This window comes from Xyrauchen texanus, chromosome 36 (genome assembly GCF_025860055.1).
Source record: "Xyrauchen texanus isolate HMW12.3.18 chromosome 36, RBS_HiC_50CHRs, whole genome shotgun sequence".
In the NCBI taxonomy this organism is placed as follows: Eukaryota; Metazoa; Chordata; class Actinopteri; order Cypriniformes; family Catostomidae; genus Xyrauchen; species Xyrauchen texanus.
In genome coordinates, this window is record NC_068311.1 from 26,725,242 (window position 1) to 26,869,420 (window position 144,179).

The 144,179-nt window shown below is 38.7% G+C and overlaps 5 protein-coding genes across 8 annotated transcripts in view; 1 reads left to right on the top strand and 4 right to left on the bottom strand.

Annotated features, from left to right (window-relative positions):
- Positions 1-11,171: 11,171 nt before the first annotated feature.
- On the bottom strand, positions 11,172-34,759 carry LOC127630141 (G-protein coupled receptor 4-like). The gene is made up of 2 exons (XM_052107596.1): positions 34,512-34,759; positions 11,172-13,520 (listed from the first exon to the last, which is right to left on the bottom strand). Exons 1-2 carry the CDS (start codon positions 34,515-34,517, stop codon positions 12,519-12,521), a joined length of 1,008 nt encoding a protein of 335 aa, XP_051963556.1. The 5' UTR covers positions 34,518-34,759; the 3' UTR covers positions 11,172-12,518.
- A 1,741-nt stretch (positions 34,760-36,500) lies between these two features.
- Positions 36,501-90,759, bottom strand: LOC127629942 (serine/threonine-protein kinase D2-like). 3 transcript variants are annotated; one of them, XM_052107264.1, is made up of 19 exons: positions 90,220-90,759; positions 89,794-90,083; positions 62,694-62,832; positions 61,736-61,867; positions 59,778-59,974; positions 58,731-58,914; positions 57,825-57,896; positions 57,545-57,707; positions 56,788-56,899; positions 54,889-54,966; positions 53,630-53,942; positions 53,110-53,162; positions 52,935-53,007; positions 52,316-52,422; positions 51,894-52,055; positions 43,997-44,095; positions 43,191-43,458; positions 41,511-41,596; positions 36,501-40,077 (listed from the first exon to the last, which is right to left on the bottom strand). In XM_052107264.1, the coding sequence occupies exons 2-19, from the start codon at positions 90,076-90,078 to the stop codon at positions 39,853-39,855; spliced, it is 2,748 nt and encodes a 915-aa protein (XP_051963224.1). In that variant the 5' UTR covers positions 90,079-90,083; positions 90,220-90,759; the 3' UTR covers positions 36,501-39,852. The 3 variants fall into 3 exon arrangements, with proteins under 3 accessions (XP_051963224.1, XP_051963223.1, XP_051963221.1); XM_052107263.1 differs by having other exon boundaries at positions 89,794-90,115; XM_052107261.1 differs by having other exon boundaries at positions 89,794-90,759.
- Positions 90,760-101,462: 10,703 nt separating this feature from the next.
- On the bottom strand, positions 101,463-136,946 carry LOC127629975 (striatin-4-like). The gene is made up of 18 exons (XM_052107320.1): positions 136,541-136,946; positions 127,684-127,787; positions 125,612-125,688; positions 123,404-123,482; positions 123,117-123,305; positions 122,818-122,995; positions 118,321-118,477; positions 116,212-116,313; positions 115,845-115,963; positions 115,407-115,582; positions 115,129-115,176; positions 114,563-114,684; positions 112,873-113,040; positions 112,628-112,768; positions 112,067-112,165; positions 102,041-102,127; positions 101,703-101,883; positions 101,463-101,603 (listed from the first exon to the last, which is right to left on the bottom strand). Exons 1-17 carry the CDS (start codon positions 136,814-136,816, stop codon positions 101,714-101,716), a joined length of 2,292 nt encoding a protein of 763 aa, XP_051963280.1. The 5' UTR covers positions 136,817-136,946; the 3' UTR covers positions 101,463-101,603; positions 101,703-101,713.
- Positions 136,947-137,502: 556 nt separating this feature from the next.
- Positions 137,503-141,332, top strand: LOC127630131 (ribitol 5-phosphate transferase FKRP-like). Of its 2 annotated transcripts, none has more exons than XM_052107579.1 (2): positions 137,503-137,535; positions 138,270-141,332. In XM_052107579.1, exon 2 carries the CDS (start codon positions 138,548-138,550, stop codon positions 140,156-140,158), a length of 1,611 nt encoding a protein of 536 aa, XP_051963539.1. In that variant the 5' UTR covers positions 137,503-137,535; positions 138,270-138,547; the 3' UTR covers positions 140,159-141,332. The 2 variants fall into 2 exon arrangements, with proteins under 2 accessions (XP_051963539.1, XP_051963538.1); XM_052107578.1 differs by lacking the exon at positions 137,503-137,535 and adding an exon at positions 137,693-137,838.
- A 570-nt stretch (positions 141,333-141,902) lies between these two features.
- Positions 141,903-144,179, bottom strand: part of slc1a5 (solute carrier family 1 member 5) — a 15,764-nt gene continuing 13,487 nt past the window's right edge. Inside the window, exon 8 of the mRNA XM_052107140.1 lies at positions 141,903-144,179. This exon is cut by the window's right edge and continues 91 nt beyond it. Coding sequence (XP_051963100.1) covers positions 144,033-144,179 — 147 coding nt within the window. The 3' untranslated portion in view covers positions 141,903-144,032.

Below are 144,179 nucleotides of genomic sequence, written 5' to 3' on the forward strand. Positions count from 1 at the left end.
GTACACATTTTAATTGACTAATGTTTGTAACTCATTAATAAATGGTTCATATGCGTTCACTTTACATGAAAGTACACATTTTAATTGACTAATGTTTGTAACTCATTAATAAATGTTTCATATGTGTTCACTTTACATGAAAGTACACATTTTCATTTTCTAATGTTTGTAACTCATTAATAAATGTTTCATATGCATTCACTTTACATGAAAGTACACATTTTCATTTTCTAATGTTTGTAACTCATTAATAAATGGTTCATATGCGTTCACTTTACAGGAAAGTACACATTTTAATTGACTAATGTTTGTAACTCATTAATAAATGGTTCATATGTGTTCACTTTACATGAAAGTACACATTTTAATTGACTAATGTTTGTAACTCATTAATAAATGGTTCATATGTGTTCACTTTACAGGAAAGTACACATTTTAATTGACTAATGTTTGTAACTCATTAATAAATGTTTCATATGCGTTCACTTTACATGAAAGTACACATTTTCATTTTCTAATGTTGGTAACTCATTAATAAATGGTTCATATGCGTTCACTTTACATGAAAGTACACATTTTAATTGACTAATGTTTGTAACTCATTAATAAATGGTTCATATGCGTTCACTTTACAGGAAAGTACACACTTTCATTTTCTAATGTTGGTAACTCATTAATAAATGGTTCATATGCGTTCACTTTACAGGAAAGTACACATTTTAATTGACTAATGTTTGTAACTCATTAATAAATGGTTCATATGCGTTCACTTTACAGGAAAGTACACACTTTCATTTTCTAATGTTTGTAACTCATTAATAAATGGTTCATATGCGTTCACTTTACATGAAAGTACACATTTTAATTGACTAATGTTTGTAACTCATTAATAAATGGTTCATATGTGTTCACTTTACAGGAAAGTACACATTTTAATTGACTAATGTTTGTAACTCATTATAAAACGGTTAGTTCCAATCCTTGATTCTGATTGGTCAATAGCTGTGCTTTATTCACGATAAAACACAGCTATGACCGCTTCACCCAATGGTTCTATTTATCACTGCGCCCTTAGCAACACCCTTAGCAACCACACGTAACAACATAAACATAGAATAAAATGTAAGAATTAAAAAGGTTAAAATGTTTAAAGTAAATTTCGATTTATTAGGTGGCATGACGATGGATAAGTGGTTTGAGGAACAATTTGTAGAGACTTCTACAAATATGAGCTGTCATGCTGAAGTGCTGAAATGTAACATTGATACATTCGAGAAGACTCGTAATGAAAAAAATACCGTGCAGCAAACCCAATGGGCAGTGAAATGCTTCGGTGACTGGTGTAGTGAAAAGGGTTGCAGCATTGATTTTAAACAAATCACCAAGACGGATCTCAACGCACTTCTCCGTGACTTCTACGGAACTGTCAGAAGCTCCAAAGGCGCAAAAATATGGGATCAGTAGCTATGTAGCGTTACGTGCGGGTCTGAACAGATTCCTGAATGATCCACCTTTGAGTTTGTCCTGGTGTCTGATGAGAGACAGCGATTCACCTCATCCAATAATGTTTTCATTGGAGTCGTAAAGACAATGAGAAGAGAGGATCATGATAAAACGGAGCATCACACACCGATTTCTACTAAAGATTTCAGCACCATAAAACTGTCCGATGCGCTTAATCCTAACACACCTGAAGGACTCGTAAACAAAGTCTGGTTTGACGTGCAGTTACACTTCAGACGTAGAGGAAAAGAGGGGAACCGAGAACTCATTCCAGACTCATTCCGCATTTTAACAAACGAAAATGGTCTAAAGTATGTCACAATAAGCTTCAATGAAGACACTAAAAACCATAAGGACCCACATGACAGAAATAAAGAGAGCAGGCGTGGCTTCATGTTCCAACAAAATGAGAAACTGCTTTGTCCCGTTGCCTCTCTAGAGAAGTACGTTTCTCTTCTGCCATCTAACCCCCCTGCTTTTTACCTTCACCCCAAAAAGCAAAACCTCTCTAAATGTGTTTGGTACGTAGATCACGCAGCGGCACATAAATCATATTAGCTATTTATAATTTGTGTTAAATCTTGTTGTGTTAAAGTTTTTTCTCGTTTTTGACTGTTGCAGGTAAAAAAAACGCTTCGCGTCATGCCTAACAACGCCCTTCAGCCGTTACTTATTCACGATACAGCACAGCCTCTTGTACCTTATTGCTTACTTAATAAATGGTTAACATTTGTTCACTTTACATTAAGGTACACTTTAAGCTTATTCATGTTGGTAAATTATTCATGTTGGTAAAGTATCAATATATAAGGTAAATTTTCATAGGTTAATAATGTTGGTAATGAATAGTTTATGGTTAACTCATGAATAAACAATATATGTGTCCATTTTGCATTACTTTCTGAGGTGACATGGTTGAAATATTCCTCTTAAAGCTTTAGAAGGTACGATTATAGTTAGTTTATAAATCGCTAATAAAATTAAAGATTAATGAACAATCTTTTTTATAACCTAAAAAGAAATTAGAATTGTCAAACAATGCTTTGTGTGAGTATGAAGACCTGCAGAGGACTGTGTAAGACACCACTCAGAGTAGCACTATTGTTTTTACATTAACATTACCAGGAAAAAACTAGTCTATTTTTGCTGTATCATTACATAAATGATGAATTATGACAATTCGTGATTTTGATTAAAATAAGTATGAACAAGTACCTTTATTAAGCATTTATAACATGTGAGTTAAATTGGCTCACTATTTGGCAGGTATTGCATGAAAGTTGCCTTTTTTATTCATGTTGTTATAACTGCACATAAATGATTTATAATGCATTTGTAGATGAGTTATTAATAATAAATGAACCCCTTTATGAACCCTTTATAAAGGGAATGTTCATGTAAAGTGTTACCGTAAGCAGTATGACTGTGAGTGAGCGAGAGAGAGAGAAAACCTTTTTCGTGATTTTACATGGATTATTCTGATGATCTTACACTGAGTTATTGTTAGATATGATGCATTAACACAGATTTGATGCTGCCAGGTTTTGACCAGAAGCAGAGCTGTAATTAAAATTATATTTAACTTTTAATTAATGGCTTATTAAGATTTCTATGCTGATTAATCCACCAAACAAGGGAAAAAATAGCTTATTTTCATTTATTTTGATGAGGCAAGTGGCTTAATTTGGGCTTGTTTTTCCAGACCATGTTGTTTGTTTCTCTTGTGAGATCTGGCAACACTGCAATAGGTATTTCAACCACCCATTAGAACAGAGTACTGTCATTTTTTTAGAGAACGTTATTAACCGTTCTTTTATTTTGTTCTAACCGGTAACCTTTTGGAAAGGAGGCTGCGGAACCTCTGAACCGGAACGAAAAAATACAGTTTTTGCACAAAATATTTTGTTTTTAGTCCCTGCTTTTAGTGCTGATAGCAGCTTCTTTTACTGATCTACTGTGGATTTAATTCATAGAATGAGGCAGAAAGCATATTTTTATAGATATATATTCAGCATGTGCAAATGACAGCTGCAGTGACAGCTCTGTCTTTTCCATTAAGCATTTCAACAGAAAATATATAAAAATACAAGACCGTTTCAAAAATTTAGACAATCCATATGTTTCCGTAATCATTTATTGATCTATTATACATGATCCATCAGTCAAAATGTTATTTTTATAACATTAGTATGGTAATATGGCATGGCATGTGGAAGTCCCTGTCACGTGGCCTGTTCAGTATGTATGATGTAATAACTTCTTCTAATGTCCATACAAATATCAAATATCCATGTTATGTCATAAGGATAAGTAACTGATAACAGAATTTTTATTTAAAGGGAACCATTTCTTGATGCCCTTCCTTTTGTGGTTTAGAACCAGCATTTGCCAGGACAAAAGAAAGTAAAAATAAAAATGTGATTCTATTATAAAATGTCATTATGAATGATTATTTTAATTTCGATTAAACAGAGTTCTCAGAGTGGAACTGTTGTTATACGCTAGAGACTATTATGTACAGAAAAATTTACTATTTCCGTACATAATAGTTTTTCATAATAGCAAATTACTATTTGCCTGTGCCAACAATGTATAAACCAAATGAGGTGAATATTAATACATATACATACATAATACAAATATGTCTTTAATTAAGAAAATAAGAAACAACACAACATAAATTATAAATCAAAAACACATATACATTAATATGAATTGTCATATGAGCCCTTATGAGAAGTGTTTTCTGCAAATGATGATGCAGGAGGCATCATTCTTGTTCAAGTATTACACCTTTGCTGCATAACAAGATATTTTCCATTCCTTTTTAAGGATTCATGGGCCTGAGAGGGAGCCAATTTGATTTGGTCTCACATGTGAAGTCATTGTTGGAATCCATAATAAGGCACTGTAATGACAATAACATGTTGGAATGTTGCAAGAGAATAGTAATGAGATGTTTTTGGTCCCAGCTGTAATAGCGCTCATAACCTCTGCTCTTTTTTGGAATACATAAATTGCTTTTGTGTGGTCTTGGACATCCTCATGAGGGTCTCAGTCGAAAAGGTCATTTTTAGCTCTGATGTTCTGCCACATGAATAAGGGTCAGTGTGATTGTCAGAATTTCATTCAAAGAGGAGCTTAAATTCCTTAAAGCTTCGTTAGATGAGTGCATGTGATGTTTGATTTTTTTCTCTCATATGTTCCCTTAATCTTTGTCTCATGTCGTATATATATATATATATATATATATATATATATATATATATATATATATATATATATATATATATATATATGACATGTTTTCATAAGATTCACCCAACCAGACCGTAGTTATATAAAATCAATTATTTGCATTTTGATATAATGCCAAGTTCCGCCTCCTACAAGAACATGCCTCCATCTGGTGTCTGCATCTCAGGAAGGTAAAAAAATCAATTGCTTGAGGAAAGCAAAGCACACACAGTGTTCTGTGCTGGGCACATCGAAATCCCTCCAGACTTCCTGCTGCGGTGAGAATTCAACAGTCTTCATATTGTGTAATGAAGAATAACGTAAATTAGCTCTATTGTGACAGAATATGGTAATTAATGAAGGAAACAATATAGCCTATGAGGGTGCTTTAATGAACCCAGCAGAAATGTTCTGGACCATGTGCAGAAAAAACAACATAACAAGGTAAGTAGAAAGCTTTGCTGCTAAAATTGGTCTGTGCTTAATGAAATTTGAATAATTTCCAATTTCCATGTAAAATGTCCAAAGAGTGATACAAAAAGTATGTTGAATTTTAAGTTGTAACTAAAATAAATCTAACCTGGTCTAAACCTAACCAGCAGTGGAATAAAAATGACATTAAATGTTTCAGCGACAAGGTAGCCTCTGAATTGCTCTGAGCACTGAACTTCTGTCAAGTCTAGTCAAGTAGTTTTTATTGTCGTTCAACCATATATAGTTAGTAGAGTACACAATGAAATGAGACAACGTTTCTCCAGGACCATGGTGCTACATAAAACATCATAGGACAAACACAGAATCACATGAGACTACACAGACTAAATAACATAACTATATAAAGTGCATGTGCAAACGTGTGCAAAAAGTATGGGACAGTACAATAAATTAAAAAAAATTGACAGGACAATAGGCACAGTGAGAGACAGTGCAGCGCCGACCAGTACACAGTAGTGCAAAAAGATGACAGTTTCTAAAATGACAATATGACAGTTACTTGGCATAGGGACAATGGTGGTGACCTTGATGCACGTTGGAATGATTGCGCTGTTCAGAGAGATGTTGAAGATGTTGGTAAGAACATCTGCCAGCAGGTCTGCACATCCTCTGAGCACTCTGCCAGGAATGTTGTCTGGTCCAGCAGCCTTCCGTGGGTTGACTCTACGTAGAGTTTTCCTCACATCAGCCGTGTTAAGACAGAGCACCTGGTCGTTGTGAGGAAGGGTGGTCTTCCTCGCCACCACGTCGTTCTGTGCTTCAAACCTAACGTAGAAGTAGTTCAGCGCATCTGGAAGGGAGGCATCTTTGTCACAGGCAACCGATGTTGTCCTGTAGTTGGTGATGGCCTGGATGCCTTGCCACATGCGCCGCGTGATGCTGCTTTCCTGGAAGTGACTGTGGATTCTCTGGGCATGTGTCTGCTTTGCCTCGCTGATGGCCCGGGACAGTTTGGCCCTCACTGTTTTTAGGGCAGCCTTGTCGCCTACTCTGAAGGTGGAGTCTCGGGTCCTCAGCAGTGCACGCACCTCCGCAGTCATCCACGGCATTAGCATAACAGAGATGTGGTCTGAGTAGCCTAGGTGGGGGCGGGGCTCCGCCCGGTACACGCCTGGGATGTTTGTGTAAACAAGATCAAGCGAGTTCGCCCCTCTTGTGGCAAAGTTCACATACTGATGGAATTTTGGGAGCACTGTCTTGTGATTCCCATGGTTGAAATCTCCGGCGGCAATAAACAGTCCGTCAGGGTGAGCGTTCTGCAGTTCGCTCATAGCCCCATACAGTTCACAAAGCACTTCCTTAGCGATAGCGCAGGGGGGAATGTAAACTCTGGTTATAATAACAGTGGTGAACAGTCACTAGCTAAACCAGCGATGAGCAGTAACTAGAGACTAGCATAGAGTTATTGCACCATTCCGTGTTGATGTAAACACACAAGCCACCATCGCGAGTCTTACCACACATAGCTGCATTTCTGTCGGCCCGAAACGAGGCGAGTCCGTCTAGCTGAATGGCGGCATCCGGAACTCTGTCTCTGAGCCACGTCTCCATGAAAACAAAGACGCAGCAGTCTCTAAGCTCACGCTGCGTAGTCTGCTTAAGTCGGATGTAGTCCAGTTTATTGTCCAGGGAGCAAACATTTGAGAGCAGGATAGACGGGAGAGCCAGCTAGGGCTTTGTTTTAGCTTAGTATGGACCCCCGCCCTCTTGCCATGCTTTCGCTTCCTCGCACACCGCTTACGACATCCCCTCCCCCGGCCACCGGCATCAGGCGACGCCGAGGACTGGAGGCCTGGTCTCCGCAGCAAGCCGAGTTCACGTAGCAACTCCTGCATATCATCATGCAGCTTGGTTGTTGCATGAATCTTATATTTTAGCAGTGTCTGGCGATGGTAGACACAAACACTGGTTGCTCCGATGTCCGTGTGCCGTAAAAGTCGGGCTAAGTGACAAAAATAGCACCATTTTGGATCCGGAGTGGCCACTGCGTGCTACCGTGCCGCCATCTTGGATCATCTTCCAACATGTCTTTAAATGTTTATTAGCTATAGTTGAAAATCAGTTTGTCTATGGATACAATAAGTTGTTTTTTTTTCACTTCCAGAACCAGACTGTTGCGCTCAATTGCTTTTTTGTAATAGTGCTAGTAAAAATCCTAGTTTTTCAAAATGTTTAATAATACAATTACATCTTTTTTATGTAATTGTAATGGAATACAGTTAAATTTTTGCATAATAATTACGTAACACCATTACTAGTACCGTAATTTCCGGACTATTGAGCGCACCTGAATATAAGCCGCACCCACTGAATGCAGCAGCTCTATTTCCTTTTCCAACAGGCAGATCAATCGCCTTCAACTTGAAAGCTGCATCATATGCATTTCTCCGTGTCTTGAGGGTGACAAAATGACTACTGTAATCAGAATGATGGGAAGTTTGAGCGTGCTCGATTTAATCTAAACAGTAAACAAAAAAGTTGTTTGACCTTAACCCGTTCGGCAATTTCATTGGTCTAATGAAAGCGTCATGCTGGCAAAAAACTGAGCACGTCACAGAATGTTTTTTTTTTGTTTTTTTTTATAAAATTTGAAAGCGGGAAAAATCCGTATATTAGCCGCGTTGTTGTTTTAGCCGTGAGGTTCAAAGCGTGGGAAAAAAGTTGCGGATTATAGTCCGGAAATTACGGTATTACATTATTCCCAAATCTGCATGTCTACTGGGTCACATGGTTGATTTAAGGCAGTGCTTCTCAAATAGTGGGGTGCGCCCCCCTGAGGGGGCTCGGAGCGATGCCAAGGGGGGGGCGCGTGTGACCCCGGGGAACATGCTTTTTTTGCAACGAAGAAGAACACACAGCACAGAGCAGGAGATATGAAGTGCAGATAACAAACCCGTGAGACACCATGGAAAAATATTTAACGGGGATGAAAAGAAAGGCGGAGAAAGACGGAGATAATGAGAAAAACGTAAGTCTCCCGAAAGCTAAGACGAGGAAATATGACGAAGCGTATGTAGTGCTTGGCTTCACTGTGACTACGGTGGGAGACGAGGAAAGACCGGTATGTTTACTCTGTCTAAAAATGTTGGAAGCGGACATCATGAAGCCAAATAAATTAAGGCGTCACTTAAAGACCTTACACCCCAATCACGCTGATAAGCCGCTTGAGTTTTTTTCAGCGAAAACATGCCGAATATTGTCAACAATCATCCCGCTTTGTGAATGCTACTTCAGCAAACCAGCGAGCACTGTTAGCGTCATATAAGGTGGCGTACCAAATTGCTCAGTGCAAAAAACCCCACTCCATAGCAGAGGAGCTGATACTGCCTGCAGCATTAGACATGGTCTCTGTCATGCTGGATGACGCAAGTGCTGCAAAAATAAAAAACTATCCCTCTGTCCAATGACACTGTCGCCAGACGTATAAATGACATTGCTAACGATCTTAAAGAACAGCTGGTAGATAAACTCAAAGACAAACGTTTTGCCTTACAGTTCGATGAAGCAACTGACAGCAACAAAGACTGTTTGTTTATTGCTTATGTGCGTTTTGACATGACAAACTCCTGTGTGAGGATCTACTTTTTTGTAAATATGTCAGAGACAGAGCCACAGCTGAAGAGCTATTCAAAATGCTGGACTGCTTCCTGACTGAGAATGGGCTAAAGTGGGGGGAACAGCATTGGTGTTTGCAGTGATGGTGCACAGACCATGGCAGGGATGAGAAAAGGACTTCGGGCACTTATCAAGAAGGAATCACCTAATGCTGAGTGGACACACTGTGTTATACACAGAGAAGCACTGGCATCAAGGCACCTTTCCTCTGAATTAAGTGAGGTTATGACTGACATTGTAGGTGTAGTCAATTTTATAAAGACCAGACCACTAAAAACAAGAGTCTTCTCTGCTATCTGTGAGGAGATGGGAGCTGAACATCAAGCTCTGCTGTTTCACAGTGAAGCAAGGTGGCTGTCACGAGGAAAAGTCTTGTCCCGAGTTTTTGAGCTCAGAGAGCAGATAAGAATGTTTTTGGAGCAGGAGAACAAGTATGACCTCGCAGAAAAATTTTGTGGTGAGAACTTCCTGGCAAAACTGGCCTACCTGAGTGACATATTTGGAAAGCTAAATGAACTAAATTTACAGCTTCAAGGGAAAGATAAACACCTCCCTCAGGTCACAGACAAGATCAGCTCTTTCACTCGAAAGCTTGCAATGTGGGGCAGGCGACTCGATGAAGGAAATACTGATTAATTCGAGAACCTGCATGAATTTGTTGACTCTACTGACTATGATGCCACCTCAGTGATTCCATATATCAAGGAGCATATTTCATCACTGATGGGATTCTTTAAAAAGTACTTCCCTGAAAACAGTTCCCAATATGACTGGGTGAGAGATCCTTTCAATGCACCAGCTCCAACTGGTTTCAGCTCTGCAGAGGAGGACCAGTTCATTGATATGATGTCTGACTCCACATTGAGACTGAGGTTCACATCACAGACACTGAGTGAATTCTGGCTGTAGAGAGGCAGTATCCACTCTTAAGGCAGAGGGCCATGGGCATTCTTCTTCCTTTTGCAACATCTTATCTTTGTGAGATTGGCTTCTCTGCTGTTGCTGCACTGAAGACCAAGTACAGGTCCAAGCCAAACATTGAGCAGGAGCTGAGAGTTGCAGTATCATGCTTCAAACCCCGCTTCGGAAAGCTGTGCACTGCAAAACGTGCTCATAGTAGCCATTAATCCTGACTTCCTCATTTTGATAAAAAGAAAAAATCAGCACAAATTGTTTTATTCATTTTCTCTCTCCTCTCTCGTTTTATAGGTCAAAGTGTTTTATATATTGTGCTCCTGAGTTAATGTTGCTGATCAATTTGAATTTATTATTATTTATTGATTATATAAAAAAAGAAAATTAGTATTAAATGGTCAAAAAAGATTTACAGTTTAAATAAGGATTGCATTTTTTTTTTTATTTCAGGCAAATTGATGCACTTTAAGTCTTTTCTGTTACAGACTAAAAAACAATGTTAATAATGTTATTCTTTGTTGTAAGTTGATCTATATTTCTTTTTTTTTATGTTAATAAGGATACAATGTTATGCAGAGGTGTACTTATAACAATTTTATAGACAAATGATACTATTTACAGTCGCGGCGGAGAGTTGGGGGGCGCGAAATGTTTACTTCTTCCTAGGGGGGGCGTAATAGAAAATAATTGAGAAGCACTGATTTAAGGCTTTTCCATTAACAGTTTATAACAATTCATGATTAATAATGGTTGCATTCCTACTCATTACACAAACAAGTCAGTTCTGCTACTAAATAACATCCCTTTTCCATCTTCCTGGAATGGCATGGTGGATTCTAGGGCAACAGGTGAAATTCAGCAGTCATTTAAAGCATTTAGACTGCAGATCAGGTACTCAAAGCTGCAATTCATTGCTTCGCTCACACTTCGAAATCAATCCATTCATATGGTCCATGGCATTTTACAGTACAGCACAATAGCCACTCTAGCACACAGACTAACATCTGAGTGCAGTTACATGAGTGGCACTCATGTATTGAGGCAATCATGCCAGTGGAACATGGGTGAACGAAACGGTACAAAATGTATCGTGGGCAACAGAAGTTGCTACTGAAATGCTCTGCCTCATTAGCACCCAAGAGCACTTGGCAGTGTCATAATGGCTGCTTTCTCCCCTTAGAAAGCATCATGATTACACTACAGTACCTGATGATATATGTGTCCCTCCCCTTGAAACAAACACTAATCTTTTTCACTTCTTTTAAAGAGCTGTAAGTGAAGCGTTACTTCCCTGAATGTGACATAAGTAATGGTAAATTACAGGAGAGAAAATGTGGACAATTGTGAAGAACAACTGAATTGTTTTCATTGCAACAGGTTGTTTTTTTATAGATTAGATTACATTTACAGATAGATGAAATCTTCTTTAATGATTCAATCTGTTTTTTACAGTAAGTTACAGGGAGTAGTCTGTGAATTAAAAAGGTCAAACAAGTAAAGCTTTTACCCACAATAACAACGCTTAGTACGCTGAGTACGGCTCTTACACAGAACGTTCAAGTGATTCAAGGGTCCCTCAGAGAAAGTACATTTTGTAAACATCCTCTTGATGCTTGCAAGGACACAGTGACATATCCCTCATCTCAATTTAAAAAAACAATAATGCAATTTATTTATTTATTTTTGCAAGCTTTTTTATATAAAAATGGACAAAATGGAGTTGAGTACACAAATCTGCACACATCAATGACTAAATAATTGCGACACTTTTACCTCCAGCACAAAAACTAGCATCTTATCCACCAACTAACAACAATCCAGTTTAACCAAGTGCTAAACGGGCTGAAATAGTGTAAATTAAGTCATTGTCATTCTTTTCAGTGCAAACACACCTCCTTTATATGCAAAGTTGGCTCATTGTAGAATGCATCTTGTTCACAAAACTCAGTGCTATTTGCCTGCAACAATATTTTGCTGTTTCCACCCACAGAAAGCATGTCGTAAATGGAATGTCATTAAAAATAAATGTTTGTATACATTTTCTAGTTATGATGGCAGCATTAATTGTGATAAAAGTTATGAAGAAGAGAGACCATATATCCAGATGCACAGTGTAGTCAAGCACATTTTTTTAAATTTTAAAGAGTCAATTGAGGTGCCTTGTGGATTGTGATGCTGTTATGGTTGTCAACTGTCCGACATTAATGTAATGTTCCGTATTTTGGCTGAAATAAAGACACCTATTCTCCAGTATTGTGGACTGTCCTTTTCTGCATATCGCTGCCCCCTTCTGCATGTTGTCGCACAGTTTTGTGGCCCGTTCTGCAGAATTTCAGCTTTTTTTGGCTAATTTCAGCGTTGTTCCGGTTCTCCCGATGGCCAGCCTGCCCTGATCAGCCCTAAAGTGCGTCGACCCACCAGGAAAATGCCGGTATGCCAGATTACTAATCCATCTGTGCTCAAATGTCCTGTATTTGTGTGGGAAAAAGTCGCCAACCCTAATTGCTGTACAGTCCCGGTAAACACAGTAGATTGCAATAGTCTGCTGCATCCTCTATAACTGAGCACTCAGAACCAGCCTGAAAGATTAGGACTTGTGCTGTGCAAATTGCGCTCAGCGCCAAATTTTGGGGTCTGTTTGTGAATCAGGTGCTAAAACAATGCAGAAAGCATATGCCAATAAATCACCCTCTTGGTAGGCACAATTCAATCTTAGTGAATTCCCCCACAATTTCTAAAACCTGTGGTTGGCCTTAAGACAAACTGATAACTTTGGTCTTACATTTTGCATCAACAAGTGGGCTTCCTGTTTCCTGTCTTGGCCTGCTTTTCCAACAATACCAACGCATGTCCTCCCTCACTCCATTACTGGCCAACACATAGACCACTGGGTCTACCACACTATTAAGGCTGGACAGGGCTAGGGAGCATGTAAATGGTAAATTTATTGCTTGTTCAAATGAGCAGCTATTTTGATCCCCTAGAGAGAAGAAGACGATGGATCGTAGCAGCAGGAGAATATGGTATGGGGCAAAGCAAATAGAGAAAATCCCAATAACTCCAATAGACAGAAGCCTAACTTTGCGCTTAACCTGTTCGTCCACTCCTCTGCTTTGCTGCACCTTGTTTGGGATCAAATAGTAGCAGACTGTGATGACCACAAGTGGCAAAAGGAAACCAAAGGCTACCCGTATCAGGTTAAAAAGGGCGATGGGGAAGGTCATGGGAAAGGTCTCGTAGCACCTCTCATTGTTCAGTGGATCTGGCACCTTTTCCTTGACTAGAACCAGACAGTGCAAGAGCATCACAAAAACATAGACCAACCCGCAGATAATCCAGGCATACCGCTGACGGCGGAAGGCTTGGACTCGCAGTGGGAAGGTGATGGCCAGGCAGCGATCAATGGAGATCCAGCAGAGGAGATAGATGCTGATGTAAAGGTTTGAATAGTAAAAGAAGCCAGCGAGGCTACATAGTTCCTGCTTGAGTGTCCATTTGTGGTTGTTGCTAAAATAATGGATCCACAGAGGCATGGTGAGAATGTATAGGAGATCAGAGATGGACAGGCCAAGTAGGTAGATCCCTACACAATTTTTTTTGCGGATTTGCTGGATAATAGGACCAATGGTGACCAGGTTGAACAGCAGGCCCAGGATGAATGCAATAATGTATATGGACATCAGCAGTTGATTTGAAGTTTGGGTCGTAGTTACACATGATGCATTGTTTGCCATGAGTGTTGTGTTTATCATAATCTGTGTGCACAAAGAAAGTTCAAATTCAGTCATGATTCTATATGCAATATAATAATTATTATTATTATTGTTGTTGATATTGGTTAAATTATAAGAAACAGTAATTGCAAGAAATTACAAGAAATGGTGTGTATTGTGATTGGGCTGACACTGTCTGAGCCTACAAAGAAAAATGAATCAAATGAGACACATCAAACTTAATAATGAGCGTCATGCTCATTCTTAGACCTGAAAAAAACAGCAAAATGTCATGTAAACTTAAACAGCATTCCTTTATTGGTTTAGGCCAAACATTTACCTGCACATGTACATATTTGGCCATTACCCTGATTTCACGATATCTCACCTGTAAATTTGCATTCTTACTGGCTTATCCATTGTGTGCAAGTGTTGTGTGCATGTCTGATTACGTTTTTATGTCAAAATCAGTGACTAATCCAGTTATTTCAAATCTCATGAAAACACAGGTTTTTTTTTTACATGCTGACTTTTTTGATAGCATATAAATATGCTCATTGATTGTTTCATTGTTATTTTATATGCATTGTTTGATTCATGAGTGTTTAAGTAGATATTCAAATTAATGTATATCAGAGTTTGGCAAAATCAGGATTTATGATTTAGATCCTTTTCAATCCACACATTTTTATATGAATTAAATTGAACTTGCTCTATTTAATGTCGAATTTGAATTTAAATTGGAATGACATAATGAGGAATTTATTGAGTTGAATTCCATTTATTCCAAGTTTTGCAACAAAACATTACTCATACTTTTTTATTCAAAATAAACATTAAATCTGTCTAATTATAGTTATTTATCATACATATACTTATTTCTCTAAACTAAGTTCAGTCAGGACCATTTCCGTCAAATGAATACTTAACTTAAATACTTGAATGAATACTATATTCACTTATAGACACTTAAAAGAATATTATATGGTATATGGTTCTGTTCTGGGCAAACTCTCTGCCCATCCATGCATGGACAGAGCAGAGAGTGCAGCAAATATTAGAATGTTGTTAAATTTCTTTTACATTTTGACAGAGCAACGTAGTACAATACTTCATTGCATAATAGATTAAATGGAAACTTAAAGAACTTCAAATACTGTGTATCAGATTGTGAAATTAACAACAAGGCTCCATAACACATTGAAGTTAGGAATTTCAAACTGGAGAACAACTGTAGTGTGCAGAACACAAGGCAGTAGAGAAAACTAAAAGCAAAGCTGCCATACAAGAGGTGGAGAGGGGGAGGGTGGTAAGTGGAGCTTGCAACATACAGTGGAAAGGCAGCTAAGGCAATGAAAAAATGGAGGACTTAAATAGGACCGCTCTAATAAGCATCTGAATTGTATTGGTAGATGTCATGATCAGCTGAGCGTCAGCTGCTGCAAGCTTGACTCATGTGACCTGCCTGAATTGACGCTATGCTTGATTTCAGTATTGTCAAAAAAATGTATGTGATGAGGAGGAGGGCATGGCCGGGTGCTGAATCAGCTGATCAGTGGGAGGCGAGATGAAGGGGAGCCGGAGAAGCCAGTTCTTTCTCTCTCCTCTCTCTTTGTCTCCGCTTACCCTTAACCTCTCCCCACTCCTTCCCTTGTCTCTCCCCCAGGTTCACAGGAGGCAGGGTGGACCACTGGCTGACAGTACGGTTGGAAGGGCAGCATCTCTCCTCCAATGGTGGGGGAGAGTAAGTCAGTCCGGTGGCATCCCGGCCTGAATCGGGCGGAGGAGGAGTGTGATGAAGATGAGGGCATGGCCGGGCTGTTATGGTGCATGGCCAGCGCTGAATTACCCCATCAGCGGGAGCGCGAGATAAAGGGGAGCCAGAGATGCCAGTTTGAGTGAGAGAGAGAGAGACGTATGCGTGTCTGTGTGGGCATGTTTGTTTTATGTTATTTTGGGTTGGGTTTGACATTAAACTTTATGTTGACTGTAGAGCCGGTTCTTGCATCCTCCTTGCCCGTCCTTATACTGTTACACGACAGGGGGTCGCTTTACTTTTCTGCATATCACAGCCCTTTCTGCATATCGCATTGCCATTTTGAGGCCCTCTTCAGACATTCGCTGGCCATTCGGCATAATGCGGTGGCCCGTTATGTTTATTGCCACCCATTCCAGGAAAAGTCCCAGTCCGCCCCTGACGATAGCATCCATCACTTTATCTGTGGTTAATAAGGTATAATCCCCTAAAAGAGAGAGTATTGTGAATTTACTACAACATACTGTGGAGGTAAATAAAACTGCAGAAAATTATCTGTTAGCATTCCCATTCATCTCAATAGCAGTTGCCCGGCTGGCGCATGCTGTATCTACATTGCTGCCTATTTAGGCAGAAAACATTGAGTCTAACAGTTGAGAAACAGCCTTATATATTGTACCATTATTGAGGATTAGTCCTGACTTCTTACATGAACAAAAAAATACATGAATTCTGGTGTTTTAAAATTCTGAATCTGAAAACGATATGTATTTAGATGGTGCTCCAAATATGTGCTTGAATCTGGAAAATCTCTGTGGTCCCATCACAAAGAGACTCTAAGTCTATTTCACGATCTTTCACTTTCTCTGTTCCACTGTGGTGGAATGAGCTTCCAACATCCACACAATCTACTGATACCATCTCAACAATCAAGAACCAGCTGAAAACATATCTGTCCCACGAGCACTTAACCAATACACACTAATTGCACTTACTATTGAACTTAACTTGCACTTACTGTACAAAAAAAAAAACTCTCTTTCTGTCTCATTCTTCTGCGCGAGCACCTGTACTCTTTGAGAGCTTGGCAGTTCAACACTGTAGAAGTTGTTGAACTATGTACGACACATTGCTTGCTATGGTACTCATTTGTAAGTCTCTATGGATAAAAGTGTTCTGCTAAATGACTAAATGTAAAATATTCCCTAGTTCTGTCCTTAAACACTATCTGGAATAGAGGAAGGAAATACATTTACCCTGTTTCCAGCATTACTTTCTATGCTATTCATTATCTGCTACATTGAGGATTTAAACATAAAATGTCATACTTGGTCTTAAACTTAATTTCATGGTTGAGTTGAGCAAACAACCACTTTTGTCTGCACTAAACTTCTTTGATCTTTGAGATCATCAATATTTGTTGCCACAGCCTTTTCGTTTGTCCACATGGCTCACGTATGGCATTTAAAGTAATCATCTTCATTCACACAAGAGTGACTAGCCCTAAAATGTTTATTCTCTCTAAAGAATGTTTTTTTTTTTACAAAATATAAATATGGACATTAAGGATCTTGCTTCTCAGATCTTCTTCTGCAATGGCTAGACTCCCTCCTCACCAGACAAAACCTGCATCCTCTGTATATTCCCTTGAGTGCATTCTAAATACCATTGCTCGACTTGTTTTTAACCTCTGGAAATTGTCTCATGTCACCTTTACTCAAGCCTTTTCACTTGATGCAAGTCCCTGCTAGAACTCAATTGAATCATTCCTGCCCTGCATAGAGTATAGTGGCCACTGTCTCCACATGAAGGATTTACAGATTGTTCAGCTCTTTTTGCTATGGGCATGAACGATACCTCCAATAATGCAGCACTATGAAGAGAGATGTGCTTTTACCTTTCTAACCAATCAGACTTACAAATTTGTTCTGGCGGACAAGAAAATGGGCAAAGAAATTCCCATTTCAGACCTGCATAAAAGGAGGGACCCAAGCCCTATCTAGGGACCCATATATAATTATGACACAGTGCTAAACCCTAAGTAACCAGTAAGCTACCACCCAGAACCAACTTGATCTCATAGCGAATTCAGCAACAGTAGGCCACATGTTCTGCTGAAATAGGTCTGTGCAAACCAATATTCGCATCACTGCCCCCTGAAGCTGTATGTTGCAAAAAACACTCTCATTACAGAAAAGTAAACAGGGGGACTTGGCCTTGGACCTTTTCAGATCATTGCATTTCTTTACCCAAGGCTGCATTTTAAATTTAAATGGGTAACACTTTACAAAAAGAATGTGTTAGCTCGATTTTCCAGGTTAAAAGTCCACAGAGCTTATACAATACAAATATCAGTTTTATATGAAGAGCAAAGTATCCCTACGCCAATGGTGTTTAAGAATCTAAAAATAAGGATATTCAAATTTCAGACTTACCCTTCTACAGTCAGACAATCAAAAAACACTCCTGTTTTAAAATGCCAACAATAGCCGCAGCTCTGACCGCCTGGTGGAAATGTAATCAAATCACAAGCATCCCTCTTGCACCATCTAAATATACCCCCATTTGCAATAACCCAGATTGAATGACTGAAAGTGTTAGTTCACCCAAAAATGATCCCATAATTTACTCACCCTCAAGCAATCCTAGGTGTATATGACTTTCTTCTTTCAGCCAATTACAATCAGAGTTATATTAAAAAGTATCCTGGCTCTTCCATTTAATGAATAAGCCAAAAGATGTCTCAAGCAAAGGTCCAACTAGGCCCAAGCTGACTCCATTATGTCTGCTCCCCCACTGATCATTATCAAGCCTTTACACTGTCTTTACTAGGTCCAGCAACTAGTGGACCTCAGTGAAATTCCAAGCAGGGGAGGTTAGCTGCATGCCAGAGCACTCCTTTCCCCCATAGGAAATGGACATAAAGCCCAGAACACAGACTTTTCTTCATCCATTTATAGACAAAATATAAATTCACATGTATATCCCCAGGACATTGTGTATATGATCATTACTGTCTTGTAAAGTACAGTTTTGTTTTTACTGTATACTGTTTTATGCATGACTTATGACAGGACTACCAGGTAATGTTAAATTATTTAGTATCATATTTCCTACCAAATAAATCCTTGTGTGACATCCTGCACAATGGTATATATATATAATTCTGACAGCTTGCATTGTATGCTTGCTATATTAATCAGAGCATAAAGGGGCTTAAACTAACCCCAATCATGCAAATGAGTCAGCTTCCAAACATAGGAACATTTCCAGCTTGGAAAGTGCACCTTTCTCATTGGTCAAGCCAGACTCGAGAGGAGGGACCTCCAACAGAAGTTAAAAGACATGTCCCGCCTCTTACTCTCTCTCTTTCCCCTGACTCTCTTTTGCTGTTCATGTGGGACTGGTACTGGGAACAGGACCAATTTATGTACGCTACCGTCGCGGTGATGTCTGAACGGATCAAGACGTCCTTGCCCCAAATCAGCGGGAGAAACCTCCGCAGGGCAAGGAATACAGACAAGAACTCTAGGCAGTTGATGTGCCAACGCAGACATTGCCCTGTCCAGTGTCCTTCAGGTCTAACGCCGTGAACCAATCTTGATGCCGAATGCAGGTTAGAATCTGTTTCTGAGTGAGCATTTTGAACTGGAGTTTGTGTAAAGCCCGGTTAAGAACTCGCAAGTCCAAGATTGGCCACAGCCCCACTGCCTTTTTTGGGTACAATGAAGTAAGGGCTGTAGAAACAATTCTTCATCTCGGCTGGAGGGACAGGCTCTATCACGTCTTTGAGTAGCAGAGTTGGAATCTCTGTCCGTAAGGTGCTAGCTTTTTCGTTGCGTATCGAAGTGGATCAAATACCGCTGAAACGCTGACTGGTTGGATAGTGAAAGCCATGCATCTAAGCTCCGTGCAAGTTGCACTAGAGGAACGATCGTTTTTGACGTACCGGGTGGGGCTTTGCAGCGGGGGGGGCAGTAACGCGTCGGGAGGCTAGAGCGTGTCCTGAGGCTTGGGTGCTGAGAAAAGGCTCAAAGTACTTGCCTTGCTCTACTCACCCAGCAGTGGGTGGGTTAGGAGGTCCTGTAGAGATGTCTTCGGAACTCGTCAGCGCCAACCTGCCGGGGATGGGCAGTCGCCGGTCCGGAGTCGACTGTTGCGGCCAACAAATGTTGCGGCCTCACCTCGTTGCCTTTTTATTACCATATTAATTCGGTACGTTAGCAAAACATGTTGAGCACACCCTGCACAGAATAAATAGTTCAAAGCGAGTGGACAGCAATGGAGGTTTGCCTTGTGTAATATGGAACAGAGATCAGAAAAAACAAGCAATGACAGGACTATAACACAGAGACATAGCCAGAAGGAAATACATTAGTGTAAAGTGTGAAAAAAAGGCAGCACAACATGAGGTGACCAGAGCTTATTTACCTTGCCTGGCTCATCTCCCGTTGTTTGTTTCCTCTGTGTTTTGTCCTTGGAAACCGGGACTGTAGGATTTTGGTCCTAGGGCACTGTGAGAATGGCACGCACTGGCTAGACGACCCAGGGAGTGAGTTATCGCTCTTTTATTGACAGTGTGGGTACCGGAGCATGAAGGGGGTGCGGCAAAAGAAAATAAGGGTTTTCCTCCCGGCCCTCCCCCGGGGGACGGAGTGGTCTTGATACCAGCTCCAGAGCGAACATCTGACTGCCCAGGTCGTCTGTCTCAGGAGTGCTTAGGAGCTTTCCTGGGTTCTAGAGGGGGTCCTGGTAACGGGGTGGTGTACGCCGCCTGCGGGGCGCTCAACGCTGGGGCTGAGAGCTTGGCTTGGGTTAAGGCAGAGCTGCCTGTTGCTTGGACGCAGGGGGACGCTCTCAGTGGGCAGATGGGTCGCAGGCTGCTCCGAGGCAGCGCCGCGGCATGATGTGCAAAATCACTTCCATCTGCCTCTTTACCGCCAAAAACTGCTGGGCGAAGAGGCCAAGCTGGGAGACGGGGGCATTGAGAAAGCAGGCCTTATCAACATCGCACATCTCGACCATGTTCAGACAGAGGTGCCGTTCCTGGACCACGAGGGTGGCCATCGCCCGCCCGAGAGCCCGCGCTGTGACCTTCATGGCTCTGAGAGCGAGGTCGGTTGCAGATCGCAGTTCCTTCAACATGTCGGGGTCGGGACAACCCAGGTGCAGTTCTTTGAGTGCCTTGGCTTGGTGGACCTGCAGGAGAGCCATGACATGCAGGGCGGAGGCGGCCTGACCAGTGGCGCTGTAGGCTTTCGAGGTCAGTGACGACATCATCCTACAGGCCTTGGAGGGGAATACTGGGCGATCCCACCAGGTGGCGGCATTCTCGGGGCACAGGTGGATCTCAACCGCTCTGTCCTCCTGGGGGACCACCGTGTACCTGTGGGCCACCCCACCGTGTACCCGTGAGCCACCCCACTGTCAAGGGTAGTGAAAGCGGGTGAGCGATGAGGTCGGTTCCGGGCAGTGAAAATTGCCTTCCATGAACTCTTCAGCTCGTCATGCACTTCCGGGAAAAAAGGTACCGAAGGGGGCATGACTGGGAGCGGCGCCCTGACCCGAGGTACCAATCGTCAAGCCGTGAAGTCTGTGGGGAGGACGGAGGGTTCCAGTCCAACCCAACACTCACGGCAGCACTGGAAAGCATGTCGGCCATCTGCGCATCAGCCTCAGACTGGGCGGGCTGACCCGAAGGTGGCAGGCCAGTCAAGTCTTCTGTGTCAGAATCCTGAACACTCTCCAATGCAGTGGCGACATCATCATCCAACTCAGGGGGCTCGAGGGAGAATGCAGGCTGGTCGTGAAGCGAGCCACACTCACCTCAAGCCCGGACGGAAGCGCGTCGAGTGAGTGACAGAAGGGGAACAAACAATCACTGGAATAAAGGAGACAATGTTAGACTGAGAACCCTAAACCAAAACCTAAATCTAACCGATACTGTCCTAAAAGCAAATGAGAGTTAAACAAATCAGAGATCCTTACCCTCAACCAACAACTAAACCTAAACAATTGTCTCCTAAAAGCAAATGAAAGGTAAACAAAACAGACATCCTTACCATCAACCAACACCTATACTTAACCGATAATGTCCTAAAAGCAAATTAGATGGGGGAAAGACATCATTACTCCAAATCAACACCGAAACCTAACCAATAGTGTCTTAAAAGCAAATGAGAATTAAAAAAAGACATCCTTACACTCAACAGACACCTAAACCTAACCAATAGTGTCCTAAAAGCAAATTAGAGTAAAACAAAACAGATATCCTTACCCTTTACCAACACCTAAACCTAACTGATAGTGTCCTAAAAGCAAATGAGAGTTAAACAAAACAGTTATCCTTACCCCCAAACAACATCTAAACCTAACCAATAGTGTCCTAAAAGCAAATGAGAGGTAAACAAAAAAAGTCATCCTTACCCACAAACAATACCTAAACCTAACTAATAGTGTCCTAAAACAAATGAGAGGTAAACAAAACAGACATCCTTACCCTCAAACAACACCTAAACCTAACACATAGTGTCCTATAGTCAAATGAGAGTTAAACAAAACAGACATCCTTACCCTCAAATAACACTTAAACATAACTAATAGTGTCCTAAAACAAATGAGAGGTAAACAAAACAGTCATCCTTACCCTCAAACACCTAAACCTAACCGATAGTGTCCTATAGTCAAATGAGAGTTAAACAAAACAGACATACTTAACTTTTGCCAATACCTAAACCTAAGCGATAGTGCCCTAAAAGCAAATGAAACATGAAAAACACATTTTATGAAGCAACAGCGTCATTTTGTGTCACTTCTCTGACACTTTCAGCTCACGTGTGAGCTTGTGTGTTTGGCTGGGCTTAAGCCTCAGTCTTCTGCATCTGAAGTCCAGTGCTCTATCAGGTGAGCTACCGCAGAAGGTAATGACGTTGATAATAAGTGTATACTGCAAATGTAGGTGGGTCAGTAATACAAGCATAAAATGTATAGTTTCTCAAATTATGCATTAGAGTAAAAGTCACAACATAGCAATGTGTGAGTTATAGACTGAAAAATAAGCTTTTTCCTAATTAGCTGTTGTACTTGCGATTTGTGTGAAAGTGAATAAAACGTACTGTTGTTGTAGCGCCTCTAGGGTTAATCTGACCAGGAAACTGTGGCAAAATGTATAATGTGGCATGTAAAACTCAGTTTGCAAAACAAGTAATTATAGTAACATCATTCTATAAGACTAGTGTACAAATAGTATTATCAGCTATAGCAATTGGTCAGCAAGAAGCACTGTGCAAACTTCAATTCAATTTCAGCCTAACTGAGCACAGTTTTGAGCAAGGTGAGCAATTCACTCTACTAAATGCTTAACAATAAAGAAAATAAATTGTTGTTGTAGGACTAGACTGAGCCACCATCAAATACTTAACAGTCCCTCATACAATGATTAGAAATATAAAACTGTATCACACAAAGCCCCCTTCCTCAGCTTGTTTGCTGTGAATGATGATATAGTGCAAAAGAAATCAGTATTTGCACATCCTGAAGGTTATTTGGATAAGCAGTGATAAAGATGTGATTAATTTGCTTTGAAATCTATGCAAAAGATACTGTCATATCACAATGTGCTGGGTTATTTGCAACAAACAATGTGTATTATTTTTATATTCTATTTATATCACCAGCCAAATGGGCACATTACTGTGCCCTTTCAAGATTTGAGCACACTGTGGTTGAGGTTTAGATGTGTCACTGAACAGAAACTCTGCTCACATACACTGAAAATGATTTTTATCTTTATTATAAAAGTTTTGTTCCCCGTCTGTCACTCACTTTGACGTTGGGTCTCTCTTGAGCACCGAATATGCCTCTGATCTATGAAAAAAGGCCAATGAGAAGTTGGCAGATAGTATTTGCATACCCCGCCCCCAGACATACGGGTATAAAGGCGAGGAAATACGTCGAGTTCATTCAGAAATTTTCTTCGGAGCCGATGGTAGTACATGCAGTCTGATGCAAGTCACACCTGTTCCTGTTATTCCTCTGACGTTCTGCATGCTGTTGGATCGACGGCGCATTACAGTGGCTATTCTCCTTCCTTGCACGGCAGTGCGGTTTGCCCCTGGGCGTTTTGACAGCGCAGAAAAACCCTAAAAGAGTTGTTTAAAAGAGTGATTTTCTTGTAAAAGTGTATATTTCACTAAAAGAGCTATACACAGCGGCACTGAACTTGGTCGAGATGCGTGAGACCAACAAGACTCGCTTTCTCAACGCCCCTGTCTCCCAGGTCGGCCTCTTTGGCGACACCGTCGAGGCCAGGCACAACTGTCCCTTTAAAACTCTTCCAGAGGCTCCTGGGGCATATGGCATCCTCTGCGGCAGTCACGCCACTGGGGTCGATGCATATGAGACCTCTTCAGCACTGGCTTCAGACTCGAGTCTCGAGACGAGCATGGCACCGCGGCATGCACCGTGTGATGATCACCCCCGCCTGCCACCAGACATTCAAACCCTGGACAGACCTCTGCTTTCTACGGGCAGGAGTACCCTTGCAACAGGTGTCCCGACGCATCCTAGTCACGACCGACTCAGGTCGCTGCGTGTCACTCACATCCCCGGCAACCTCAATTTTACAAAGGATTGCAGTTCTTGAAACAAAGTTACTTACGGGACCACCAAACCAGATGGAACACACAACAGAGCTTCGTCATGGACGCCCTCAGCATACAGCCGGTGAGTCCCATGAATCTAGTGCTCCTCGACAGGCCATACTGAGTGTAGAGAAACAAGCCGATCGACTTACAAATCGATGGCACAAACAGGGAGCGAGTCCAAAAGGCACTCGAGACATCAGATTGTCACGAGCATCACATATTGCCACAGTAGCATCCTCTACCCCAGATACGGCTCTGACAAGGATTGCAAACACTGGTTTCCTACCACCGCCTATAAATCTTGAGAACAGATTTGAAGTATTAATGAATGAGGAATCCCCAAACGTGATGAATGTGATCGAACACAGACTGAATCAGCCAGTAGCTAACACTGATGCCAACTGGCACTCAAGGTTAAGCAGACAGTGGCATTCAGCTCAGAGCGCACTCTGAGACTCTGAGAGTGGGTGACTCCATAATCAGAAACATTAGCAGCAGGGATACAACTACATGCTGCCTTCCACAAGCAACAACTTCGAATGTAAACAGGGAACTTCAGAACATTCTGATGAAACATAAGACTGCAAATCGACTCATCATTCATGTGCGGAAGAATGATATTCATAAAGAGCAGTCAGAACTCCTTAAGAAGGATTTCAATGAACTTTTTGAAACACTTAAAAGACTAAAAGTTCAAACATTCATCAGTGGACCACTTCCAGCAAGAGGAACAAACAGGTTTTCATGGTTGCTTGGGCTTAATACATGGCTGCAAAAAATTGCAATATAAAAGGAGTGAACTTCATTGACAACTTCAATCTTTTCTGGAGTCAGAGGCAACTGTTTCGACAGGATGGCCATCACCCAAACAAACTTGGTTCAAGAGTGCTAAAGGACAATATCTACTTCTCCCTCAATCATCCTTCTGCAGTGTGTGCCAATCCACTCAATCTGAATGGCACACACACACCTGGACACAGTATGAATGACCACAGGACTTCACTTCAGCACCTCACAAATCACACAAGGACAATGATAACACCACTCAGCCACAACAATTTCTGCTCACGGACACAATCTCAGCTGAGCCCTGCCCACAAAGCTCACCACAGACAGACTGTGACATATTAGAACTGCTCCAAGATTCAGCACCCAAGGACGACTTTCTGGAAAACACCCAGGGAAACCAGGACAGCATATTACAGCCTCCGATAACACCAGAGCAACAGCCCCTCTCACCAGACACGTTATCCCTCTCACCAGCATCTCCACATCTGTGCTTCTCAGAGAAAATGGAAGAACTGGTGTATGCTGGAACCAAACGATCCCACTATTTTGCTGCAAGCCCCCAGATATCAAGCAAAAAACGGCAGGCCCCTCAACCACCTGCGGGCCCAGCTCGCCCTCCCCCTCCTTCTGTGAGAGCTCTTCGAACTCTGCCACAACGCCAGGGCTCACACCCTCCTCCATCTGCTCGAGCTCTCAGTGATATGTGTCGGGTCCCCGCTATGATAACAGTAACTTTCTCAAATGTTTACAAAACAAGCGTGAACCCAGTGTGCCTGTATCTTTCTCTATTGCTGTTCGATTACATGATAGAAAGTCTAAGGCCTTCAAAAGCCATACAGCAAACCCATCTAATCTGGTGCCTATTACATACCAAACTAAGATTGCTGTGGGGACAAAAACTGTTAAGTTAGCACTTTTAAACATCCGCTCACTTAAAAATAAATCACTTCTAGTCAACGACTTAATAAGCACATACAACCTGGATTTTATGTTTCTAAATTAAACTTGGCTAGAAGACAGCTGTAGTGCAACAGTCCTTAATGAATCATCCCCTCCTAACTTTACTTTTTTGAGTGTCTGCAGAGAAGGTAGGAGAGGTGGGGGTTTAGCTGCTCTTTTTAAAGATGTCTATCAATGTAACAAATATCATTTGGGAATTACCCGTCTTTCGAATATCTGGGTAGTGTGTTAAAAGGTGCTCCACGCATTTTACTTATCATTATTTACAGGCCTCCAAAATACTCTCCAGCCTTTGCTGAGGACTTTACAGAACTGTTATCAACAATTACCTCAGAGTTTGACTGTCTTGCCATTGCTGGAGATTTTAACATTCACATAGATAATGCAGAAACCAATATGACAAAAGAAATCAAAACTGTTTTAAAAACATTTGATCTGACTCAGCATGTACATGGACCCACACACAATCATGGACACACTCTAGATTTACTTATCAGTAAGGGTCTAAACATTTCATCGATTGTTATTAAGGATGTAGCACTGTCTGATCATTTCTGTATTTTCTTTGATATACTGATCTCTCCTGCCATTGAAGCTAGATCTGTGTCTGTCAAGAAGAGATGCTTAAATGAGAACACTAGTGTACTAATTATGAAGGCTATATCTTTAACACCAAGTATATCTGCTGACTCTGTTGATTTTCTCCTTGATTCTTTTAACTCAAAAGTTAAAAGTGTAATTAATGATATTGCTCCTGTGAAAGTCAGGAAGAAGAGTGGCAGATAAAAAGCACCTTGGAGAAACTCAACAGCTGTGCAAAATATGAAAAGACAATGCAGAAAAGCAGAGCGCATGTGGCGGAAGACAAAACTTGAAGTCCATTATAACATCTGCAAAGACAGCATCCATGCTTTTAATATGGAACTAGGCAAAGCTAGACAGACTTTCTTCTCGAATATTATAAACAGCAACTCAAACAACACATGCACTCTTTTTGCGACTGTAGAGAGACTGACAAACCCCCCAAGCCAGATTCCCAGTGAAATGCTCTCAGACAGCAAGTGCAGTGAGTTTGCTTCTTTCTTCTCTGAAAAAGTCAATAATATCAGAAAAGAGATCAGCACATCCTTGAGTTGTGCTGGGGTCAGACAAATCAAACCACAACCTGAGAAAGTAGTTACTATGTCTGATTTCAAAGAAATTGATGGCAACATTTTGGAAGAAAGCGTACAGCACCTAAAAAACATCAACCTGCGCCCTTGATGCACTTCCCACATCTTTTTCAAAAGTTTGTTCAACTGTTTAGAAGCAGATCTCCTAGAAGTGATAAACTCCTCACTTCTCTCTGGGAGTTTTCCAAACTCCCTGAAAACTGCAGTTGTCAAGCCCCTCTTGAAAAAGAGCAATCTGGATAAGACCATATTAAGCAACTATAGACCGATCTCAAATCTTCCTTTCATAGGCAAGATCATTGAAAAAGTTGTCTTCAATCAGCTGAACAAATTCTTGAACTCGAATGGATACTTTAACAATTTTCAATCTGGTTTCCGATCACTTCACAGCACAGAGACAGCGCTCATAAAGATAATAAACAATATTCACTTAAATACCGATACAGGCAAATTATCAGTACTGGTACTACTCAACCTCAGTGCTGCATTTGACACTGTCGATCACAACATACTTCTTGACAGGCTGGAAAACTGGGTGGGACTTTCTGGGATGGTCCTAAAAGGGTTCAGGTCATACTTAGAAGGGAGAGGTTATTATGTGAGTATAGGAGACCATAGGTCTGAGTGGACGTCCATGACATGCGGAGTCCCTCAAGGCTCAATTCTTGCACCACTCCTGTTCAACCTTTTTGCTTACCACAGCTATGCAGATGACATACAGATCTACTTATCCCTATCACCTAACGATTACAGCCCCATTGAATCCCTGTGCCAATGCATTGATGAAGTAAACAGTTGGATGTGCCAAAACTTTCTTCAGTTAAACAAAGACAAAACTGAAGTCATTACGTTTGGAAACAAAGATGAAGTTCTCAAGGTGAATGCATACCTTGACGCCAGGAATCTTGGTGTGTCTATAGAGTCAGACCTAAGTTTCAGTAGTCATGTCAAAGCAATACCTAAATCAGCATACTATCATATGAAAAATATAGCAAGAATTAGATGGTTTGTTTCCAGTCAAGACCTAGAGAAACTTGTGCATGCTTTCATCACCAGCAGGGTGGATTATTGTAATGGGCTCCTCATTGGCCTTACCAAAAAGACCATAAGACAGTTGCAGCTCATACAGAACGCTGCTGCCAGGATTCTGAGCAGAACCAGAAAATATGAACATATCACACCAGTCCTCAGGTCTTTACACTGGCTCCCAGTTACATTTAGGATTGATTTTAAAGTATTATTACTGGTATATAAATCACTCAATGGGCTAGGACCTCAATATATTGCAGATATGCTCACTGAATATAAACACAACAGATCACTCAGATCATTAGGATCACATCAGCTAGAAATACCAAGGGTTCACTATAAGCAAGGAGAGTCTGCTTTTAGCTATTATGCCAGCCGCAGCTGGAACCAGCTTCCGGAAGAGATCAGATGTGCTCCTACAGTAGTCACATTCAAATCCAGACTCAAAACACATCTGTTTAGCTGTGCATTTACTGAATGAGCACTGTGCCACTGTGTGTCCGACTGTTTGTACTGTATTTTATTTTATTTTATATTCTAAACTGTTTCAATTATTCTTATTTTTTTTTATTCTTATTTTAATCTCTTCTATGTAAAGCACTTTGAATTACCATTGTGTATGAAATGTGTTATATAAATAAACTTGCCTTGCCTTGCCAATGTGATAGCGGACACGCTGTCACGACAACGCTTGCCCAGCGGAGAGTGGAGGCTTCACCCCCAGTCGATCCAGCCGATTTGGGAACGGTTCAGCAAGGCCCAGGTAGACCTGTTTGCCTCCCGTGAGACCTCCCACTGCCCGCTCTGGTATGCGCGAACAGAGGCTCCCCTCGGGGCAGACGCACTGGCACACAGCTGGCCTGCGGGGCTGCGCAAGTACGCATTTCCCCCTGTGAGCCTTCTTGCACAGGTGCTGTGCAAGGTCAGGGAGGACGAGGAACAAGTCACACTAGTGGCTCCCTATTGGCCCACCCAGGCCTAGTTCTCGGACCTCGTACTCCTCGCGACAGCCCCTCCCTGTCGAATTCCCCTGAGGAAAGACCTTCTTTCTCAGGGACAGGGCACGCTCTGGCATCCAAATCCCAGACCTTTGGAACCTCCGCATCTGGCCCCTGGACGGGACGCGGAAGATATAGCTGGTCTACCACCTACCATTGTAGACACGATCAACTAAGCCAGAGTCCCTTCTACCAAGCATCTTTACGCCCTGAAGTGGCGCTTGTTCGCAAATTGGTGTAATTCCCAGGCCAAAGACCCGCAGAGTTGCGCAGTTAGGCCAGTGCTCTTATTTCTGCAAGAGAGGCTGGAGGGGAGGCTGTCCCCTTCCACCCTAAAGGTGTATGTTGCTGCCATCGCGCCCCACCAGGTTAAATCCCTCCCGGCCAAGCCTGTTCCCCTCCTGGGATCTCTTGGTGGTCCTAGCGGGCCTGCAGAGACCCCCCTTCGAGCTGCTATAATCAGTTGGACTCAGGGCCTCCATCAAGAGGGTCGGGGACCTGCAAGCATTCTCTGCTAGCAACACTTGCCTGGAGTTCGGTCCGGCAGACACATATGTGCTCCTAATACCGTGAACGGGCTACATGCCCAAGGTTCCTACTATGCCCTTTAGAGATCAGGTAGTGAACCTACAAGCGCTGCCCCAGGAGGAGGCAGACCCAGCTCCTTCATTGCTGTGTCCGGTACGTGCTTTGCGTACCTATTTGGACCGCATGTAGAGCTTTAGATATTCTGAGCAGCTCTTTGTCTTCTTTGGTGGACAGCGGAAAGGGAATGCTGTCTCCAAACAGAGGCTTTCCCACTGGGTCGTGGATGCCATTTCATTGGCCTATCACACCCAGGCCGCCCCCTTTGTGGGTCCGAGCCCACACAACAAGGAGTGTTGCGTCCCAATCCATTGCGGGTACTTAATCTACCCTGTACTGGAATAGGTGCTCCACAGGGCAGGACTCCTACGTGGACTCCCCCTGTGTGTATTATCCGTGGTACGGTCCCCTTACGAGTGGACCCGCGTCTCCCTTAGGCAGTCCCTGCTGCCCTCCAGTTGCCGTGTTGTAGCAACCCCCCCCCTCCTAGTGAGGCTGGATCTACCACAGCGCCATTTCCACATGCCGCCTAAAAACCCATGTGATGTATTCACCACTCTTACCTCCCCTTCAAGGCAGGTGTGGTCTCCGCAAGCGTCTTTTCCCCCTGAAAGAATAGGAAACTGGGTAAGACCCCCTTACCTCAATGCCTGTAACGGCCCTGGCCGTTTATTGCTCTATAAGGAGAAACATAGAGAGAAAAGAGGCCCAGCCAGGCTCTGCCCATTCACAGGTTGGCAAGCGTCGCCTTGTTCCCCTGTTTAGGGTAACCAGAAGGACTCCAACGACTGTTTTGGGGCATTGAGGAAGGGTACGTGCTGCCTGACACAGCTGGTCACCTGAGCACGTCAAATACCTGCCCGCTCCTGTGTCAGCAGTCACGGCTCAGCGCATGGCGCAATTTAAGTTGGACCCCTAGTGTCGCTTCTTCGACACAACGTCGAAGTGAGCAACAGACAGGGAACGTCTAGGTTACATATGAAACCTCCGTTCCCTGATGGAGGGAACGAGACATTGTGTCCTCACGGCCACGTCGCTGAGCCGAGCAACTGTAGTGGCCGGACCATTTCCGGCTCCTCAGAAAAATCCTGAATGAACTCGACGTATTTCCTCACCTTTATATCCGTATGTCCGGGGGCGGGGTATGCAAATACTGTCTGCCAACTTCTCATTGGCCTTTTTTCATAGATCAGAGGCATATTCGGCGCTCAAGAGAGACCCCTAGTGTCTTCGACACAAAGACTTGTTACCTCCATCAGGGAACGGAGGTTACATACGTAACCTAGACATTTTCATCTACTACATCTACTACTAATTTCTGTATTTTAGAGTTTCAACTTAATTTTCTTCATCAGTATATAAATAAAAAGTAATAACTGCAGGGCATAATTTCAGATCACTTTGGATTTACTTAAACATTTAAAGGGATAGTTCATTGTATGGAGAAAAAAAAGAGCAACGTTAACATTGTTCAGAATTTCTCTTAATTTTAGTATATTACATCATTTTAATTTTTGGCTGAACTATCCTTTTAAGGAAGCAGGTAAATCTACTTACAATAATTGTTTTATTATTAGGTTTTACAGTTTAACATAGTGTAATTGAACTTCTAGAGATAGAACCTAGCTAAACCTGACCTGAGCTAAACAATAACTATTTTTAAATACATTTTATTTTAAACAATTTTAAGAAAATATAAAAACTTAAAAAAAAGAATACAATATTTCTAACCAACCTCTCCATGCCCCAACATTTGCAGAACATTTATTTTCTGTTTTCATACGTGAAAGTACCCACACAAACCAGATATTACAAATATGGATGCAAGCCAAGAAATTAATACATAAGTACATACGGTCCAAACCACAAGAGACCCTGTAAAAATTCAGCAAGGGAAATAACAGATCTTTTGGTAAAAAATTTAAATCACAAAGGTATGAATATATTCTGACATTTTAACGTTTGGAATCCCCATAAAAAGTGCTTTTACTGCAAAAATCTGGTTGATTTGACTTTTGCTCGAAAGGAAGTCAGATGTTAAGAACAATGAACTGTCAGGGACAGCATGCAACATCTTCAGTCTGCAGTTACCATACATTATTGATAAAAACACAATCTATTTTAATGGAGAGTTCACTTCCATTTCCTTTCTGTAAATTATGAAATGTGTTTACACTGCATTCCAGCATAGTTTACTGTTGTTTTGCTGTTACAATTACGGGAATAATGAGCACCCCTGAAAGCTGTTGAGAAAATACACAGACTGGAGGTCAGGAAAGAACCGTTGTTGGCCATAATGATCCCCTCCATCCTGAGACAATCACACTCTGTATCAACAGGAAAATTATGTAAGGGCACAACACAACTAACTGTGCCTCTTGTATCTTCACCTGGCATCATTTTCGTGTGAATTTCTTTGTAATTTCAGTCACTTGTTATATTTTCTGTTAAACCTATGCAGAGTCATATGACCCCATATTACACCATGGGTTATGTGAAAAGGAGAAGATTGTTAAATGGTCAGCACTTATATAGCACATTTTTTTAACCTTAGAGGTTACCAAAGCACTTTACACTGTTTCCCAATCACCCATTCACACACAAACTCATACACCAATGGTGGCAGAGCTGCCATGCAAGGTGCTAGCCTGCCATTGGGAGCAACTTGGGGTTCAGTGTCTTGCCCAAGGACACTTTGGCATGTGGAGTTGTGTGGGCTGGGATTTGAACCACCAACCCTGCAATTGGCAGCTGACCCACTCTACCAACTGAGCCACAGCCGCCCCTTGAGTCTGGCTATGCTGCAACTTTTTCACACCACAAATATAAATAAATAAATGAAATGTTGAGCAAAAGTTCAAATGTATTTATAAGATGTTGTGGACCGTATTTAGAGTCTGTTGTTGATGCTTTATGTTGGGGTGTCTGACAGACAACAGATTGTTTTAATAAACTGACTCTGCCAAAAAACTGTTGAATGCCGTGAACTACATGTTGCGCACCAACAATAATCTTAAATGTACACAAACTATATGTAGGTAAATACGGCTTTTTTTATTACTGTATTGTCGTCAAAACTAATTTTTAATCATTTTGAATGTACTTGGCTACAATGGCTGATATGATGAATTTAAAATTATTATTTTAAATACATTTTATGTAATTATTTAAGCAACGTTTTCTAAATGGGGGCCTGGGTTGGTTGGTTGGTTTCTTGGGCCTCAGAAATCGTAAACCCGCCCCTGCCCTTTCAATCTTATATATAGTTTTAAATTACTTTAACATGAAGTTGCTGTCTGTAAAATGAACTGCGATCTTGGCCTCTGAAGAAAGGTATGTAAGGCAAAGACAGTATACGTACAATTGCTTGATTTAGACACTCAACAGATGTTAAACATTAACACGCAAACCTCAATAACAGTGTCAAACCTCATCAAAGCTGTATGTAACTTTTTCAGTGTTAAAATACTTTCTTCTATCCCAGCTTAATATGCAGAGACAACTATTAGTAAGCCATTCATAGGTTACTTTTCGCAAAAACAGTAAACACTGTGTCTCTGTGGCACTATAAAAATTCCTGTGTTTGTTTTGAGCTGGTTTGCCGCTTAGACCCTCCCCAATAACGTTACTCAACTAATGGCGTGAGCTGGTGGTGGGACTATCTGACTGTTGGAACAACAGCAGATGTGGGGCGTATTTGGAAAGCTTTTTTAAAACAGTGTTAATTTGTGAAATTCCGTTCAGTGGTGCTAGTGTGGCAGAAATTACAAACTTCAGCTTTGAGTTCAAAGGTGAGCGCTAACCATCACCACACAACAACCATTAACTAACAGTGGCAACAAAAACAACAATAGCGGCATAAATAAAGTCAGCAAGCACTAACCGCATAATTTATTCATATTGCAATGCATGCTGGGAACTCATAAATCAATAACATTGTTCAATATGAAATTGTTCAGAGAACTCTGTTAGGCTAGTTGGGACAACAATTGGGGGAATTTGTTGGTCTAACATGTGTTTTTATGCAGTGTAGATGCAAAGTCATTCACATTTCTTAGTAGCTATGACTAAAAAACCATAAGCTGGATAAAATGTCATTTATTTATTTTTACAGTGCACTCATGGAAGTGAAGCACTGTTCTTTGCTCTCTATGCTTCACTAGCTGTCTTGAAAATCACTCATTAGCGGGACTGTGCACTCCACTCCTGCTAGAATCAGGTTTTCATTACTGTAGGTTGCAAACATTTTAAGTTATTAGGATCAAGAATCTGACAATTGTATTTGTATTATTAATGTCTGCAGCACAGAAACAAACAAAACCTCTAGAAAACACACATAGACCCTCTTTAAAAGTCTTGTGGTGTAACATGCTGTACATCATTTAAAACAATTTAGCTAACTCAACATGGAATATTTGTACTTCATATTCATTTGTAACACTAAAGGGCCATTTAATATGAACTTGTGTAATTAATTAAAATGAACTTATAGTATATATATATATATATATATATATATATATATATATATATATATATATAAATACCACTGGCGAATGCATGTACGGGCCAAATTACTGGTAATCATATTCAATACCGTTCTACCGATGAAGAAATTAATTCACTATTTCATCGTAGAAGACTTGCTTATCAGGCAAAATATTACAGTAAGAAACATGCCTTCCACCTCACAGAAACAACAACTACTATATATAAGGGGTATATAAGACACTTATATATGGGCCAAATTCCCCAAATAAGACATTATATACCCCTGGTTGTGTAAAAACACAACCAAATAACTACATTTAGATGTAATTATAAGCATAATAACTAAATTTATTAGATTTAATCTTAAAACAAGAAAAAGTTTTGCCACTGGGTTAAGTTAAATAAACATTTTGACATACAGTATATTTTCTTATGAAACTTTGCTTCTTAAGAAAATGTATCTTCTTTTAAGAAGTGTAGAATTGTTTTTATTTTTAAAAAAACAACAAAAAAAACAAGGCAAAATACTGATTAATAAAACAATTGCGGTGTTCTTCCTCTCACTTTAAAGTTCCTATATTGAAACTCAGACATCGAGAAATTCTCACCTGCATTTGAAAACAATGAATGCTAAAATCTTCTAATCCCAGCTCCAACAGGAGAAAGGGTGTCCACACAATCCCAGCAGTCTAACAATACAGCCTCAGCTCTGTTTTTGCTCTAGTCTAGCTCCAGTCCCATGTGACCTCTGAGAAAAGTACACAGCTGAGTTTTTAGATGAAAAAGATTGTCATGCACTTCAACAAAGCTTCCTGTCCGGAGATGATCAAATGTGACCCCCTGAGAGCCGGTTCGACCACTGCACTTCGCACAGAGTGGATAAAGAGCAGATGAATGATGAGAGAGCGAGGGGAGGGGAGGAGAGATGAAATGTGCATCGCACGTGTCTGCCCACAGGAAGATGACACAGATGGGTTTTCAGGTTGCAAATGATCTAGATAAGAAGGAACCACCATGTGGTAAAAGCTTTTTACAAAGACGACTGAGAATAGCTGATGAGAAACATCGTGTGATGGTGTAGACTGCCCAACTTCCTCTTTAAGCATAACAGAAGTAACATTCACACTCTGAACCAGTGATGGAAATGTACTCACAAATTTGTAATTCTGTATTCACTCACACATAATGTTATTTCCAAATCTTTATGACTTTCTTTCCTCCATGGAACACAAATGGAGATGTAACAGAATGTTAGTGTCGGTCACCATTGACTTCCTTTGCATCAGGAGTGGTGGTGGTGTAGTGGGCTAAAGCACATAACTGTTAATCAGAAGTTCACTGGTTTGATCCCCACAGACACCAACATTGTGTCCTTGAGCAAGGCACTTAACTCCAGGTTGCTCTTGGGGGATTGTCCCTGTTTTTTTTTTTTTTACTTTTATGAGGGCTTTTTTTATGTAATATAAAAACAGAATATTGTTCATGTATGTAAAACATTTAGAACTCATACTAATCTACAATAGAAAATAATCAAATTATAAGTTAGATAACAGTTTAGAAAAACTGTTGAATTCAATTTGGGGGCTTTTTTGCCCCCACGTTTGAAATATTTTTTACTTTCCATGGCATGTTTGCCCTCAGTCATGGTTAAGTTCAGACCCTGACTGTAATGGTTTACGTCATAATTTGCATTCCAGTACTCGTCAGTTTTTACACATTTTAATTACCGGAACCGTAAGTATCAAATCTCATAATGTATCCTCTATCTGTGTGGGTTTTCAGTACAGTATTTGCTCTATATAATGTATCACTACATAGCACAAGTGGCTGGTAAATGGAAAGAACCTGAGTTTACTTTACATCTTCTTGAAGTCATGTTTCAAGAACAGTGTTCTCATTCAGAGAAAATACAGAGACTTCTGAGAAATAAGGTTAAAGCTATATAATACCTCATTTACTCGTAATTGAATTTTTAAAGGTTACATTTCTCCAGGAAATGCACTTCATATATATTTAATTAAAGAAAGTACACACTTCGCCTTTATCTAAAGGTGTTTGACTTTAAATGAAATTCACATATTACTGGCTATAACAGGTCATGAAGTTTTGCTTCCGGATTGTTTCATGTGGGGTTTGCATAGTTTTTTCCAAGATGTTTTGTTGATACTCTATAAATAACTTTGGGTGACCAAAGGAGTTGTTCAGTGAGAAACAGAGATCAGAATCTAACCATATTTGGGATTAAAAAAATGAATAAAATCCCACCACAAAGTAATTTCACTTCTTTCCCCTGGTACACTGACTAACTCCTAGATCCGTTTGGGATTTCCCTGAAATTGTCAGGTCACATTTCTTAAAATTTTCCAACTTTAGCAGTGAAAATTTTATGTAGATGTGAAACATAAATGTAATGTTCCATTCACTGTTCAATTCACCACTTAATACAGTGCATTCAGAAAGAATTCAGACCCCTTTATTTTTTTCACATTTTATGTTGCAGCATTATGCTAAAATGCTTTAAATTATTTAATTTGTTCACATCAATCTACACTCAAAACCCCATATTGACGAGGCAAAAGATAGATTTTTGATAACTTTGCAAATTTATTGAAATAAAAACTGAAATATCACATTGACATAAGTGTTCAGACTGTTTAATATACACTTTGATTGGAGTCCACCTGTGGCAAATTCAATTGATTGGACATGATTTGGAAAGGCACACAACTATCTATAAAAGGTCTCACAGCTGAAAATGCATATCAGAGCAAAATCCAAGCAATGAGGTCAAAGGAACAGAGCTCAGAGACAGGATTGCGTTGAGGCACATATCTTGTCTCGTCTCGGTTCCTCACCACAAAACCTGAATGAATCATGTCTGGGGGAGTGGCATGAAAATTCCACTCGCCATTTTTATACATCGAATCAACATCTCGTTCCCTCCATCAGGGAACAGAGGTTACAACAGAAACTAAGACGTTTTCTCTGAAACCCACCTCCACATTGGTATTGTTTTTTTTTTTCATGTCTATGTGTGCAGCAGCATGTAATTCATGCTCAATGCACCATGTCTTGTTTTTTTGTGTAATTGTGCAGCAGCAGCATGACCACATGCTAACTCTGTATGTATGTGTATTTTCTAGCAGTAGCAAGTCTCCATATTTTCTATGCATTAGCAGCGTTAGCAGATCTAGTCCACGAGACCAATATCCTAACAATATTTCATACCCACATTAACATACAGTACTAAATCTTTATGAGAGTTTTCAGGACTAAACTGCAATAATTTCCAAATATTTCTTACTCAAAAGTACTAAAAAAGCATTAATGGAACCATTAAGGAACCAAATTCATTCAGAAGAATCAGCTGTTAAATTCCTTAGGATGTCCATCACTACAGGGCATAAAAAAAAATCACTTAATAACCTTGTCTGTGCAAAATCATAATCAGTATTTCAACTTCTGTCATGGATAAGTAAAGTTGATAAACATGGTAACTTTTGCACAATGTACGTTAGGATGCAAGGAAAATGTATCAAACTCCACCCACTCCATTTTGTTGTAACACAGCGGTTCACAACCTTTTTTAGATAGAGGGCTATATCTGGGGCCTATCAAATGAAAATGCAAAGACAGAAACTTATAAGTGATTTTGTTCATATATTTAAAAAATAAGTGAAAAGACCATTAATATTGCATATTTTGTCCAACCAAAATGCTCATTCTACATTACAGCATTGATTTTGAGTTGGATGCAGATGTAAATGTACTCATATCAACAACAGTAAGGTTATCTGTAGCATCTATAAAATTAAACCAGTTTTTTTTTTCTTATACTCAAACAATAATATTTTAACCTATTTTTTAGGATTTACACATTTCTATTTCATCTTTAAAAAAAATGTGTATTTTGCATTTGCCCTTTTGAAATTTTTTATTTATTCATTAATTAATTATTTTGTATAGTTTTAACAATGGTATTTGTAACAAGACGTGGAAGCATGGATCTTCTGAACTACCATGGATAGATGTAACATGATTTCTATTCAACAAACTATGGCATTTTTGTATTTATAAACAGTAAACCTACTCTAAAACATCTAAAAAATAATAAATACAAAATATAAACATTTAGAAGTTGTGACAAAAATGTATTATATTCCCTCACTCCCCTAGTGTAGCCTATGACAAATTTAATAGCGCTGAAGTAGTGATATGATATTTATTATGAATCTATTTCTCCCTAAAGTACAGTTAGTGTTACTATAGTAAATTCGAAAGTGGTAATGTAGAATTCTGTGCCGAATTCAAATGGTTTCCGTTGTGCTTCCTGCAGTGTTACGTATAAGAGCTCAAGACCGGTCTGTGAGTAGCAATGCACCCACTTTGCACTCGCGCTGCTCTTTGCATTGAGCTATATCCATCTACAGAGCCATACAGGTGCATTAGCCGAGGTTGTGCCTCCACCTGTATATTTGAGGCTGCTACACCAGATACTTCAGCTGTGTCGCTAGACATCAAAATCAGATGAACCATGGTACAAATGTGCACCAACTCGTATAATGGAGAACCAACTGATTTACTCCCAAGTCTAGTCTCTCTACTAATTTGCTCTCAGCACCCTCTGTCATCCGTTGAACGCCCCTGTTGAACACCCCTGTAACACGTAACCAGAAGTTCATCCACCTAAAACGGTGATCCCACAACTAAAAGAAAAAAATGTACAGATAAAGTTAAAAAAATGTTATGGAAGACTTTATATGTGCTTTAAAAAATATGAACTGTACATGTCGGCTTTTAAATCCTAAAAAATAACTTGCCCCATATACTTCTGGTGAGGAAGTGCTAATGAGAATTAATCAAGCACATGTATTGGATACAGCTTTATCCCTGCCATTTGTGTTAAAGTGTGCGAGCTCTCAGAAAAATCATGACTCAAGTTGATTCAGTGACACATATTTCTGCTTTACCATCTTTATTATACCTATAACATTCCCTTCCGTTAAACTATATAATTTTTTCTATGGTTACATGTGTACAAAATAGTCCTTCATAGCAATAAGTCTCAAGCAAACCTAATTCTCAGTAACATGCAGCCTAATGCTCAGGTCTAGGGTCAGTTAGGTGTACAAATACATGCCTTATCAGAACAAATCCAATAGAATAACCAAATAAACACTTCACTCATTGCCAATAGCAGCTGGTCTGAGAACAGTCTACTCTAGACAGTCTTTGTGCACTCAGTTTGTCTTTCAGACAGCGTAGGGTGATAAGGCTCATCGGCCCTTTTTAGATGATGCTATTCTCAGAGATAAAGCCACAGTCCTCCATACACCTGCAGATACTGGTAACCAACAAGCTCACCAAGTTATATGGCGGAAAAGAAACTTAAGGGGGTTTCATCCAATGTTCCTGTAGCTTAACTGGTTGAGCATGGAGCTAGCACACCAAAGTAATGGGTTCGATCCCCAGTGAATGCATGGCCTTATAAACAGTGTAGCTTGGATGCACTGCAAGTAACTTTGGATTAAAAACATCCACCAAATGCATAAATGTAAATACAATTGCAAGAAATTAAAAAGGAAAATAAAAACAGCGATTTCCAGACACTATACAGATCATATATCTCTCTGCATTTTGTATCGCAACTGATACACTCGTTTTGAATTGTTTTGAATCTTGAAGTCAACAATATGACTTTGTGTCTACATCAAGGCCAGTGCTAGGGTCCAAAACGGTTCTTCCCTGACTTTAAAATCTTGGCATCCCAGTTCATGCCAAGTTCTGGTTGGGGAAGGTCAAAGGTCAGAGGGCCTGCTGATGGATAGGAAAAGGGGTCCGACATCATTCTGAATGAAGGGCTACATAACTACATCCATTCTAGGTTCTTGGAGCGCTAATAATTCTTATTGTCATAGCAGGCAATCCGTACTCCTTGTCCTCCACTTCTTAAAGGATGCTAACGCGCTCTGTTAGCCCCAGCAAATCTGCATCCTCCGCACCTTCCCGTTCATCGTCGTCTGAGGCTAGTGGTGGCGGCACTAGGTGGGGAGGGTAGGGCAGGGTGTGGTCGTGGGCATACTGTTGCCAGCGGCTGTCATCGCTCTCGTGTGTTATGTAACGCTCCCCAAGCTTTGACTCCAGCTCTCGGAGGTCCAGCCAGGTCTGATAGTCCTACAACAGTGGATGGGGGGAGGGAAGGTGAGGAGAAGAGAGAACAAATAAGGAGATGGCAAAGAGAGGAGGGCGCCACAGCTAATGACAATCCATTTTGCTTAGAGTCTAAAAGCACTTAGACTTACTTAGGATGCTTATTTGTACTTGATATCATTTGCTTCTCAAACATAAAAAGCTCTTTTACAGCGATCCATACTTGAATTTTGTCTTCTTAGGGGTTGTTTTGTACATTTATGTTTTGTCTGTAATGCAGAGCTTTTAATGTTCTGTCATTATGGAGCTATTTTCAATTAGTCCTATGAGAATAAAATAGTCTATAATCAATCAAGGTCAAAGACAGATGCTATAGGCCTATCATTAATGACTTACCATTCTAACAGTTTGACAACATTTAACTGTACTTTCTGTACTTTAAAAATATAATATAAACCATATGTTACAATTATAATGTTCGAGTATAATAGCATTTTTATATTACACTACTTCAATAGAATAACAGTAATACATAGAATGTATAGTATATAGGTAACACTTTACAATACGGTTCTATTTGTTAACAATAGTAAATGCATTATGTATTATAAAATAACAAAGAACAATGATTTTTCACAGTATTTATTAATCTTGGATAATGTAAATTTATCAAAATACTTGAATTACTTGCTTGTTCATGTTAATACATATTGCTTCAATGTAAACACACAACTTTTAATGCAAAAAAATTATTAGTATATGTAGTAATTAACATTAACCAAGACTAATGAATGCTGTTAAAGTATTGTTCACATTTAGTTCATGTTAACTAATGTAGTTAACTACTTATGTTAATGAAAACAACATTATTGTAAAGTGTTAATGGTACATATTACTGTACTATAATAGTACTATATATGGTATAATATATAGTCACTTTGTATTTTTAATTCACTTAAACCAAAGTTACAAGTATTGTAAAAATGAACAAACAAATATGTTTCTTAAATTTATGAGGAATATAAGTTTATCAGAAACTACAAACCAACACTGCATATATATATATATATATATATATATATATATATATATATATATATATATATATATATATATATATATATATATATATATACTGTATATATAAATTAGATGCTTTTACCTGTGATTTCTTAATATATTTATTCAAGTTTAATGTTTATTGCAATAAAAGAAATTAAATCACACAATTCAGACATTTGCAAACATTGCAAACCACATTTAAAACAAATACAAAAGCACATATGGTATATCATTTGGCCTCCCGGTGTGGATGTACAATGTTTTCTGAAGGTAAAGCTCCACTCTTAAGCACCTTTTACTGGCACTTGGTTGAAAATGAACAAAAAATGTACTTCACATTGTCAATGGTTTAAGACCTATTTCACACCCAATTTGTGGTCTATGTTTGGCATTACCTGCAAATAGGTGTGGCTGAGACTCTTGTCCACACTGTAGCGTTTTCTCATCTTCACTTGGAGCAGGTTATTGATGAGGTCGATAGCTATGGAGAAACAGACGTCACCCAAAATAAATTTGCATTGATCGGAAGTATTTGTAGCAGCGGACAGAAAATCAAAGGCGGTTGGAGTTACTCAATGATCTGCCTGCTTTTAATGCATCAAATTTCTTCTGTTATGATGAACTAATGGCCTAGAATAGCCACACAAAGTGTGTGCTTATTGCAGCTCATGAAATATAGCATTGCAAACACAAATTTAGTGGTGAACGCAATTAAAATGTCAGACTTTCAGATTGCTATCAAGCTCTTCTCTATCATTTGATGTATTAATGCTACCGTGATCAATAGAAAATTAAAACAAACATCTCTTTTTAATAAAAAAATTATTCACCGCTTCTGCTTCCCATTGACAGTAGTTTTAGAAATAAGGTGCAATAAGCCTAATTTACATGGAAACAAGGCATTTTTGCACTAAAGGGATGTGAAAAAATGAAAATGATCTTATCATTTACTCACCCTCATGCCATTCCGGATGTGTATGACTTTCTTTCTTCTGCTAAACAAGATTTTTTGAAGAATATCTCAGCTCCTTTCAATGCAAGTGAATGGTGGTTAAATCTTTGAAGGTCCAAAAAGCATATAAAGGCAGCATAAAAGTAATCTATATGACTCCAGTAGTGAAATCCGTATATTTAGAAGTGATATGATAGGTGTGGGTGAGAAACAGATAAATATTTAAATATTTTTTTACTATAAATTCTCCTCCCACAAAGTATGTGATCTGCCAAAAACAAAATAAAAATGTGAAAGTGAAAGTGGAGATTTATAGTAAAAAAAGAAAAAGAAAAAGACTTAAATATTGATCTGTTTCTCACCCACACCTACCATATCATTTCTGAAGACTTGTATTTAACCACTGGAGTATTATGGATTAATTTTATGCTTCCTTAGTGTGCTTTTTGGATCTTCAAAGTTCTGGCCACCATTCACTTGCATGAAGGGACTTATAGAGCTGAAATATTCCTCTAAAAACCTTTTATTCAGCAGAAGAAAGAAAGTGGTACACATCTAGAATGGCATGAGGGTGATTACATGATGTGAGAACTCTCCATTTAAATACTAATGCCGCAACACTGTTTCAGGTTTTGGTGAGACACAACCAGAATTGTAATTTTTCAGTGAAAATATTGATGTCCCTTGCATGTTAATGAGTGTATTAGAGATGCTCATTCACAGTGGCACACACGTTTACATGAGAACTTGAATGTGAAAAGTACATCAAGAATTGCATGTTTTCAGAAGATTTAAAAATGACCCATAAGTCACATGGACTATGTTTTTGATACTTTTGGGTCCTTTGTAATGCTTTAAAGTGAGTCACCATTAACTACCATTGTATTGACAAGATAGACCGGGATATTCATTAAAACATCTTGTTTTGTGTTACATTTAAGAAAGAAAGTCTAATGAGTTTGGAACTAAATTATTTTAAAATTTTATGACATAATTTTCATTTTGGGTGAACAAATCCCTTAAAAATTACAGACAATTTAGTGAATTTACCCCATTTGTATCTGATTTATTGTTGAGTAAAATCTGTTCACAGGGATGAAGTTGCACATTATTTCTGAGTTACCTTCAGGAGAGATCTGTTTCCAGGGGTTGGGTGGGTACATGAAGGCAGCATTGTGGATCTGATCATTGATGTCTTCGTCCTCGTTGAAAGGGAAGGTTCCGCTAAGACTTACATACATGATAACACCGACGGACCACATGTCCAAAGAACGATTGTAACCCTGGTTCAGGAGGACTTCGGGGGCCAAGTAAGCTGGAGTGCCCACAACAGAGCGGCGGAAAGACTTCTCTCCGATGATGCGAGCAAAGCCAAAGTCGCAAAGCTTGACCTATGTGCCATATGTGGGAGGAGAGAAGTGTTAAGACCCAAGAGAGAGAGAGAGCAAAAAAAAATAAAAATAAAAATAAAAATAAGAGTAAAAAAGAAAAGTATAACCTTGTATTGCCTTGTGAAATCTATTTGCTTAATTTGACTCCAAAGTATCAACTGCATTATTACTTTATGGATGTTGACATGCAAAGAGGGATACTTCACCCGACAATGAAAAATAGTAATAATTTACTTAACCACATTTTGTTCCCATATGATTTTCTCTCTTCCGTGGAACACAAACAGAGATGTAAGGCAGAACGATAGCATCAGTCAACATTCACTTTCATTGCATCTTTTTCCATACAATGAAAATCAATGGTTAACATTCTGCCTAACATCTTCTTTTGTGTTCCTTGGAAGAAAGACCGTTTGATGGTTTTGAAACAACATGGGGATGAGTGCTGGTAAACAATGACAGAACGACATTTTTGGACATTTTTGGGTGAACTATCCCTTTAAATTGACTTGTGCTTTGTGAATTATCATGTGATCACCTGTGGAAAAGGATCCGCTGATGCCAACAGCACATTCTCAGGTTTGAGGTCACAGTGCACAATGTTTTTGAAGTGAAGGTGTCTAAGAGCAGCCAAAATCTGGAGACAGAGTGAAGGGAAGGGTATTTGTGTAACAGAATGTGGTCACATTCTAAGAAACATCCTTTCAAACACTTCGAACTTACATTTTGCTTCCAAAAAACTGTTGAGAACTGAAAACCACAAAAGAACTGAATCCATGCAATGATGCATGCACAAACATCTGCACACTGTGACACTGTCACAGTGAGCACACATAATATACAACCTCAATTCTGAAAAAAATGTGACAGTATAAAAAATCCAAATAAAACAAAATGGAATGATTTGTAAATTAAATTCACCCTTTGCTAAATTGAAAGCACTACAACTACACATTATATGATGTTTTACCTGGTAAATTTCATTCTTTTTTTAATGTACAGTAATTTCAATTCAGATGATTGCAACACACTCCAAAAAAGTTGGGACATTTTAGTGTTTACCACTGTGAAACATCACCATTTCTTCTAATAACACTTATTAAGCATTTAGGCACTGAAGACACAAGTTTGTTAAGTTTAAAAAGTGGTATTTTCCCCCATTCATGCATTATGAAGGTCTTCAGCTGCACAATTGTATGGGGTCTTTGTTTCCATATTGTGTGCTTCATAATGCACCACACATTCTCAATTGGAGATGGTCAGGACTGCAGGCAGGCACCCGCACTCTCTGCTTATTCGGCCATATGTGGTCTGCTGAAAATTCTGGGATGTCCCTGGAAAAGACGGTGTTGGATGGCAGTATATGCAGCCCCAAATTTAAAAAAAAAAAATACATATCTGTCTGCATTAATGGTGCCACTCACAGATGTGCTAGTTACCCATGTCATGGGCACTGACACACCCCTGGTCCATATAGACACTGGCTTTTGGACCTGACGCTGATAACAGCTTGGATGGTCTTTTCCTCTTTGGCCCGGAGAACCTGATGGGTGTGTTTTTCAAAAACGATTTGAAATGTGGACTCTTTGGACCGAAGATGCATAGGCACCTATTGTATCCATTAGTTTTCTTATTATTTGTATTATTTTTCTGTCTTGAAGTCTATGGCAGTCCATAGAACCATACATAGGAAAGTTATGACATTTCCTGATAGAGGACACTCTGATCTGTAACTGACCCAAATTTGGAGTCTCTAACTCATACCCTCTAGCGCCACTAACTGTTCTAATTTGCACTTATGTTTATGCTCATACCTTTAAGGCCTAGAATCAAAATTTGTTGACTCAATCTGAAAGTATGGCCAATTTTTGCTCGGCCCCCTAGATTTTCTGCCATTTTTATATTACGAAAAACATACTTTTTCTAACTCGTCCTAGACTGTTCATCCGATTCGCTCAAAATTTGTCAAGTATAATCTACCGACAAATCTAAATGACAGCCGGCATGCTGCACGAGTCTGTGTGTGTAGCTTGCTAGCCTGCTTAGCATTGCTTATTCTTATACATTCATCGTTTTATCCTTTGCCATTTTGCCGCATGCTTAATTTTTTCCCGCTTTTATACTGTATCAACGGTGTGTATTTTACCACATGCACCCGTTTCTCTCTTTTATGCTTGTTAGGTTTCGCATCTCGACTGCGTGCATTGGTTTTCTCCTCTTTGTTTTGCACAGATTTTTGCATCAATCTTAAACATCTGCTGATCAGGAACCATATCGAACAACATAGGTTTCAAACCCTCGCTGTTCAAGAACAACTATAACAACAACAAAGAGTTGGAGACACGCATCACTAGATCACTAAAGATAATGTTAAAGAGGTGTGTGAACTTGTAAAAGTGCTCAAGCCCCCTCCCTGCTCATTGTGGTGACAAGGTATATAATAGATTAGTGTGACTGAATGGCTGGTCATGTCCGGAGAATAGCATAGGATTAGGGGTAATTGGAAAAGATTTTGGGGTGGACCTGACCTTCTATAGAGAGAGACAGACTCCATCGCCCCAGGGAAGGTGCCACTCTCCTCACTAGTAATTTTGCTCATAGTCTTAACAGTGATCATTTTTTACTAACTTGGGTCCACGTCAGGAAGCAGACAAACTGGTTAGTCCGAATGTCTGCTAGCTGCATTGACGGCACACAGGTCAAATAAACACATACAACACATAGACACTGTATCACCTAGATATCATATAGAGACTGTGTCTGTTCCCCGAACTACTAAACACAAACGCCTCACTAAATAATTTAGAAAAAATTTTATTAACGTCAAACTTAAAGAACTCAACAAAATAACTAATTGTAAATGAATTTATTACAGATAATTGTTTGGATGTGCTCTGTTTGACAAAAACCTTGCTTTTACCAGATGAATATATTAGTTTAAATGAATCTACTCCCCAGGTTATTGTTACAAATATAAGCCTTGTCTAAAGGGCTGAGGAGGATGTGTTGGTGTTAATCAGATGACAGGATATAAGTGCAAAGTCTTTTGAAGTAATAATGCTTAATATGACACCGTTAGATTTAAATGTATTTTGACATTGCTACAGTATATAGATCACCTGGTAGTATTCTGATTTCCTTGGTGAATTTGCAAATGTTCTGTCAGATCCTGTATTTACTGTAGATAGAGCTTTAATTGTTGGTGATTTCAACATTCACATAAATAATGAAACTGACACATTTGGGATTAGCATTTAGCGATATTCTCAACTCTCTTGGAGAGCAGCTCAGAAAATGAAGCGCAAGTGGACGAATACAAATTAGAGGCATTTTGCGGTGCTTGGAAGGATAGTGTCTGTAGATACAGAAAGGCACTAAAAGCTGCCAGGTCAGCATATTTGAGCAAACTCATAGAAAATAACCACAATAATCCTAGGAGTTTATTCAATACTGTGGCTAAATTGGTTAGGAATAAAGCCTTGACATTCCGTCGTAGCACAATATTAATGACTTCATGAATTTCTTTACTGAAAAAATAGAAATCATCAGAAATAAAAATTGGAATTATACAATCAACTGTCACAGCACCTCAGAAAACAGTGTCTCATAATTTTTCTTCAATCCTTCACTGTCATAAGTCATGAAGAGCTAACAAAACTGTGACAGGGCGGAGGGCAGGGCTGGGTTGTAATTCTACACACCCGGTCCCTTATCAGGCTAATCAAGCCTCCGAGAGGGATAAAGGCCAACTGCGGGCAGTGGTGCAACAGAGAGAGAACCGGCTTTTTATCCCTCTCGGAGGCTTGATTATCCTGATAAGGGACCGGGTGTGTAGAATCAGGACCCGGCCCCACTCTCACCCTGTCACAAAAACATATACAAAATTCAAAAGCCACAACAATTATGTTAGATCCAATACCAACTAAGCTCTTAAAAGAGGAATTCCATGTAATCTCAGAACCTCTTCTTAATTATTATTAATTCCTCGCTATACTTAGGACATGCCCCAAGAAACTTTAAAATGGCAGTTATCAAAACCACTTATTAAGAATCCACAGCATGATCCTGGCGAATCGGCTAATTGAAGAACGATTTCAAATCTCCAATTTATGTCAACAATACTAGAAAAGTTAGTCCCCTCCCAACTAATGTTCATTTCTACAGAGAAATGGGATATATGGACAAATTCAGTCAGGATTTAGGCCCCATCACAGTACAGAGACTACATTTATCAGAGTTACAAATTACTTGCTCTTATCATCTGATCAAAGCTCCATTTCTCTTCTAGAGCATTTAGATCATGACATTATCTTGAATAGGCTAGAGAATTATGTTGGCATTAGTGGACTTGCATTAGCATTGTTCAGGTCCTATTTATGACAGCTACCACTTTGAATGTGTAAATGAGGAATTGTCAAATCAAACAAAAGTTAAGTATGGAGTGCCACAGGTCAGTTTTAGGGCCTCTGCTTTTCTCCTTATATATGCTTCCCATGGGAGATATTATCAGGAATCGTGGCTTAAGTTTCCACTGCTATGCTGATGATACCCAACTATATATTTTTCTAAACCTGATGAAATTTCACAATTCTCCAAATTAAGCAGATTGTATCAATGAAATCAAGGATTGGATGGCCAGAAATGTCCTTCAACTCAATTCTGACAAAACAGAGCTACTAATTATTGGACCAAAAACCTCTAAAAATAAGCCTCTAAAATATTATTTGAATCTCGACGGATGTACTGTTATATCGTCTGCAACAGCGGAGGACTTAGATATTATATTTGATACCAATCTGTCCTTTGAAAATCAAATTTCCAATGTTTGTAGAACAGCATTCTCCCACCTCAGAAATATTGCTAAGTTACGACACATGCTCTCTGTTGCTGATACTGAAAAACGAATTAATGTGTTCATGACCTCAAGACTATATTATTGTAATGCATTACTGGGAGGATGCACTGCAAGTTCAATAAATAAACTTCAATTGGTTCAAAATGCAGCTGCCTCATATGTTGAATAGAACCAAGAAATATGATCTTATTAGCCCAATTTTATCGTCGATACATTGGCTACCTGTTCAATTTTGTATTAATTAAAAAATTCTGATAACTACACAAAAAGCTTTGAATGGTCTAGCTCCACAGTACTTAAGTGACCTTCTACCACGCTATATTCCATCACGTTCATTACCATCACAAAATTCTCCTGTTAATCCTGTTAATACGTGTCAGACTCTACGCTACGTGTTGCTGAATGATGACGACAAACAACAGCCGGTACTAGCCAGACATCACTTCAGTCTTTTACGATTGTCTTCAGAGGATGAACTGATGTCAGCTCAAACTGTAAGACATTGGATACTTCATATGCCACTGCCTGACTTTGGACTTCTCACCGAAATGATGTGCCGGTTGAACTGTTATGCACCTCACTGATCTCTGCCTGCATCACCTTTGTTTATTGATGGACTACACTCTTAAAATGGAATACATAGCCTATCAATGAATTGCCAACAAAAGCCTTCATCAGCCAACTAACAAAGGACAATACATCTATGTGAACTTCTACAGTTAATCAGGATTGACTTCATAGACATTAGTTATTAATCTTGCAGTTCATACAAAATCTTTGTTTAGACACTAGTCCTTAACACTTACTTAGTTTACTCATTTTAAACCATGACTTGCACTGCACACAAATAACTAATATTGGCCTTATATTCATGTTGTTTAGCCAGAGAGGAATTGGCCCCCACAGTGAGTCTGGTTTCTACCAAGTTAATTTTTTTCCATTAACCAACATCTTATGGAGTTTTGTGTTCCTTGCCACAGTCGCCTTCAGCTTGCTCACTGAGTTTCTAAATACAATTATTATTTAACAATTTAATTATTTATTTTTATACACAATTTACAATTACACAATGATGACTCTACGACTTTCTAGATATTCCGGTAAAAAGTTTTGATAATGCATGATTTTCTACAAAGCTGCTTTGAAACAATCTGTTGTGAAATATGCTATACAAATAAAAATGATGACTCTGATGATAAAAATGTATCAAAAGCTTTTGATTGACTACACTGTTTGCAAATAACGCTTCAATGAATTTGACCGCGAGCACACAAAAATGGATGTGATGCTATAACTCTAGCATATTGCTTACGCAACACTTAAGCATATTGACACGAAACTTACTACGTGTCATCACAACTATGGTCTGGTCACCTCACCGAACTCCTAGGTCGTATGTCAGATGTGCACTAAATTTGTTGTGTATCATCTAGTGACACTAGCAACAAAAATTTTATCAAAAGCTTTTCTTGATAGACGAAACTGTTCTCGAATAGCGCACCAACGAAATTGATGGCAATTCGCCAAAAAAGCATTTGAGGCTGTATTTCTGCAACGCTTAGCCACATTTTCATGAAACTTTGTGTGTCATTATGACCACACTGTAACCTTTTGCAACAGCACTACCTGTTGGTCAAAAGTTATAATTAATTGTATTTAAATGTGAACACATTTTTACCTATGTTTTTATGCTGCTTTTCTTAAAGTCATAATCACTGATGTCCATTGACAGTTCCGTTCATGTGCTTGGTGTGCTTTGCCTCAGTAATTGCTGTTACCCTATTAGGAAATAGTTATTTCTTTAATCATAAGCCTCCTTAAATTTAGCTGAATTTATGCTTAAAACAAGAAAAAAATGCTTTAAGAAAAATACATTATAACATTGATATTGTAGGTTTTTTGCATGTACATCGATTTGATTGTCCATCCATTATGTCATGATACTTTGACATTTAAAACATAATGAAATTATATCACACTTTGGAGGTGGACATATATAATGCTTGAGCAAAATAATGCTTGAGTTGTGTGAAGTGTGTAACTCTTCTGTTTTAATTATGTTTTTCATTTTGTGAATTTAGTCATATGTGGTCAAGCATAACAAGTTCACCAGTTTCAGAAAAGATATAGGGAAAAGTAATGCAGTTTTACCATTTCAATTTATTTATGTTAACAGAAATAAAATCATCATTATAAGTTTACAAATATATTAGCTGGATATCTTTCACAGACTATGTATTGTCTAATTTTACCCACTGAATGTCCACCCTGTTATATTCAATCCTGACCCTACCCACCTAATCCAATGGACATCTTCGTAAAGGTGTGATCACATTTATGGTACGTGTCCACTGGAGTGGAATTAATCTGCTCGGCTTTGCTCACAACACTCGAGAGCTGCATCTTAGGGGCATTGTAATATGTAAAGTGAGTGTTTTTTGTCTATCATTGTTTTCAGTACATGAGCAATAATATCCTCTTATACTGTATATGTGCAATTACAGTTGGAAAGATGCCAGCTTTGTTTCGAATTCCCAATGTATATAAACAGTGTTGATTTATTATAGTTTTTCCTACTTAACCATAGTATTGCCACAATGAATGCATGCAATCTCCTGTTTGAAGTCTGAATTAAACATAACGATGTGTTAAAAACATTGAATCCAGCAGAAACTTCAGCATTAAAGGCAGATTCCTGCATTTTCTTCCTTTCTTATTTGCATAACGTAGAGCATTTCCAAGTAGTAGCAAGCAGCAAGCAAGGAGATATCCAAACGGGGAGGAAACTGCATAAGAGGGTGGGAAAATTCCAGTAGGGGCAGGGTTACTCCAGAAGGGGGTTGGACCCACTTCAAAAGGGGGTGGCACATCCACACATGGTTAGGCTTAGTGTTGGGTTATGGGCTCTGTATACCTTTACTGGCAGTTTGGAGATCCTGCTCCTTTATGGAGCTCGCCTGCATCCCTCTTTGCATTTCTCAACTTTTTGCAAGTAGGTATTGCTGCAGGCCGGAGATCTCCAAACCGGGAAAGAAACGCCAAACAGGAGAATGGGAAAACTCCAGAAGCGAGCAAGGTTAACACCCCCTTTTGGAGTTGGCACAACCCCCATTTGGAGTAACCCTTCCCCCTTATGTGGTACCCCACCCCCTTTTGTAGATTACACCCCCATTTGGAGCTCTCCTGCCTGCAGCTATACCTACTTGTGGAGATCTCCAAACGAGGGCGGAAACTTCAAAAGAGGCCAGGAAACTCCAGATGGGGGTGGGGTTTTTTGATGCTCTCAACCACCCTCAACACTTTCTCCATACCGTTGTCAATCCCACAATCCACCTCGAGAGTGTGGTGCTTGACCCCCATAGGAATAAATTGAAAACACTCCGCTCCACTCAAAACATGCCAGAGGACACGTATGGAAGTTCCGTTCGCTTGACCTGTATGATTTATAAAATCTTTAGCATCCCTTTAATGATGAAACATAAAGATACATATAAAAGTATGTTTCATTTTTTAAAAAGCTTCAAAGCCCAAAAGTAACTGAATTGTAGAAATGACCCTATAAACAAACACCAGTGCTGACCTGTGTGATGAGGAACTTGGTGAATCTCTCAGGAAGTCGTCCTTTCTCACTAGACAGGATCATCTCTAGCATGTCACCATGAAGTTTCTCCATTACCACAAAGACCTTCTCTGGCGTCTCAAACATACACTCCAGATTCACTATACCCAAGTTTCGCAAGCTCTGAGAGAGATAAAGAGTAGGGCAGGCCATGTAAACAAGGGATAAACTAGCACAGCCCAGTGAGTCACAATGTTATCACCTATTTGCATTCATGACCTCATATTAGGTATACTCATGGTCAGCGGACACACAGTATGTTCAATTTTGTTAAGTGAGTTCATTATCATTTAGTCAGTAAGATGATCTACTCAGTATTCAACAGCCACCACGGTTCTATGTGTGGTCAGAACACTGATTCTCTATCACCCCCTACTGCTTACCTGCAGTATGGCCACTTCATTCCTCAGCTGGCTCTCCTGTTTGGTGGGGAATCGGAGCTTATCGATCACCTTTACGGCTACATCCCGGCCAGTTTTCCTGTGTTTTCCTGTGTGGGTTTGGGAAGGTATAGAGATTGGAATATGAAGAAGTATATTTAGGCCTGAATTCTTAGCTGTGTAATATCCTTTATTGCATATCATTAGTGATGTTGCTAAGGCAACTAGGAATGCTAATACTTGAACAAATCTCTAACACTAAATTATATTTAGCAGCTAGTAACTCTTTTTTTGTTTAAAACTCATGTTGTACTACTTACATGAAATACGTAACACAGGTTAAAATATTCAATAGACTTGAATTGAAAGAGGGATGTTTGTCGAATAGGACCAAGATATCATAAAGATTTGGAGGTGGGCTTTTTTTACTTTGGCCAGTAAGCAACCAACCAGAAACCATCCAGAACACACTAGCAACTGCATAAAATTGAGCTAGCAACCACCCAGAACATCTTAGCATCCACACAGCAATGCCACTGAGGGTTTGCATGGGGAAACACTGCTCACATTTAATTCAGAAAAAGTACAAATCTAGTTTTCAATTATTTTTTAATTTACATACCTCCATACACCACACCAAACTGTCCAGAGCCCAGAACCTCATCAGCAAAGATCTGGTACACCATCCCAATATCCTGTTGGGTACATCATCATTATCATCATCATCATCATCATCATCTTCTTCATTATCACTGTATAATGTAATCCAGTTTTAAAAGTCAAGTTCACCCACTCACCACATTCTCCTGAATCTGGCTGTTAGACACAGAGATGTTTACGGATGCCTGCCCTAAAAATTGAACAGATCAATAATTACATCAATAGCCTCACATGATAACTCCAATATGACACTTATATTTACAATACCTATAAAAATGTTGAATACAGTTGACTTGATCTGTGTTTTCCATTAATCCATTTACACTGGTGCCAAATCCAGAAAGGAGGGGGCGAGAACCGGCTTGACAATATAAATAATATTTTAATGAAGAACTTAAACAAAAAGACAAACACACAAAGGTGTCAGACAGCTGCCCGTAAAAATCTCTCTCTCTCTTTCCAACTGCAGTCTCCAGTTGGCCCTTATCCCTCTCTGAGGCTTGATTTGCCTGATTAGGGGCCGGGTGTGTAGCATCCCGTCCCGGCCCCACCCTCCACCCTGTCATAGGGTTGTAGTTACATATCATGATTTTACCCCTATTGTGCATACTACACGAATATGTGTGTCACCTTTTTTATAGCAATAGTTTCACTTACGATGATGGATGTGTCCTTCTGCTGGAGGATTGTCTTTGAAGATGACTGGCATGAGGGCTTCACGGATAGCAGTCTCCCATCCTTTGGCGAACTCACGCCCCAATCCGCTATTTGGCGCAACGCTGCTGGGCGTGAAAGAGAAAGGAAGACCAGATATATTGGATAAAAGGGAGGGGACGGGGTTGGGGTCCTCGCCAACAAAGTAGACCATACTGCATGTGACAATCTCAAAGCAGTGGGGGCTTGTACCAGCAGGTACAAGAGAGAAGTCACCAGCGGGACATAACCCCAGGATTTCTGAGAGAGGAATCTCCTGTGGAAATGGGAACAGAGAAAGACGAAGGGGCAAATTAGATTCTCAATAATTCAGACCATGTGCAAAGGTGAACAGAGGTTCATTTCACAGCGGGAGTTGAATTCAAATTGATATGAGCCAAGATAATTATCTGAAATGATACATGAAACCAAATAAATCTACATGCAAAGTCACCTTAATGGCTCAATAGCTTTTGAAAACCATTCATAATGCATTATTAACATTTACACATAATGTTGACTAATTTAATCCCTCCCAGATGTGCTCGTCCATAGACATTCAGTCTCATTTTTAGTTCATGCACCACCCCCACTGCTTCATCGAATATCTTGGCCTCTGAGTGGACTAGAAGCTAAATCTATGAGTCATTATAAAGCTGAGATCCTCCCCTTTGCAATTTTTATATTTATCATCATATATTTCCAAAGATTTGTTTAGCATGCTTTTCCTGCTGGACTGTATATTTTGACAAAAAACTTTATATATATATATATATATATATACTGTAACGTTGCATTCCTGAGAATGAGAGCTTTCATTGGATATTTGATTTGTCTATTTAAGTGCTTTTTAATAGAGTTTTATATTAATATTAATATTTCTACCACATTACCTCTAGGTGGTGCTTATTACGACGCAGATGTTTTTGGCCCTTATTTTTTTTATATTTATCTTAAATGCCGAATTGATGGTAATTTTTGAAAAGTTTAGATTCTAAGCTTTCAAACATTACCACATATGCCTGACTTGTTTGTTCGGAGACTTGAGCATTTTAAGTGTAACCTTTTTCGTGACAGCCACATTTTTAACCATTCAGGGTGTAATGTTACATATGAACCACCATGAGGTGTAAAAATGTTTTTTTTTCCCATTATGATTCAATAATTCATGCAATACGCTTCTGCATTAAAGGTTTAAACTGTACGAGAAAGGGAGATTATACCTTGTAGTATTTGTTGGTTGTGTCATTCTGAAACAGGGTGATGCATTTGCAGTCCAGGCGCCAGTAGTGTCTCTTCCTCTGTTAAGGGTGGGGTGAGAGGTCATATGTCAACATAGGGTTGATTCTGAGGTTCAGTATCACCCCAGCAGACAGGAGGAAGAAGAAAGCGAAGGGTAAACAGAGCTGCAGAGGAGGATGTAAGAGAAAAATCAGGAGGAAAGTTAGAAAGAAAAGGCTAAAGAAGAGTGAAATGCTGCATAGAAATTCAGACGCTTAACAGGAAGGCAAGAGCAGGTCAATAGATCAATGTTGAGAAAATGCCTCAGACAATTTTTACCATTCTTTATAAAATACATTTCGAACCCCCACTATGAGTGACATTTAGCGCTATTCATTCTTACAAATCAATATCCACCCTAGTAGTAATCATGCAGGAGCCACTCAAAGCAGAATAGACTGTGATTTAAAAGCTGAAGATTGGTGATATTACAGAGCAGACTGATGTAGAAAGCAAAAAGAAATATCAATAGTGAAGCTTGTAAGTGAAGTCAGGATAGTGCAAACTGTAAAGCAGTGATTTTCACTGGGTTTTTGCCTCAGGACATTGATTTTACATTGGCCAAGTGGTGACCCAGCACTATACAAAAATGGTTTACTATACAAAAGTTAACAAAAATGTATTTAAAATCAAAAAGGTAGCACTTTAAAATAAGGTTGTATTTGTTAATATCAGTGACATAAACTAACAGTAGTTTTACAGCATTTCTTCATCTTGCAACTTTATCTAAGATTAATAGAATCAGTTAAAATCATTGTTAGTTGATGATACCTTATGCATTAACTAATCTCAGCAAATAAAACCTTATTGTTAAACATTAAAATGTATCAATATTATCATGAACTCTAACAATATGCTAAATTATTAATATATATGTCTTGAATTTTGCTGGATTCATGGCAGCAGAACTCATATTTAATGAAGTATGGGTAGTATTTTCTTTTACCTTGTGTAATGTTGTTCATGGTTTTTGAGGATGAGAGGGTGTCAAATAACATGTCAATCTGCTTAATTTGAATGAACTAAGATGACTTTTTTCTCACTGTTGGCAAATATTTTTTTCTCCTTTTTGTTTTAAGTGTAAGCCTTCTAAAGTGTATTCGATTTATGCTTAAAACAAGAAAAACTTGTATTGCCAATGTGTGAAAAATAAATTTAATTCAAGATATATTCTCTGATAATAAGTATTAATATCAGAATTGTGTCTCAAGAAAATTGTATTCATTTATTTGTATACATATTTTAACTAGATAAACAAACCAAACATTTATTAAATGGCCTATTAAGAAAATATTTTTTATGCTTTAATGTAAGAAGTATTTTCTCACTTTTATATGTATAGGTTTCTTTACTATGTATTTGCATTAAAGAAATAAGCATTTGATATAGTGTACTTATTGTGTAAATACTGTATGTGTTGATATACTTTCTTCTGCTGAACACAAACAAAGATTTTTAGAAGAAAATCTCAGCTCTGCAGGTCCATATAATGCAAGTGAATGGTGGCCAGAACTTTGAAGGTCCAAAAACCACATTAAGGCAGCATAAAAGTATTCCAAGACTCCATATTTTGTATGTGTGTTCAGCAGAAGAAATAAATGTATACACATTTGTGAAGGCAGGTGGGTGTCTAAATGATGAGACAGTTTTCATTTTTAGGTGAACTGTCCCTTTAAATTTTAAATACTCGCATCTGTAATCAGTTGTATTTAGCATTGTGCCACGACCCTATCAGAAGAGACCTGTGACCCACCAATTCAGAAGCACTGGTGTAAAAAGAAAAGGGTTAGAGAAAGAACTCTGGCTGTGTTAAGAAGCAGATGGGAGTCAGAGGAAGTTACCAGTGTGTCCTTGTTGCTATAGTGCACCATCCAGCCCTCTTTGATGGCCATGCTAGAGCGACGTGTGGTGTGTCTCACTGACTGCACTACTCTCATCAGAGGAATATTAGCACTGGGGAGACATCACAGCACACATTCAGACTGTATGTGAGATTAAGGAGATCTTATGAGAGGATCAAGGTGTTTGAGAGACAGAAGTATGCAGGCAATTGTATGCCAAATAAAGCCCTATTCACACCAAGAGAGATGCAACAAAGGTAAGCGAATAGATGGCGAGAATTCATCAAAACCATTCAGCATGTTGCAAATTTTCATCAGGCACTGAAAAAAGTTTAACCTGAATGAAACCCAATAATGCTTCGGACTTTCACATGCCTTAATGCAAAATGACAATTCAACAATATAGATTGTACTTGCATTGCTTTTCGGCATCATTTGCTTCACTTATTTAAATATGGCACTTTTATAACATAAATATGGCATTTATGTTATAAAAGGAGATGTTATACAGAATGACAGCCTCAGTCACCATTCACTTTCATTGTATGGGGAAAAAAATACATTTAAAGTAAATGGTGACTGAGACTGAACATTCTGCCTAACATCGCCTTTGGTGTTCCACAGTGGAATGAAGGTCATAAGTGTTTGCAAGAATATGAGGGTGAATAAATGATGACAGAATTTGAATTTTTTTGTTGAACTGTTCCTTTAAAGCTTGATTTTTGTCTAATTTGTGTCTAAAACCTGTCTAACAAACCTCTGGTCACCACTGACTCCATCCTGGCTGCTGTCAGGGGAAAAGGACCCAGGGATACTGATGGACTCATCTGATTCGTCCATCAGAGAAGACTTATCATGTTCAGAATACTCATTATTGTAATCCATCGGCACCTCTGCATCTGTGCTCGGACTTAACATGTCTGAGAAACAGACATGAAAACAGGTGACGTGGGCAAAAAGCCACAATAATAAAAAATTAAAAACAATTGCTGGTAAATTAACCATGTGCATTATTGTTTCTCTCACACTTTCATTACCTCCAAGAGTCTCCCCCAAACAGTCGTTGGGAACTTTGTACGCGCAGCGCTTGTGGCAGTTGAACTTGCAGTCTTGAAAAAGAACAAAACATTGCAAGTGTTATTTGGGTGATTCTTACATTTTGTGTCCTCATCATATGTCTGAATATATTGGAAATTGGATAAGTGAAATTTGAGGTGAATTTTAAACAATTTCACTTCTTTGGTTCGAGACGATGTGGCCATTTGTGCCATGACATGAAAAATGAAGAAATACTACAGGTGTTTAACCATTCTTTTCTTTCTCTTAATCGAAATGTGTCAATATTGTTTCAATTGATAATCAATTCATAGCTTTTTCCTATGCCATCATTATTGCTTTCCATCTTGTTAGTCTTATATTATATGCCTTTAACAAACAAAAGTTAGTTCCTCCACAAAGTGACATCATTTTTGGAACAACACAAAGATCAATAAATATTAGCAATGTTTTTTATAAAGATGTTTTGTTGTATAAGTGCTAAAACATTTAATAATGTTAGATACAATTACATAACTGATAATACTTTCTTAACTTGCAACCAGTGTTAGGGAAAGTTACTTAAAAATAGTAATCCACAACAAATTACTTATTGTTATTTATTAAAATTACCATAAAACCTATAAGAATTTAAAATGTCATGCATTACACAAAAAATCTTTTTACAAAAAAAAGTAATTCGATTACAGTAACTAAATACTCTGTAATTGGATTAAATCAAACACTGATTACAAGGTACTACATAACAAGGAATAACCCATTGGTATAATCAAATATAAATATATAGTAATTTGATGTTTTTGAATAAACGTAATATATGTATGATAATATTATCAGGTAAATGCTGGATTCACTTCAGGACAACTTTTTAAGCAGTAGTTTCAGACCTTTGCACTGGAGTCCCTGGCGGAAGAGTCCTCTCAACAGTCTCTTGCAGTACTGGCACACAGTGGGACGTGTGTACGAGTGAACGGCAAACGTGTGCGGGACCTTCACTTTAGTCATGAGCATCTTGTCCAGTTTGACGGGCCGTCCGGTGTAATAGCGCCTGGCCTCACTGGGCGTGCGGGGCTGGAGATAGAGCAACATGCAGCACTAATAACACATACAGCTAGTAAGCACAGTAAATGGTTATATACCAAGCAACAAGGTGTTAAGCTCCTTAAAGAAAAAGTTCACCCAAAAAATAAAATCTGTCATTTTTTTATACACCCTCATATCACTCCAAACCCATATGATTATATTTATCCCTTGGAGCATAAAAAGAAAACAAAATTGTTTTTCCAAATGGCTTCTTGCAATATAATGCAAGTGAATAGTGACTCCAGACTGTCAAGTTCCAAAAAGAAAAAAAACACCCTAAACAGTAAAATATAGTCGATAAAACTTGTACTATATTCTAAGAAGCCATTCAATCGGTTTGATAAACAGACTAAAATGAAAGTTGTTATTCTCTCTCAAATCAAATCATTGAACTGCCCAAATCAAATATGCCAACTATGCCAGAGGCTGGCTGGCAGTAACATCAAACCTAATCAACTTCTTGCTTGTCTTGTGATCAAACCTGTGCAAGTTGCCATTTTTGATTTGACAGTCCTCTTTGGAGCAACATTAGGTTGAGTAAGTAATTAAAAAAAAAAATTGGGTGAACTTTCCCTTTAAGGGTACAATGGTGGTGGTTCCTGATGGTCCCTTGCAGATTTTGAGCCTTCACCCTACTGGCCAAATATTTTTATACACTAGGACACACAAACTCAGACTGAAATAGTTATATATTGTATAAAGTCCACACGAACTCAAAACTGACCCAATTTATTTTATTTGTGTGAAGGATATTCCAGGTCAATCTAACATATTCTGTGTTGTTGTGAGCTTTAATGGGTGAACCAGTATGGATGAACGTTTCAGTGTATGATTGTTAGCGTGCTCTGTACCGCATGGGTGTGCGGTCGGACAAGGCTGGCGTCCTCAGACGTCACACTGCTGTTGAGGCTGCTGAGTGACTCAGTGGTGGACAGACGCAGAGACTGACTGCTGGTGAGGGACGTGGTCGACAGGCGTCGCTTTCTTGCCCCACTGCAGTTGTTTGGAATGCTAAAAGCACAGCGTTTGTGGTAATTCAACCCACAGCCTGCAGGGGGAGACAGCGAGAGAGCAAATTAACAGTGGGAAATTAAAAGGAAACTGAAAATGTATCATACTTGGACATTTTTTACATAGTGAAGACAGACATTTTTTTAACTGAGCTTGTAAAAAAAATTATTATCCTGCTGAATGTCTGGGAAACAGTCACATGGGGTCATGGGAAATCACTAACACATTTTTCTTTACAAACCAATTCCAAAAAAGTTTGGACAGTATGAAAAATGCTAATAAAAACAAAAAGCACCCTTTGCTAAATTGAAAACATTACAACTACACATTACATTATGTTTTTCCTTGTGAATTTCTTTTTTTTAATGTACAGTAATTTAAAAGCAGATGATTGCAACATGCTCCATTAAAGTTGAGACAGGGGCAATTTAAGACTAATAACAAATTGACAAGTTAAAATAACAAGGAAATGTGAAACAGGAGATGTTAAACATGTAGGGTAATACAAGGAGCCTCCAAAAACAACCTAGTCCTTCAAGAGCAAGGATCATTCGAGAATTGTCAATTTGCCAATAGATGCTCCAGCAAATAATCCAGCACTTTGACAACAATGTTCCCCAAAGACAAATTGGAAGGATTTTGGGCATTTCACCCTCTACAGTGCACAATATAGTTAAAAGATTCAAGGAATATGGTCAAATGTCAGTGCGTAAAGGGCGAGACGAAAACCACTTCTGAATGACTGCTCTCTGATCCCTCAGACGTCACTGTTCTAAAAACATGTAATATAAATGGATATCATGAACATAGGCTTGGTTGTTAGTCAAACCCATTCACCAAGTTAAGACTTAATTATGCAAAGCAGAAGCCCTACATCAACACTCTCCAGAAGCACTGCCGAATTCTCTGGGATCGGTCTCATCTTAGATGGAAAGCAGAACAGTAAAACCGTGTTTTTTGGTCTGATGTGTCCAAATTTCAAACAGTTTTTGAAAAACACAGTAATCATGTTCTCAGAGCCAAAAAGAGGAAAAGGACCATCCAAGCTGTTATCAGCGTCAGGTCCAAAGTCCAGTATCTGTATGGGCCAGGGGTGTGTCAGTGCCCATAGCATGGGTAACTCGCACATTTGTCAGGGCACCATTAATGCAGACAGATATATAAACATTTTGGACCAGCATATACTGCCATCCAGCACTGTCTTTTCCAGGGACATCCCAGAATATTCAGCAGGACAATTTCAAACCACATATGGCCAAATAAGCTGAGAGTGCAGGTGCTAGGTTGGCCTGCCTGCAGTCCTGACCATCTCCAACTGAGAATGTGTGGTGCATTATGAAGCACACAATATGGCAACAAAGACCCCATACAATTGTGCAGCTGAAGACCTGCATAATGGATGAATGGGGGAAAATACCACATTTTAAACTTAACAAACTTGTGTCTTCAGTGCCTAAATGCTTAATAAGTGTCATTAGAAGAAATGGTGATGTTTCACAGTGGTAAACACTAAAATGTCCCAACTTTTTTGAGTGTGTTGCAATCATCTGATTTGAAATTACTGTATATAAAAAAAACTATGAAATTCACAAGGTAAAGCATCATATAATGTGTAGTTGCAGTGCTTTCAATACAGCAAAGGGTGAATATAATTTACCAATTAGTCCATTTTGTTTTTATTAGTATTTTTCCTACTATCCCAACTTTAAGAATGGAGGTTGTAGCTATAAATGAAAAACAGAATGACAAGTACAACACCAAATTCTGAAGAGATAGATAATGACATGTCTGTCCTCACCATCACATTTGAGCCCTTGACGCACCAGTCCGAAAAGCATCTCGCCACAGTGATCGCAGAAGGCTGGTGCACGATACGAGTGCACGTTTAGCGTGTGCGGACGAATCTGGAAGTCCTCAAATGTGGCAGCCGCTGAAAAACATAAAGAATGATCATAAACTGAGGTCAGGAGACAAGGACAAAGATAACATCATAAACTTAGTGCTAATAGCTCAGATTTATATCAATCACCCAACAATGTCAATAAATAATCAACAAAGATGTTGCTTAGAGCAGTGGTTCTCAACTGATGTGTCATGATACAAAAATGAGTCATAGCTATGTTCTAATAGGGTTGTGGACAGCTGGAGAAAAAACAAACTAAATGCAACAAAAAAAAAACGCTGTTAAGCATTGCTATAATCGAGTTAGCATCTACTTTTAAAGGGAGTAGGAAAGACTTACAATATCTTTTGCCATTGACGTCAAAGGTCCGTCAAAGCGCACTCTACTCTATTTTGGTGCAAATGTATCTGTCATTTGGAGCAAATTTTGGCTAAATTAGCCAGATGCTAACAAAGGTGTCTTGACATTCCCCCATCCCTGAACAAACAAACAAATCTATGCAAGGTGAGAAAAAAAATATGGGTTCACATGTAGTGAGGATAATCATGATATCTGCCAAACACAAACATCAAATCTGTTACTTCAACATCCTCTCAGAACATTTCTGTGTTGATTATTGGCTCTACCCTCGTCTGACTACATTCGATTGATTCCACGAACATCAGGCCACAATAACGGCACACACACAAGTAATTGAATCTTGTCTGAGTTGCTCCACCAGAAAAAAGGACCAAACTTGCCAGAATGGGCCTTTGGCATTGCTGGTTCTGTGTGAGATATTAATGGGGACATGTAAAATGGTTCTATTGAACTCCGAACTCATGCTGATAGGCTTTAGTTTTCAGCGACTCACCGGACAAAACAACTTCCACCAGATCTCCCTCCTGGATGTCAGACACTGCCTTGACCAGCTGCAGGATGTTATTGCTGCCGGTGTCATGCTTGAAGAGGAGGATCTTGTCATAGATCCCATAAAAACCACACTCCGGAAACTGCACAAAAAGAGAGAACCCTTCATCAGTCAGAATCAGAAAAACAAAACATATCCCTATTTTCAGTTTAAGCCCCATTTATAGAACATAGTTAGTTGACATTAAATACTTTTCGGATGTTGACATGTCGTGTGGTGTAACATGCTGTAGCTCAGAGCATTTTACAATTATTTTATAATTATTATGCATGCACTTTTAAAATTCATTTGTCACATCGCAGGACCATTTAAACCAGGACACATTATACAGCAACTTCATTTACATATTCACTGCACTACTCTAATTTGATATTTCTCTTTTTCTGTTGTCGACATCTTCACCACACTGCAGCAGCTCATTACAACCACAACATCTTTCTTAGATTTTTGGCTCATGAGCATATATGGAAAATCCAACTCGGAGGCAAGTTGCTGGGGATTGCAGTCATGTTAATGAAGAGCCATATGCAAGACTTCCTGATGGTGTAGAGAATAGTGGCACTCGTGCAGGTTTACCCACTAGGGAGCACCTCTCATTTTTTGCAAGAGTTGCAGGGGGGGGAGGTTGCTTTCTACCAGCTGCATGTTGAATATTTCCTGTTGTTGTTGCAGAGAAGCTTTTAATTTTTGTAGCATTTATGTGTCGAGAGTTACTATTAGATATCTGAATGAATTTGAATGTTGTTTAAAGGGGTCATATTATGAACAGATTTCTTTTCATATATGGAGTATCTTAAACTTTGTAAACATACTGTAACTTTCAGAATTTAGAACATCCTCACCAGTCCAAAAGGAACCTCCATTCCATTTTTTGATGATTGCGAAACTTATAAGCAGAAAGAAATTGAAATGAAAGAATAGTATTTTTGAAAACAATGTTTAAATAATGTACAGAGTCACATCAGTTTTAGAGAAAAGGCTTATTTCTAAATTTAATGCTGAGAGCACATTCATGAGATGACATGTTGAGATCACATTAGCTGCCAAATATTATTTGCTTAATATGTCTTTTTACTCGCTTTTACTCAAATAATAAATTAATAATGGACCACGTTTACATGCACTTAAGAAAATGGTTAATTCCAGGGTTTTAGCTGAAAGTGACGTTCTGAAACGTAATTTAATGAGAACGCTGATTTCCTTGTGCTATTTAAGGGATTAATAGAAAGCAGTTTAACACACCAAGGTTTCTCCTGGAGAACACAGTTTATGTGGTCATGTAAACGCATAAGTGCCATTCTTACAGGTTTTTAAAAAGTCTGCATGTGAGTGAACAGACCAGATATAAAACGTCATAGGATGGAGCCCAAAAACATGTCAACACAGCTGGAAGAATTAAACATTTCTGGGAGTACAGTGGGAAACCCATTGCACATAAACTATACCCATTTATACACACCAACATAAAATATCGACTGTCCCTCATGTTTGCGTATATGCGCTCTTACGTTGGGGGAATCCCAGAATTTTACATAAGCGTGAAACCCCACTATTGCAGCGCAATTCCGTAGAAGGTTGCGACTGAAAGTTAAGGAAACAAACAGAGCAACAACTCTGGAATATCTCAGAAGAAACAGAGAATAAACTAGCAAAGTCTTCCTCTTATACCATGTTTGTTATTACGGAAATTACGTTTCTGTGGAGAAAGCTGCTTACTGACCGAGCCGCATGTATATGGGAGTAAAGAATATGCGCTTATACAATGTATGTAAACGGCAATGCCAATTTTCCACAATAAGCCTCTTCTGGTGTCCATGACTGCAAATAGTGCTTTTTACTATGACATCAGTGAATGAGAACTTCTGTTTTTGCAGGATGCTGCATCTAATTTGCTAGGTGTTTAGCGAACATAAACAAAACTTTTATTTAATGCACCTTTAAAACCAACTGTAAAAACATCTCTTTATGAACTTTCACAACTTTTTGACATCAGACATATTACACAGGACCTAAATATGGAGAAAGTTTGCCAAATGTTGTACTGTTTCTTTAAGGTCCCTAATCATTACTGTCTGACCATAACAGTTTGTGTGGCACATTTCAGTGTGAATTGTTTTGTGAACCTGTTACAAATGTAATGCAGACTTTGCAAAGAGGCTGTGGTTGTAGGATGGGGAAGCACCAACTGTATAGGACAGCAAAATTGCAACCCATATTTAATGTTGCTTTTCATTTAAACTGTGAAGAGAGAATTTATATAGAAGTCTTACTCAATATATAAGACAATATATATGAAATATGTACTGTACATATATATATAGAGTACAACAGGGCTAAAGGCCCCCCAGGGTAAAGGCACTTCTGATTTTACTATCTCCCAAAACACTAAACAACTAAAACTACCACAGTCTTTTCTTTAACACCTGTTTGTCATTATACACTGAAACAATATTCCTGATTCATTAGATCAATGCATGCAATGTCTAAAGTTTAATTTTGAGGTAATTTGATCTAATATTTAATCATTTAATAATTTAAAAATTGTTAGTAGCTAATGAGAATCCATGAAACTATTCATTAAATTGTTTTAATAACTGTCCAATAAGTGAAAGAATGGAATTTGGAGTAAAAAGTCCACTTTTGCAGGGGCTAAAGGCTTCCATAATACACATTGCTTTTCCTTAATTTGGGTTAAAAAATGTGTTATTAAAAATGCTCAAAGTGGGCTCATATTGACTCATCCAATCACAATGTTTGTTTATAGAATACTTGAGGTGTTTTGAAATAGTAAATGTGATTATGAATACGTAGGTGAACAGGTGTTCCCAATAAAGAACTCGGTGTGTGTGTGTGTGTGTGTGTGTGTGTGTATGAGGGTATACTGTATATAAATAACTATTGCTGGTTTAAATTATGACTCACTAAAATGGACTTTAAGGACTTTATGGAAATGACTTGGAGAAGTAATTGGAACTTTGTTTATATATATATATATATAGAGAGAGAGAGAGAGAGAGAGAGAGAGAGAGTTTTAAAAACCCAAACTTGATGCTAACCTAACCCTTTCTCGTTACACTATAAAAACTAAGATGTATTCAAGATGTTTTTAAGATGTTCTTGATTATTAGGCATACACACTTGCAGAAGGCACAGAGCACCAACTTTTGATGAAGAGCTTGCAGGGGGATTCCGATGGGGTGTTAGACGGAACCCATTTGCAATAATTAGCAAGGGAGCTGGCGTGGCGGATTCAGTTGATTGCTTTAATTTTAAGCTGACAGCTGTGACTGTGCTGAGATATAACCCTCAGACCCACTCAGGTGTAATACCCGAGCACTTCTGCATCACAGTCGTCGCCTGCCAATCACTGTAGAGCAAAATCCCACTTGGCACTGAACTAGCCACCTGGCACAAGATGACTACCCATCTACATTAGCCAACCTGGGCAGTCTTTTGAAATGAGAAATCTGGGCACGCTCAATAGCACGATGAAGGTGCAGTGTTACATACAGTATAAAGGACGAGAGAACAACAAGGATGAAAAAAGATACATCCCCTCCATACGGCAGGTCAAAAGAGTGTGAGACAAAGGGTTGATAATGTCAGTCAAATGCATAGGGACTTATTGGTAGAGCAGATGTCTTGAATACTTTATGGTGCTCCATTCAGTGCACGTCATATAACTATAGGACTCTTGCAATAGGCCCATTGTCTTGTGTGTCTTTGGTGTATATTTGGCACGGCGAAACCTGGAATGATATTCCAGTACAGCTTTAAAGACAATCAAAAAAGTAAGAGTTGGTGTCCATGTTAGCTTTGAAGTTATATGCTTGTATACTCCTATATACTGACAAATTGCACTTTTAGCAGATATTTATATTTAAAATGTACAGTCTCTATCTCTCTTCCAGGAAAATGGCCAAAATATTAATGACTCACACTGTGCTTACTCATTTTGTCCAATCAATTGTCCTTTAGAATGACAATGACCCTCCCCCTTAGACCACCTCCCTCTGACTAGCTCTAGCAAGTAGCAAATCATGATTCATGGCTGTGACGTATACTAAAGGATATTGGTTATTATAATTTTTTTTTAAAAGAGGACAAGACTTTCTAAAAATCCTGCCCGTTCCATTTGGAAATGCTTAAACACGGCAAAGAATATTGCACTCGTTAAGTCAACTCACACAATCAGACATTCATAAAGACGTTCATCCATGGAGAATCCGGTTAATAAGTGAAACCAAGATGAAGGTTCAACCAGAATGGCATAGTGGTCCCACATTTAAGTCTTTTCCTTATGAGTTTTGGTGGGAAACTGGGATTTTCCATTCATTGACAAGCTAATGAAGAATGAGAAATCAGACGGGGAATCAAGCTGATGTAGTGATACGAGCATGGAAAATCATTCACAGTGAGGCAGACTCTTTTTTTCACCTGAGCAGAAACTACTGTATATAAAGAAAGTATATATATATATACACATACACAGTGCATCTGGAAAATATTCACAGCGCTTCACTTTTTCCACATTTTGTTATGTTACAGCCTTATTCCAAAATTGATTAAATTCATTTTTTTTTTAATCTTTGAAAATTTATTAAAAGTAATAAATTACTTTATTTTTTTTAAGCGCAGTAAAAAACAAGTATTCACAGCCTTTGCCATAACACTCAAAATTGAGCTCAGGTGCATCCTGTTTCCACTGATCATCCTTGAGGTGTTTCTACAACTGGATTGGAGTACACCTGTGGTAAATTCAGTTGATTGGACATGATTTGGAAAGAAACACACCTGTCTATATAAGGTCCCACAGTTAACAGTGCATGTCAGAGCACAAACCAAGCCATGAAGTCCAAGGAATTTTCTGTAGACCTCCGAGACAGGATTGTATCGAGGCACATATCTGGGGAAGGTTACAGAAAAACGTCTGCAGCAAAATGTCTTCTTCCATCCGTAAATGGAAGAAGTTTGGAACCACCAGGACTCTTCCTAGAGCTGGTCGCCTGGCCAAACTGAGCAATCAGGGGGGAAAAGGGCCTTAGTCAAGGAGGTGACCAAGAACCCGATGGTCACTCTGACAGAGCTCCAGCGTTTCTCTGTGGAGAGAGGAGAAGCTTCCAGAAGAACAACCATCTCTGCAGCACTCCACCAATCAGGCCTGTATGGTAGAGCGGCCAGACGGTCCTCAGTAAAAGGCACATGACAGCCCGCCTGGAGTTTGCCAAAAGGCACCTGAAGAACTCTCAGACCATAAGGAACAAAATTCTCTGGTCTGATGAAACACAGATTGAACTCTTTGGCCTGAATGGCAAGCGTCATGTCTGGAGGAAACCAGGCACAGCTCATCACCTGGCCAATACCATCCCTACAGTGAAGCATGGTGGTGGCAGCATCATACTGTGGGGATGTTTTTCAGCAGCAGGAACTGGGAGACTAGTCAGGATCAAGGGAAAGATGAATGCAGCAATGTACAGAGACATCCTTGATGAAAACCTGCTCCAGAGCACTCTGGACCTCAGACTGGAGCGAAGGTTCATCTTCCAACAGGACAACGACCATAAGAACACAGCCAAGATAACAAAGGAGTGGCTACGGGACAACTCTGTGAATGTCATTGAGTGGCCCAGCCAGAGCCCAGACTTGAACATCTCTGGAGAGATCTGAAAATGGCTGTGCACCGACGCTCCCCATCCAACCTGATGGAGCTTGAGAGGTCCTGCAAAGATGAATGGGAGAAACTGCCCAAAAATAGGTGTTCCAAGCTTGTAGCATCACACACAAAAAGACTTGAGGCTGTAAATGGTGCCAAAGAGGCTTCAACAGAGTATTGAGCAAAGGCTGTGAATACTTATGTACATGTGATTTTTGTTTTTTTGTTTTTTTATTTTTAATAAATTTGCAAAGATTTCAAACAAACTTCTTTCATGATGTCATTATGGGGTATTGTTTGCGGAATTGAGGAAAATAATGAATTTATCCATTTTGGAATAAGGCCGTAACATAACAAAATGTGGAAAAAGTTCTGTGAATACTTTCCGGATGCACTGTATATATATATGTAGTTTAAATTATATTATTATATATATGATATAGATTGATAGTGGATTAATTTTGATTATAAATCATTTAAATGTATTTATTATATAAAAACGTACATGTATTATATGAAAATGAAATGTGAATGATTAAAATAATTGTAAATCTCTGTACTGTTCATGAATTAATCAACGCTGTGTTTCCACATAAGATTTCACCATTCTTATTTAATGAAAATGATGTAAATGTGGTAACATTTTATATTATGTGGCTTCTTACATGTATCCCGGCAGTTTTGAGGTGAAATGTCCACAGTGTGGCGCTAAAAGTCAGTTGAATGTTATATGTTCTCCCAAACAGATGAGTTTTTTTGTTCTATTGTGTTTTAAATCATCAAACTCTAAATACCTACCTGAAACCTTAAACCTTAATCTAACCGATAGTGTCATAAAATCAAGTGTGAGATGAAAAAATCAATTGCTGAAGCAAGCACTACATTTTGTGATGTGGCATAGATTATTCGACATAGACTATCCGGCTCAAATGTTGTCTGGAGTGCTCTTTAGAATTCAAGTCCTAGATGAGACATAGGTAATTGCGCTGAGAATGTCTAAGAACCACGTCTATTCTCAGTGCAGTTAACTCAGTTAATGCGCAAAAACAACAGTCCATATTTATATTCTTCTACTTCATTGAATACAGACCATTAACACTACCGAATTCCTATGAATGGGCTGTTTTAATTTCTATCAGCGTTGCTAAACAGGTAATGGTATATTGTATTTAGGATGCAAAAGGAGCAAAAACTGGAAAAGAACCACTTTAATTGAATTCAATTGCATTCATTTAACCGCCATGATACGTAAATTGAAACACTAGTTATAACTAGAAATAACTAGCTTTTTCATCATATATTTTTGTGTCTGCCTTCTACGTGGGAGCAACATCAGAAGTGTACAGCCATGAATGTGCACAGTTTAGAGGGAACATTGGGTGTGACTGTGAGAAAGCAAAACCCAGAACACAACATAAAGAGAAAACACAAGCTTCAAAGCTCCCCACAGTTGCGGAAGACAGGAAGAAACAAACTGAGACAAAGCAAGAAACAGAACAAACAGAATTAATACACATTACACCAAAAAACACCTTTCCACCCAGTTCATGTTTTCCTGCTTCCACAACCACCTAAAGATTTCCATAAGTTCCTCTTAGAGCATATCTGGCCAACGTCTACCTCAGCGGAACCCAGGTCCCTGCCTTCCATCAGAAATACTCCCTCTCCTGCAAGCTTCCACAAGAAAGTCTCCAACCCTTCGTCTTTTCTATTTCCAGTGGCTTGGGTCTCTACCAAAAAGTGTAGTCCACCAAGCCTGCTACCGCAACTTTTGACTGTGGCCTCTAAACAAGCGCAACATGCTGCTGCTGCTACACACTTAGAAAAAATCCAAGACATGCAGCGTCAACCATATATGAACATGTAGCGGCACAAATAGACATTACAAAGAGTCCTCCAACAAAGCAAGTTAGTTGTACAAGACTCATAACACAAACATAAACAAATCCCCAATAAAGCATATCTATCACAAAGACTTGTGTACTGCTGCTGCTCCTAAGAGCCATGTGCAGCGAGTGTATGCTAGCTTGGCGTGCCCATGACCACTGGCCAAATGGCGTAACGCTAATGAACTAAATTCTAATGTATGTGTGCCTCGGCCTGCTTAGCCAAATAGCTTAAATGGCTAGTGGCCTAACTCATAATGTGTACCTGAACCAGGTCACTTAGACTACATATGTGGGGATTTATTTAATCAAATGACCTAAGATAGTGATGTGTGGCAGACAGATGTGGCTAAAACTTACCTTGACACACTTCTGTGTCATTGCCAAAAGCAGACCTTATCATGCAAGCTCATAAAAAGAAACCCCCTGCAAACCACCTGAGTAAATAGCTATACAGAGAAAAACTCTCTCAGCGCACTGTATTGAAACCTGCTTAACTTCAAAACTATCAGATTGCACCACATAGATTTTCATGGCTGAACTTGGGTAATTTAGTTGAACAGACATTTTGATTTTAGTCTACACTTATTGCAGTGTTTTCCATCCAGTTGCCAATTTTCTACCAGCCAAATATGGGACATTCCAGCTTTAAATATGGGACTCTTCTTTTTTTTCAGTGGGGCTCCGGTATGAGATGCTGTGCTAGGGCTAAAGAGGTCCACCTAGAGCTTGTTTACAAAGGAAATCTAAAAGGCACGAACAGGTGCAAAAAAACGTTCTGTAGCCCCTAACACGCTTAAAATGAAAACCGCTTTAATACAACAACCAGAAAGAACCAAATTGCTATCAATATTCACTTTTATTAAACACTACAAAGCTGCAATCAATGTAGAAAGACAATATTTTTCTGTAAGCATTTTCTTTCCCATAATAAAGCTCAAGCTATGTCCAGATTTAAAGCTTAACAAACCAGCTATCTGTTTAAAATTGAGCTCATTATTTTATAGCGAGTAGTGTTTATTAAAAAAAACGTATTTGACCTTCCAGGCCCACTATCTCAGTACAAGTGTATGTAATGTTTAAAGCAAAGAGACATTATAATGGAATTTTATTGGAGAGAAAATGCTTAACATGAAATAATGTATTCATCACAAGGGAAATATAAGAAAATTATCTGCACTTATATAGCACTTTTTTTAACCTTAGAGGTTACCAAAGGGCTTTATATTGTGTCTCATTCACCAATTCACACACACATTCACACACCACAGCCTGCCAATGGTAGCAACTTGGGGTTCAGTGTCTTGCCCAAGGATACTTCAGCATGTGGAGTCGTGTGGGCCAGGAATCAAACCGGCAATTTTGCGATTGGCAGCCGACCCGCTCTACCACCTGAGCCACCCCAAAATCACATCAACGCGTAATGACCGTGTGCTATGTCTTATCCAATTTTCAGACAAAATGGGAGAGAGTTCACAGCAAGGAAGAAGTTACTGCACAAAAAAACATAAGAGACAACTGGTCTGTATTTCTATTCTTCTAATGCATTACATACAGCCCAATAACACTACCAAAATTCTTGTGAATGTGCTGACTTCATATTGACGTTGCTTGACAGGAAATGGAATATATAATAGGATGCAGACTGTGCAAGAACTGGACAAAAACCTCTGAATTAAATTGTAATTTACCCAGCCTATTAGCAGTTTGAGCATGCAATTTTACATCCCACTTGCACCTAGACTTAGAGCATGCTTGCACAAAAATATTAAAACTTCATGGCCATGCCCACTGACATTGAGCATATGACTTAACGCATTGATCTGCGCTTAAGGTATAGCACTCTTATAATAAACCTGTATTGTATTGTACTTTTGTACTTAAAATGCTATGTCATTTAGCTGAGTCTTTCTTACAGGATGAGCACTGACATATTACTGGTGTTTTTTTAATCTTAATGGTGAGATTTTTTTTTTATTATAAGCTAGAATGTAATGTTTGGCAAAATTCTGCTGCTTCTGAATTAAACACGGCAGAAAACATTCACTTATTTTCATTGAACTTTCCCCCAGCCATGTAACATTTAACAGCTGATATCTCACACAACTTTCATGAAAAGTGTGTGTTTTATGTAGGCCTACATTTCTTCTGGTTTTTGAAACATCTCAGCAGTTCGGGTGTGTATATGTGACAAAACATGTCCCATATTGATTGTTCCCTCAAATAGGGGAAGATTCAGTTTTATAGGGGACAGTTGGCAACCCTAGTCACAGATCAGTATCACTAAAACCTGACCCTAAACTGCACATAAAAACAAAACAAGTTGTGGTCAGTTGCTTTATACTGTATGTTGGTCAGACAGTATCTTCGTGTCTAAGAAAGCCCTTAAGAAAATCGAGAGTTCATGATTTCTCAAAATTCATCACTGATCATTTTCACATGCAAATGAGGTTTGCTGCAAACTTGGTGTTGTCAGAGGTTTGCCAGAGGTTCACCACTACCGGAGAATAGCTGCAAACTTCTGGCAAACACATAATTTGCATGTGAAAATAATGAGTGGCAAGTTTGCGGCTAGTTTATATTTTTTGTAAAAAAAAAAATATAAACTAGCCGCATAAGCTAAACTAACGAATAAGCTGCAAAAGTGGACCAGACTTTATGCAAATTGTCAAAAGTATGTAAGATTATGGCCACATCCACACTAATGCATTTTATTTTGAAAATGTATTTATTATTCTGTTTACACCTCTCATCCACACTAGAACAGTGTTTTCCTCCACAAAAACTGAGCAATTTGAAAATGCTCTCCATTAACCACATACTTTGGAAAACAATGACATTAGAAAACTGAAAACAGAGTTTCCCAACTTAAACAGATTAATTTGGACGTGGCTTATAACTCATTGACATAGTTGAACGGTGCAGCTCCAGTTCAGACAATGGTTAACTATATCAATGCCAACCAATGCATATTTTAATTATCAACTAAACTGATGCCAAAAAGACGTGTTTATTCAGAAAAAAGTAAGAATTTGAATGCAACATAGGCCGAACTCTCAGCCATATATTGCTTGGCTATGTATCTCCATTTGTTCCTATGCATGTTTGCACAGGTCAGACAATAGATGCTGGTGCAATCATATCTGCCATTTCACGGTCTTTGCTTGGAGACAGCGCAGTGTTTCTAAGAGTGCTTTGTGTTGACTAGGATTGTGTTTCCCGCATAGTCTCAGGCTGCTGCACCCATTATGACTCTGATGAATTATGGAAGCCACCATGTCCACCATGTCATCTCTTCTTTTTTTTCTGCCACTTTTAAACTGGTCAGGCTGGCAGACCAACTTAAACCAGATAAGACTATCTTAAAACAGAAAACCAGCTTAGGTGGGGAAGGTTTTCTCTTCTTTTTACCTAAGACAACACCGTGGCAGTATACGCAAACACCTGTCAAAACACCCTTCAGGACTTTGACCCTGTTTTGTCTCAGCAGACATGAGCAGGTTGACACAAACCCTCATGCTAATAATAGCCAATGCCCTATGCTTACATGTAATATTGCAAATCTATGGACTTTCTGAAAGGAATAAAGAGGAGTGACATTATGATCTGTGGTTTCCCTCCTTAAATTTCTTATCAAGTGCCAATAAAATGTGATCGCTATTGAGCTTCAGTGTTTAAACTAATCTGGAATCAGCTTCTCCCAATTTTCTCAAAATATAAAAAAATTATGGCCAAACTATGATGGCAAAGCTGTTCATGCATTGTATTTACATGGTACCTTAAGGAACTTCACAGAATACCATGTAGTATGGTACGTTTTGTTAGTGAAGTACTGCTCACCCTGTAAGCTTGTGCTTTATTGAAAAATGCAAACATATGGAAAAAACAAACATGCATATATATTTAGCTAATGCTATGTCCACATTATTCTGGATACATTTGAAAACAGCATTTTCAAAATGTTCCAAACGTTTTTAGTCCACACCAATACTAATGAAAATGCTAAATATCCTGCACAAATTTAAGAAGGGTAACACTATGAATGGTCTGAAACACAACTGTAATTGTGTTCCGCCGCCGATATCTTGACTGCGTCACATGACAACAAATACATCATAGTTTTCAAATATCTCTGTTTTCCCTGTCCACACTACAATGCAAAGAAGCTGTTATTATTCCCACACGTCAAAGCCTTGTCCTTACCAAACAAACTCCTTAATAATGGAAAGAGAAATCGCTTTTTCCTAAGATTGCACTCTGTGTGCTTTTCCAAACATCAGCTAATTGTAATGGAAATGCCCATTGAACCGACTCCAACTTAAACTCAAAGACCTGCTTTATAGCATTTAGAGACAGTATGCAACCAGAGAGGTCACTTTCAAAAGTGCCATGGCAGCATGAAGAGGATAAAAGAGACTTTTATGGCCTTTTATGCTTTTTATGTTTTCAATGAGAATATTTCATATTAGCATATTTGCAGAGTTCTGAATATATTTTTTCTATTTGATGTCTGGGTTAGCCAAAATGAGAAATATGAGAGCAGGAGAATCCAAATTAAAAATAGCAACAGAGAAGTGCGAAACATGAACGAATAGACTTGAGTTCTGCTTTTCATTATTACCACCACTTCCTTTCACATATGTATATATAGTGTTCACAATACACACACTTAGTTTATATACCTTTCTATGGCCAGCACAAGGGCTGGGAAATATAAAGTAGATTAAAACATTATAACACTGTTTTTTACTAAATGAACAAGAAAGAATGATGAATTATTTCATTTGCATGCACCAATACAACAATACTGTAGAGTGGAGGAGGGTGGGGCCAGGCTGGAACAACACACGCCCGGTCCCCAATCAGCCTGGTGGGGGCACGCGAGGGAGAAAGATGGCCGGTGATGATGGTTCGAGAGAGAGGGAGAATGACAGGCAGATGCTCTGTGTATTTATGTTTGTGTGTTTTTGGTCCAGTTTTTCATTAAACTGTTATTTATATTGCCAAGCCAGTTCTCGCCTCCTCCTTGCCCATTAACCACTTTAAAAATACATAAAGAGCAATATTTACCAACATACATTGTTTACTCAAACTATTTAATACATTGCAAAATGCCACTGGGGGATTTCCGTAAACTTTTTGAGTGATGAAGCAAGCATATAGTTGAATCAGAGTGCTTATTCGTTGAAACAAACCATTTGAACAGATTCACGGAAAATGATCAGACTTACCAAATCTAACATATTTTTGCAACTTAAGTCTTAAAGCTAAAGTTGTTACATTTTTCAACAGATTCCAGAGGACTTCCCGTCTTCCATTGGTTGTTTGAAAGATTGACCTGCCCCAAACTCACACATCTGGTCGAGCCATTTTTGGAGTTGGGTCACCTGGGGTGCATTTCCCATAAGCATTGTTAGCTAATTATGGTCGTAAATTCCATCGTTACCAACTTATTTGGTGTTTCCCAAAACCATAGATCTAATGAACATTCACAAACAGCATTGCAAAGTTGTGTAGTTGGTTCTACAGCTAAATACCTGTGGTAAGAAGAATAGTTTCTTGATAGTTTGCTGTGTTGACATCATTTGACTTTGCTGAGGCTTCCATAATGTTTTATTCCATGTATACAGTATTTATATTTCAGTCAATCAAGACATTGTCCTTGTTTACATGCACTTCAAGAAAACTGCTTATTCCGGGGTTTAGCAGAAAGTGCCGCTTGTAGACACAAATGCAGCCATTTAAAGGATTGAAGGCTGTTAAGAGAAAGTGGTTTAACATGTGCGGTGAACATGGCTTGTCCATGTTAACGCATAAGATCTTATTGGTTTTTGAAGAGTGTGCCTGTACTTATCTGCTCAAGTGCGCCGGGGGAACCCCAAAGTCTGATATAAAGGGTAGCTCCACTATTGCAGCGCACTGTATCTGATGTGCAACATAGTTACTACAGTTTTGGGAAACAGTCCTGTCTAGATAGAAAATTTCTCCAACGATGTATCGTACTATGGTGGTTAAGCAGTGAGTTATGTAGTTGTATGGGAAACACTTAAAAAAATGTTTTTTTCTTGCTAGCTCACAAAGTCCTATATATGGCTTTGAGTTCACAACCTCACCCCAGATGAGGTCAGGCATTTAACAGACATCTTTTGTGTATCAAGCTCTTTTAACCAATAAAGCAAGATCTCTCTTTTCAGTGGTGTAGTTTTATCTTTTAAATTGCCTAAACAAAAGAGAGAACTGTGCACCCCCAGCTAAAGATGGCACAAGCGATTTAATCTGAAGTTAGTACATTTATGATGTGAAGATCTTGAAATGTTCTCTGTTTTTAAAAATACTATCATCTTTCAGTTTACCAAAGCTAGTGCAAAGCCATATCTTCACAAACGGTGGCGCTGCCACATAAATAGCTTGATGCTACTGTGCATATCTATGTTTTGTTACACTGTCATCAATGATTATACAGTCTTAATATAATCAGTGACCAAAGATCCGATCACACCAGAAGCTCTGATATGACCTTCTCAGGTAGCAATAAAACCATCATAGCCACTATTTGCAGAGCAATAATTATTACAACCGACCGATATAAAGCATATAATCAAGCAACACAGATTCAATCATATCTGCTGACCCTGATTGTGTGTAATGCTATTCTACACTGAATGTAAGTGATATTCTGACTAAGGTATTTGATCTACTCTAGATGACATTTACAGCCTTGTCTCGTAGAATCACATTGCTATAACTACATTTTGAAAAAGTTTGTTGTGCATATTGCAGCAGTTTCCTGGGGAAATGACCACTAGAGACGCTACAACAACAATTACTTTTATCAGCCTGATCTCATGAAAATTATGTGACCATTGCAAAATTTTTACAAAACGAAATGACATGCCTTATTACACGTTGCAGTTGCCCCAGTGAAATGTCCTGTGGGGGGCGCCAATAGCGAGTAAGATGGTGTCGTAATCTGACAATGTTTTTAAAGTGAATGTTAGTGTTTTTAATGAGTAAAACATACCTCCCTAACCTAAAACATTAACCTAAACATCACCTTTAGTGATTTAAAATTAAATGAGAGATGGAAACAAAGCATGCATTCTTAACCAAAGCAAAATCCTAACCGATAGTGTCCAAAAACAAAATGAGAAATATTTTTTTTTATATAAAAATCAACCACGTCATCTTGTGTCACTTCAAAGATACTCTTGTCTCACGAGTCAGTTTACATGCTTGACTGGTTTCGAACCGGGTTCTTCCGAGTCCAAAGTCCAACACTCTTTGAGGCCACTGCGCAAATTAATTACATTGCATTAAGTGTGTAAATGTAGGTGAGTCTGTAATATAAGCATTGTAATGTATTGTTTTTCAAATGATGCATAATAGTAAAAGTGTTTAGATACCATAACAAAGCAGTGTGTGAGTAAAAGAGCTAAAAATAAGTGTTTATAAAGTCATAATCAGCCGTTGTACACATGATTTGTGTGAAAGTGAATAAAACACAGTTATTGATGCACCTCTAGTGTTAATTTTACCAGGAAGCTCCAGCAAAAGTGGAAAGCAGCACATAAAAAGTCAGTTTGCAAAAATGACGTTATAGTAATGTTCATTCAATGAGACTAGGTTGACTTTTATTCACTTTCACACAAATCACGATTAAAATAGCAGATTATCAGTTCATTAACAATTACTTTTTGCCCTGTTCCTCACACAATGCCATTTTAGGGCATCAAAACACATTTACTATAGTGCACATTTTGTAAGGCGATACATTTTAACATTTGCATAACATAAGTAACTACATTTACAAGCATTTTTATTTCTGGTTGAACTATTCCTATAAGGTGAAATGTATCATTCTTTTGGAAGAAAGCTCTATTCATAGAAGCTTTGAGCAGTACGTATGAAGCAAGAGCAGATTATTGTGTAAAGTGGTGAATAGGACTGAATTAATATTAGGAACATTGCTTGGTTGTTCTCAACATAGCAGTTTCCAATAAGAATAGCTTATACACGCAATGTACAATTCCACACAGATGGCCCTTCTTAAAAACTGTTCTCTAATTTCATAAGCATTCGTTCCACTGTGACCTTATAATTATGAATGCAAGACAGACATTGGACTGTGGCCGACTTTATGTTTGTAGAAATTGGAGGTCAGGTATGCAAATGTTTGTATTAAGTTGCAAACAAGACTCTTTTAAAATATGTAAAATGATGTAATATAAATAATGTTTGAGGCAACACCCATGGCCAGACCTTTCTAAGACTTTCACTGTCATGAAACGGGTTTTTACCAGCTATTGAAGTTTAATGAAATGCTTCCATGGCGATTGCAGTGTAAATACGTCAATGTGCTACGCTCATTAACACCCAAAATCTGCTTGCATCCGTTCAGGAATTCCACAGGCTTTTGTGTTTGTGCGTGATGGAACAAATGCTTTTTGCGACTCAGGCTAATTTTAGAGCATGCGATGTCATAGTGCCTCAGAGCTCAGAGAAATATCAGAAATACCAACAGTTTTTTTGCCCTGAGGCACATCCCTACAACCTGAGTGACATGAGTGAATGAGAACTTCCCGTCAATAGAGGTGACGCTCTAGGTAGTAATGATGTCATTAGCTGATTCATACCAACAAATACATTGAGTTCATAAGGAGTACAATGGGCTAAAAGATTTTGCTCACATGTGTTGACTTTATTCTTCTGTTTCTCCACCATGTTCCACATGTACATTATATAACCCCCTGCAGTGTACTTTAAAATGCAAGTAATCAATGCAGTTCAACTCTAAACAGCAAGTTAAGGAGCTGACCTGCCAAATGAAACTAGATATAAGTACCCTCCTGGTAAAGGGGAAAATAGCAGAAAGATTTATTTTTAAGTTTTAGCTTTTAGTCTATTTCTATTCGTTTTGAGGTCATATTTGCAAGTGTACACCGACACAGTACATAAAACAGTCCCACTTTATAATAGGTGTCTTTAACTACTATGTACCAACTTTAAAAATACATACAATACAATGGCGTAACGAGTGCTGTTTAAATTCTCAAAGAGTTAGGGAGAAACTACGGCTGAACTCTTGCATCCCATATGTTTTACTTTTTGTAAAAACCAAGCCAGTTTGGAAATACATGCTGGATCTAAGCTGGTCTTTTCAACAGGGAAAGCACTATATTTCAAGCTAAAGTAAAGAGAAAGAGGCAAAGCAACAATGGACTATGGTTAGACCATTATTCCCATCGGCTTTGGTCCAAGACATCAGGAAGCCTGTCAGACTTCTGCAAAGCTTTGGTAGAATCTCCAGGTGGAGAGGCTCACATTCAGCGTGGGAAGGAAAGCACTTGTGGAGGAACTAAGTCTATTTATTTGTGTAATGCTCCTGCATCATCCCCATGCTATCATCTGTATATTATATCTGTGGTGTGAAAACAGCTTGCCCTTGAGTCATGAGTGGATTGCACACATAGGCCTATGAGTAACAAAGGTGAATGTCTGTCATGGAAAACAGTGCGAAGACCAAATTAACATTCTACACCTGGCTGGGCATGCTATGTAGTGCATGGCAGCCTGCAGAACGGGTACAAATACCAATGATACCTCAAACAACAGTGCTATGTCACACTGCTGCAATAGTATTTTACATTAAAGCAATAAGCCCTGTGAAGCCGTGTTTTACAGTGAATTTAGCGGAGCTCCAACCCCTCAGGCCTTCAGAATTTACACAGAATCCTCAACAGTGCAAATGAATGAGCAACTAAAGTCAGATTGTCATATTCATCAGCCAATCAGATTGACTGATTTTTTCTTTAGGATATGTCACAGTCAAGGCTTTCTGGCAGGCCTTGAGTGACACTTGAAGTGATGTACGTAATTCAAGTGGAAAAAATGCATGAACATGCTGATGAGTCGGCTGTCACTGCCACATCACAACCTCTTAAAAACATGAGATGTTCTGCATGACCGTGTGATTGCTTAATTTATTAAACAGGAAAGGAGGACTGGTTTTCACTTCAAGTAAATTGGTAAGTGCTTTTTCATTGTTATAGCAACATCAGGAGTTTTCAAAGTGTAAATTAGGCTGCTTGAGCATTCAGTGTCGGATCAAGTTTTGAAAAGTAATGCTGGGTTCAATTCAACTCAGAAAATTGGATTTTACAACTTTTTACTAGGAATTGTGCAATGTAATGCATCTTTAAGTCAGAATAACAACTCTGATTTCGCCGAGATGCAGGGGCATGATGTCACACAAACATGTCGAGACTCAGGGAGATTTACAAAGTAAGTGATAAACATTCACTTTATTAAATAATATCGATAAATTAGTTTCCACATTACATGATATTAAAGCTTGTTTAACAAATGCCTGCTGAAGCAGGTGTATAAAACATGGTAAATTTTGATAATCGTACACTGAAGCACAAATGCTAGCGTTGCAGCATTGTTTATCAGTTGGGTTGCTAGTTGGGTTGGGTTGTTATTTTCCTATGAAAAATTCAGATTTTTGAATGTCTGTTTGGGAAATGTTCATTTCACAAATCAGTCATGCTGCAGTTCAAATTAGTCTTGCTTGAGCATTAAGTGTCGTTTAAAGTTCTGGCTTTCGTGCGTGGATGTGTTTTTAAAATGTCAATTGATATTACTAGTTTGCTGTGACATAATGTATGATACCCAAAGCCATAGGGTGTCTTATTCATTGTGAAACTGTGTTTTCTTAATGGCATGAATCACCCTGAAGGCCTAGACTTTAAATGCACGGCCCACGACTGATGTATAAAGTTAAACTGAAACCTGCTTTGCAAGGAATAGTCTGGGTTAACAATATGCTCAGTGATAACAAAAAGGGACATGACGTAACTATCTGTAAAGCACTTTTTCTATGGAGCAAACTCCACCCACAGGAAGTTTATTTGTCTGGAAAAGTAGACCTTACTGGAAAAACAAAACATATATATATATGTCTATATAGACAGCTAAATATGGCAAAATGAGGTCACGGGCAATTCCACCACAATTCAGATCCATTCCAAACCTCCTGATAAACGAGGTCGGATATTAAGGGCTTTAGCAAATAGTAAACACATTTTTATTAGTTTTTACCAACTGTGGTAATAGACTGCATGCAACAGATGCTGTTTAAGACAGCTTAAGTTGTATTTAGCATTCCTATAAAATTAAGGCAATTATTCATTTTGCCTGCATATGCTAATCATGTTGTCAAAATGAGTTTCAGCAAAGAGACATCTACAAGGCAACAACACAAAACAACGGTGTCTGAAAATGGGATTGAAACTGTCTGCCTCCAGACTTCAACATGTTGGCTTAGATGTAAACTCATGCACACTACAGACAAACACAAACACAGTGATTTCATTAGGCCCTCTGGATTAACAATGTTTGAGAGAGTCTGTCACACACAAGCTTACTTTCTGTGCCCGGGGCTGAGGCAAGGGCTCTGAAAACAAAGCAGTCCTTTTTTATTCAAGTGAACAGTAATACGAGAGGCATGGCTGGCAAGCACAGGGGAGAAGGGGGAGGAGGGGACTCAGCAAAGGGACTTTATGGAGTGTGTGCTCCACCGTGCTGAAATAGGCTTTTGTGGGCCAGGCGTCAGGACGATGGGGCAGGTAAGCCAATAGGAATGCCACAGTGATCCCCAAGGCCCCCAACCAAAACCAGAACTTTATTTCTTATAGAGGATGTAAAAGATGCATCAAAGATGAACCTTACAAAAACAATATTGTGGACATTCCATGTTACAGTGGTGGCATCAGATTGTAATAACATAGAACTTTGAAATATATCATGGGAATGAAAGATAACCATATTTGTGTACCTTGGAAATGATAAGAATTCCATGATATTACCATAGTACACATCTACAAACTTGGTATACCATATTTACCATATTTGTCAAAAGAAATGTTACCATATTACATGTCCAAAAACCATAACATTACCATGTTACTGTTGGTACATGTCTAAAAACAAGATATTACCATGTTAAATGTCCCAAAACATTGTGTTATTGTAGTACTATGTCCAATTAACATTGTCACACTCATCCACTTATAAAAAAGTACCGAGGGAAACAGGGAGCTCAGAAATTGAACACTGGCAGCCTGAGAGGAACCACACTTCTCTCCTCATCCTGAGATCATGTGTTTACCCACTCATTTCTCTTTATGCTGTGAACCGGCTTGGAAACACATTCACACACAAACCTCTGTTCTTACTGTAGTGCATGAACACACAAACATACACTGCTCCGCCTTCTCCAAATTAGCATACACACCGCACCCACGCCTTACACTCACACTGTCCTATATTGCACTCAATCCAGGCACACACCAGTCTAACACCCCATCCCACCAAAATCTCCATTCTTTCAAAGAAACCAATTTCGAACCACGGTTGGTCTGAAAAGCATATAATCCTAATGAGATTAATTACATACCGATTTACTCACAGCATGGCATTGAAAAACACATTCTGCAACCAAAAGATGAGCCAACTATGGTGTGCGTGTATTCTAGAAAAGACATATGTGCGTATCAAAACGCAGGGTCGAAATCTGATGTAATTACTTCAGTATAGGCAATATGCCTGATTTTACAACAACTCTTCCTCACCAGTCTGTTTGCTATCTATTTCCTCACCTATTTACAGTTCCAACATATTGCTTGCTTTCTTTTTTATATTTCTTTACCAAAAGTAACAATTATTAGTGACTGTTACAAGTATTAGTTTAATTCTGGGAGCATTCCAAATATTATGATGTCAGTTCTACATTTCATTGGCAGTTGCATGTGACATGTAATGTTATTGGAACAACTCAACCCTAAGTATTAACTTTGGCATGCAACTTGTCCTAAATGCTTGTGTAATGGACATAAATTGTACTTGAAATTATGCGGCTTCATTAAGAGAGCAGCTACCCAGAACCCACTTGCAACTACACAGCAACACCCCAGGACCCAACCAGAATGCACTAGCAACTGCATAGTAACACAGTATAAGCCACTCTTAACTCAATCCTATGCATTGTGGCAGTGACTTTTGCATAGAGAATAAATGTGTGTTTATTTCTTTTTCTACTTGAATAAGATTGCTTTTAAAAAATATATTTTATAAATATATATATATATATATATATATATATATATATATATATATATATATATATATGTGTGTTATTTAGCAAATATTTAAAATACAAAGGTTGCTTTGTTTAGCAACATTTATTTATTATTTTATTATTTCAGTTTAGTTATATTTAAAAATCTAATTTGTTGTCTACAATCTCTATTCTATGTATATTTGAAAAAATAAATAAATGTTTAAAACCAATACAGAAAGCCATAAAGCTATTCTATTAGCATACTGTCCATCTGATCAGATCAAAAACAAAGCTCACTTTAAGTCAAGTGAAAGATCTTGTGCCAGCAACTCTTATCTAAATCTTCAACTTCTGTCAGATCAGCTAATATGAAAATGAACCGAACAAAACATAATACTTCAGATCGTCTGTCTTGTCATTTCTCTATTCACACTTTGTGATTCGCTTCCTGCATATAGCCGCTCATGCGAACTTGTGTTTTGAATAGTCAAATAGTTAACAGTGCAAAACAGTAAATTAGCCAGGAAATACGGTTCTCCCATGCAAAGACTCTCTGCAGCCATGCAAATGAACAAGAGTTTGAGGACTACAGTACAGAAATTACCTGTGATTCCCCCAGATACCAGACACTGTATGCTGTACAGCACAGTAATACAGAAAACAAATGATTAGTGATTCTGCTTAAAACATTGCAAAGACAATTAGCCATTGGTGAAAGAAAATTAAACTTAATTCAAGACATACTCTATAAATATCCCATAAAATTTTGCTTTTCAAGTAGATTTATTTAGTTTTAAGCATGTAAAAAAAAAAAAGAAAAAAAAAGGCAAAAGCACTGACTGAAAAATAGCACTGATTAAATGACATTTTACGATGTGACATTTCCGTATGAATGTCCTTAAAGCTCCACTTTCCACAGGATTGGGGAAACACCCTCTGATATCCGACCTCTTTTATCAGGACGTTTGGAATGGATCTGAATTGTGGTGGAATTGCCCATGACCTCATATTGCCATAGTGATGCCTTTGATTCCTGTTGTTACAATAGAACCTCCCATGAACAGGTAATACTCATTCTGCATACATTTTTGTACTGTTTAACATTCTTCTATTTAGTATAAACAGGCTCAAGGGCATTCACACCAACAGCAGTAAAATCAATTGAGGTTGCCACATCACTTCACTGTTGGTTGCTAGTAGCTTCCTAATTGCCTGCAGTATCCTACCATTAGGTGAGCTTCATTACTGTCTGCACTGCCATCAGTAGTTCATGCATCACGTCGCTGCTCATTTGCATGAAACTAAATTAAGTTGTTACAAAACTGGTCTCTTTTCTAATATTAACAGGCAAAAAGAATACAAGTCCAGAGATTGGTAAACAGCAGATTTTAGTGTGATTCAGCCATTCCAAAAAATGTAGTCCTCCACGGAGCCAGATAAAGGAATGCACACATTCTGTTCTGGGTGATGACTTACCATCACCCCTTATCATTTGTTTTATTTTAGCTAGTCACTATTTAGACACCTACATTTTTTTGCTAACCACATTCTAAACTTCTCTTAACACATTCTGCAAAAATCTGTCTGGAGGCAGTGAAGTAGAAACTGGGTAACTAAAACTGAGACAAGACTCAAAGCACATTTTGACCCACACATTCTTGTCAATGTAATTGTGAGATTATGTGACAGAATAGTTAGCCCTTTCACACGTACAAGCACAAGTGTGAGTACACTAGGCTGGGTTTAGAGGCGTGCAATCAAACTAGTGTGATCTGCAATTGTACTTCTGTTTTCCAACAAAGAGGGACTGAAGAGGTTGTCATAATGAACCGGCTGCTCAAATAGTCTTTTCAGCATAACAATATCTTATTTTTATGTTACAAACTGTGATGAGGAGGAGAGCGTGGCCGGGCCATGATGGAGCATGGCCGGCACATAATCAGCTGATCAGCGGGAGAGCGAGATAAGGGGAAGCCAGAGACACCGCTTCGAGAGAGATAGATGCACGTGACCGCGTTGCGTGTGTGTCTGTGTCCTTATGTTTTATGTTGTTTTAAGTTAATTTATATCATTAAAGTTTATGTTTATTGTTCAGCCAATTCCTGCCTCTTCCTTGCCTGTCCTTTAACTCTTACAGTGGTGCCGAAACCCGGGATGGAGGAGGGATGCACTGTCACGGAGTCCTTGCCGCTGCCATCCGCCAGGGGAGGAGGAGCGGTTTCATCCACCGGGGCGGGAGGACTAGCTGCCGTCCACAAGGGGAGGAGCAAGCTGGTGTAATGGGAGCTAGCTGGTAGATAGCTGTGCAGTGTGTAAACCTCACTCTCCTGACCTCAAGAGGTGCACTAGCAACTAGAGGCTATAGCCTTTAGTCTCCTTGTTATCAAATCTGCCTCCCACACCGGAGACACCAGTTCGAGTCCCGTTCGGAGCGGGGCGAGCAGGGCCAGTTACACTGGTGTCCAGCAGAGAGCGGAGGAGCGGTTGAGGACCGGGCGACAGTGCATCCGGGAGCCAGAGAGCAAGGTCTCTCTCTCCTCTTTCTCGCTGTGTGTCTCCGCACGCCCTTTCCCTCTCCCCACGCCTCCCCTCATCGCTCCCCCCAGGTTCAGAGGAAGTGGGGTGGGCCACCTGCTGACAGAACGGCCGGAAGGGCAGCATCTCCCCACCGGAGATGGGGGGGGGAGTTAGTCAGACCAGTGGCGCCCTGGCCTGAATCAGGCAGGGGAGGAGCGTGGCCGGCCATGATGGAGTAGGGCCGGCGCCGAATCAGCTGATCAGCGGGAGAGCGAGATGAGGGGCAGCTGGAGACACCGGTTCTAGAGAGAGAGACGCACGCAGCCGCATTGCATGTGTATCTGTGTCCTTATATTTTATGTTGTTTTAAGTTAATTTATATCATTAAAATTTATGCTTATAGTTTAGCCAGTTCCAGCCTCCTCCTTGCCCATCCATTAACTGTTCCACAAACATTCAAACAATCACTGAATTAAAGATTAAAGCCATTACCTCCGGAGCTGACTGCTTTGATGCAGCGATGCGGCCATGTTTTCTGACAAATAATCTATAAAGTAGTTAGTTCAATCACTCCCTCTCCCATTCAGTCCGTCACTCATTCTTACCACTTCCAGTGCCACAAATGAGGACAGGTTTGATTTTGAGAACTTTCTATGCTTAATGCACGCAGAATACCATGCTGCATTGCAATGTAAACAATATGGTTGCCCGCATAGCCAAAGCATCACGGTCACAATCGCATCTTATCTATCATAATCAATCATTATAAACATCTAAAAATCACATTATAGGTTTAATAATATATAATCTATCCTCCAGTTCATCTACAGTTATGTATAAAGTGAGATTTCTTTTAATTACAGCGTGCTTTAAAGAACTCATTCTGGGGGATCCGTCAGTACAGGAGAAACTCACGTGCAAAAAGGTTCATTAATTCAGACAGACTTTTAACAAAGTATGCCATTTCTACGACACGCATTGCCAAACGAAACTGCATTTTGTGAAAATAAAAAAAACTCCAAACTCACGCCATTGGTTGAGCCAATGTTGCCGTTTCGGGCTGGTCGGGATTCTCAAAGAAAGCAATTTTCTGATAGCGCCACAGAGTGCATGAGAGAAGCTCATTCAGCCTTAGAGAATATGAGGTTAAAATCGATTGCGAGTTCAATCAAAATATGCAAATGTATCTTTTCACAGTTTTTCAGTTTGATATTGTATAACAACCTTTATGAATATCTGTCAGAAAAGGTGCTAGAAAAGGTGTCTTTCCTATTATCTCATCAAATAGAAATAGGTGATGGGAAGGTGTGTTGGATGGAGATGTTCTTATATACAAGTAACTGCATTGTCTCTAAACCTGCATGTAGAAAACAGACTCCTGAAGGAAACCCCAGGGAGCCGTTCAGAGGTGGAGGAACATCATGGCCTCCCACTTTGGGAGGAAACAGGCTTCCTTTCCTCCTCTTAATTCGATGGACAATAGACTGCTTATGTGCTGGGCCAGCCAGGGAAATAGGCAGGGCAAGGATCAACAGGGACATCCCAATCAATGGAGACCGTCCTTGCCTTGTACTTTGTAAAAGTTTTATTTATGCCTTGCATACAGTGGCCCCAAAAAGCACTTAAGCCACACATTAAAAAAAATGTATTTGCATTATTTAATAAATATCTAACCAAATGGCAATCATTTTAAAAATAATACTTACAATAAATACATTATATTGTTAAATATTAAGATAAAAACAATTTGAACACTGGTGGTCAAACTCAGTGGAATATGTAAAAGGTTGAGTTGATTAACTATATGTGGTTACTCTGCTAGGACACTTGAGGGGAATTGAATTTGTACATCCACTAAAAATCCTTTTGACACCAGTTGGCTAAAAGTAATTGCAAACATGTCTCAGAAAAGTTAAGAAAAGGTCTTATTTGTTTGAGATGACACTTTTAATATTTTGTTATCTAATGTAATGAAATTGATACATTTTTAATTCAGACTCTTAGGTCTCCAAAGACTTAGGTTGTTTGAGCAGTTTTGCAGAACAGCCTCTTTCCTAATGGGTAGGACTCGAGGGACATGAAAACTGGGCATAGAAGAGAATAAATTAAATGTAGGTGGGAGGATTTGAGTGCAGCTGCCACATTACCTCCAAATGAATGGAAAAAGTGTCTATGGGATAAAGAGCCATTTGAATAAACAGAGAGGGAACACAGTGACTCACTCTGCCTAAGGCCAAGGAGAGATGAAGGAAAGAAAGAGAAAGAGGGAAAGCTTGAGCCAAAACCCAAACTCACAAATCTCACAATCTATAGTAAACAATAGATGACTTGTTGCAATCAACTGCTTTGCACAGTGAAGGGAAAAGTAATAGTTTTTGATCAGTGTTTCCATTTAGGTCCAAATAAGGTCTTCTACAGAATAGCGTAAAAACAGATCCTGTAAGCAAGTCCCCTTCTAAGGCATGTTTTGCAACAGTTAAAGGCATTCATCTTCATGAGGAAAACAAAACTAAAGCTTGAGGACCAAACTGTAATTGCAATGCTCTGTTCTAAGTGTTTTGTACAAAACATGATTTCTGATGTAGTGATGTACTACAAATGCTTCCTGGGAAAAACCCTTTCCCAATGAACTTTTTAAAGCTGACCCTGGCCATTGCCAGTAGCATGGAAATCTGATAAATGAATAACTTCACAGCCTGACAAAATCTCAGCTGTTTGGTTCTAATGCAGATTAGAGATAAGGAGGGTTGTGAAATGGCTGGCCTGTTTCTTGTCCCAATAGGGTTGAAATAGGGTCTAGACATTTTGTGTCAGAATAGGCCATAAATGCATCAAAATTTTCCATTATGAGCTAAATTCATGTAAACTCTGATACGATGGCCCAGATGAGGTTGCACAGCAATACGCTGATAATTTTATATGTTTGTTAAAAAAAATATATGTGTGCTGATTGTTTTTTGCTTAAACCGTTTATGCCGTACACCAGTACATTTACATTTTACATTTATGCATTTGGCAGACACATTTATCCAAAGTGAATTACAGTGCATTAATTACAGGGATAATTCCCCTGGAGCAACCTGTAGTTAAGTGCCTTGCTCAAGGACACAATGGTGGTGGCCGTGGGGATCAAACCAGCAACCTTCTGATTAACAGTTATGTGCTTCAGCCCACTACACCACCACCACTCCAGTAAATGAAAAGCGTTTAAGGCTTTTAAATGACCTTGCATGTTGTTGGCTTATTAAGCATAATCGGTGTAAGAATGTGCATGTAAACATGCTCAATGCTTTGGACTCTTTTAATATACAGTATGTGTAGTTTTATACCCATCTAACTTTTCCATGACTCACGTATCAGTTCACAAATCAGTACCTTGCAGTGATTTTTTGCAGGGAGAAATTCTGACCCTGGGCTAAAAATTGCCATATACCACGGTACGGTCTGCATTCATTGCATAACTGTGTTTTCAATGCATGTGAGAGTTACAGAAGCATTAATGGCAGCTTAGCGTGTCAAAGACTGGAGACAGTGGCATTAAAGGAAATCCTCACTCTATTGAAATGATCAACTATCATATAAAGAGCTTGTGAGGTTTTAAAATGTTGTAAAGGATCTTTGATGTCTAAGTGAATTGAAGCTCTCTCTGACCCAAAGGTAAACCCAACTCTGGAATAATCATTTGCACACCAAATTTCCTAATGTAAACTGCAATAGACCAAGACTTACACTCTGTAATCTGGTAAACCTAATACAACAACTCTAAATCTGAGGGCGTGTTTGCTTCTTAAAAACTTATTAACTTTCATTCTTGCTGTTCAAAAGTGGTAGTGCATACAACATCACAACGTATTGGGTGGTGCTTACCTTCTGATCCACAATTGAGCATGCAATCTGTTTGACGTAAGCCAAGTCTGCAGTCTGGGGTAGAAGCACTGACTCTCTAGTCAGACCAATCTGTATGATAAAAGAGACACCGGCTGATGCCGTGGGTGTGGATGGGATAACCAAAGCTCCTCCGGACCCTGGGGCCACCCCCATGTCCACTGGTGGGAACCCAGGGGTTACAGGGACAGAGACCGGTGTCCCTTGCTGAATCACCACTGACCCAAGTGGGGACGGCCCACCCGGGGGGAAGAAGACTTGGGACATTGGTCCTGGAGACATGAAGGGACTGACGTTGGCCATGCTGGAGTCAAAGATAGCCCAGAGAGAGGTAAAACTAAGTTGTGTGAGGTAACAACACACCTACACACATCAATACACACACTCACTCATCAATAGTGGCTGTACCTGTTGAGTGTCCCTTGTCCTTTATAGCTGAAACAAAATGGATCCCTTTCCAGGAAGCGGCTCTTCTTTCTTTTTGCCTCTCTTTCACGGAAAGCTACTCTACGTGGCTTACATTCCAGAGAAGGAGCAGGTGAGAAAGGCAGATAAGTAAAGTTTGGCTTTCAAACTGAGAGCGTCTCGCCCCCTCCTTCTCAACCTCCTCCTCCCGCTTCCTGTTCTCGCAGGACTCCAAAGAAGCTTTAAAGAGGAAAACGTCCAAACTTGAAAGAAACACAGTGAAGGTAAGAATGAAACCGTGACAAAGGAGAAAAAGTTGAACCAAAATCTTTCCAAGATGGCTTCAAAGAACAGATAACAAGCCGGAGAAGGAGAGAGCTCCTGGTTAGGCTTGCTTTGCAAGTCAGGCTGTGTTTCAGTTTATTGTCGGTGCTGAGCAGTGTCTGATGTGTCTCAGTTAGAAAACTACAAAAGACACTCCCTCCTCCCCCTGCCTCCACCTCCCTACTATCTGAACCTCCCAGATGCCAGGAGGAAGTGGTGTGACTGACAGCTCTCTTGCCCAATCAGAAATGTAAAGGAAAAGCTCTGAGATCATACTCAATTTCTGTCTCCTCCCACATACCCCTACCTCCCTCTCTCTCTCTCTCTCTCTCTCTCTCTCTCTCTCTCTCTCTTTGTGTAACAGTTTGCCTTGTTAACTAACCCCCACCCTGGAACAATTTTGTCATCCTCTTTTTGCCTGGGCCCCACACTTATGCTCCTTTCCCAGTCCCTTCTCTCTCTCTCTCTCTCCCCAATCTGTATCTTAATGTCCCACATGATAAATACATTCCTGACCTGTGGTGTGTGAACACGCCTACACGTTCAGCCCATATGTTGTCCTGAAGCCAGCCAAACGTAAAGAAACAAGGTGGACGTTTTGCATTGTTTCCTGTTGAATGGATGAAGGGAGTGTCTGCTCACAAACAACAGATATATAAAACATTGCACTAAATGCAAATATTTGAGAGCTAAAAGCCAATAACTAAATTAAATGGGTTTGTTGACTGAAGTGATTAGATTTTTCATATTTATTTTTCCTGCAAAATTAGAGATTTATTTTTATATTTACACTGAGGGCTAATGGAATAAATGTTTTATGAAAAAAAAAACAACTGAAATACAAAACTCAACTTCAGCCAGTTTTAAAGGCTCATATCATACATTTTTAACATTTCAATAAACAGTCATAATTTCATTTTAACTGACCTCTTACTTACCTTTACTATTAAAGGGAATTTTTTTGTTTGTTTTTTGCTGCTGCTGCTGTGCATTAAAGACTTATGTTAATGCCCTCTGTTATGTTTGGCTAACCAAATCACATGTGAAAGGAGTTAGGTCCAATTTTTTCGATCCTCAATCCAGGAGTACCACTACTGCTTTGCTCTCATTACACAATTTTTGGTTGGTTTTTGCTGTCGCAGACAGATTTCTGAGGTCTTTGACAAAACCCCCAGATCATAGCCAAATCGGTGCTTGCTACAGTCGGCAATGCTCATTAAGATAGAGCAGTTCAGCGACGCAATCTGAGCCAGTCTTGAGCTGTCTTGAGTTGCACATGTTGGTATAAATCAAAATATTCAATCCAAGGTCAGGGGTCTGAATGCATTCTGTTTAGGTTGGAAGGGTTGGTAAATTGGTAAAAAAATTAGAGGATGGGTTGCCATGTTGTATAAAACATTTTTGATTTCCCTCTTAATGCAATTTTCAGGAACAACTTTAGGTCAATTAGCCAGGACTGTTCAGTTGGAGGATTAGAAGAATTCCATTCTAAATGTATGTGTCTAAGGGTAATCAAAGATTGAAAGGAGAGGACGTTTTGTTTTTTTTGTTAGATAATTCAAGATAATACTGAGGCAACCCAAATATAGCTATTAGTGGGCTGTGCTCTATATTAATGTTTAGAAAGAAATATCAAAATCCTTTCAATTTAGAACATAACCAAAAGGTATGAGTAAGATTGGCTGGGGTGGAGGCACATCGATTACAATTTTTGTCAAAATCTTTAAAATATTTTGGCAATTTGGCTTTGCATAAGTGAATCCTGTGCAACCATTTAACTTGTATAAAGCCCAGATGAGCACAGGAAGAAGAAAAATGTATCTGAAATTTAGCTCTATCCCACCAGGCATCTTGAAAAACAACATTGAATTCAGTTTCCTATTCATGTCCAACTCCCGTCAATGGAGAAGGTTCATTCCTCAGAATACAGTTTTATAAATTGGATGCCAAGCCTAGAATTTTATTTGGTATTTCTAGGATATCATTCAACAGATCTTGATATTTGCATATAATGAAATAAGTGATTGTGAGGTAGAATATAATTCACTGCCACTTTCTCAAAACAAGAAAAGGTTCCTTGAAGGAACAAGTCTTAAAATATACAATACCTATATTTTTCCAATAACATTAAGCAGAGTCAAGTCTAGGTGACAAAAAAAGTGGTATATTGGTTACATATTGGTCCAGAAAGTAAAAGATTATGCAGTTTGAAATGTTTGCAAAATTGTGTCCATATTTTCAGAGTAGATAGCACAAATGTATTTGATGTACAATTTGACGCAGAGAGGGGTAAGGCTGAGAAACCACATGCAGGAAGAGAGCCTGTGTTAAAAGAGAACTTCTCTTGCTTACACCATTCTAATCCGAGGTCATTTATCCACAGAAATATTTTCTGTAGTTTGGCCACCCAATAATAACTAATAAGGTGAGGTAAACCCAGTCCACCATCTCACCTAGCTGCAATAAAGGTTGCCTTATAAATTCTTGCCGGTTCACCTCACCATATAAATGAAAACATTATCTTATCTTAAAAAGGATTTTGTTAGAAAAAATGGAAGGCACTGAAAAAGGAATAAAATTCTTGTTTATTGATTGAACTCTACCCACTATTGACAGTGGCAGATGAGACCACCTTTGTAGGTCTGACCAACTAGGGTTTCAAAGTTATTTTTATGATTGGCGTATAATGAGTTGTCAATATTAATTCCTAAGTAACGGAAACCTGAGGGGGACAGACGGAAGGGTAGTTGTCCTTGTGTGATTTGTCTGGCTGAAGAGTTAAGTGGGAAGCATTCACGTTTATAAAAATGAATTTTATAACCTGGAAATGAGCCAAAGTCATCTTATATGGCAATTGAGAGGCAATTATCTTATTAATACAAGTTATAGGATCAGTTATATAAAGTAGGAGATCATCTGCATATAAAGAGACACGATTCTCGATGCCTCTGTTTATACCTTGTAAATGTGTTTAGTTTTTCAGGGCTATTGATAAAGGTTCAGTCACCAAAGCAAATAACAGGGGAGAGAGTTGACATGTTCCACAGGAGAGTGGGAAGTATGTTGAGTGTTGGTTATTGAGTATGCTTTTTCAGCATTGAGGGAAAACACAACTTCAGGAACTGTGGATGTCGATTCATTGAAAATTATATTTAGCAAATGATGTACATTTGAAAATAGATGCCTGCTCTTAATAAAGCCTGTCTGATCTACTGAGATTTCTGAGGGAAGACATGAATCGAGTCATCTTGTTAGCGCTTTAGCTAATATTTTAACATCTGTGTTCAGAAGTCAAATTGGCCTACATGAACTGCATTCAGCCAGGGTTTTATCCTTCTTTAATATTACAGAAATAAAAGCCTGAGTTAAAGTTTGGGGGAGAGTTAGATTTTGGGCTAGATGGTTATACATAATCATAACAGAGTGAGCTGCTATGAGAATTTCTTATAAAATTATTTAGTTATTTTTGTAAATGTTTTATTATTTTTCATTGAGCTGATCCATTCACTAATTTCCTCAAGTGGTATTGGTGCTTCTAAAAGTTTTTGGAAATGTCATTTCACTTAAAAAAACATCCAAGGAGGGGTTTTTGGATAGTTATATGTATAAAGTGTAGAGAAATAGCTGTTAATATAAAGCTATTAAAATAGAATTAATTTCAGATGGGTATGTTGTGAGGTTATTTGACTGATTATAAACTCCTGTTATATGTTGCGATGTTGACTGTTGTTTTAGCTGAAAGTCCAGGAGGTGACTTGCTTTCTCACCATATTCGTAAAACTTAATATTAGTTGTTCTGCTTTACCCATGGAGATAAGATCGAGCTGAGTTCAAAGCTTAATTATTTGCTGATAGAGGTCAGATGAAGGAGCTGTAAAATATTGTTGATCAATTTCTGAGATGTCTTTGGTCAACTCTCCTTGTGTCTTCTTACACTGTTTATTGCAGATAAATTGATTTCCTATAAGCACTACAAGAAATCATTTTTCCCTCAGGACTGCTTTTAAAGTTTCCCAAAGCAGAGATGGGGTTGTTGTTCAATTTCACTGAACTGTGCTAATATACTGGAAAAAATCTGTGAAAGTACTGCTGTGTTAAGCCTCCAATATGAATTGGCAACTATGTGCAGTCTAAAGGAAAATGTAAGCAATAAGGGAGAATGGTCTGATATAACTATTGCTGGACACTCAGAGGATTGTACAGAGGGCAGTAATGCTTTATCGATAAAAAAATGATTGATTCTTGAAAAGACATGAAAGTGGGAGAAAAACGTGTATACTTTAGTATTTGGGTGCAAAAATCGCCAAGGATATAAGCAACTACAATCCTTCATAAATGATGTGAGAATTTTGGCCATCTTCATGAGTGCCATAGCTCTGTTGTTTGATTTAATTGGGCATTCATGACACAGTTCAAGTCCCCACCATAAATAAGATAATGCGTATTTAGGTTTGGAATAGAAGATGATAAGAGTTGTCATAAAATTATCATCATCAATGTTTGGAGCATAGACATTAACTAAAATAACTGGCTTTTGAAAGAGCCTACCTGTTACAATGATTTAGAATCCATTGCGATCAGACCTAATCATATTAGGTGTAAATTGAATTTTTTTGGAGATCAAAATGGCAGTTCCTCTTGATTATGAATTAAAAGATGAAAGTTAAAGACTTGTCCAACCCATGGGCACTTAAGTCTTAAATCATCACTCCTCTTTAGATGCATTGCCTAAAGGAAACCAACATCAGCTATTAGAAGTTTAAGACCCTCGACTTTTTGACCAGACCATTTAAGCCGCTTACGTTCCAAGTGATAAAGTTAAGGGGATAAAGTTAAGGGTCCATGAATTTTATTAAAATTATCCCCTCAGCCATAGGTCCTCTTGAACCTACCCAATATGAAAAAAACATTGTTCCAACGGCCTACAAACAATCTTCATGAGCTTGGAGGTCCTATGTCTGACCTTCCTGGGAAGTGAGCGGCAGGTCTTCGTAACTAATAGGTAAAACTTCCAACAACCAAAGCAACATCCAAAACTACACAAACATTCACGGGAGGAAAGTCCCCATTAAGGTGAAAAGCTAGACTGCATATGAAAATTACAAATGCATGAACTTTGCCTCCAATCACAATAATCAGGGGCACATCTGATTACATAAATTCTATGACAATAGCAAATAGTGTGTAGATCGGTCGACCTATAAGGAAACAAGTGGAAACAGTAGAAACCACATCATTGTGAATGATATATTTGAACGATATGATCTACGCACATATTAGGCATATAAATATAAGTTATTAAATATTAAATATAAGAACAATTGTTCTTTAATTGTCTTCGAAGCATGATAATATAAGTGTCCAAACTTTTCAGGTTTTACATTTTTGCTGAAAGAAACTCTCAGCCTCTGAAGGAGTGTCAAAGAAGTTGTTTTTAAGGTCAATTGTGATGCGGAGGATGAGCTAGATGTAGCAGAGTGAAAGTGATTCCTGCCTTGTGGAGTTTAGTCTTAATATCTCGAAAAGCAGCTCGCTGTTTCATCAAGCTGGCGCTAATATCCGGGAAAAACTGAATCTTTCTGCCTTTGAAAGATTCTGTCATGATGTTCTCTTGTCCTGCGTAGCACATGGTCTTTTTCCTGGAAGCGGTGGAACCAGACAATCATGGTTCGAGGATGCTCGTCTTTTGTGGGTTTGGAAGCGAGTGTTTGATGCGCTCTGTCTAACTCGATTCGGGAATACTTTGTTGCCCATAACTTTGCAGAGAACCTGTGACATATAGGTCATTGGAGAGCTTCCTTCGATACCCTCCGGTAAGCCGAGAATCCTTCAGGATCCTAGGATGCTAGAGCTGCATATTTCTTTTAGAGTGTTGTTAGCTATAATGTTAGCTCGATCAGCTGTGATCAGCTGTGATCGCTGTGGTTGGAGAGTATGGTTTCTATAGTCGAAATTTCTGGCTATGTGACTCTAAAACTGTATTAATCAACTGAGATGATCAAATAGGCACAAGTGAGTTCTCCAGTGAGGAGTCCAGGGTTGTCTTTAGCTCAGTGGCCAATCTGTCACGTTTTTTTTTTTCTTCAAATTCTTCGACAAGAGTGTAGATTGTGAGCACCTCGGCCGATGAGGCACTAACATTTTCACCTTTTGCGTGTCGTGTTTGCCTGGATATTGACATTTTCTGTCAAAGTCGATGTTAGGGTCTGCTTGTAACACCTTTTGTCTAGTTTCCAATAAACATATATGGTGCACAAAATTAGCAAAAATTGTAGGAGTGATCCTCTCGAGCATCTACCTCTTACATTGCTCAACCCGAAGTCCTCAGCGATATTGTCATGCATGCTTGATATTATTGCCACAATCTTGTAGTGTGAGCGATACAGTGACAAAAGTGAACTGCTCCAGCCATTCACACAGCCATTTGTACAGGAAAAGCCACAAATTTGATCATAAGTGTGTTTTATTGTTATAAACTAACAAGAATGAATTTTTAACAAATAAATAATTGGACTGAGCACTATACTTGACATTATACTGTTTTAGTTACTGCCAATTTATTTATTTTTTTGGCAAAACAGACAGCCAACTTCCTAATCATTATTTCTGCCATATTTTTTTCATCTCTTGTTTTTCTGACAAAAAACTCTTACTCTCTGGAAAAATTCATGATCGTTCTAATTTCCAGTGTGAAATTATGTGCAAAACTTTTTTCCACCATTGGTCCGGGATGCTTCTTGGCCAAAGATCTTCTCATTTTTGCACCTCGTCTGTGATCTGTTGTGTAGGATGTGTGCTGCTATGACAAAATGACAACAGATGACAAGAAACCTTATTGTATAAAGTAAGAAATACAGCAATTAGTTTGACAGTCCCGAAGAGTGCTGCTTAACACTACACATTTTGGAGGTCTCCCTTATTTGACAGTTCAGATCATGAATCACTCTACTAATTAGCTAATCAGTAGAATTAGGTGTGTTAGATAAAGGAGACCTTCAAAATGTGTAGTGTTAGAGGTACACCAAAATAGGTTAGGTTACTTACTCACAGGCTGTGGATCTGATATAGTTTTGAACTGGCCCATGCTTTAATAACAGCCTGCTAAGTCTACATTACATGGTGACAGGTTAAAAATACACGCTGAAATTCACTGCACAAACTGAAAACCCAATGAAATGGCTTCAAGAGTGCAGTTTTTCTTTTCTCTCCTGGTTTTATGTATTCCCTATTGAAACAGGAAATTAGGGTGGGTCATATAGAAGTGTTTACAGTATTTTTTTTTTTTTTAAAGGAGGCATTTTATTGGACAAAATGTGTATTTGTCCATGTGAGCAAGATCAGTCCTTGATATTCTTGGTCCATTTTCCTGAAAGGCAAAAGTTTTTTCCTGCTAAATGTTTTTGACAACATTAAGTGTACACTATCATGTAATTCCCTCAAATCGAAGACATGAGGGATCATGGGTTCATGGATTCATCAGAAAGTTGAGGGACTTCAGAATCAGAACAAGCCATTGTGCATCTTAGTTCAATAGATGACTTTTTGGAAAGTTTGGACTTCTGAAACCTACAGTGTTTACATTAAACTATTTATATTTCAAAATATCAAGAAAATGTGATCTCTTTATCCCTAATTATTTGGATTCTCTTTAACTCATTCTATTAGACCTTAAATAAACACATCACCAATCCAAATGAAATAAAAGAGGTCACAATTATTTTACTAGCTGCATACTCGTAAACTCTTTCTCTGACAAATTGAGATGAGACAAGAATTAAATGTCTGTACAAAACCATGTTTTTATTAAGTTGATTTTTTTTTTCATGACATACAACAAAACCTGTAAAGTAAAAAAAAAAAAAAAAAAAAAAAATCAACAAGAATAAGGAAAAAGATGTCATTTGATAGGAGCTAGAAAGCCATTCAAATATATGTATAATAAAACAAAATAAATAAAAGGCTGGTCGTTTTATCCCTTGTAGTTAGAGGATATTGTTTTAATACAGTATATAATGTACAAAATATCACACAGTGATAAATTGCTATTAAAAAATAAAAACACATCACCAAAAGTCCTTTTACCTTGGCTGTGGACTGACAATTTTTTCTTAAAATTTCCATATGATTTTCTGTTTTCTTTAGGGTTTTTCACAATCACAAGCAAGCCTTAAGCCTAGCAAAAAAGGTACTACTGTCTTACACCTTATTACCAGTAATCATGATAATATGTCTAGTAAAGAAAAGTAAATAACGTGAAAATATATTGGAAACATACATTTTGCATTGGCAGCTTGTCAAACATATAAACATGTTTGGTTTAATTCTTTTTACACCCATTCATCCTCTCTCAGTAAGGAATGTGTTTTGTCATAGTTTAAAGACTCGCACTGCATCAGAGATGTGGAAAAACTGGTGTACAAGAGACAGCAGGACTTATCTAAACACCCATGCAATTGGCAGTCTTTGGAAGAGAACTTAACGATGCAGCAATAAATGGATGCAGTGTAGCATAAAGCTAACCGTTAGTATGCAGTGCGAAGTTAACAGGAAAAAAGGTAAGCAGCAAAGGATTACAGTATTCTACTGAATGGTTATGTGTGACATTCACTGAATGGGTTAGTACCCCAAAATGAACAAGTGTTCTCAGTATTGTACAAGGAAAAAATAAAAGACATACCCATGTCCAATTAAAGGAATAGTTCACCAAAAATGTAATGTTGCATTGTTATTTAATGGTGAACTATTGGTTTAAACTCCAAGAGGTTTTGTAGATTTACAAACTTGCAAATCGAACCCGATTTTCTTACTAGACACCGCACGCCCCAAGTGGAGAGGCTCATTTTCTGTGTTGGATGGATGGAGCAACTCTATTTGGAGGTGATCTCATTAAGAACTGAAATGTCTCCATTATGCTTGAGTGATTTTATGGCCCTTGAACCATCAGTCTTTCCACCAATTCTGACCTGCCTTCTGGCAATCCATCTATAACCACAGAAAACCCAGTAAAAGACAAAAATAAACCTTGCAGAATGGAAACCTGAAAATATGTGATGTGACCTTTGCTCTCGATAGTTCAGGGTTGGAATCAAGGGAGCTGAACATCAGATCTGGCTCCAACTCACCTTCCATTGCACCTTGACTAAACCCCAAGGTCCATCAAGCAGACTTTTGAAATCATCTCCCTCCAGTTTCAAGTTGCATCTTGATCCTTTGAATAGGCTACAGAAAGCAAGCCACACTGTTTTTCTTTTCATTTATCTGAGCTTTGTTGAAGCCATTTTACCCCAAATAATCTTAATCATCCATCTTGCCTTGGGTCAAGCCACAAGGTGCATCCAACAGACTTTTCAAATTTGTACCCCTCCAGTTTCCAGTGTTGCATCTTGATTCCTCTGTTAGTCAACAGAAGGCTGGGAGCACTACTTTCTCTGTATTTAAAGAGCCCACCTTTGTTTTGAGCCATTTTACTCAGAATATCTTATATCACCTTCTACCTTGCCTTGGCTAAAGCCACAAGGAGCATCAAATTGACTTTTCCAATTTGTATCCCTCCAGTTTTGGTATTGTGCCTGCATCCCTTGGTTAATCAACAGAAAGCTGGGGGCATTGTATTTTTCTTCACTCAAAGTGTCCAATGGAGCTTTGCTTTTAGCCAGTTCACCCAGAAAACCCTCAACCGAGACAAGCCTCACACTATACACCTTTGATAGTCCACTTCTTAGCAAAAGAGGAAAGACTCAGGTCTTGAGATAATAGACTTCCAAGAGCTTTGCAGTTACAGGATACTGATTTTACAATACAGATGTACACTGGAATTTCTCATGTGATTTGTAAAAACACTGGAATTTGTAATTAGTTGCAATTTTCTTTGGCAGCAACCAAAGATCCTCTAGAGATCATCTGCTTTGTTGGAATTTATCGTCTTTAAAAATACCCTGACAAAACCATTTCAGAATTCTGAAACTCTTGACACACTGGCTGTAACTCTGAAGTGCCAAAGAACCGATGACTCAGAGAAACAGCAGGCGTCAACTGAGATTTAGTGCTTTTTGACCCGCAACGTGAACAGGTCCCTGATTCAGAGGAGATCTTAGCACCAAGATTGTGATACAGTGCACTATGTACAACGTATTCTGTTTATATACAGAAAGAGTTTGAACTCATGTGCTCCCAACTGAAGATCTTCCAGAAAGTTCTTCTGACCAAACACTAGAATAAATACACTACTTGACAGTCAGGTGAGTATTATGGACAATGCCACCTGACCGGGTATGAACGATGACAGTGAATAAAAAAGTTTTGTGCGGACACCGTCACAAACGCACACATGCAGGTTCATGTGTTTGGTTTTAGTTCATGATATACAAATGAAATGCAAGAAAGTGATTATGAAATGCTAAGGCTCTTAGCTGTGAGGCTAAAGGTAAAGCTGTTTTACTTCGCAGCTAAAATGCAAATGCTAAATAAAGAAACTTGTCTAAAGCAGTCTTTGGAATGAAATGCATCAAATGCCCCACGTTACTAGGCAACAGTTACGTGAGGACATTAATTCACAGATTAGGGCTAATGCAATTTACATTAAGAAAATGTGCAGGCTTTGGTAATGTCTTGATAAACCGAGAGCCTTCAAATCCTCCACCTAAACCATGCATGAAATTAAAATCTAGGGTGTGTGTTGTGTTAAGGTGTGTATGTTTGCCTGTGTCCATCTGTCAACAGAGTGGACATCTACCTCTACACACTGTGCAGAGATAAAAAAGAAAAGAAAATTGATTTAGTAGTGTTGTCTAACATTGAAATCAGGAGCAGCAAAATGATTAGTATTAAAAGCAGTACAATTCATATCACAATGTGTGCGGCATTGATAAAAGGATTATGGGTTATTGAGTTCTGTGCCTTTCACACAGGAAATTACATGTTCCTTTCAGAGTTTGTGTGTGTGTGTGTGTGTGTGTGTGTGTGTGTGTGTGTGTGTGTGTGTGTGTGTGTGTGTGTGTGTGTGTGTGTGCATTGTTGGATATTCGGTGTTTCCCTCTTTTGGCCCAGTAGTGAGGGTGGCTCCCCTGGAACGAGAGAAATAAGCTCAATGATGCAGATGCTACATGTAAATTCACATCCGGATGCACATACAAATACAAACAACTGCTAAATTGCATGTTTACCGGTGAGGAAATCACACGAAGATCTTGGCAAGTGCGTCAGCCCCAGCACTGGCGATGAAGGGCTGTGAGGGGTGGAAGGCCACGTCATGGATGGCCTCATCATGTTTCTTCCTGTGCGCCGTGATCTCCTGCACACACGTGTGATTGTCCAGCATCCACAAGCGCACCGAGCAGTCGTGACCTGAGGTATAGATACAGAGAGCATAAGTGTAACTACTAGCTAACATATAAATTCCATGAGAATGGTTTCCGCTGACTTTGAGGGTTTGCATTAGGCTTGTTATTTATCTCTCTGACATGATACACTTGAGAATACTTGTGTGTGTATATTTACTTACTGCCAGAGATGAGGTAAGTGCCTTTAGGGTCTGTGGTGAGACAGGTTACAGCATCCAGGTGGGCTACCATAGAATGAATCACTTTCCCTGTGGCCACAGTGAGACAGAGAGAAGGAAAAACATTAAAGGTGATATCATTTTTGTTAAATTACTTTCTCAGAGATACAAACACCCGTCTAAATCTAGGTGGCACAATAATTAGTACATTTACGTTTCCACTAATAAATCCGGAACCATAAGGGCAAGAATCAAAATTCAGAAAAAGTTCCTATTCTGATTGGCTTGAAATTTTGAATACAACATCTACAGACCCTTGTGACAAAAATGTATAAATATTTTGGATTTTTCAAAGCACTTCAGAAATACAAGCCAATGGGATGTTTGGGCTTAGCCCCAATTCACTTAATGACCTATATCTTCCAAACTCAAAGTTCAAACTTAACTAAACTTTTAAATGTTGACATAGTGACATTTTAAGGATATATGCCACATGTTATCAAATTCTGCCCATAGGGGGTGCTATAACTAAAAAAAGTCATAAATCTGCAACCGTTTCATCAAAGTTTTTTTAGTCAAGTACTAATACACAGATGAGCCAAAACAGTATAATCACTCACAGGTGAAGTGAATGATGTTGATCATCTCCTAACAAGGCCACATGTAAAGGTCTGGATAGATTAGATGGTAAGTGAACAATCAGTTCTTGTAGTCAACATGTTGAATGCAGGAGAAATGGGCAGGAGTAAAGACCTGAGTGACATTGACAAGGGCCAAATTGTTATGACCAGACGACTGGGTCAGAGCATCTCTGAAATGGCAAGGCTTGTGAAGAGCTCCCAGTCAGCAGTGGGGAGTACCTACTCACCACTGGTGAGTGGTGAGGTCCAAGGCGGGACAAACCACAAACCAGCGACAGGGTGTTGGGCACCTCGTTGATGCGTGAGGGCTAGCCTGTCTGTCCTGAACCGATAGGAGGTTTACAGTGGCACAAGTCACAGAAAATGTTAATGATGGGTACTTGAGGAATGGGTCACAAAAGACAGTGCATTGTATCCTGCTGTGCATGGGGATGCAGACCAGTCAAGAGTGCCCATGATGACCTCTGTCCACTATCAAAAGAATCTTGGAAGAAGGTCGCCTGGTTGATAAGTCCCATTTTTTTTTACATCACGTGGATGGCTGTGCACGTGTGCAGCATTTTCCTGGGGAAGTGATGGCACCAGGATGCACTGTGGGAAGACGACAAGCCGGTGGAGGTAGTGTGATACTCTGGGCAATGTTCTGCTGGAAAACCCTGGGTCCCACCATTCATGTGGATGTCAATTTGACATGTGCCACATACCTAAACATCTTTGCAGACCAGGTACAGGTACTTTGCAGACCAGGTACTCTGTTGGTAGTGGCCACTTTCAGTAAGATAATGTGCCCTGCCACAGTACACACATTGCTTGGGGATGATTTGAGGAACATGATGAAGAGTTCAAGGAGTTACCCTGAATTCCAAATTCCCAAGATCTCAGAGGCCTCTGACTGAGCATCTGTGGGATGTGCTGGACCAACAAGTCCAATACATGGCAGCTCCACCTCGCAACTTACAGGATTTGAAGGATCTGCTGCTAATGTCTTGGTGCCAATTTCATCATCTTCAGTAGACGTTTGACTCCAATAAAATACTTTCTTGTGAGGACTTTCTTGACTCCAGCTCAGTAGGTGGCAGTAATGCACCATAAACTGGATTCCCAATCGTCAATGAACATCACGAAAATAAACTATTTGTTGCCTATGTCAGCACTGTGGATCATGACATTTTTTAGCTAATTAGTACATAAATAAACACCAATGGTGTTGATGTCGGAATTGCTGTTGTGTTAAGTCGATAGCATTGTCATTGCTGTCTTACACAACAAATCATATTACATATTAGCCGGATAACTAGCTAGCGGCTACTGAGCCTCATTGTCAGTTTCCATGACATTTACTGATGTAAAAAAACTGCACATCACTATTTGAAAAAAAGTAATTTTTGACCAAATCTAGACAGGCCCCATTTCCAGCAGCCATCACTTCAACACCTTCTTGGGTAATCATGATAAATTGCTAATTTAGTATTAGAAAATCACTTTAGGCTACTGAGCCTCATTGTCAGTTTCCATGACAGCAGGGCTATGTAGCCACTAGCCAGCTAGTACATCCTAGCGGCCTTTATGACTGTGATTCAGTAAGCTAGTTGTGTGAATAACTATGCTTAACTGCTTGAGTTTTTAGAGACACAAGCCTGATCCGACCATCTAGATAAATATCGGAAATTACTAAATTTTATCATCGATATCATTTTTTAAAATTATTATAAATATAGATATAAAGATTAACTCCAAAACTGTAAGGGCTAGAATAAAAAAAAAAATAATTTTGTCCGAATCGTTCAGTGCCCCCAATCTGAAAGTTTCTACCACTTTGATTTTATTAAAAAACACATTTTTTCAAACTTGTCCTAGGCTGTTTGTTGGATGTACATGAAATTTGGTATGTTTCACCTGAAGGTGCTCCTAACAAAAAGTTATGTAAATATATTAAATATATGATTAATTTAATTGTTTATAAGATACAATGGCCATGTTTACATGCACTAATTTGTGTCAATCTGAATAAATTCAATTGATTGCAGATTCAGAATGTACTGTTTATATGTCCTCTAAACTTTGCAATCCGATAAAAATATTAGTTTACGTGTGCATTACATGTATTCCTAACCAAACATCTGCGCATGCGAAGAACGTCAGTCGTTGCGTTCTGAAGAAGTGGAGAAAAGCTGTGAAAGTGAGAATGGCACCGAAGTCCATAATTGCCATTTTTAATTTGTTGAGATATCTAAAAACAAACATGCCAGAAAAGATTTCTTCTTCTGTTACTCACTCTACTCGGCAAACAAAGAATTAGAAGCAGCATCTAATAAATAGACTATATCTAAAACCTAGATATTATTATTATTAATAATAGTCTATTAATATTATCTGAATAGTCTATCAATATTTTGTAGGTTTTTTATTCAAAGCCTATAATCGTGTGTGATTAAAGGTTTTGAGAAGGATGTTTAGGCCACTTACTGAATGATTGACTGTCAAAATGGCAAAGAAGAAATGCTTTAAAAATGATGGTTTTGGTCAGGAAGTGTGATGTTGCATACACGCAATGGAACACAGAACATCGTTTTACTGCTTAAAGTCTCTATTAAGAGTGGCAACCTTCTTTTTTGCTTTATGTGATGCCATGAAAGAACATACAGTTTACTGTGCCTTTAAGCAGCTTGGAAAATTCCAGAAAATGAAGTCAAGCCTTTAGAAAATTAGCTTCTGATAGGTATACTGCATTATAGGTGTACCTGTGGATGTATTTTAAGGCCTAACTTCAAACTCAGTACCTCTTTTTTCTAAATCATGGGAAGATCATCATCCTTGGGAGAAAATTCCAAATGCCTGAAGGCATCGCATTCATCTGTACAAACAATACCACGCAGCTATCATACTGCTCAGGAAGGAGACGCATTCTGTCTCCTAGAGATGAACATAGTTTGGTGTGAAAAGTGCAAATCAATCCCTGAACAACAGCTAAGGACCTTGTGAAGATGCAAAAGGAAACAGGTAGACAAGTATCTATATCCACGGTAAAACGAGTCCTGTATCTAAATAACCTGAAAGGCTGCTCAGCAAGGAAGTAACCACTGCTCCAAAACTGCCATAAAAAGGCAGACTACAGTGCACATGGGGACAAAGATCATACATTTTGGAGAAATGTCTTCGGGGCTGATGAAACAAAAATGTTTGACCATAATGATCATTGTTATGTTTGGAGGGAAAAGGGTGAGGCTTGCAAGCCAAAGAACAGCATCCCAACCCTGAAGCATGGGGGTGGCAGAATCATGTTGTGGGGTTTCATTGCTGCAGGAGAGACTGGTGGACTTCACAAAATAGATGGCATCATGATGAAGGAAAATTATATGGATATACTGAAGCAACATCTCATGACATCAGCCAGGAAGTTAAAGCTTGATCAGAAATAGGTCTTCCAAATTGATAATGACCACAAGCATGCCTCCAAATTTGTGGCAACAAAGTCAAGGTATTGGAGTGGCAATCACAAAGCCCTGACCTCAAAAGTGTGTGCGAGCAAGAAGGCCTACAAACCTGACTTTATTAATCCAGTTCTGTCTGGAGGAATGGGCCAAAATCCCAGCAACTTATTGGTTGAAGCTTGTAGAAAACTTTAACTAAGTTAAACTATTTAAAAGGCAATGCTCCCAAATACTAACAAAGTGTATGTAAACTTCTGACCCACTGGAATGTGATGCAAGTAATATAAGGTCAAATAAATCATTCTCTACTATTATTCTGACATTTCACATTCTTAAAATAAAGTAGTGATCCTAACTGACCTAAGACAGGGAATGTTTTCTACAATTCAATGTCAAGAAATGTGAAAAACTTGTTTAAATGTTTTTGGCTAAGGTGTATGTAAAATTTTGACTTCAACTGTATGTGCCCTGCAGTAAATTCAGCGTGAGGCCGCAAACCCTTAATAATGCTTTTTGACATTGCATAAATTAGGTTCCCACGAAGAGTATCGTGTATAAACATACATACACACCACATCTCTGCACATGAGCGATAGGTATATTAGAATACTATTGAGAAAGTAGTCAGATTCAAACGTTTCCATGGCTAATATTTTTCTCTTAAGATTATTTTAGGTCTACACTACCCCCTTCAATCGGATGGAAATTTAATTTGGATCCAGCTCAATCGGTTCATTTTTGTGTTTACATGACGGCTTTTCAATCCGATTGAGATATCAGTAGGATTCTAAACTGATTATTTGGTTGCATGTAAACATGGCCATCCCGAAGGCACATGCCAAATGTTTTATATATCCAATGCTAGGGGGCGTTATAACTTAAAATCTTATTGTGCAACTGTGAGTGGTGAGGTCCAAGGCGGGACAAACCACAAACCAGCGACAGGGTGTTGGGCACCTCGTTGATGCGTGAGGGCTAGCCTGTCTGTCCTGAACCGATAGGAGGTCTACAGTGGCACAAGTCACAGAAAATGTTAATGATGGGTACTTGAGGAATGGGTCACAAAAGACAGTGCATTGTATCCTGCTGTGCATGGGGATGCAGACCAGTCAAGAGTGCCCATGATGACCTCTGTCCACTATCAAAAGAATCTTGGAAGAAGGTCGCCTGGTCGATAAGTCCCATTTTTTTTTACATCACGTGGATGGCTGTGCACGTGTGCAGCATTTTCCTGGGGAAGTGATGGCACCAGGATGCACTGTGGGAAGACGACAAGCCGGTGGAGGTAGTGTGATACTCTGGGCAATGTTCTGCTGGAAAACCCTGGGTCCCACCATTCATGTGGATGTCAATTTGACATGTGCCACATACCTAAACATCTTTGCAGACCAGGTACTCTGTTGGTAGTGGCCACTTTCAGTAAGATAATGTGCCCTGCCACAGTACACACATTGCTTGGGGATGATTTGAGGAACATGATGAAGAGTTCAAGGAGTTACCCTGAATTCCAAATTCCCAAGATCTCAGAGGCCTCTGACTGAGCATCTGTGGGATGTGCTGGACCAACAAGTCCACCTCGCAACTTACAGGATTTGAAGGATCTGCTGCTAATGTCTTGGTGCCAATTTCATCATCTTCAGTAGACGTTTGACTCCAATAAAATACTTTCTTGTGAGGACTTTCTTGACTCCAGCTCAGTAGGTGGCAGTAATGCACCATAAACTGGATTCCCAATCGTCAATGAACATCACGAAAATAAACTATTTGTTGCCTATGTCAGCACTGTGGATCATGACATTTTTTTAGCTAATTAGTACATAAATAAACACCAATGGTGTTGATGTCGGAATTGCTGTTGTGTTAAGTCGATAGCATTGTCATTGCTGTCTTACACAACAAATCATATTACATATTAGCCGGATAACTAGCTAGCGGCTACTGAGCCTCATTGTCAGTTTCCATGACATTTACTGATGTAAAAAAACTGCACATCACTATTTGAAAAAAAGTAATTTTTGACCAAATCTAGACAGGCCCCATTTCCAGCAGCCATCACTTCAACACCTTCTTGGGTAATCATGATAAATTGCTAATTTAGTATTAGAAAATCACTTTTCATTATATTAAACACAGCTGAAAGATATTTGATATGTTAAATGAAGCTTAACATTGTCTTGTTGCTTGTTTTTGTGTTTCCACAGTATGCAATAGACTGGCATGTCTTATGGTCAATATTAGGCCAAAAACACCAAAAAAAAGAATCTGCTTTCTCTAGAAACTCAAAAACAAAAAAAAAAAAAAAAAAAGATTTCATACAAAAGGTGTACACTACAGTCTTCAAAGACAAAGAACAACTGGCTCTAACAAGGACAGAAAGAGATGTGGAAGGCCCAGATGTACAACTAAACAAGAGGAGAAGTACATCAGAGCCTCTAGTTTAAGAAATAGATGCCTCACATGTCCTCAGCTGACATCTTCATTGAATTCTACCCGCTCAACACCAGTTTCATTTACAACAGTAAAGAGAAGACTCAGGGGTGCAGCCTTATGGGAAGAATTGCAAAGAAAAAGCCACTTTTGAAATGGAAAATAAAAAAGGTTAGAGTGGGCAAAGAAACACAGACATTGGACAACAGATAATTGGAAAAGAGTGTTATGGATCTTAACCCCATTGAGTTATTGTGGGATCAGCTAGATGGCTAGAAATATATATATATATATATATTTCCAAAAGGTGCTATTGACATCCCAAGTAATCCATACATACAAAGCAAATTAAGTTATGTGAAATAATGTGAAATGACACAGGGAAAAAGTATTGAACACGCTTACTGATATTTAATACTTTGTACAAAAGCCTTTGTTGGTAATGACAGCTTCAAGACACCTCCTGTATGGAGAAACTAGTCGCATGCATTGCTCTGGTTTGATTGACCCATTCTTCCACACAAACAGTCTTCAAATCTTGATGGTTCTGTGGGCCTCTTCTATGAATCTTGATCTTCAGTTCTTTCCATAGATTTTCAATGGGATTTAAGTCAGTTGATTGGCTGGGCCATTCTAGCAGCTTTATTTTCTTTCTTTGAAACAAATTGAGAGTTTCCTTGGCTGTGTGTTTGGGATCATTTTCTTGCTGAAATATGCACCCTCGTTTCATCTTCATCATCCTGGTAAATGGCAGCAGATTTTTGTCAAGAATGTCTCGGTAAATTTGCCCATTCATCCTTCCTTCAATTATGTGAAGTTTGCCAGTACCATTTGTTGAAAAGCAACCCCACACCATGATTTCCACCTCCAAACTTTACTGTTGGTATGGTGTTTTTATGGTGATGTGCAGTGCCATTTCTCCTCCAAACATGGTGTGTATTATGACATCCAAACAGTTCAATTTTGCTCTCTTCTGACCACACTATATACTCCCAGTATTTCACTGGCTTTTCCAAATGTTGTGCAGCAAACTTTAAAGGAGCTTCAGCATGCTTTTTTTTTTTTCAGCAATGGAGTCTTGTGGTGAGCGTGCATACAGGCCATGGCGGTGGAGTGCATTACTTACTGTTTTCTTGAGACAACAGTACCTGCTAATTGCAGGTCCTTTTGAAGCTCTCCACAAGTGGTCCTTGGCTCTTGGACAACTCTTCTGATTATTCTTTTCACTCCTCTGTCAGAAATCTTGCGAGGAGCACCTGGTCGAGGCAAATTTATGGTGAAATGATTGTCTTTCCACTTCCGTATTATGGCCCCAACAGTGCTCATTGGAACATTCAGAAGCTTAGAAATGCGCCTATAACCAATGCCATCGTTATGTTTTGCAACAATTAGGTTGCGAAGGTCTTGAGACAGCTCTTTGCATTTACCCATCATGAGTTGTGTCTTGTGACACCTTGGCAATGAGACATTTTTGTAGGCCATCAGTTGGGACTGAACCAGCTGATATTAATTTGGCTGGATTGCTTTTTAATTACTGAGAGTTTTCAGCTGTTGGCTTGGCTTTCCATGCCTTTTTGCACCTCCCTTTCTTCATGTCTTCAATACTTTTTTCCTGTGTCATTTCACATTATTACACATAACTTAATTTGCTGAGCTCATTTGTTTTGGTTTCTTTGTATGTATGGATTACTTGGGTTGTTACCAACATCTGGTGAAAATTTCATGTCAATAGCACCTTTGGAAATAGATTTACTGAAAAGAATGTTGACGTGTTCAATACTTATTTCACCCGCTGTATATACACTCACCTAGAACTTTATTAGGAACACCTGTACACCTACTTATTCATTTGATTATCTAATCAGCCAATCATGTGGCAGCAATGCACTGCATAAAATCATGCAAATATGGGTCAGGAGCTTCAGTTAATGTTCACATCAACCATCACAATAGGGAAAATTGGTGGCATGATTGTTGGTGCCAGACAGGCTGGTTTGACTGGTATAACTGCTGATCTCCTTGGATTTTCATGCACAACAGACACTATAGTCTCTAGAGTTGGATGGAACCAAAAACAAAAAAACATACAGTCAGGGGCAGTTCTGTGGACAGAAACACATTGTTGATGAAAAAGGTCAACGGAGAATGGCCAGACAGGTTTGAGCTGACAGAAAGGCTACAGTAACTCAGATAACCACTCTGTACATTTGTAGTGTGCAGAATAGCATCTAAGAATGCAAACACATCGAACCTTGAGGCGAATGGGCTACGACAGCAGAAGACCGTATTGGGAACTATTTTTAGGACCATACTGTTCCTAATAAAGTTCTAGGTGAGTGTATATATATTAGGGCTGGGCGATATGGCCAAAATTGTTATCACGATAATCTTTTTCATGTTGTTCGACATCGATATTTATCATATATTTATCACATTTACAAATTGCACTTTCTTTTTTTTTTTTTCTTTCAAAGTTGACTGAAGAAAAGAAGAAAACATTTATTCTAAACCATCAAAATAGTCTCTACAAAACTGCACAGGATGTCCAGAGAAGGCCAAAGCATTGGGGTCTGCGGGATCTTTTACCAATTTTACCGTTTATCAATTGAAAATGAATGTTTGTTCTGAAGCATAGTGTCATGGTGTGGATGGAATCAATCCGGTGTCCGACGTAACCTAATTGTTAGCAAGGCAGCTTGCATTAGCAAGTTCATCCAGTCTGACCCTACGTTAACACTGGCGCATTGTGAGCGAAGGCTAGAGCGTTTTCAATTCATTCCTATGAAAGCCGAGCGTCATGCTCGCAAGGTGGATTGTAGGATTGGCAACGGTGCGGAACAATTTCTCCTAGCGCTGCGAGCGCCTTTGAGCGGATTTCGTCCGCCCCAGTGGAATCGCAGCCTAAGAAAGCCGAACTGCTTGTGTTTTAGTGACACACAGTAAATATCGAAAATTCCTCAATAGCTTATCGTTGATATCGTGGATTTTCTTTATCGTGATAAATAGCGATATCGTTTTATCGCCCAGCCTTAATATATATATTTTGTTTTATTTGTAAAATTTGTTTTCTAATTTTGTTTGGTGCAGCAGCTCTCAAATCTCATTTGCAGTTGTGTACATTCAACTATGTGACTATGACTAGCTTTGACTGAGGGCAAGAATTCCATCTAAATCCATCGCTGACACGTAATTTTTCATTTCATCAAGTGTCTTTTCTCCAGCAGCTAATCTTTCACACCAAGAATGCTATTCACTTTTATAGCAAGTGCTTTTTCTATATAAACAGGTGAGTAAAGCTTGGTGACTGGCACAGATTCGATTGAGGCTTTTTATACGGAGGAGCAATAACTGCTGAGCGATCCATTGTGACTGCACGGTTGGGGGGGTCAAATGGCTTTGGTAGTGTATTTACAGTTCAAATGGTGCACAGTGGGAAAATAAGTGGTGTTATTACTGGCCTTGGATATCCCTCAAAATTGCTACAAGCTCTTGACACACACACACACACACACACACACACACACACACACCTGTTTTGTTATCCAGGAAGCGGATGGTGCGATTCTCGTGGGCTGTTATGGAAATCGATTGTAACGGATGGCTGACCACACGGTTAATCAGTTCACTGCCTGCAGAGGGGCAGAAAATACAAACAAAATATATTATGTTATAACATCATACAAGACTTTGTTCACATACTTTTACATATGGCATCTTCACTGTTGGTATGGTGTTTTTAGGGTGATGTGCAGTGCCATATGACATCTTATGGTGCAACACCTGATATAACAATGATGTTTTGATCTTCTATTGGTCACACAGATTCGCAGAACAGAGTTCACCAAAACTGAACTTTTGTCCAGAGCAAAAATGCTATATTTCTTCAGATGAGCTTGCATTTCTGATCTCCACATTCTGATGCATCTGAATGGGAGTGAATGGAGCCTGACGTTTAGTGTGACTGGGGCTCAGGTGTGAGCATTAGTAAAAGTGATGCTAGCCTTAGAAAACACTCTTCTTAATAGAAAATGTTTTGGGGATTTAAATTTACATTTAGCTAGACACTCATTTCTGTATAAACTGGTGCTTACCATCCTTAGCCTGGGTCTCCAGGACTATGATGCTTTGCTCTGTGTTGAGGTCATAAAGCAGAGTCTCACCCCCATCAAAAGACACCACGACCTGAGACGGGTCAGTGTTTACAAAGGCAACTGAGGTGGGAGTGCCATGTTCTGAGAATGAGAAAGAGAGTTAGATAGACAAGTATTTCTGTCATTCGAATCATTATACTTCTCTAAATCTTTTATCAGAAGTCTAAATTCTCTCTACTCCTCACCTTTCTCCTTGTTGAAGACAGACACACATGGTGAGGAACTGTGAGGGTCCCAGATCCGCACAGTGCCGTCAGCTGAGCACGAGGCCAACCGCTTCAGGCTGGAGGAGTAAGCCAAACCCCACACTGCATCCTCATGACCGGACAGCGCACTGCTCTCTACACCTGGATCTGTTTATACACACCCAAACACATTCACTTCCAGTCCTCAAGTAAAGTCTCCTGATAATTTGTTTATAAACAGAGTGGCCTCTAGTGGATTGTAATAAAAAGTGCAAGCACCCAAACTTTTAACACTGTAAAATATAATTTCCTTGATCAGTATTTTTGGATTGATTTCTGGTAAAAAAAAAAATAAAAAAAATAAAATAATAATATTATGCAAAACACATTTACTTGAGAAACAAAATGACAATTGATTTAAGACATATTTTAAGAGAAATCTTAGATAAAATGAAGTTTCCCACTAGTGGAAGAAAAACATAAAAATACATAGGGAAAACCAGTTTAGCTCCATTACCAATTTTCTTTATTTTTAAGCATAAACCTCACTAAATCTGGTTAGGTTTCTATACAAAAACAATTTTGATTGTTCACCCAAAAATAAAAAATGCACTTATCATTTACTCACTCTCATGTCATCCCAGGTGTGTATGAATTTCTTTCTCCTGCTTAACACAAAGATCAAAAATACCTCAGCTATTGTATGCCCATTCAATCCAAGTGAATGGTGGCCAGAACTTGAAGCTCCAAAAAGCAAATAAAGGCAGCATAATAGTAATCCATACAACTCCAGTGGTTTAATCCATGTTTTCAGAAGCGATATGATAGGTGTGTGAAAAACAGATCAATATTTAAGTCCTTTTTACTATAAATCTCCACTTCACTTTCACTGCCACAATCTTCTTTTTCTTTTTCCAGATTCATATTTTTCATGCATATCGCCATCTACTGGGCAGGGAGGAGAAATTATAGTAAAAAAAGAACTTAAATATTTATCTTTCTACAGTATATACAGTAGTCTGTATACAGTTTATAAGTATATGCACTTTCTGTATGCGCTGAATTCTTGGATGATCCACTACATTTGTCAAAATGCAACACTGTGCTGTGCATGAACAATTTTCCTAACTTCTCTTCTCAGTTGCAGGAAAGTTGAGAGGAGTTCAAGAAGGCGTGGAACCCTCGCTTCACACTGCGAGGCCACTTTGACACATGGATGTTACCACAGGAGTCGTATGGATTACTTTTATGCTGCTTTTATATGTTTTTTGGACCTTTAAGATCCGGCCACCATTCACTTGCATTGTATGGACCAACAGAGCTGAGATATACTTCTAAATCTTCATTTGTGTTCAGCAGAAGAAAGTAAGTCATACACATCTGGGATGGCATGAGGGTGAGTAAATGATGAGAGAATTTTCATTTTTGGGTGAAATATCCCTTTAAAATCTTGTAATTTTGCTTTTTAGGTCAAAGTATCTCATTTAAAGGATGTCTATATATTTTCACTGGAAAAGTAAACTAATACAATACTGATTGATTAGATTTTTTTTGCACATCAATCACCAATCACATGAGACGCACAGCTGACATCATCATTTCTGGAAAGACCCGAAAGGAGTATTTACACATTACGAAAAAAATAAAGTGTAAAAAGCCAACTCGCAAGTGCACTTATTGGTACACTTGCCATAATTGTCATAGGGATCCACGTTAAGATCTGGAATTTTCCAGCCGCGCACAGTTCCGTCCAGACCACCGCTAAAGCACGACTCCCCATCCATCCCCATGGCCAGAGACAGAACAGCACCACTAAAACACACACATAACACATTAAGATACCATCACTTAAAACTCTTACAAAAAATGCAGTGGAGTGCCATGGTATAATAATCCCATGGAAAAAAACATTGTTTGATTACCATATTCATATACCATGATACTGTGTCATTAGCTTAACAGCATGTTAAAGTCAAACTCAATAGAAAGATATAGTGCCCGCAGACTTTTTCAGCCATCTTGTTCCAGGAGTATTCATAAAATCCTACATAAAGGATTTATGGATTTCTAACCAACCAGCTTGGAAGTAAATAACAAGACTACAAGCGTTGATTTAATAGGAAAACATTATTTGAATACCAGACAAAAAGGTACAAACCTGCTTTTAACATCTTTAATAAGGGAATGAACTACAATCCCATGATGTCATACTATGTAATTCTCAATTGGACCTCAGAACAAACCAGTCCCACTCACCTGTGAGCTCTGAATGTATAAATGGGTTCAACGTCCAGCGCTGCATTTCTGAAACAGCAGAAACCAGACAGGGATCCATGTCAAAACAATGAAACAAAAAAAACTAAGAATAATTCACACATCAATATTTCTAAAAATACATCACAAGATGCCTATCCTAACACAATTATTATTAGCATACTGGGAACACCATACAATATGGATCTTTTCTGTAATGTATGTGTGTAATGTATCTTGTTCTGAAGGAAAGATGAAAAAGCTTGGAATGTGGCTCGTACTTTTTGGAGTGCATGGCCTTGTTAAGGTTCCACAGCTTGAGCGTCCCGTCCTCAGAGGCGGTCAGCAGCACGGCCTGATTGGGGTGAAAGGTCAACGCTCTGATGGCGTCAAAGTGGCTTCGCAGTGTGAAGCGAGGGTTCCACGTCTTCTTGAACTCCTCTCGACTTTCCTGCAACTGAGAAGAGAAGTTAGGAAAATTGTTCATGCACAGCACAGTGTTGCATTTTGACAAATGTAGTGGATCATCCAAGAATTCAATGCATACAGAAAATGCATACACTATAAACAGTATACAGACTACTGTATATACTGTAGAAAGAGGGAATAGTATGATATTCTGAACATAACCTGTTTACAATGCTAAAGCACACACATTCTAATCCACAAACACACTTTCAAACAGCAGTTGGGAAGGAAAAAGTACTTATAACACTAACGTCAATGGTGAGGTCATTGTCATTGGCAACGGTAAGGTCAGCCAGCTCTCCAAGGTTCATATCCCCTCCTCCGACTGCATCTAGTATGAAGACATCAGACGAGAAGCCTAGAGCGCCCCCTAGAGTACAGATATACACACTATTAGAGTAATTACTCTTACTTTACACACTGAAATTGGCATATTCAGTACAGATGTACTATAACATAGATCATATGAGGTCAGAAGCACACTATAATCTTTTCAAAGTTTTACACCGAACTAGACGGCTGTCATAAAATAGCTATCACAGCTATCAAGTACTATGTGATCTTTTATGATGAAAAGGGCTCAGACTGGGTTACAGCCATGCATTCAGAGAATCTTACCCTCACTGGAGCGTGCCTGGCCCGGTATAGAAGGCGGTGGAGTGGGTTTGGGGGGGAAATCTGACATTATGCCCTGCAACTTGTTCCGACGGTTCTCTGAACCTGAGCAGAGGAAGTGAGAGTAGTAAACAAACCAACAGACATATCTCAATATTGGCTGCTGCCAGTCATTCATTCTGTGCTCTGATTACATGTCTGGAAAAGGTCAAGAAAATATCAAGGAAACAGACAAGCGTGTAGTGACGTTAGAACCAAATGGCAACCCAGTCAACAGATTTTATCAACAGGAAGTTTAAAACAAAAGCATATTAAAAGTAAACAATGAGTGGTCACAGCATGATGATAAAGTGAAACTCTCATATCCATTTTCAAAAACACACTTTTTTGAGAGACAACTTGCTTTGTAATACTTTTTTGCAACCAAAAAATGTTTTAAAGATGGACACAATTAATAGTGTTTTTTACAAATATGTTTAAAACATTTAAACTCACATAAAATAAAGATTCCAGTAATATCAGTAGCCTGATAAAAAAGAAAAACAATTCTTCTTGCTTTATAAAAATAAATCTATTATTTGACACTTTCGCTTGCTGAATACATTAATCATGGCTGACTGCATTTTTGAAAGCATTTTTACAATGCCGTTGGTAACCAAACTAGGGTTGCTCGATACCAATTTTTTGGCTTCAGTACGATACCATCCCTAATACCTCATTATTTATACTAAAGAGACAGGTTTTTATAAAGGAAAAACCTGTGGCATAAGGCTGTTATGGCTGAATTACAGCCTGCAGATATTCAGTACACTTGCTTTTGTGATACTGTTTATATATAATAATAACAATTGTTATAATTATTATAATGATAGTAATGATAATCATAATATAGTAATGATAATCATAATGATAGTAATGATAATTATAAAACCATTTATTATGAAATTATTGTTACTAATAGTGTCATTGCTATTTCTATGAATCTAAACATTTTCAATACAATAGCAATATTTTTCAGTCACAATACTCTTAATGTCACGCATTCGGTTAAACAGAACTTTTATTTGGGCGAAACTCTTATTTTGTCGGATCTTTGAGTTCCGTCTGTGTGTTTTGAAACTAGTTTTTAAAAAGCTCAGCACTCCAAATGAAATACTAAAACACTCACAAGCTGAAATCTCACTGGAGAAAAATTCATTAAATTGTTCACAACTGCTCAAACACTAAAGACTGCATTGAGCATCATGTGGGATTTGTGTGCATCTCTGTGTATGTGTGTTTGTGTGGTATAACAGAGAGCACAGTGGCACCTCTTGTTCATTCTGAAGTGTGCAGCGCATGCAGACTGCAAATTATTTAATAAAATGACATCCTTCTGCTGATAAAACTTGACCATATCGAGATTTGAATTGATGAATTGTCAAATTTTCATTTCATTTAAAAAAATGTCACATCCCTTAACATTTTGCCAATAGCACTATACGGAGTATGTACCGAACTTATCAACAAGATGATATCGTACCATTTTTTAATTTTTGGTATTGCAATATTTCGTTAGTACCGGCATATAGCGCAACTCTATACCAAACACCATTACATTTGCATCATGGTGCATCCACACCACTAGAAAAAACTCCCAAAAATCATCTTAATTTATAAATCCGACAACGCAAGAAAATGGCCCTTATGTGAGACATCAAATAATAGTTATTCTCTGCTTCTGACATCAAACTGTGAAGAGTAACACACACAACTATTGCGCACATTGTATAAGCCGGTGAGAACGCCGGTAATGCAGTTTCTATGCAACGCAAAATCAGGGTTTTGGGCAAAAATCTACCAATGTCGATCGATTTATTCTTCAGCCGTTTAGGACCATACACCAATAAAGGAAAGCTTAATCGATGTAAGAATGATTAAATGCACATTCTTACAACGATTAAGCTTAATAAGCCAACAACTTGTGTGGTCATACAAACGCATTAAAAGACTTTCCTTTATCGGTGTAAGGTCATAAAAGGCTTAACCGATAAACATGTGCACGTTCATGCAATGACTGAGTGCATGTTTAATACGTTTAGTAAGAACCATGAGCCATACAGTCTTCCGTACCCAATTCCCGTCCGTCTCCAGAGATACGGGCCTCTCCCGCCCCTTCTCCCTCCTCTCCCGAGCCCAAGAAATCAAACTCGCCCAGAGCGTCCTCCGAGTCGTCTTCATCGTCGTCATCCTCGTGGTCAAGATCTGTGGTCATTGGCTCTCCACCCATCTGCATGCATACAGACAACACATCAGTAAATCCATTTCTCAGTAGTGTGATAGTAGCTCTGTAATGTGACAAAAAGCTGTTTACTGTTTTTATTTCACATGCAGCTTTACAGCTGAGCCAATAATAAGACACGCTCTTCTTAAACTTCCTATCCCTTTCATTTGTAGTATTGGAAATTTTGATTTATTTAGGGAATTAGCTTGTTTGTACATGAACCAGTTAAAAGTCTCTGACAGTCCCTGAGCACCATTTTTACAGCACAAAATATATATACTAATGTTTATTTATTTCCTTTTTCATTTGGAATGCCTAATTCTCTATGTGCTCCAAGTCCTTGTGGTGGCGTAGTGACTCTCAATCCGGTTGGCGGAGGACGAATCTCAGCTGCCTCTGCGTCCGAGACCGTCAACCCACGCATCTTATCACGTGGCTTCTTGAGCATGTTACCGTGGAGGTATAGTGCATGTGGAGGCTTTACGACACCCACAGTGGCATCCACGCACAACTCATCACGCGCCCCACTGAGAGCAAATCACATTATAGTGATCACGGGGAGGTTACCCCATGTGGTTGCCAATTTGGTTGCTTAGGAGACCCAACTGGAGTCGCTCAGCATGCCCTGGCATTCAAACTAGCGAACTCCAAGGGTGGTAGCCAGAGTCTTTACCATGGAGCTTCCCAGGCCCCAATACTGATGTTTATTAAAGTTTTAGACTAAGGCCACATTCACACTAATCAGGCCTAGCTGCAGTTCCTTACTGCGAGAGAACAGAACATTGCCAATAAAAAAGGCATTGATAAATGCGAGATAAATATTGAACAAAATGTTTCTACTAAATTAATTTATCTCATCTAGCAAGATGGACTTTTTATTCATCACTGAAACCTGGCTCACGCTTAATGAGCTAGGTCCTCTTTCTGAAAATTCCCCTGTAAACTGTGACTATTTTAGCTGCCCCAGAACGTCGCGTCGCTGTTTTTAAGAATTTGTTTAGATGAAGGCTTTTAACCAGTTGATGTCTATGACAGTTTTGAGGTCTCATTGTGTAAAGTTGAACTTCCTAGTCCCTTGCTCTGTGCTCTCATTTACAGACCACCTAAATCAAATAAGGACTTCAAAGGAGTTTTCAGACTTTTTATCTTATTATGTACCTAGCTCTGATAATCTCCTGATCCTTGATGATTTTAATATACACACATGTTGTCAATCAAAGATTCTTGTTGGAGACTTCGTACAAATTAAAGACTCTGTTAATCTCACCCAATCAGTCTAAGGTCCTTCACACAAGCTTGGTCACACACTCTAAATGTAGATGCTCCACTAAAAATGAAGAAACCCAAACTTATAAAAACAGCCCTGTTTTAACAGTGACACCCGTGCCTTAAGGAAGGAATTTTGGCAGAAAGAAAATGGAAAAAGGATAAACTACAAGTATCATACCAACTCTTGCAAAATAGCCTGTCTAAATACCAGGAAGCTGTTTCTTCGCAAAGGTCAAAATACTTTTCTAATTGAATTAAACTTAAATTTGAATTAAAAAAATTCCCACAACCCTACGTTTCTGTTCTCCACTTTAAAATCTGTGCTAAGCTCTATCACAGTGACAGGCCCTGATCCAAGTTTTGTGAGAAGATTTGTAACTACTTTATAAATAAAATCACTGGTGTCAGATCACAAATTTCTTCTGTTTCAGGTCAAAATTCATATATCTCAACCACTTGTCCTCATCTTTTCAAATTCAGCCCATGTCTCATTCTGATCTGTTAGCTATTATATCTCAAATGAAACCAACCATCTGCTCTCTTGATGCAATTCCTACTAAATCCTTCAAATATGTACTGGACACTGTTTCCCCTTGTGCACTTTCAATCATCAATAGCTGCCTAGAAAACAGTGCTGTTCCATTATGCTTTAAACATGCCTTAGTTCAGCCAATGCTTAAAAAATCTAATCTTGACCCCACAGACCCCAAATATTACAGACCTTTCTCAAAATTGCCATTTCTATCAAAAGTATTGGAGAAGGTTGTATTATCTCAGCTTTCCCCTTACTTAGTTTGTATCTTAGACCCCTTTCAATTGGGCTTTACAGCAAAACACAGTACAGAGTCTGCCATCCTAAAAGTAGTGAGTTATCTTTTATTAGCCCTAGATTCTGGAAATTGTGCCACCCTTGTACTGTTGGACTTAAGCATTGCTTTTGACAACATTGATCACCATATCCTCCTAAATAGACCTAAATATGAGGTTGGCATCCATAATGCCACACTAGACAGTTTTTTTTGTCATATCTCACAATTAGGAGTTTTTCTGTGAAAATTGGAGAGTACACATCGACCACAGTTCCCATCACCTGTGGAGTGCCACAAGGCTCCATTCTGGGTCTGATCTTATTTTCTTTATACTTACTCCCACTTTTTTTAGTGGTTTCCTACCACTGTTATGCGGATGATACACAGCTCTAACTCGCATTAAAATCTGGCATCAATTCGATTGCTCCTCTTATAGACTTTTTAAGTGACATTAAAGGCTGGATGGATAAAAATTCCTCCAACTAAAATGAGAAAAAGACAGATGTAATCCTGTTTGGTCCTTCACATCTGTTAGATAGCTTTAGCAGTAGATTTGGCCCCCTACAAGCCAACATTCTTACTAAAGTCCAAAATTTGGTGGTAACATTTTATACGGAATTAAAATTTGACAAATAAATAATGTTTGCTTGCAACTTGTATAGAATGCTGCGGCTCACTTTTTGACTGAGACCAAAAAGAGAGAGCACATATCACCAGTTTTGGCCTCACTCCACTGGTTACCTGTGAAATACAGAATTGATTTTAAGATTTTACTGTTTGTTTTTAAAGCATTGCATGGACTCGCCCCCATATAAATTTAAGATCTCATCAGCCTTCGCTCCTCACAGATCCTCTTCTCAGCTGTTACTACCCATTCTTCAGTCACGATTAAAAAACAAAGTTTGCCCCATTCTGTCAGATTCTCACCTACAATAAACTAATTTAAATTGTCCCTTAAAACGGCGTTCCAGTGTGGATGAGAGTAATAAACATAGCGAAATTAATGTGTTTTCAAAACAATTTATTAGTGTGGACGTGGCTTAACACTTACAAAGAATCTAAACTTACCGCGAACTTGCCACAAATTTTCCACTCTCCAGATGTTCGCAGCTCTTCACCGGCAACCTTTGTCAACAATAGACAATTTGACGAAAGTTTGCCGTGAATGTTCATTTGCATTTTAAATTATCAGTGGCAAATTTGCTGGAACTTATTTCGAGTAAATACATTTTTTAAAGTTTTATGCCATCACCCTAATCAAGATTCATTCACTCAAAACCCTCAATGCTTTTTAGCCAGATATATACTTATATGATTAAATTATACATTTTATAATCAGTGTTAATTATTTTAAAGGCTATTTCAACTTAAATTAGAGGTAGACCGATATATTGGTTTTACTGATTAATCTGTGCCGATAGTTGCCAATAGTTTGTTTTATTCCTCTTTTTTCCTCAATCTTATATAAAAAAATATATCCCTTTTATCTTCACTTCAATGCATATTGTGGTATTTTGATTAGACAATCAAGTATCTAAATTAAAGCAAGGAAATGGAACAAAGAATTTGACTATATGTGCCAGATCAGCACTTACATCTTGTCTCGAACTTCATATCTTGTGAATAATAATAAACCTTGTTCCTCATCTGGTAAAGTATATATACACACAACCCTTCATCTGGTGAATATATAGGCTATAAAAAGCTTAATTGGTTATTACTTAACACAGAACATTGTAAGGGAGCCAAGTTCCCATCATTTCAAAATAAGAGTCTGCGGTGTGTTTTTGTTGAACAATTAACTAAATTTGGTAATTTATTTATTTTGGACTCTTGTAGCCCCCGTGTCTGTTGCCATCATAGTAAGGAAAGACCAAGAACATTTTTATAAATAATTCTATATATACATTTTAAAAACTAACGGCCGATTAATCAATTATTAGGTGGCCTTTTTCACCACCTTAGTTATAGGTATCGGCAAACGCCACTATAAGTCGACCTCTAACTTAAATAGCTTGAATGTAGTTATTTTTTTGTTAGTAACTTTTAGTGAGGCTAACTACAATACAATTTTCAATAGGGTAGCTTGACCGTAGTTTAACTACTTGAAATACTTTTAAATTATGTGTAACTTGTAGCTTGGCAAGCTGCAGTTTTAAAGTAACTTCCCCAACACAACACAACATATGATCATGTGGAGGAATTCATTCAGTAAGCAACAAAACAGGATCTGTGCATGAGGGCCTTATCTGTAAATAAACACCTGACCTTGCCCCTGGATTTCTTGTTTTTGCGATGTCCATCGATGCAGTCTGTAGTCATACCCTGGAAATCTTCCTCTTCATCACTGTCATCCTCATCATCTTCCTCACAGCCACGGAGGAAGGGAATTTGATCTAGCACAGAGCTGCCCATCCGTTCTTTAGAACTCTCGTTCCCAGCACGCCTACAAACATGTACAAAACAAAGGATAAGACATACATGAAACAATTACTCAAACTGAAACTCGCATTTGTATACTGGGCCTTATTTAGATGACTTTAATATCATGTCTGTGTTGATCTAACCGTTTGATCTGTTCTTCTATCTGGCGTATTAGTAGTGATTCTCCTCCACTGTGGGGTGGTTCTGGTTCTGCAGGCGGTTCAATGGGAGGAGGTCCATTAGCCTCTGGGCTGTTGCGACCCAGCAGGGAACGAACACGTTTGGAGCGCATGTCCAGGATGGTGTCAGAGTAACCCACCTCTTCCAGGTACCTGCTCATGTACACACACATGCACAGGGTCAGCATATTTTAATAAGTAAAGTTGAGTAGAGTTTGCAGGCAGGATTAAAGAATACAAAGCATGCTGACTTGCGCAATAATTGACGTCCTTCTTTCCAAGGCATCTGATTGGTTGGCTCAGAGTCTGAATCTGCAGGCCCATTGGGTACTGTGAGAAGCAAAGAATGGTGTCACTAAACCCAAAGAATACATCTAGCTAATACACAAGATACACACTTGTTCTTATAAACAGGGTTCTTACACCTTTTGACTAATTAATTTCCAAGCCTTTTCCAGTCATTCACAATTGATGGATAAGGATTATCTTACTATCTTACTATTATTTCATAAAGATTACACTCATAAAGAGTAATAGAATGCAACAGTGCCTACATTTTCAGCCATCTTGTTTCTGGAAATGTTTTTCCAATTAATTTTATCATTGGGATTTCATAAATTCCTTTAAAAATAAAAGAGAGTTGTAAGCCATGAACCAAACCAACCGGCTCTGAGGTGAATCTCACGATTACAAACTTTGATTTGATCCTGCTTCATGTTTTCCTGACCTTTCCTCTCGCCCTGGGTAGCTCGGCGAGTAAAGACGCTGACTACCACCCCTGGAGTCATGAGTTCGAATCCAGGGCGTGCTGAGTGACTCCAGCCAGGTCTCCTAAGCAACCAAATTGGCCCGGTTGCTAGGGATGGTAGAGTCACATGGGCTAACCTCCTCGAGGTCACTATAAGGTGGTTCGCGCTCTAGGTGGGGCACGTGGCGAGTTGTGCGTAGATGCCGTGGAAAATATAGTGAGGCCTCCACACACGCCATGTCTCCGCGGTAACGCGCTGAACAAGCCACGTGATAAGATTTGTGGATGGACGGTCTCAGATGTGGAGGCAACTGAGATTCGTCCTCCGCCACCCGCATTGGGAATTCCAAATTGGGAGAAAAAGAAAATGCCAGTCCAAGATGACACAAACCAAAAAGTTACTGCGTGCACCTTTGACGTCTTTCATGAGGGCATGAACTAATATCCTATGAAGCATGACGTAATTGAATTCAAAATAATTAAAGTTATTGATTATAAGTGTATAAGCAATATATTTTTATTTTAATCAGAAATATAAAAATATGTACACCGTTTTGTGTCAATTGTGTCATGGAAATGTGTGGTCGCTGCAGAGCTCTTTTGTACACTTTGTTGACTGCAGTTCTCCAACTGTGGTCATCTTCAGGATTCATGGGTAGTGTAGTTCTTAACCAAGAATTCCTCTAGAGCTGTTAAGCCATGACATCAATTTGTAGCCGAACCCAAAAGGCTAATGGATTCCCTCTGGAGTTTCCTATTGTTTTTTAAAATGGGTTTCTTCAATCTATGAGTAAAATAATGTCTGTGGTAAACATTACTTAAAGATACGTCAATGTTTTGTTCTACAACATAAATTGTACACAGTCATTCCTCAAATGTGAATTTTGAAACTACCGTGTTTTAAACAATTCTGACACGTTTCTTAAAAGGACTACAACTACAACAATCATGTGCGTGCCTGACGAAATAGAAATCTATTGTAGTACATATTTAGCAAACTTGTTGTATATGGATTACTTTTATGCTGCCTTTATATGATTTCTGAGCTTGGTCTGGTCACCATTCTTCTAAAACTCTTTGTTTGTGTTCAGCAGAAGAAGGAAAGTCATATACATCTGGGATGGCATGAGGGTGAGTAAATGATGAGAGAATTTTCATTTTTGGGTGAACTATCCCTTTAAGAATTTTCAAGTAATGTTTACCACAGACATCATTTTACTCATAAATCCAAATCTAACATTATAAAAACCAATAGTAAAATCCAGAGTTTTTTTTTTTAAACGAAAATTAAATAACGAGGACGGATGGATTCAGCCGAAGCATCTACTGTACCATCAATTTACAATCTTGGCGCCCATGGTAGGTCAGTCTTTATACATTTATAAGTTACTGTTAAAAATCTATTTGCCCATTAAAACATTTACGTGATTTCAGAACCAGACTGTGGCTCTCTATTTCTAGCCAATGAAATATTTTAAATCCAAGTATAACTAGTAGATGTTAGATTTACTACAGAAGTCTCTTTTTGATGACGTTAAAATATTTGTATTAATTTCCAGACTTATTTAGGTCTGGAAATCACAATGTTAAAATTCCCTGATTTATCCAGATTTTCCATTAAAACCCTGCAGAAAACAAGACATGACTAATATGGATCAGATTTTCATATATCTGATACAGTGTGAATGATGGCTTTTTAGCAGGTTATTACTTGGTTCAGCCTCTGTCTCTGGTTTCTTCTCTCCAGGACTCTGGTCAGTGCTGCTTTTAAGCTTCTGATGTTTGGTCCTGAGATAAAAATAAAATACAATGAGAAACACCAGAATATAAATGATAGCACTGCTTACAAATGTCTTAAGATCTAAGCATAGACTTAAACAAGCCAAGATAAAGATTTCAGCCAGGGCAACACTATTCAAGAATCCAGAGAGGAAATGTTGAAGCAACATACTGCAGATGAGCAAATGCTCATTTTCCAGATTAAAAACACATGTAACTGACATCTTAGCTATTGTGCTATCAGTCAAAAGTTGTTTCTTTGCCAAGTTGATTAGGGCTGCAACTAACGATTATTTTGATAATCGATTAATCTAACTATTATTAGAATGACCGTTCTATTATTCGGCAATCATAGCAACTATCTTTAAAATCACAAAAAAACTTGCTCTAATAAATAAAGCTGCATTTTGCCAATTTTCTTCACGATAAGAAATGCACAGTTACATACACTCACCTAAAGGATTATTAGGAACACCTGTTCAATTTCTCATTAATGCAATTATCTAATCAACCAATCACATGGCAGTTGCTTCAATGCATTTAGGGGTGTGGTCCTGGTCAAGACAATCTCCTGAACTCCAAACTGAATGTCAGAATGGGAAAGAAAGGTGATTTAAGCAATTTTGAGCGTGGCATGGTTGTTGGTGCCAGACGGGCCGGTCTGAGTATTTCACAATCTGCTCAGTTACTGGGATTTTCACGCACAACCATTTCTAGGGTTTACAAAGAATGGTGTGAAAAGGAAAAACATCCAGTATGCGGCAGTCCTGTGGGCTGAAAATGCCTTGTTGATGCTAGAGGTCAGAGGAGAATGGGCCGACTGATTCAAGCTGATGGAAGAGCAACTTTGCCTGAAATAACCACTGCTACAACCGAGGTATGCAGCAAAGCATTTGTGAAGCCACAACATGCACAACCTTGAGGCGGATGGGCTACAACAGCAGAAGACCCCACCGGGTACCACTCATCTCCACTACAAATAGGAAAAAGAGGCTACAATTTGCAAGAGCTCACCAAAATTGGACAGTTGAAGACTGGAAAAATGTTGCCTGGTCTGATGAGTCTCGATTTCTGTTGAGACATTCAGATGGTAGAGTCAGAATTTGGCGTAAACAGAATGAGAACATGGATCCATCATGCCTTGTTACCACTGTGCAGGCTGGTGGTGGTGGTGTAATGGTGTGGGGGATGTTTTCTTGGCACACTTTAGGCCCCTTAGTGCCAATTGGGCATTGTTTAAATGCCACGGCCTACATGAGCATTGTTTCTGACCATGTCCATCCCTTTATGGCCACCATGTACCCATCCTCTGATGGCTACTTCCAGCAGGATAATGTACCATGTCACAAAGCTCGAATCATTTCAAATTGGTTTCTTGAACATGACAATGAGTTCACTGTACTAAAATGGCCCCCACAGTCACTAGATCTCAACCCAATAGAGCATCTTTGGGATGTGGTGGAACGGGAGCTTCATGCCCTGGATGTGCATCCCACAAATCTCCATCAACTGCAAGATGCTATCCTATCAATATGGGCCAACATTTCTAAAGAATGCTTTCAGCACCTTGTTGAATCAATGCCACGTAGAATTAAGGCAGTTCTGAAGGCGAAAGGGGGTCAAACACAGTATTAGTATGGTGTTCCTAATAATCCTTTAGGTGAGTGTATATTATGATTCAATAAGTCGTGAGCAATCATGTTATAATCTAGCTTTCAATCTCTCCCCTGCTGCGGGACATTCGCAAAACTCATAGAAGAGGCGCTGACCACACAGAGAAATGCCAGTTTCAGAGTTTGTATTTATTTACATAAGCATAAAGATCGCTTCAAAGCTAACAGACGTGAACTAAAAGCCACAAAACTCAAACTCTATAAATATGTTTGTTTTTCCATTCAAGTTATATGGAACAAATGAAGAAAAAAGTGTTACCATAATCTGTCACATTATTTTGTGCTTCCCTCAAGAAAAGAAAAAGCTTGGCGTGTGCGTGCGTGCGTTCACCTCTCCTGTTTTAGTGCGTATTCCAGCATCTTGATTCGTCGAACCAGATCCTGCTTCATGTTTTCCTGACCTTTCCTCTCGCCCTGCAGAAATGCCACCTGAGCCTGAGACACACACAGAAAAAAGACAGAGAATAGATTTATCAAATATGGTACAGATTTAAAACAAAATGCATTTGAGAGCAAATTAAAGGTTTTATATCCTGAAGCTCAGTGACTGTACCACCACAGATGACATTCTGAGGACAAGAGTTAACTACAGGCCTCCACTTTCACAGTATTTATTTCAGACTGCTGCTGACCGATGTCTGACCAGAGTCATGAAAATCAAATATGTTGACGGCAGAGAAACTATAAAGAGGGTCAAACCACAACCCGCTCATTTCCCACTCAGTCGTGGATGTGAAGAGATAAATAAATAAAAATGGGCATCTAACGCCTCCTTGAGGCCACTGAACAACCCACATCAATGAGAAGTGCTACATTTCAAAGAGGTTTTTTTTCCATTAGCTTTGACTCAGTATCTCTGTTCTCTTTTCCTACAACCCTTACAAGACAAGTACAGTGATGGTATCAGGATAATACAATAGTATTTGAATATACAGTACATAATGTATCCAATGATTACCATATTAATTTACCAAGGTATTAACATGGCACACCGAGGCATTTAAAAGAATACCATGGTATTTAGATGGTCCACACTGCAAAAAGGAGTTCTTAATGAGTTTTTAATTAGTCGATTACTTGTTTTCCAGACAATTATATAAAAACCCTAAAACAACAGTGCTGTTAGACAAAATACACTTATTTTCAAGATTGATTCTCATGAGGACAAATTCAAAATATCTTTAAAGTAAAATTATCTTGTTTTTAGGGTTGTTGTTTTGTACTAAATAAAAAAAGAAATATAATCGATCATGATTTTTCCAGTGCATGTCAAAAAAACATGTTATTCCCATGCAACCATGTCCATGTGACTATGGTAACATGGTACTGCTGTGTGGGCAGAGTGTGTGAACAAGTTTGTCATCTACTAAACAAAAGTGCTACTTTACAACCTATAAACCCTGTCTTCGGGAAAAGACCTAAAATAATGCAAATGGAACGGTGTTGCCAGCACACAGGTTTGCAGAATCATATCCTCATTTTCACTTCTCCATGACACAGGTATTAGTCACACACCCACACACAAACAGTGTACCACATTAAAAAAAAAAAAAACATATTATAAACATTATTTATATTTTGAATGTGTATACTGAACAACTATTGTTCTTTTAAATATATTAAAAATTTATATTCAATATTAACATTAATATTTATTATGTATAGTTACACAATATCTATCTATCTATCTATCTATCTATCTATCTATCTATATATATATATATATATATATATATATATATATATATATATATATATATATATATATATATATTAGTTATATAATTTTACAATGTTTTTAGTAATACTACATATTAAAAATTAGTCATATAACTCAAGCCTGTTATCATGATTTCACTGTTAAAGAAATTGGTATTTATGTTTAGTTTATTAGTTGAAATCATTAACTTAAAAAGTACAGAATGCTTTCATAACATTTGATAACATAACACAGATAACATTTGTTTCCAAATCTCTAAGGCTGACTTGCAGGAGAAAGTAAAACATGACAAGTTGGCACAGGTCTTCATGGAGACCGGCTCCACTGTGGTTGTCATGGCGTAGGCAGGAAACCTGTTATGGCAGGTCTTTAGAGCACTTTGATGACATTTTCACAAAAGAAAGTAATTGTCTTTAAACCTTTGATGCTGGGATTCTCGTCAAACAAATGCTTTGAATATGACATTGTCGTCAATCAAGGAAATACACATTTTAGCAAATGAAACATTTAGAAACACCATTCCAATTCACCTATTAAAAAATAGTAACACACTTTGGGGCTAATAAACAGCACCGAAAAACCAAATTCTAATTTTTCACTTAAAGGGATAGTTCACACAAAAAAAAATTTATAATCTCACCCTCATGTCAGCACATATGTGGATGAATTTCTATCTTCTGCTGAACACAAACAAAGATTTTAAGAAAAATATCTCTGTTTACTATGCAAGTGAAAGGTGGCCACAACTTTGAAGGTCTAAAAAGCATATAAACACAGCATAAATCAATATATTCAGATGCGTTTTGATAAGTGTGTGTGAGAAACAGATCAATATTTAAGTCCTTTTTTTTTTACCATAAATCTCCACTTTCACTTTCACATTCTTCTTTTGTTTTGTTGATTCACATTCATTGTGCATATCGCCACCTACTGGGCATGGAGGAGAATTATAGTAAAAAAGGACTTAAATATTGATCTGTTTCTCAACCACACCTATCATATCCATTCTGAAGACATGGATTTAACCACTGGAGTCATATGGATGACTTTGATGCTGTCTTTATGTGATTTTTGGCATGTTCATTAAAAGGACCTACAGAGCTGAGACATTCTTAAAAAAATATTTGTTTGTGTTCAGCAGAAGAAGGTCATACAATTTTGGGTGAGTAAATGATGAGAGGATTTTTATTTTAAGGTGAACTATCCCTTTAAATATTAACAAAATATGTATTAAATTTGAATTTTAAAAGACATTATTTCAGGTAGGGGAAAATGTAGCTGTGAGACATCTGATTTTTAAAGAGGTTGCATGTATTAATTTAAACTAAACTGCAAAGAACATATCTGGCTGTTTACAAAAATACATAAAACGATAAAGTCAAAAGATTTAGTCAGTTCATATTATCAAATATTAAGTAAAAGATTTAAACAAAAAAAGAAATGATTCAGGCGGTCCGATGAAAACGGTGTACAGTAGCCTATACTGGAGTAACACACACTCAATCTTCATAATACACAGTGTTTTTCATTTACATTTATGCATTTGGCAGATGCTTTTATCCAAAGCGACTTACAGTGCACTTATTACGGGACAATCCCCCCGGAGCAACCTGGAGTTAAGTGCCTTGCTCAAGGACACAATGGTGGTGGCTTTGGGGATCAAACCAGTGACCTTTTGATTAACTGTTATGTGCTTTAGCCCATTACGCCACCACCACTCACATTAAATACAGTTGTATGTACGTAAGAGAGCAACACACAATGCCAAGGGGCCATTCACTCCAAACACATGCACTAGATGGACGTCTTTGACTGTTTTTTCAGGGGTGCTACATTTTGTTTTTAGACGCCATGTTAATTTAAAGAGACAATTAGCCTTTCAAACACATTTCAAGACATCGGTGTCCTGTTTTATTTTACACTGTGTCTGTTTTAGCCCAAGAATGCAATTGGTCTGAAACAATTATGGCCCATTAAGTCATCGTCAGCGCATTGCACACATCCAAAATTTGAATGCATTTTAGCATTGGAATGTGCATTTTTATCTGAAATTCTACAAATATTCACATTTTTATTTGACAGCCTTATAGGTGCTGTAAGCGTTTTTTTTTTTTCATGGAAATGTATGCAAATAAATTTCACTCCCTGAAAGATATTAATGAAATAAGTGACCGGAGATATCTCAACAGTCTCAGTGACAGCTCTAGACTCTATATACAGCAAACAAAAATGTGTCTGCGTTCTGCGGACAATGACGCTTTCTGCAAGTCAATCATTTTGTGCATTTTTATAGTATTGTCAAATTATTGAGGCATGATGCATTTTTGCTAATAACAGTTGAGGGTGCTATTTTGCTACTGCTGTTTTAAACAACAGTTCCTGCTCTCAATAAAGCTCATTTTGGTATCTTTGGAGTTTGGGGTTTTTGACAGAGGAGGCGTGGCTAATCCAACGGCTCATTCTCAAGGAAGTAGAACGGCTGAAATAACTTACTATATTATAATATTCTAAAGACAATATTTAATTATAATTAGTGAAAATGAACATTCAAATATTTGAATCCTTTAACAGATTCTTTGTTTCAATTGTTTACTCTACGCAGATAAAATGAGTATAAATCAAAATAAAATGAAAAGTAGTTCAATTGAAATAAATTGGTGATTCTGGTTGTCACAAATACAAACATAGGACTGACACATTTATCATCTCGTGACTTCCTATGGGTGAGAACAGGTCAAGGGCAAATAAAAGCGCTCTCTCTCTCTCTCTCTCTCAAACTCCTTTGAGACTCACTCCAACAAGTAGAGCAGCAGACTGTTTCTGGGACAAGTCTTTTTAAGGGTATTTACTCAGTGAACTTTTCCATTTTTAAATTTTACTGGTCCGTTTTCGTTCTTAATTCTAAAATCTATTAGTGAGATGCTTTTAAAAGCAGAACAGGATGACAAGCTATATGTCAATATTAACTTTTAAGGAGTTGACATGGTGAGGTTACCTGTTGTTTTATAATGTTTCTCTCTCACGTGAAGTATAACAACACACATAAAATCAATTTCATTTTCTTAATGTGGCAGAGCAGAATCCGAGCCTTAATTAGGGCAAAATATAACTTTAAAAATCTTTTTTGACCCCACAAGGCTAATTATAAAATAGAAAATTCCAGTCCTGGATGCTGATTGTTCAATCCAGCATTTCAGTTTGCTAAAATACACAATATAGTAACAGCTAAACACATGTTCACCTATAGCTACTGTGTACATTACTCTGCACTACCAATTTTATCTTTTGTTTACATATTAGGGAGCTTCTAGCAGAGGGATGGCACTGCATTAATCTCATGCGATCTCATGTCCACATGCGGGGACGTTGCATTTTGGCTTGGCTAAACGCATCACGTAATTTTATTTCATTTAAACAGTCAAACAGATTTCAGTTCGGGAGACTCGGTGCTGTCAGTTAGGGCTGAAACGGTTAGTCTAAGTTATCGACAACGTCGACAATAAAGAATAGTCCAAAAAAAATTAATTGTCGAATAGTCATTTGATCTCATTTAACGTAACATGAGATCGCATTAAACTGTAATGATGACGCGTGAGAGCAGCACTGCAGCTAGCGCCTGACTGAGGAGTGGAAGAATTACACAGATCACAGTCCAGATGAACTCTAAACGTTCCAAACAGCTTCATCTTATGTAGGTCGCAAAGTACACGGGAATTATACAGAAATAACAAATAAGTAAATACAGAAGCACACTCGTTGAGGAATAAGCGGATTATAACGCGATGGCTCGTGATTTATTGAATCATAATATATATCACTGTGCATTTATTATTGTGAAGACAATTGGCAATATGCAGCTTTATTAATAAGAGAGAGTTTGTTATTTTGTGAGTTAAAGATGGATTGAAGTGAACAGAAAGGTGAGAGAGGCATCTTCGCCCCATTATACACAGCAACAAAATACGTTTATGATTTGTTTTGGCTTGTTTTCAAATAAAATATCTCAAACTAATATAAAACAACGTACATTTTCTTTATACGGAGTTAAAATTTCAAACTGTCCTGAAACCAGTGCAGACACTGCATTTTAGTGAGTGCAGTCATTCACTAAATAGGGAGCATCCTATAGCTCTCTATGCAGCTAAGTGCATTCAAGCCAAACCACCTATCAAAAGTTCAGTTTCAGGCTGCAGATGATGTTTGGACCACTCAAAATGTTTGGCAGATGCGGAACAATGGTATTCAGTAAATAGATTAGATTTCTTTTATTTTTTTTATATTATTTTACCATGGTTGTCTATGATTGGATGATGCTGGCCATTACATTGATTTAGAATCTTCAAAAGCTAACTTCTGATGTAATGTCTGTAATATCTCAAAAACATGAATAACCAACACTCCTGGAAACATAAACAATTTGATAAAAATAAATTAAATTGGACTTTCTATAGCTTGGCATTATTTAGGCGAACTTAGTCCTGCAGTCCACATATGTGATCATCAATATTTAGGAAAACTATTTGGTCTAAATAAAAAAATAATAATTATGCTGTTTGTCAATTTTTTTCTTATTTTATTGCGATTAATCACGTAATTATTTGTAGTTAATCGCGATTAATCACAGATTTTAAAAGTGCTGAAATTTGACACTATATTTAATACTTGTCAAAATGCATTTATTTCCATTTTAGGAAAGAAAGCAAAACAATATATAATATAATGCTTTATTAACATTTTCCAAACAAAGCCTTTCACAATATCCTCTGCAGCTCTATCCCGGTCAACTAGCAAGTTACAACAGTACCGCCCATAGAATGTCTATGGGATCACCGCGTTATGCTAATTAATGCTAAGCTTGTAGGGTCAACATTGTTAGAAGGGCTCCAGTGTGGGGGTGTTTGTGGCGTGTGCGTCAGTGTAATGACTCCGGGCGGACACATTTCAAAGTTTCCGCCCATCACACCAGTGTTTATGCTGTATTAACGGTATTTGCATTCATTTGCAATTAAGTAAAATGAACGCATTAAGATGTTTAAATTAATCACATGCGTTAACGCTTTAATTCTGACAGCTAATTATTTTATTTTGCATGTTCACTAGGTGTTTCTAGTTACAAATCAAAAAGGGGAATGGAAAATAAACACAGCAGTCACGCTCAGGTCCCAGGAGGTTAAAATGTATAGTCCATTCAAAAATATAAAATGTGTCCTATTTTACTCGTTTTAACAGTTAACACACAAAAATTATTTTTAGTGGCTGACAGCACACTTAAAATACAACATCTCATTTTGTGTTCCACAGAAGAAAGTCATACAGGTCTGGGATGACGTGAGGGTGAATTATTGGTTCCAATTTTCATTTTTATTTGTTTTAAAAATATTTTTTTTATGTGTTCTTAAATTTTTTATTATGCAGTAACCAAGCAATAAGGAACTTGAGGCCATGCTATATTATAAATATTTATAGATACGGCTGAAATGATTGCATGCACTTCACGGTGCATTGTGCCTAACAACATCCTTAAGTCAGGACTTATGTCACGATCCCTTACTATTGCTTAATTATAAAATTTTGTGTAGCTCATTAAACCACAATAGAAGCTCAACATAAATATCAGGCACTCCCATCATGTCCCTCTGTAAACCAGCTGCACTTCAGTAAATGTCATACCGGAGTAATTCTGTCCTGCCTGTCACAAGAGAAACACAATTGCACAGGTGTTCCACATAAAAACTGAGTAGGCGAGCTACTGTCATTACAACTGTCCCTTACCATCCTATTTATAGGCCAAGTAAAATATGTGTGTGTGTGTGTGTGTGTGTGTGTGTGTGTGTGTGTGTGTGTGTGTGTGCGCCACAAGGAAAACATAGCAGTTGGTCCCTAAAGCACATTTCCACAGGCATGTCCAGAAGAGGCCTGGCATAAGAACAGACACAAGTCGTTCATGAGAGCCGCAGGCAACTCCTTATGTAATACACAGGCGCTGTTTGAATGGGGTCACTTAATTGCAAAGCTTTTCCTAGGCCAAGATCTGCTGCTAACTGGCAGATCGCTACTGCTTCAGAATACATTGATTAAACCACAGGAATCGGATTACTGGATTACTTTCATGGTGCCTGTATGTGCTTTTTGGAACTTTAAAGTTTTGGTCACCGTTCACTTGCATTTATGGGCCTACAGAGCTGATATATTCTTCTTTGTGTTCAGCAGAAGCGGGACAGTCATACACATCTGGGATGTCATTATTCTAAATGATGAGAGAACTTTCATTTTTGGGTGAACTATCCCTTTAAATGTACGAATTTCACTGCATTAGATAACAAAATAATCAAACCAAGTGGCATCTGCAAGCAAATTATGTTTTTCTCAGTACTAACTTTTTCTGAGCCATTTTTGTGGATACATTTAACCAACTGGTCATAAGGTCATTTTTAGTGTCCAAACAGACACTAAAGGTGTAGTTCAGCACATTAACGTTCCACGTTTGACTACCAGTGCCAATACTCATTTTAATTTTGAGCATTATATATATAAATATATATATATATTATTTATCCTTTAATAAAAATAAATGTATTTTTATAAAATGTTTAAAAGGTGTGCTTGTGATAACCTTTTCTTTTATTTTAAGAAATGCCACTTAGTTTTATATTTTGTATCTAAAATAAATATATTTGTAATTGTCACTCAAGTGTCAACATTTTGGGGCCACTGTACATTTACTAGCATCTATTGCATTGCAAAGCACCAGCACTAGGCTAAATGATGAAATTGCTATGACATCCGCTATTGTGATAATATTAAAGAGAGCCTTGGGGATCAAAATATGATATAAACACAGATTGCTCACTGAGGGACTGAAAAAAAGCACTTGCTTTAATACTCCAGCGGGACGTCATTGCATTACGTCATGTCTTTTGACAGAATTGCTTACCATTTAGAACTCAAATACAGTAGTGGTCAACGGGTCACGTGACGCCAAAGTCAATTAATAGAACGGTCATTTGAAATTCAAACTTCCAATTAACGTCGTCCACACTTCTAGAATCATGTTACTATGGTTCTATTGCCCTGTATTTAATGTTAGGGATTATAAGAACGATGCAATAATGCACTTTTTTAAAGACAATGATAAAAAAAATCGAGTCTAATGAAGGGCATCGGGTCGAGTATAGTGATAACAATTCTTATACTCGACCATGCAATAAATCTACAGACAGTAGAGTCGGACCCCCACTTATTAACCCCCATTTCGATCACTAAAGTAGTAAGTATGGGCATCCAACAAAAGGACACATTACTTCTCACTGTTACTATTTCACTAAACAACATTTATTGATTAATACAGCAGCCCAATGTAATCCCAAAGATTAATAATAACAACAGGCAATAGTGCACTCTTCCTTAAGGAATTCGTCTAAAAGAGACCAACACAACAAGAAGAGAGATTAAAGGAACCCCTGTTTACCCTCAGCTCGTCTCGTTCTGCTTCCCAGCGATATTTCTCGGCCTGGAAGCGACTCCATTCATACTGGATAAAGTGTAAGATCCCGGGCAGCGAGAGGCCCGCTTCCCCGTCCTGTGGATCCCGCGGCAGGGAGTATCCAGACATCGCCCCGACTGCTGCTGCGGTGGGAGCGGGACCGAGCACAGCCTTCGGGCCGTTCGGATTGCGCCCCGATCCGCTTCCTGCAGGGCTTTGATTCGTTCCGCCCGCCACCCCGCCGGATCTTTCCCCCTCCATCAGAGCGTTCGAGCTGTCGCCGGAGCCAGGAGGTGGAAAAACAGCGAGAATTTCAAGAATAAGCCACCCCGTTACTTGCAGTCTCCACCGAAACCCTCTCCCGTTTTCCTTCTATACAGATAGGCGAGTACTCACACAGAAGGTTGCCAAATAGTGATCCACTGAATGGCTGCAAATGCTACTGGCTTGCAACTGTTCACTATGGGACTCAAAGTTGTCATCCTGAAGGGGGCGCGTCGCGGCTCAGCAAGCCGAATCGCTGCACTCGAATCTAGGGCAAGTTTTTGTCCTATTGGAGATATTTGTACACAAAAAGTATAATCTTTTAAATTGAGTCATTTCACAGATTTATTTTGGTCGTAAAGATTGAAATTCGCCTCGGAAATATCTCATATATATAGCTTGATCTAATAATCACAACCAACTGTGATTGGTCCATCTTGAACAGCGGTGAGAAAAGTCACACATTGCACTTGAGCGTTCCTGTGAAAGCGTGACCTGATTGGTCTGTGAAACTTTTAAAGGTAGATTTAAAGATAGAGTTAGGCTTTTACTGACCAATCAGATAGCGTTTTTCTGACTCCTATGAAAATATTGTCCAATCAGGAATCGCTTTCTTCATGAATATTAATGAAGCGTCCACCGTCATCCTACGTTTCGGAAATTCTCCTTCTTCAGCGCTCTGGGGGGGAAATTAATCTAAATTACGACACTTAGAGGTAAATTATGACAAAACAGAAAAAGTTACTTAGACCTATTATGTCAACCAATTATTAGAGACAGCGTACTGACCGCTAAACCACGCCTATTTTATAACCCTGATTAACGCTCATTGCCATCCTAACCATTTGCTCATGTACTATAGGATTGTTCGATGTGACCCAGTAGCGCGAGCTTCCTGCTATATTGTGCTCTGTTCTCCAGCTTCCTGTACTCGTTTCCGAAGCAGCATGAGGGAAATGGCAAGAATAGTAGCAGCAAACAATCTGCTGATGAGGAGCATACAGAATCAACCTTAAAATGTTAGTTTTCAGATTGGTGAACCATATAGTTTTGCATGATGACGATGCATAAAATCCCGATTCAGTGTGTATATTAATACTTTAATACAAAGCAAGTATTATTAACACTGGTGTCAGAGGTGTCGTTTTGGGGGTTTAAATTTGCATTCTATTTTTGGAGGCACTCACTTGACGTGCTCAAATATATGAATGAATGTTATCAAGAGCACATCTCTAATAGGGACAGAGGTATTAAACATTTCCATAAGTGTTAAGGTCATCTTTGTTGGATTGACTTAAGAGGTAGTGATTGTTTGGAGTTATTGGCCTTTAGAAGCACAAACTCTCAAAACAGCCTTTTCTGAAATTTTGGACATTGATGACCTCCAGTTTGTTTAAGATTGTTAACATATTCTTTGTTTCTTTTTTTTCTTTCTCTCTGAATGTTTCAGCATTGACTGTATTGAATTGGACAAGGAAATCAGGTCGAAAATTGAATCTGCCCATCAATATTTTTCCTGGATAGAATCAGCTGACACAGGAAGATACCATCAGTAACTAATCTGAAATGAATGTTCACTTCCCCTTCACTCTCCACCTTGAGTTATTCCTGGGCTGATTAGAATGTTATTATTCAAGATTGCAGACATTGGGACATGGAATGATGGTCAATGATGGATTCCATCGCTCAGATTCTGTGTCATAATAGCGCTTACCCATAAGAGCCACAATGCGTATCAGTTTTTGCCAGGCTCTGTTATCTGGAGCAATCATTTTGAACTTGCTCATCCTATATTATGTGTCCCGGGCCCAGCAGCAGATGATAGAGAAGCGTCGAGAACAAGGAAATGGCTTAAAGAAAGCCTCTCTGCCTGTTTCAGGACTTGGAGCTATGGGTAGTCTGTTAGGTAGAAATATGGTTGGCAGCATTAAAGTTGGTGCCCTTGGGGTCAACTTACGTGGACCCCGGGTGACAATCCTTGTTCGCGAGTTTGAAGACTTTGAGAACTATGTTGTCAATGTGGCAAAATCCTTTTTGCGCCAGAGACCAGAGGTGCCCTTCCTTGCAGTGTCCGATACTCCACCGTACCCTCCTCTGGATCTTCCAGAGGGAGCTCGTCTCCTGGTGTTGTCCCCGAGCCCTGACCAGCCTCCACAAACTCACCGGCCTGAGTTCAACGTGCAGACAGAGTTTGCTTTGTTGGTTCCAGATGGTATGGAGCTGGACCATGGCCGACAAGTGGAGCGGCTTATCTTGGAGTTAGAAGGGGAGGGTGGCGGGCCAGTTCGGCTTGTTGCTGCCCCTGTGCTGGCCCGCTCAGCAGTGCAGTGCCTGCACCTGCGAGTTAATCTTCGGGAATGGATGGCCACATACACCCCTGCAGCCTCGGGGAGCAGTGGTAGTGTCTGCACAGCCCTGCAGGGTGATGCTGTAGTTCTTATCCGTACCGAGGACCTCTTCAATCTCTCGGTTCCATTAGGGCGCCCCATGATGTCTTCCTTGTTTGTACAGACATCACTGCGTGGCTGGAAGGTCAAGCTGCTTGAAGGACCTTCGTTCTCAGCTAGTCATCGCCCGCTGTTTAGCTCGGCACATAACCAGTGGAAGGCAGACAGTCGTTTAAAAGTTGCCACCAATCACCTAATGCGCAGTTTTGGCATAAAGCGCATTGTGCTGCCTGATGGCCGAGATCAGTGGTTTGGATGCAGCAAGGAGACGCCACGATGCTTTGGAACAGTGCATGATGACACTCCTGAATACCTTTATCTAGAGCGCTGGACTCCACCTTGTTGCTTGCGTGCCCTTCGAGAGACCGCTAAATATGTTATCAACATCTTGGAGAGCTCTGGTGTGCGTTACTGGCTGGAAGGGGGTTCTTTGCTGGGAGCCGCCCGACATCAAGACATAATTCCCTGGGATTATGATGTGGATTTGGGCATCTACCTGGAAGATATTCCGAATTGCGACTACCTTAAAAACCTGGACTCTGGATCGCTTGTTGACGCTAATGGCTACTTATGGGAGCGAGCAGTAGAGGGCGATTTCTACCGAGTTCAGTACAGTGAAGCTAACCATCTGCATGTGGATTTGTGGCCCTTCTATCCCCGAAATAGAGTCATGACCAGGGACACTTGGACCGAGCACAAGCAAGACGTGGAATTCCCAGAGCACTTCTTGCAACCTCTGGTGCCAATGCCATTCGCCGGCATCACTGCTTATGGTCCTAACAACTACCGTGCCTTCTTGGAACTCAAGTTTGGGGAAGGGGTTATTGAAAACCCTCAGTATCCCAACCCTGCCAAGAAAAGGCTGGACAGAAGTCACACATTAGGATCGTAGCAAGCAGTAACGTTGATGGTGTGCCACTATCGCACTTTGTTGAATTTCTTACTTCTGAATTCTTTTAAACTTTGTAGAAAATCACTACAAGATAGAATGTCTCAGACCATATCTGAACACCCGAATGTCAGTATTTCTTGCCAATTGTATATATTTGTGTGTGTTTGGTTTGGGTAATCATGACTAAATATACAGCATGTGAACAGTCCATGTAATGTTTGACATTGCAATGTCTGAGGAGTGGCACAATGACTTCAAAGATCAAATACACCTACTGTGTATTAACATCCACGTTTTCTATATACATTTTATTGAAAAGAATTTTAGCATTTATTCATCATTGCATCACTTCAAAATAAATGCTTGCATTTAGAAATCTGCAGTTGACGGTAGAACTCAAAGTACATTTATTCAGAGGACAAGTTGTGGATTCATGATCGTATGTGCTCATGTGACTCATTTAATAAACAAACCTTGACAAACTCATTGAAACATGAACTTTAAAAGGACTCAACTGCTTTTCAGCTCCACTGGCATGATGGTCGTTATTTTACCACCATGACTTTGTAGAGAATTGGCTTTTTTATTTTATTTTATTCATGTGTCGAGACATTGGTGGATTCTGATATCAAGTAAGGTCACTCTGACTTTCATGTTTTGTTTTTTAGATAAAATAGTAATATGGTTCTGACTGGATGGAAACTGTTACACATGCTATTAAAAAGAAGCTACTGTTAAGGCACGCATTCACTTTACTGATTGATATGTGCACAAGTAATTTTGTGAGTTATTTTGACTGAATACTTTGTCCAAACATTGGCTAGTAAATAGTCTTTTCTACAGTTCTTTTTTTATTTAAATGTAAAGTATGTTCCACCATGATAACCTCATACATTCAGTGTTTTAAGTGACCCATAATAAGTATTTGTTTACATTGAAGTGTTTTGTTTCAATGGAAATGTTGATAAAGCTGTTTTTGTTGTTTATTGTTGGGTTAAGTTACACATATATTATTACGTGTGTTTAATGTAATACAAGTGCATACATTATAAATTAAGCATCTGATTCGGTTCTTGAAAAAACTAACCACGTGACACAAACCAAATATCTTCTTCTTTACCACTTGCTATGGTGTTTCTTAACATGTGTCAGTCTCAATTGTCTGTAAATAAACAACCACACAGAATGAGTTGTATTTCGATTGTTCATTTTAGAAAAATGCCTATGTTGCAGACAAGCACTGATTGTAAATTCCAAATATTGAATAGACCACAAGGTGGTGCAATAAGCTTTGGAGCCCTCAGATGTGATGACCCTTCAAACATGCTGATTTCTTTAATGTTGTTTGTTTTGTATAATATTGTTACCAATCAAATCTTAAAAGCCTCACATTAAAATGTATAACGTTTTAAAAATTACGTTTGTATTTACAAATATACATAACAGCCTTTTCAGTGCATTAGGAATGCGTTCAATAATTGTATACACACACACACACACACACACACACACACGTATCATTCTGACTGAATAAAACCTAAAAAGTCATTAATAAACACCTATTGGATAGCTAATGGTGGGGGGGTATCATGTTAGGCCTAAATATGTTCTTAATATTTGACAAAGGCAACTTCAAAAAACAAAACTAATCTAACCCTATTAAAATTTAAAAAAATTCCCACCCACATATACATACATATATCCTTTTATTTTCTGAACTCATAAGAATGAGAACATGCCAAACTTGATTTAAGATTTTATTCTGTAGTCAGTGTGGAGTACATTCAATGGTTTTCTTAACAGTACTCTTTGGCTCCATCAAGCAACCATTTATAACATAATCACCCCTAGAACTCACACAGACACATATCAATGGGGCAGAAACACAAACACGACCTGGAATGATAAGCCATTGCAGTGTTTTGCTTATTATGGCCTCATTAAATACATTTTAACTACATATTTTAAGGAGTAATGTCGATTACAAACAAGTCCTGTGATTGGCAATAACAGATCTTGAGCACAAACGGAGAATGGAAATGCGAGTGTTAATAGTGCAGATTTAGAGCACCAATTCCCTCTCATCCCTCCATAAAAGTGTCAAAAATTTAAACGGAAGAGAAATAGTTTTCTGGTTTGGTCAGTTTTAATTGCTCACAGGCAGATAAATGGTTTGTGACTTCTGCAAAAATGGGTTTCTAAGTAGTGTTTCTCTTTATTGGTATTATTAAATGAGTGACACAATTGGTCAAAACAATAGAAACACAAATCGCACATTTCTTTTACCATGTCACCCAACAACTTTCTTCTGCTGCTGCATTTTTAAATTATACATTTAAAAAGCATCTCTGTAAAAAGGTGAATAAGTAATCCAGTTCAACTATAGTTGTACAGTTAAAACAGTCATCCAGTAAATGTTCACAGAACATATTTTACACTATTCCCTCTTATAAAATTAACTTTGAAATGTCAGACATCTTTGTGCTCCTCTGCGATAACATACTGTACACAGAAAAAAATAGCAACAATCAACAGGCTGTTTTGTTACAAGATCTCAGGATTCTAGTCTATTTTACAAATAGGGGATATGTCATGTTTTCTTTTAAAAAGAATTGCATATGCAACAGCTTGATTTTTTTATAATAAATTCTAAGCCAACACTAGACAAAATATAAAAATACTAAATAGCATCTAGTTTGAAAGCAGTGCCCCTACAGCACATGTGAAACTTGCCTGGCTTTATTCTAGTTTATTTACACCACAACTTTTCAAATCTCAGGTTCATCCTGTTTTTATGCACACATCTATGGCTTTCCTCTGAAACTGGTCATTCAGGCATTGTCTTTTCCAAAATTGTGCGGTTTGTACCTCTCGACAAAAGATAGTTGCTCAATCAACCTGCAGAACAGCGCATAGTGTACCCTCTCACCTGCAGACTACAAGGCGGTTTCCACAACCTTTCCAAAAAAATGCTATCTGCATTAAGACAAAGAAGAAACTTGAAAGTACTGAGCAGTCTTGCATTCTAAACGGTCTTTTAGCGGTTAAGTTCAAAGTTCAGGCTTCGAACCCTCTTAGGCCTCTTCGAACAGCAAGTGATCTAAAGATATCTGGCCTGCTAGATGGGCCAACATTTGAGGAGCCTGTGGTTGTGTGTTTTAAGGGAGTCAGGTCTCCATAAATGAGGTATATCAATGCAATATAATGAAACATCATGCTATTGGTACACTGTATATAGACAGTGAAGGATGCACAGAGGTTGTGTGTGTGTGCTTTGGCTTTTAAAAGGACTTATTTTGAGTTAAAACTGAGCATTTTAAATGGGAGCTAAGGGGTATAATCAGAAACAAAAAACAATAACAAAACGAAGCGCAAAACAACAAAAACAAAATGAAACAAAACATCACAAAATGAACAAAAATAAAACAAAAGCCATTTAAAACAAAACAACCTAGTCTTTTGAAGGCCTGACTGATCTGTCTGCACCCAGAAAGATTTATTTATATATATATATTTAACGTAATTTATATATATATAAATAAATACAGTATAACGAACATTAAAAAAAAAAAAAAAAAAAAAGGCTTAAAAAAACCAAGGAGTGACAATAAAAAGATTACAATTTCCAAAATATCTAATCAGCGTCTAATAAATAATTGTTCAAGCATTTTTCCAAGATCTAAATCTTTGTGCATGTGCTTCTGCAGATTCCTTTCATAAAGAGTTGGGCATAGAGGAAGGTCAGAAGGATGTAGTCTTAGTCTTGTCCTAAACTAAACCTGCATATCCCCGATAGCCTTGGTGTAGTTGCAAAGGGTGATTGCGGGATTTTTGGCAGGTAAGGAAGGAAAGTTTGGTCAAAGACCGTGCAAGTCTACATGACAGACTCATTTTCACAAGGTTTAGGTCTGACAATCGCCTCCAGTTCAACGTTCCCCCTTTTCTCGATAAGCGGAGAACTTTCTGGCTTTGACATGGTGCCTTCTTCCTCCACCCGCACCTTTTTGAGCTCTGTCTGCTC

Bases quoted from the DNA above. Each gene is read 5' to 3' on its own strand.
- LOC127630131 (XM_052107579.1), top strand. From the start codon at position 138,548: ATGCGTATCAGTTTTTGCCAGGCTCTGTTATCTGGAGCAATCATTTTG.
- LOC127629975 (XM_052107320.1), bottom strand. From the start codon at position 136,816: ATGGAGGGGGAAAGATCCGGCGGGGTGGCGGGCGGAACGAATCAAAGC. The intron at 122,996-123,116 runs GTTAGATCAACA...ACATGTTTGTAG, and splicing joins ATAGAAGAACAGATCAAACG to GCGTGCTGGGAACGAGAGTT. The intron at 115,177-115,406 runs GTACGAGCCACA...CTGCTGTTTCAG, and splicing joins AAGGCCATGCACTCCAAAAA to AAATGCAGCGCTGGACGTTG.
- LOC127629942 (XM_052107263.1), bottom strand. From the start codon at position 90,114: ATGGCCAACGTCAGTCCCTTCATGTCTCCAGGACCAATGTCCCAAGTC. The intron at 61,868-62,693 runs GTGAGTCGCTGA...TATGTTTTTCAG, and splicing joins GGTGGAAGTTGTTTTGTCCG to CGGCTGCCACATTTGAGGAC. The intron at 59,975-61,735 runs GTGAGGACAGAC...CTCCCCCTGCAG, and splicing joins TCAAGGGCTCAAATGTGATG to GCTGTGGGTTGAATTACCAC.